At 39.8% G+C, this 144179-nt stretch overlaps 3 protein-coding genes and 1 long non-coding RNA gene across 6 annotated transcripts; 3 read left to right on the forward strand and 1 right to left on the reverse strand.

Annotated features, from left to right (window-relative positions):
* Nucleotides 1-37093: 37093 nt before the first annotated feature.
* On the reverse strand, nucleotides 37094-39183 carry LOC147602759 (uncharacterized). Its single transcript, XM_086797608.1, has 2 exons — nucleotides 39067-39183; nucleotides 37094-37630 (listed from the first exon to the last, which is right to left on the reverse strand). The coding sequence occupies exons 1-2, from the start codon at nucleotides 39181-39183 to the stop codon at nucleotides 37094-37096; spliced, it is 654 nt and encodes a 217-aa protein (XP_086653734.1).
* A 5990-nt stretch (nucleotides 39184-45173) lies between these two features.
* Nucleotides 45174-66779, forward strand: LOC147602760 (tryptophan aminotransferase-related protein 1-like). 2 transcript variants are annotated; one of them, XM_086797546.1, is made up of 5 exons: nucleotides 45174-47278; nucleotides 47479-47782; nucleotides 65248-65531; nucleotides 65729-66091; nucleotides 66174-66245. In XM_086797546.1, exons 1-5 carry the CDS (start codon nucleotides 46830-46832, stop codon nucleotides 66193-66195), a joined length of 1422 nt encoding a protein of 473 aa, XP_086653672.1. In that variant the 5' UTR covers nucleotides 45174-46829; the 3' UTR covers nucleotides 66196-66245. The 2 variants fall into 2 exon arrangements, with proteins under 2 accessions (XP_086653672.1, XP_086653671.1); XM_086797545.1 differs by having other exon boundaries at nucleotides 45273-47278; nucleotides 65729-66057; nucleotides 66174-66779.
* LOC147602761 (uncharacterized) lies at nucleotides 49179-50796 on the forward strand. The gene is made up of 2 exons (XR_015265745.1): nucleotides 49179-49694; nucleotides 49854-50796. It is a non-coding gene; the product is annotated as an uncharacterized LOC147602761 (long non-coding RNA).
* Nucleotides 66780-80733: 13954 nt separating the features above from the next.
* On the forward strand, nucleotides 80734-83984 carry LOC147602762 (tryptophan aminotransferase-related protein 2-like). 2 transcript variants are annotated; one of them, XM_086797548.1, is made up of 4 exons: nucleotides 80734-82069; nucleotides 82529-82812; nucleotides 82982-83344; nucleotides 83427-83598. In XM_086797548.1, the coding sequence occupies exons 2-4, from the start codon at nucleotides 82541-82543 to the stop codon at nucleotides 83446-83448; spliced, it is 657 nt and encodes a 218-aa protein (XP_086653674.1). In that variant the 5' UTR covers nucleotides 80734-82069; nucleotides 82529-82540; the 3' UTR covers nucleotides 83449-83598. The 2 variants fall into 2 exon arrangements, with proteins under 2 accessions (XP_086653674.1, XP_086653673.1); XM_086797547.1 differs by having other exon boundaries at nucleotides 80763-82069; nucleotides 82982-83310; nucleotides 83427-83984.
* Nucleotides 83985-144179: the final 60195 nt, after the last annotated feature.

The raw sequence follows: 144179 nt of genomic DNA on the forward strand, positions 1-144179 counted from the left end.
GAATCATGGGATAAAGATCCCTTATATAGAACTCATTATCAAATAACAATTCATTCAGAATATATCATTCATATTCTTAACACAATAATGGTCCATCAGATCGAAAATTCCATCTGAACATTCCTCCATGGAAGTTTCAGTTATGCAGGTTTTTAATTTGTCATCCCTTAACTGGATCCACTAGGTCAAGAGTTAACAGTAGCAATCTGTCAACACAATCCACTAATCTCGTAGTGATTTGCTGAAGTCGTTATCGTCATTCCAGTTACGAACATCATCACAAGGACTCGTCCATTCATCCTCATTGTGGCTTTGTTCAACTGATCACTTTTCAACCAAAATTCAGGAATCATCTTTTTCAATCAGAATCCAAATCAACTCATCAATTCTCAACCAGAATTTTAAAATCATATCAACCACATTCGAATTCATCATTTGGATAGCATTTTTACTTATAATTTCAAGGTCTTAGATTTACTCGTATATACTACCAGTAAAAAAGAGCTACAGTTATACCCTCGGTATATACGGGTAGTCACGGTCCTTCGAATTATAAGGTAAATACCATCATGACTAGGCCTCAAGCAAGTCAGGGATTTCCATACAATTGCGGTACTTCATCTGAAGACCCACTTTCAATTTTATGAATCTTCATTCTGAATATCAATTTGTATGAATTTTACCACACAATTACAATCTTTTACTGTTACTTCACAAATTTTTAACATTTTTGGCTTTTCAGTTGATCCACTTTAGTCAATTTGCTCTGATACCAGCAGCAGCTGAAAGATCCCTGCCCCCTCTGCGCAACGGATTTGGGGGTGCTAGCAGTAGCGAAAGTAGCACTTCTTGCACGGGGCAGGATCCCTCAATTGGGGCCTCGCCCAACACGGATATCCGGACAAGAGACTAATCCCTTGGTTCTTCAAATACCGAACCCGGAAAAACTTCCCCCTACCAGAAAGCACGGGCGATTCCTCCAAGATATTGGTACTCTAACGTACTCAGGATCATTACTGACCAAACTGGTTCGACCGAACCCGAGAGTCACTTGATCAGATCAAGGAAGAAACTTGCACTTAGATCATAGAAACCAACGCCTTTTTCCCCATCGAGAGGCACAGCCGTTGATTCTTTTTCCATAGAACAATTACTATCCGGGATTTACTTTATCTATCGTACTATAACAGAATTGAGTCTCATTTTACAGATCCATCAGTCCCCAGCCTAACCCCATCCAGTCCCATGGGTTAGCCAACCGCCCCCCAACCACTGTAGTGATGGGATCCAATTAGGAATTTGTTAGGTATTATCCCGGGTACCACAGGGAAAAGAGTTCCCAGGTCCCCTAGCCGGATATTCATGCAAATTTAATGCCAGTCATACCACTTACACACCCAATATGAAATTGCCTTTTTCACAGATTCAGTTATCTTTAAACAACCATAGTGTCACTGATCATAATCCTCCAAAATATCCGATTGAATCCTAATTTCCAATCATTCCTTCATCGGTGTACCTATGGCATCATTGGCAACCAGAACGCTCACCACCTGTCCCTCAGGGGCCTTTTCGATAGTTCCTAGCTCATAGTACTCGACAATATAATCAGTTATAAAAATCAAGATGGAATCTCCATTGAAGATCAGCAAGATCAACCAACAGATCCATATAAAAGAGCCATGGACTCATCCGTTGTTGAGGACCAGCAAGGTCAATCAACCAGATCCATGCCGGAATTCAGAAAACAACTCTTACTCCTTGTTCCAATATCTTCCCCAACACACGTGTAGGTATCTTCGGCGACCCAGAGCCCGAGCAGCGTATGGTTAGCATCCTCTAGGATCCTTCGCAAGTGACCTAGCGCTTCACTCATAGGCCGCTTCCTTGGTCCCTTATCCACCGTACCGGAAGCTCACCATTTAAATCGAACCGAGGCTAGTCAAGACCTTGGCCGACCTTGCTACGCGAGACGTCCTCCGTTGACTCTACGTCAGCTGTTGCAACTTTATCAGATAGGTCTCCACGACCTCATTCACAAGACGGTCAAAATGCTTCCCCAGCATTATTGACATAAAACAGTCATTTAAAAACAGGTCATAATACAGTTTCTCTATAAAGAACTCTCGTCTTTCACATTGTTCCACATCCGTCCACATTACTTAATCCATATCCAATTTCATATGTATTCCTATTCTCATCCAATCACATCATTTTTCATCTCATCACATCTTTCCTCATTTACACTCATCATATCTCATCCACTCGCATCAACCCATATTCACATCCCATCACACCTCATTCATTCACATCTATTTCAATTTACATCACACCTCATCACATTCAGTTCACATCTCATCTCATTCATTCTTATCCCGATTCACATCTCATCCACTCATGTCCCATATCATTATTTACATCCGATTCACATGACTTCACATCCTTTCACATACACATTCACATCCATTCTTTCACATACACATCTTTATTCATTCTTCCACACACACATCCACATCTATTCTTCCACATACACATCTGCATCCATACATACACATCCACATCCATTCTTCCACATACACATCCACATCCATTCTTTCACATACCGTCCACATTCATTCTTCCACATACACATCCACATCCATTCTTCCTCATACACATCCACATTCCTTCTTTAGCATACACATCCACATCCATTCTCCCACATGCACATCCACATCCATTCTTCTACATACACATCCACATTCATTCTTCCACATACACATCCACATTCATTCTCATTACATCACATCTTATCACATCCTATTTTTATCTTATCACATCCCATACACATCCATTCACATTCTATCACATCCCATACACATCTTATCGCATCCTATTTTCACCTTATCTCATCCATTCACATGCTAATTCCATTTAGTAGCTTTTTTTAGATTGATCCTGATAATGGGACTTTTTCTAAATTTCTGCCAATTGCTTGGCCTAATTAAAGGTTCTTTTTCTCGACGACTATTTCCATATTCATTCTCAATTTCTCAAATGAATTATATTCAATATTCCTCTTTTGAATAAAAGAATTCATGGGATTTACAGAAATCAATTCTACCCATATTTCCACTTTTGATAAATAATCATAATATGAATTATACTAAAAATTTCTCTTCTTCACATTTAATTTCTTGGATCTCAATTACCATGTGAATTTCTCTTTTTGCATTTAATTAATTACATTCCAATGTCATGGGTATTCCTCTTTTATCATCAAATATTTCTCATAAAGTAAAAATAAAATATCCATTAATTCAATATGCTAGGAATTTCTCTTTTTCCATCTAAATGATGGAATTCCAAATGTAATAGGAATTCCTCTTTTACCATTTAAATATTTCTCATAGATAAAATAAATTTATCTAAAATTCATCTTTGAATTTAAATAAAATATCCATAATTTCAATATGCTAGGAATTTCTCTTTTCCCATCTAAATGATGGAGTTCCAAATGTCATAAGAATTCCTCTTTTACCATTTAAATATTTCTCATAGATAAAATAAATTTATCTAAATTTTATCTTTGAATTTAAATAAAATACCCATTAATTTCAATATGCTAAAAATTTCTCTTTTCCCATCTAAATGATGGAATTCCAAATGTCATAGGAATTCCTCCTTTACCATTTAAATATTTCTCATAGTTAAAATAAATTTATCTAAAATTCACCTTTGAATTTAAATAAAATACCCATTAATTTCAATATGCTAAAAATTACACTTTTCTCATTTAAATATTTGAATTCCAATATGGTGGGAATTCCTCCATCATTTAAATTTATCTAAGCAAAAAGATAAATTTAACTAAAATCCTTCTTTAATTTTTAAATAAAATATACATTATTTTAGCATCCCAAGTTTTCTCTTATTTCATTGGAATACATGGATTTCCACTGTCATGGAGATTACTCTTTTAACAGAAAAATGAATTACTAGAAATTCCTCTTTTTCCTAATTAACTATTTATGCATAAACATAAAATTAATTTTTCCATGATTATAATGAGAATCATTCAATTAATCTAGGATGATTAATCCTAAATTATGGTAGGAAGTCCTCTTTTCATGTTATGAATGAAAATGATTTATGTGTTAATTTTTCAAAAAAAATTACCATAGCTTCGCTGCTATTACTGATAATTCTCAATAATTTGAAAGCATAAAGTTTAGTAATATCCCTATGATTAGAATAACCATTAATTGGATCAATATCCAATTATGGACTTGATTCTTAATTTTTCCATAAATTAAATAGCATAAAAGCATTAAAAAGCCACTTATTTGGCCTCAATTTGATAAGCATAGAAACTACTTTTAGATTAGAGATTTGCTTCATGAGAAGCATCTTTTGAATATAGAATAGGTCATAGGAATGACCATTCTTTGGGGGAGAGAGAGACATGCTTTAAAAAAATATTTAATTTAAGCATAAATGGAAATTTATGTGTTTTATCATAAAATTCATTAAAGAACTTCAATTGTATTAAAAGCCATTCAATTGAATGCTTCTAAAGCTTGAGAGGGGTTGAGAAGAGAGAAACATTTAAAGATTAAAGAAAAAAAGACCATAAACCACATTTTACCTCCTAGATTGCTTGATTCTTTGATCAAAGTAGAGGCCCCCAACCAATCAATTGGTTTGGTATGTTGATGAAGTCTCCAAGTCAGATTGAAGAGAGAGAGAAGCTCCAATCTCTTCAATTTGTAGAGGATTTTTAGAGGATAATAGAAAATATCATTATTTCAGTATAATACTGGCATGGTATAGTTCTCATATTTTTTTACAAAGGGCTAAGAATCTATTTATAGGGGAGGGAGTCCTCTAACCAAGTCCAACTAGTTTCTAGAATTTTTCAGGTTCAGTTTGTTTGGACCTAGTTTGGCTCCATTTTGATTTGGTTTGATCTAGGAGAGAGGAGAGATAAAAATATCACAATATTTTTTAGTTTAAAACTCCACCACACATGTGAAATAGGCGCCTCCTTGAGAGCCCCCTTCTCCTTACCAAGGTGTCAAAATTGAATCATTATACCCAAAATATCTCATTTTTTTAGTAATATTCATAGTTTTTTACTAATAAACCTTGTCCTTAGTCAACTCTTCATCTTATGTGAGTATTTACTCATTTTTTGTGGTTTTTCTTTTATTCTTCAATTTATATCCTCCCTACATTTGGATTAATCTTATTGGTCCATAGGAACCTTAATTGGAGCATAATTCAAAAAATTTTGAAAATCTGGACCCTTGGGCTAAGGTCCTTTATACTTATTTTCATGCACATTGGAAAGTTCTTTTTGAATTTCTGTTTCAGGGGAAACCATTTTAAACACTAGGATGATTTTTATATCCAAAAATATCTCAATTTTGGATTACCTCTCTCTAGATCAAAACAGGGTAAAATTGAATCTTTCTTTTATTTCAAAGAGGGGAATAATTACAAGATCAGAAGGGGAGGTTCTTACACCTGTACACCTCAAAAGCTGGAGGGAGGAATCTTACATCCTACCCCACTTAAAAAACGCGAGATGTCCGTCTTGCATTACTTTGGATTGAAACTGCGGGTTGGTTAGAGGGTCTGCCTCTGGGATTTCTTTGATTTTGGCAAAAAGAAACCTGATTACTCTGGAAGGAAGGAGCTAGAGTCTGGAATCTTGATCCCTGATTTTCCTGCCTTGAAAACCTTGTTCCAAAAGGAGTTGGGCAATCTATACTGCGATGTCCAAATCCTTGACAGTTATAGCATTTCACTCCCTTGTTCAAGGGTGGAACTTCTGAAGTTGAATTCCAAGGGATTGAGTTCCGTGAAAAGGACATTTCTTCCATTCTAGAACTTCCCATATCCCAGGCTTGACCCTTATATCTCTTAGACGGTGTAAGGTTGGAATCACCTTCTGGAGTTAAAAACCTTTTGAAAGGTGATGGTGCTGGCTTTGGTGGGACCTTGACATCAAAGGCCTTGGTGAAATCCTTCTCCATCCGCACTGCTTCGGCCATGGAAACTAGCTTGGCATTCTTCACTAGGATATTCAAAGGTTTGCTCAATCCCTGAATGAACCTGGCCATCAGCTATTCTTCATCTAGCGGTGGCGAGTATTTGAGGAGGAGAGTGAATGCTTGGTGATATACTTCAATAGTTCTGCTCCCCTGGGTTAACTCTTAGAATTCATTCATCTTTGTTTCCAAAAAGCCGAGAGGACAGAATCTCTTCCTTAGGTAAATTTTGAGATCATCTCTTCGGCGACCCAGAGCCCGAGCACCGTATGGTCAACATCCTCTAGGATCCTTCGCAGGTGACCTAACGCTTCACTCATAGGCCGCTTCCTTGGTCCCTCATCCACCATACTGGAAACTCACCATTTAAATCGAACCGAGGCTGGTCAAGACCTCGGCCGACCACCTTGCTATGCAAGATGTCCTCCGTTGGCTCTCCATCAGCTGTTGCAACTTTATCAGATAGGTCTCCACGACCTTATTCACAAGACGGTCAAAATGCTTCCCCAGCATTATTGACATAAAATAGTCATTTAAAAACAGGTCATAAATACAGTTTCTATAAAGAACTCTCGTCTTTTACATTGTTCCACATCCGTCCACATTACTTAATCCATATCGAATTTCATATGTATTCCTATTCTCATCCAATCACATCATTTTTCATCTCATCACATCTTTCCTCATTTACACTCATCACATCTCATCCACTCGCATCAACCCATATTCACATCCCATCACACCTCATTCATTCACATCTATTTAAATTTACATCACACCTCATCACATTCAGTTCACATCTCATCTCGATCATTCTTATCCCGATTCACATCTCATCCATTCATGTCCCATATCATTTATTTACATCCGATTCACATGATATCACATCCTTTCACATACACATCCACATCCATTCTTTCACATACACATCTATATTCATTCTTCCACATACACATCCACGTCCATTCTTCCACATACACATCCACATCCATACATATATATCCACATTCATTCTTCCACATACACATCCACATCCATTCTTCCACATACACATCCACATCCATTCTTCCACATACACATCCACATCCATTCTTCCACATACACATCCACATTCATTCTTCAGCATGCACATCCACATCCATTCTCCCACATACACATCCACATCCATTCTTCCACATACACATCCACATTCATTCTTCCACACATACACATCCACATCCATTCTTCCACATAGACATCCACATTCATTCTCATTACATCACATCTTATCACATCATATTTTCATCTTATCACATCTTATCACATCCCATACACATCCATTCACATTCTTTCACATCCCATACACATCTTATCGCATCCTATTTTCACCTTATCTCATCCATTCACATGCTAATCCCATTTAGTAGCTTTTTCTAGATTGATCCCGATAATGGGACTTTTTCTAAATTTCTGCCAATTGCTTGGCCTAATTAAAGGTTCTTTTTCTCGACGACTATTTTCATTTTCATTCTCAATTTCTCAAATGAATTATATTCAATATTCCTCTTTTGAATAAAAGAATTCATGGGATTTACAGAAATCAATTCTACCCATATTTTCACTTTTGATAATTACTCATAAATTGAATTATACTAAAAATTCCTCTTCTTCTCATTTAATTTCTTGGATCTCAATCACCATGGGAATTCCTGTGTTTGCATTTAATTAATTACATTCCATTGTCATGGGTATTCCTCTTTTATCATCAAATATTTCTCATAAAGTAAAAATAAAATATCCATTAATTCAATATGCTAGGAATTTCTCTTTTTCCATCTAAATGATGGAATTCCAAATGTAATAGGAATTCCTCTTTTACCATTTAAATATTTCTCATAGATAAAATAAATTTATCTAAAATTCATCTTTGAATTTAAATAAAATACCCATAATTTCAATATGCTAGAAATTTCTCTTTTTCCATCTAAATGATGGAATTCCAAATGTCATAAGAATTTCTCTTTTACCATTTAAATATTTCTCATAGATAAAATAAATTTATCTAAAATTCATCTTTGAATTTAAATAAAATACCCATTAATTTCAATATGCTAAAACTTCTCTTTTCCCATCTAAATGATGGAATTCCAAATGTCATAGGAATTCCTCTTTTACCATTTAAATATTTCTCATAGATTAAAAAAAATTATCTAAAATTTATCTTTGAATTTAAATAAAATACCCATTAATTTCAATATGCTAAAAATTACACGTTCCTCATTTAAATATTTGAATTCCAATATGGTGGGAATTCCTCTTTCATCATTTAAATTTATCTATGCAAAAAGATAAATTTAACTAAAATCCTTCTTTAATTTTTAAATGAAATATACATTATTTTAGCATCCCAATTTTTCTCTTATTTCATTGGAATACATGGATTTCCACTGTCATGGAGATTACTCTTTTAACAAAAAAATAAATTACTAGAAATTTCTCTTTTTCCTAATTAACTATTTATGCATAAACATAAAATCAATTTTTCCATGATTATAATGAGAATCATTCAATTAATCTAGGACGATTAATCCTAAAATATGGTAGGAAGTCCTCTTTTCATGTTATGAATGAAAATGATTTATGTGTTATTTTTTCAAAAAAATTTACCATAGCTTCGCTGCTATTACTGATAATTCTCAATAATTTGAAAGCATAAAGTTTAGTAATATTCCTATGATTAGAATAACCATTAATTGGATCAATATCCAATTATGGACTTGATTCTTAATTTTTCCATAAATTAAATAGCATAAAAGCATTAAAAAGCCACTTCTTTGGCCATAATTTGACAAGCATAGAAATTACTTTTAGATTAGAGATTTGCTTCATGATGAAAAGCATCTTTTGAATATAGAATAGCTCATAGGAATGACCATTCTTTGGGGGAGAGAGAGACATGCTTTAAAAAAACATTTAATTTAAGCATAAATGGAAATTTATGTGTTTTATCATAAAATTCATTAAAGAACTTCAATTGTATTAAAAAGCCATTCAATTGAATGCTTCTCAAGTTTGAGAGGGGTTGAGAAAAGAGAAACATTTGGAGATTAAAGAAAAAAAAAGACCATAAACCACATTTTACCTCCTAGATTTCTTGGTTCTTTGATCAAAGTAAAGGCCCCCAACCAATCAATTGGTTTGGTATGTTGATGAAGTCTCCAAGGAAGATTGAAGAGAGAGAGAAGCTCCAATCTCTTCAATTTGTAGAGGATTTTTAGAGGATAATAGAAAATATCATTATTTCAGTATAATTGGCATGGTATAGTTCTCATATTTTTTTACAAAGGGCTAAGTATCTATTTATAGGGGAGAGAGGCCTCTAACCAAGTCCAACTAGTTTCTAGAACTTTCCAGGTTTAGTTTGTTTGGACCTAGTTTGGCTCCATTTTGATTTGGTTTGATTTAGGAGAGAGGAGAGATAAAAATATCACAATATTTTTGAGTTTAAAACTCCACCATACATGTGAAGTAGACGCCTCCTTGAAGAGCCCCCTTCTCCTTACCAAGGTGTCAAAATTGAATCATTATACCCAAAATATCTCATTTTTTTAGTAATATTCATAGTTTTTTACTAATAAACCTTGTCCTTAGTCAACTCTTCATCTTATGTGAGTATTTACTCATTTTTTGTGGTTTTTCTTTTATTCTTCAATTTATATCCTCCCTACATTTGGATTAATCTTATTGGTCCATAGGAACCTTAATTGGAGCATAATTCAAAATTTTTTGAAAATCTGGACCCTTAGGCTAAGGTCCTTTATACTTATTTTCAATTAATTCCAAATGCACATTGGAAAGTTCTTTTTCAATTCTTGTTTTAGGGGAAACCATTTTAAACACTAGGATGATTTTTATATCCAAAAATATCTCAATTTTGGATTACCTCTCTCTAGACATTTTCTCTCTCTAGGTCAAAATAGGGTAAAATTGAATCTTTCTTTTATTTCAAAGAGGGGAATAATTACAAGATCAGAAGGGGAGGTTCTTACACATGTACACCTCAAAAGCTGGAGGGAGGAATCTTACATCCTACTCCACTTAAAAAACGCGAGATGTCCTCATCCCGTAGTAGGTGGAGTATGATCTCTTTCATCTTCTTCTTCTTCTTCAATCACTTCCAGCGTTCTTACCTTGGAAGTGGATGGCCAATTATGGAACATCTCTCTTTGACTTCCTCTATTCTTAGGCGGAGGTCTTGCATTACTTTGGATTGAAACTGCGGGTTGGTTAGAGGGTCTACCTCTGGGATTTCTTTGATTTTGGCAAAAAGAAACCTGATTACTCTGAAAGGAAGGAGCTGGAGTCTGGAATCTTGATCCCTGATTTTCCCGCCCTGAAAACCTTGTTCTAAAAGGAGTTGGGCAATCTATACTGCGATGTCCAAATCCTTGACAGTTATAGCATTTCACTCCCTTGTTCAAGGGTGGAACTTCTGAAGTTGAATTCCAAGGGATTGAGTTCCATGAAAAGAACATTTCTTCCATTCTAGAACTTCCCATATCCTGGGCTTGACCCTTATATCTCTTAGAGGGTGGAAGGTTGGAATCACCTTCTGGAGTTAAAAACCTTTTAAAAGGTGATGGTGCTGGCTTTGGCGGGACCTTGACATCAAAGGCCTTGGTGAAATCCTTCGCCATCCGCACTGCTTCAGCCATGAAAACTGGCTTGGCATTCTTCACTAGGATATTCAAAGGTTCGTTCAATCCCCGAATGAACCTGGCCATCAGCTATCTTTCATCTAGCGGTGGCGAGTATTTTAGGAGGAGAGTGAACGCTTGGTGATATACTTCAATAGTTCTGCTCCCCTGGGTTATCTCTCTAAGAATTCATTCATCTTTGTTTCCAAAAAGCCGGGAGGACTGAATCTCTTCCTTAGGTAAATTTTGAGATCATTCCATGTCTGAGTGTTTCGATCCACACGGTTTGTCTCGCAGTGGTTTCTCCATGCTACTCTGGTTGTTTCTACTATCTTTAGCCTTCCAAGAGCCATTTTGCTCTTCTCATTGTACCCGGTGACATCGAAGTATTCTTCCATTGCTTTGATCCACTTCTTCACAGTCTCGCCTAAGTTTTTCCCTTCACCCTTGAAAGGTCCAGGCTGCGACGATCTATGAAGAGTTTTACGGACATCCAAGTCGAGCTCTTCCTCATCAAGTTGGGGGTTATCATTCCTACCACGACGACCTCAATCCATGATCCTATCAATACGAAAATTCTTGTTAAGTCCTTTTATTTACAATTCAAATCCGACTTTAGATCCAACTGATTCTGGGGTTCTTTAGATTGGTCAGTTCTCCACTGAATCATGGGATAAAGATCCCTTATATAGAACTCATTATCAAATAACAATTCATTCAGAATATATCATTCATATTCTTAACACAATAATGGTCCATCAGATCGAAAATTCCATCTGAACATTCCTCCATGGAAGTTTCAGTTATGCAGGTTTTTAATTTGTCATCCCTTAACTGGATCCACTAGGTCAAGAGTTAACAGTAGCAATCTGTCAACACAATCCACTAATCTCGTAGTGATTTGCTGAAGTCATTATCGTCATTCCAGTTACGAACATCATCACAAGTACTCGTCCCATTAATCCTCATTATGGCTTTGTTCAACTGATCACTTTTCAACCAAAATTCAGGAATCATCTTTTTCAATCAAAATCCAAATCAACTCATCAATTCTCAACCAGAATTTTAAAATCATATCAACCACATTCGAATTCATCATTTGGATAGCATTTTTACTTATAATTTCAAGGTCTTAGATTTACTCGTATATACTACCAATAAAAAAGAGCTACAGTTATACCCTCGATATATACGGGTAATCACGGTCCTTGGAATTATAAGATAAATACCATCATGACTAGGCCTCAAGCAAGTCAGGGATTTCCATACAATTGCGGTACTTCATCTGAAGACCCACTTTCAATTTTATGAATCTTCATTCTGAATATCAATTTGTATGAATTTTACCACACAATTACAATCTTTTACTGTTACTTCACAAATTTTTGACATTTTTGGCTTTTCAGTTGATCCACTTTAGTCAATTCGCTCTGATACTAGCAGCAGCTGAAAGATCCCTGCCCCCTCTGCGCAACGGATTTGGGGGTGCTAGCAGTAGCGAAAGTAGCACTTCTTGCACGGGGCAGGATCCCTCACTTGGGGCCTCGCCCAACACGGATATCTGGAGAAGAGACTAATCCCTTGGTTCTTCAAATACCAAACCCGAAAAAACTTCCCCCTACCGGAAAGCACGGGCGATTCCTCCAAGATATTGGTACTCTAACGTACTCAGGATCATTACTGACCAAATTGATTCGACCGAACCCGAGAGTCACTTGATCAGATCAAGGAAGAAACTTGCACTTAGATCATAGAAACCAACGCCTTTTTCCCCATCGAGAGGCACAGTCGTTGATTCTTTTTCCATAGAACAATTACTATCCGGGATTTACTTTATCTATCGTACTATAACAGAATTGAGTCTCATTTTACAGATCCATCAGTCCCCAGCCTAACCCCATCCAGTCCCATGGGTTAGCCAACCACCCCCCAACCACTGTAGTGATGGGATCCAATTAGGAATTTGTTAGGTATTATCCCGGGTACCACAGGGAAAAGAGTTCCCAGGCCCCCTAGCCGGATATTCAGCTGGATATTCATGCAAATTTAATGCCAGTCACACCACTTACACACCCAATATGAAATTGCCTTTTTCACAGATTCAGTTATCTTTAAACAACCATAGTGTCACTGATCATAATCCTCCAAAGTATCCGATTGAATCCTAATTTCCAATCATTCCTTCATCGGTGTACCTATGGCATCATTGGCAACCAGAACGCTCACCACCTGTCCCTTAGGGGCCTTTTCGATAGTTCCTAGCTCATAGTACTCGACAATATAATCAGTTATAAAAATCAAGATGGAATCTCCATTGAAGATCAGCAAGATCAACCAACAGATCCATATAAAAGAGCCATGGACTCATCCGTTGAGGACCAGCAAGGTCAATCAACCAGATCCATGCCCGAATTCAGAAAACAACTCTTACTCCTTGTTCCAATATCTTCCCCGACGCACATGTGGGTATCTTCGACGACCCAGAGCCCGAGCACCGTATGGTCAGCATCCTCTAGGATCCTTCGCAGGTGACCTAGCGCTTCACTCATAGGCCGCTTCCTTGGTCCCTCATCCGCCGTACCGGAAGCTCACCATTTAAATCGAACCGAGGCTAGTCAAGACCTCGGCCGACCTTGCTACGCGAGACGTCCTCCGTTGACTCTACGTCAGTTGTTGCAACTTTATCAGATAGGTCTCCATGACCTCATTCACAAGACGGTCAAAATGCTTTCCCAGCGTTATTGACATAAAACAGTCATTTAAAAACAGGTCATAAATAAAGTTTCTATAAAGAACTCTCGTCTTTCACATTGTTCCATATCCGTCCACATTACTTAATCCATATCCAATTTCATATGTATTCCTATTCTCATCCAATCACATCATTTTTCATCTTATCACATCTTTCCTCATTTACACTCATCACATCTCATCCACTCGCATCAACCCATATTCACATCCCATCACACCTCATTCATTCACATCTATTTCAATTTACATCACACCTCATCACATTCAGTTCACATCTCATCTCATTCATTCTTATCCCGATTCACATCTCATCCACTCATGTCCCATATCATTCATTTACATCCGATTCACATGACATCACATCCTTTCACATACACATCCACATCCATTCTTTCACATACACATCCACATCCATTCTTCCACATACACATCCACATCCATTCTTTCACATACCGTCCACATCCATTCTTCCACATAACATCCACATCCATTCTTCCACATACACATCCACATCCATTCTTCCTCATACACATCCACATCCATTCTTCAGCATACACATCCACATCCATTCTCCCACATACACATTCACATCCATTCTTCCACATACACATTTACATTCATTCTTCCACATACACATCCACATCCATTCTTCCACATACAAATCCACATTCATTCTCATTACATCACATCTTATCACATCCTATTTTCATCTTATCACATCTTATCACATCCCATACTCTACCTCGTCCTCTTTCTGAACTTGTGTAGAAGGCATGTTGCTCTGAATTGTTTTTGTTTTGTGAAGACTGTTGGTCTTCACCCAAGCTCTTCTCTTCTATAATCAACATAGACACCAAATCTGTGAAATTGGGAATGTTTTCCCGAGTCTGAATAGAAGTCTTGAATGCCTTGTATTGTTGTCCGAGACCACGTAGATAGACTTCCACCTTATCATCATCATCTACTGAAACGCCAATAGATGCAAGGGATTCCACAATACCCTTGATCTTCAATGCATAGTCATTCACAGACATACTCTTTTTCTCCACAGTATGTTCATTCTTCAACTGTATCTTTCGTGCCTTGGTACTCGTTTCATAGAGTTTTACCAAGGTGTCCCATGCCTCCTTGGGGGACTTAGCATCCTATATGTGCCCAATCATGGTGTCCTGTATACTGATAGTGAGCCAATACATAAATTTTTTGGCTCCTTGGTTCCAATCCTTATCACATCCATTCACATTCTATCACATCCCATACACATCTTATCGCATCCTATTTTCACCTTATCTCATCCACTCACATGCTAATCCCATTTAGTAGCTTTTTCTAGATTGATCCCGATAATGGGACTTTTTCTAAATTTGTGCCAATTGCTTGGCCTAATTAAAGGTTCTTTTTCTTGACGACTATTTCCATATTCATTCTCAATTTCTCAAATGAATTATATTCAATATTTCTCTTTTGAATAAAAGAATTCATGGGATTTACAGAAATCAATTCTACCCATATTTCCACTTTTGATAAATAATCATAAATTGAATTATACTAAAAATTCCTCTTCTTCTCATTTAATTTCTTGGATCTCAATTACCATGGAAATTCCTCTTTTTGCATTTAATTAATTGCATTCCAATGTCATGGGTATTCCTCTTTTATTATCAAATATTTCTCATAAAGTAAAAATAAAATATCCATTAATTCAATATGCTAGGAATTTCTCTTTTCCCATCTAAATGATGGAATTCCAAATGTCACAAGAATTCCTCTCTTACCATTTAAATATTTCTCATAGATAAAATAAATTTATCTAAAATTCATCTTTGTTTAAATAAAATACCCATAATTTCAATATGCTAGGAATTTCTCTTTTCCCATCTAAATAATGGAATTCCAAATGTCATAGGAATTCCTCTTTTACCATTTAAATATTTCTCATAGATAAATAAATTTATATAAAATTCATCTTTGAATTTAAATAAAATACCCATTAATTTCAATATGCTAAAAATTTCTCTTTTTCCATCTAAATGATGGAATTCCAAATGTCATAGGAATTCCTCTTTTACCATTTAAATATTTTTCATAGATAAAATAAATTTATCTAAAATTTATCTTTGAATTTAAATAAAATATCCATTAATTTCAATATGCTAGAAATTACACTTTCCTCATTTAAATATTTGAATTCCAATATGGTGGGAATTCCTCTTTCATCATTTAAATTTATCTATGCAAAAAGATAAATTTAACTAAAATTCTTCTTTAATTTTTAAATAAAATATAAATTATTTTAGCATCCCAATTTTTCTCTTATTTCATTGGAATACATGGATTTCCACTGTCATGGAGATTACTCTTTTAACAAAAAAATGAATTACTAGAAATTCCTCTTTTCCTAATTAACTATTTATGCATAAACATAAAATCAATTTTTCCATGATTATAATGAGAATCATTCAATTAATCTAGGATAATTAATCCTAAAATATGGTAGGAAGTCCTCTTTTCATGTTATGCTTGTAAATGACTTACCTACCCATGTCCTAAGAAAAGTTATTTCCATCAAAAATATATATAACATTGCCTTGAAAACTTGTAAATGACTTACCTACCCATGTCCTAAGAAAAGTTATTTCCATCAAAACTATATATATGGAGAGACATAAAAGAATGGGAGTAAGCTTCACTAATATTATATCGTGGGCCATTACATTGTCTTGAAAACTTGTAAATGACTTACCTACCCATGTCCTAAGAAAAGTTATTTCCATCAAAAATATATATAACATTGTCAAATTTCAAGAAAAAATCATATCCTAGCACTAAAGGCCCAATTTTTGCTCACCAAACTTGTTATTAGAGGCACGAGGCCACTACTGCACATGCCACTTGGAAACCAAAAAATTGCGTGAACCTAGCCAGAAGTAATGTGAGCCTAAGTAGTAATTGGAGAAATGTGATCTAGAATCCATCTTGTGTTTGTACACATTAAACCTTAGGATAGGTTAACACTTGTGTGGACTAAGGTCCAAAGGCCTAAAGGTAGCTTGGCCATTGTAAAAGTAATAGATAGTTGTAATCTCCTAAATCCTACCCACATCCCTTTAATATAGGGAGGTGGAGAAAAGGTAGGCCATGTGGAGAGAATCATAGAGCTTTGTGCCTTCTTTGCACCTTTGTGATAATAGAGCTTTGTGCCTTCTTTGTATCTTTGTGATAATAAAGCTTTGTGCCTTCTTTGTGGGTATGTGGTGTCAAGCTCCATATTTTTGTTCTCAAGTGTGTTTGACTCTTTAACAAGCCATAATGAAGGAGATAAAGAAAGGGAGGAAAAAGAAAACAGAAAGAAAGATGAGGGGCATCATTCCCAACGTGGCTGAGGAATCACAAAGGATAGAGGCTGAGCTGACACAAGAGATTAAATCATACCAGGAAGCACTGACACTGCAAGAAGCCACTGTCAGTCAGGCCACACAAGAACAAACGCAGCAGATGACTCCTCCTCCAAGCCCAGCTCAACTTATATTTAAAAACCTGTCCCCACTCAAGGATTCTACCATTGCGAACACACTTGTGGAGATGGAGCCAAAGACAGCAGTAGAAGCAGTGCCGACGTGACTGAAGAATCACAAGAACTTGAGACAGCAACATCAATCCTAGTGTAAGATTCAGCAGCACCACTTGATACAGGTAAAAGACCAAGAAGTAAAGATATATCCAGTCCGAGCAAAATAAGGCATCTGGAGGATGAAGAAAGACTACCCCAGTTGTCATTCCTACACAATATAGATTATGAACAGTTCATGCAAGAAACTATGGAAGGCTTGGATGGACTACTAAACCTGCCGCATGCTAGACTGGAAGGGGCCGCGAGCACAAATGCACCACTATGGGATCAGGAGCAACGAGTATGGCGCTGCCATCTCCTCACTACACACATGCTTCATGATCATAACGCTGCACTTTGGAAGCAAGTTCAAGAGTCAAACACACAAGTATAGACCTTAAATCTATCATAATGAATATCAGGAAACTATAATATTGGATGGTGGGTGGGGGTAAGCATCATTACAAATAAATGCTAGGAAAAAAGGAAAAAACTAGCTTTAGAACAAATGGACCTTATCGTAAAAGGGTCAATGGAACATCGCAAGGCCCATGGGAGTCTTTTGCAGCAGTAGACGAAATTGGAAATATTTTCATTCCAGCATTATCACACATTGAACTTCTTGCCTCCAACCGAATTCATATGATGTTATACTTGGTAGAACTTTCATGAGAGATTCTAGGTTGGTGCATAATTGGACCTTAGATCAAATCTATTAATGAAAAGATGCCTAGGTTATAAAGGTGGATTTACAAACATGGCAGACTCATCCTATGGAGGTTAACCTCTTTGGAAATGAGTCTTTCACACCCACTAATCATAACACATCAGTGCAAGTGTATGAGCAAGAGGATCACATGAACTAGAAAATCACTTTTAAAAGGATGAAACATAAAACGTATTTTGACATTAAAAACCTGTCAAAGTTCACGACCGTGAGTATGTTGAGTTTTTCACATCTAAAAAAGATGGTCCAAATGGAGTGAAAATCATGCAAAGTGCTTCGCTAATCAGCTTAGAAATGTGAAATTGAAGAGTTTTTTTTACATGAAAAAACAAGTCTCAAGATTTTCACACTAAAAAAATACTTTAAAACAATCATCTAAGGTAAGAACAATGTTAAGGTGTAAGCCTACATCTTGTCAAAATGATAAAACAATAAACTCTTTTTGATGTGCATATCTCAGATATTCATGCTGTTAAAAACTAGAAACTTTCACTGTCTTGAATAACATGTTCTCATGCATGAAAAAGTTTAACCAGTGACCTATTGACACGTGTCGTGCACTCATATTCATGAGTCAATCGCCCCATTCTTGACCAGTAACTTGTCAACACGTCGCCTACTCATATTCATGAGTCAACTGCACACCATGCTTATCACTTATTGCCCATATTTTAAAACTGACTTTTCCTTGATTTTTGCTTATTTTCTTGTCTTCTTCTCCTTTGATTTCTTTCATGCTCATCATCTACATATGGCTGTGTCAATTTCTATTCCTATGCTTTCACCTTCATCCAATTGTTATCGCCTATAATACAAGTACGAGGGCTTCTCTTATTTCATATCTATGCTTAAGGATGTTGTCTTTTGTGTGGTCTTTCAATAATGCAGGTAAAGAAATTATCTTTCTATTGTACACGATGCAAAGCACTTGTCTCTTCTCCATTTAAAATCTAACTGGTCTTTCAAGCTGATTGAAACCCTCAAGAAAACCTCATTGATGCCATTCTTTCATCTCTACTGGCTCTCATGCATCCTTCTAACATCATCTTGTTCATGCTATGAAAAACCAGGTTGGCTTTTCATGTCAAATATGAAAGTCTTAAAAATAGTTTTGATGCACTTAATCTTAACTCAATTGGAATAGACAAGCAATACTAACTTGATTTTTCTCAAAATTAATAAGCATTTTTTGGCATGAATATCACTAAACGATGATAGAAAACCAATTTGGTTTTTCATGCCTAGGAAAAATTTGATCTAGAGTGTCACACATCATGTAGAAAATGTACTCCAAAAGGTGAAGATGATGCCAATGAAGGTTTATTATATGATTGGACCAGTTACATACTTAATCCAATCAGTCTCAGTACACAAAATTATATGATTGGACCAGTTACATACTTAATCCAATCAATCTCAGTACACAAAAGCTAATTGGAGAAAGGGGGAAAAAAAAAAGTTAAGCTGAGCAAGAACTCAATAAATAGATGGAAAAGTATCAAGCTAAACTGGAGGAAATAAATAGATGGAAAAGTATCAAGCTAAACTGGAGGAAATAAATTCCCAACTCGATGTAATGAAATCAAAGTTCAACAAAAAGTTGTTGAAAATTCTAGCACACATGAGGCAAAATCTCGACGGCTCTAGGAACATGTAAGCTAACAAGTTAAGCAATTATAGGACATCAAAGATAATTATAAGTTGAAGCTAAAAAAGAAGACATCGTTATCCAATGAACTAAAGACAAACTTCAGCAGAAATAGAATGACTTTGAAGCAAGTAAGAAATTTGTAGAAGAACAAATAATTAAGCTCCACAAAGCTAAAGGAATTAAAAAGGCAAAAATAAAATACGTAGAGAAGAAAAGAGAAGAATTTACAACATGCCCAATCCATACGAGTCCTTCATGCAAATTGGCAATCAATAACCACCACCACAGTAAGGGAGCAGTTGGAGTTGGTAAATCAATAGCCACCAATAGGTTGTATCACACTTGCCAACATCCATCCAAGATATGTAGACAAAATGCAAGCAAAACTACTTCAATAGACTTTATTACAACTCAAAGAAATAGGACAAAGGTGGCACATGATGTAAATGCCAAATACACCCAGCTTCTATAAGAAAGGAAAACAAGGGATGCAGCCATTACAAGGTTGCTAACAAAAAAGGATGCACAAATAGAAAAACTAGAGCAACAATTAAGCCAGCAGAAGCACATGGCAAAAGAGCCAAGTGATAGAATGAAGAAGCTAGTAGAGTGCACCTCATAACTGGCTTCATTGTTGGTGACTCCAAGGGCCACTCCTTAAACTCTTAAACTTTTCTTTTCCACACTAACCCTCTCTTTCCTACAGGATGAAGCAACAAACGAAGATCTAACCATTGTGTTAGTACAACAGAACTCTGATAGTAATTTTAACCCTACTATGATCATGGCTACTAGTGATGCTAACCCTACTATGATGTTCTTTCCTACAGGATAAAGTAACAAACGAAGATCTAACCAGGGGGGATATTGTGTTAGTATAATAGAACACTAATAGTGATGCTAACCCTACTATGATCATGGCTATCTTCCATAATAATATTTATCTCACAGATTATACTACCATGTATACCTATGTATTTCATCCAATAGTGCTAAACTTTATATCATGGTGTAGGGTATTAATGAACTCCACCATTTTAGATGAGCGGGAGGAGATGCTTGAGTTGTTTATGCCCCCTAACCTTCCCTCAACCCCTATAGCCAATTTTGAGAGCCTCACTAACTCCTTTGTTTGGTTTCAAACTCAAGCCTCTGGTGAGAAGCCTATGCCACCCCATTATTAGTTAAGCTTACATGAGAGCCCTCTCTATCACACCCCTTCTACGGAATACTAAAACTCTATCAGAAAATCTATAAAAATCTAGAAAATAGATTTTAGTATTGTCTATGATTTTTCTATTGAGCATGTTGAATACCCCGTTATCATAACACAAGAAGACCAATTAGATCTCGAGCATTAAGTGCCCTCCATCCCCAATATTTGACAAAGATAGGGAGGGAGAGAATGCATACAATTATACAAATCCCCTTTATAGGCCTCTCACCTCCAAACTCATCCCCTCTCATAAATCCATCCTTGACACAACTAACAGAACCATCTACTAACATAGCTTCTTCTCTCCACTTTGACTTTCCCACTGATACTCTCCCCTCGAGGAGTAAACGACATTGAAGACATCACAACTAGCTACCTTGCCTGTAGGTTCTACTAATGAAGATGTTTTGGGGTAGCTCTTTATTGCAAATTATGAAGATCAGGATTAGGAATCCCATGTTACAGCCCAAGCTTTTCTTCAAGGTATTAATACAAGGGAATCCCTTTAATCCAACAAGATTATTCCCCCCAAAACCTACAGTAAAGCTCCACATATCCTTCCCTACACACCATATCCAATCAGGGCACCTATGCTAAAGTGGGAGGAGTTGATGCCAATGAAGGGGGAAAGAAACTTTTGGGAAAACGCAGTTGTCGTACAAAGCTTAGGAATCCTCAATTATAGGAATTTCTTGAGATCATAATTGGCACATATATGATTACTTACAGTTATAATTTTCAGAGGAAAGAGCACCCACCAATGGAGACACAAGGAGGGTAATAAAAAATAGAGATAGATGAGGCCAACCTAAACATTGAAGATTTTGACATACAAACCCAAATGGGGCAAGGAATTTCTAACAATACAAGAGTATAGGCACAACCATATATGGGCTTTATGCATATACAATGGGTGGACCCCCTCTTCATGCCAATCAAAAGAAGGTTCACCCTAGAAGAGTTTGTAATAAAACAAAAAAAAAAGACTCTCATGCTTGCTACAATTTTTCATTATTTAATCCAATTCAATTTGATGGCATCATTGAGAGTCAATGAAAGGGCATTCTTTTACGAATCAAATCCTAAAGAAGAATACAAGACTCGGCCATAGTAGTTGTTTATGAAGCTTGTTGCGATATTGTTGAACCAAAGAAAGGAGGTAACATAAAATTTGGATAAAGATATGCTTTGTTTTAACATGAACATGGATCTAGAAGAGCAACAAATTATATATTATTATCATCATCTTAGATGCTTTCTAAGGGATATACACATCACATTTAACTACAAATTCAAGCTTGGAGACAAGGCATTCAAGACTTGAAGATGTTCCAAGGACGAAACATCCATTATGTAGGGGGGATGTTAACCCCATTTTAGGCTTACTAAAGGCACTCCCTACTACAAAAACGAGAGTAGCATAATAAGTGTTATGTAATTACACTATAAAACATTTTATATATTATGATAAAAGCTAGAAAATGACTAAGCTTAGTAGATTAGGGTTAAGTTTGGGTGTCTAAGTGTGAATAAGGGCCAGCTGTATATAAGTGTGAATAAGGGCCAGCTGTATATAAGTGAATTTCTCATAATGCAAACACACGCACACACCCTTTGTGCCAATTGAATCTTGTTGATCTACTTGCTCTCTTGTGCTGTGCTCTGTGTGTGTGTGTGTGTGTGTGTGTGTGTGTGTGCGTGTGTGTGTGTGTGTGTGTGTGTGAGAGAGAGAGAGAGAGAGAGAGAGAGAGTTGAGTGTAGTGTGTATGATTCTTGGTGCATGTGCCTCTTACTTGTGTGAGAGTGAACAAGAGTGTGAGAGGTGAGTCCTTTAGCAAAGTGAAGCTAACTTCTTAGAGGTGACAGTAGCAAGGAGGAGATTTGGGATATTGGAGCTAGCAACCACTGGTGCTTGGAGGTTAAGGAGATCCTAAGCTAGAAGCAAGGTAAAAGCGAGGTAGGAATCCCACAATGGTTGTGATCTATTTCACTGTCTACTAGAATGGATGATTTCTTGAGAGAATAGAAATAGTCCATAACAACTTTGTGAATGTTTACTACCAATTTCTAATTATACATACGTATAATGTAAAGCTTAAATGATGTAGCAACAAAATGTTGGCATGAGAGATATGGGCATTTTAGTACGTAGACTCTTTGAGAGCTACAAAAAGGTAAGATTGTTAAACATTTACTGCCAATTTTTTATAGTCTCAATGCATGTAAATATTGAATGGTGGGTATCACTAAAGACCCTTTCCACAAGAGGCTACTTTTAGGGCCAAGGCTTTAGTCTTACATGCTAATCTCTATGGAAATAGGAATACAATTTTGCTTGAAGTTCTTCCTAGGATGGTTATACGTAGAGGAAGATTTGGGTATACTTCTTTAAGGAAATGTCTAAAGCCTTAAAGAAAAGTTTTAAGGAAGATTTGGGTGTATTTCTTCAAGGAAAAGTCTAAAGGTATGAAAGAGGAATAAAGTGGCATCTCATGCTCACACTTCACAATAAAATGGTGTTGCAAAGCACAAGAATTATACTATTGAGGAGATGTTCTTAATGGAAGGAATATTCTTGAATCCTTTTGGGCTAAGAGATAGTTAACACGATAGTGTATATTCTTAATAGTAGTGCAATAAAGGTCGTTAAGGGATGACTCCATTATACAACTACTTTGGTAAGAAACCTTTAGTTTCACACCTAAAAGTTTTTGGGTGTGAATGTTATGTACATGTTCTAGATGCTCAGACAACCAAATTGGATGCCAAAAGCCATAAATGAATCTTCTTATCCATCATCAAATAAACTACCACTTTGGTGTTTGGAGAAATGCAAGAAATCAAGGTTTAGTTTGAATCTCGCCAATGAATCGCACCAAGTGTGTGTTTGAGATAAGTGAATCCATGCTAGGACACATACTATTGATAGCAAAATGCTTGCTGTGGTAAGGCTATAGGAACCACGAAACATGAAGGAATTAGCAAGATTTCTAGGAAAAATTATATGGCATAGAAGATTTCTAAGATATTAGAGTAGATGTGGCAACACCTTTAAATTATCTCTAATAGTAAATGATGTGGAGTATGTCTGGTCAAGAGGATGCTAAGAAGCATTCCAAAATTTGAAGAAAATGCTTGCTCAGTACCCATACTTTAGCAACCAAATTTTGAGCTCATATTTCATATGTATATGGATGCATCTGATGCACCCATTGGAGTTTGTTTGATGCACGATACCCAAGAAGGATGGTTTTGACATGTATACAAGACAGAGATTGTCCAATGCATAGAGAAACTATTCCACTATGGAGAAGGAAGCACTAGGAATAATTTATTCCATTAAATAGTTACTTGTTGGTGGGTAGGAATGCCTTTAAATTTAGATCTTAAAGCATAGATTTAATTGGTGGAATAAGCTAGATCTCGCAAGAAAGCTTAACAGATGACTGTTGTTGCTTCAAGAATTCAAATTCACCATCATGCACACTCTTGGAAATCAACGTGTAGTAATTGGCTTTCTTTTGAGATTAGAATCGGGAGAGAAGCCCAACTAGTGTGGAGGGGATTACTTTCTAGATAAGCGCTATGAATCCTAATTGATATAGGGAAATGCTACTATTCTTAACTCATTTAACTTTCTTGGAATACATGATAAGAGATAAAAACAAGAGATAAAAACAAGAGTGGGCTGGAACCTATTGGTTTTTGGAATTTTAGATGTATCTTTAAAGCCTACAACTATTGTCCAAACTCCACATCCTAATCGAGAAAGTGGTGTGGACACTGTTTAAGCTATATGGGGGCAATCTGTTCTCAAACAAGCTTATGGAAATCCCTTAGTGGTGGGAATTTTAGTGAAATACTTTGAGTAAAAAATTTGAAACCCGTTCTAGAAGTTCAAAATAAAAGTAAAGGTTGCATGGTCAAGGTTTCTTCAAAGAACTTCAAAGAAGCTCTTTCGATCTACTAGGAGATAAAGAAATAAGCTTCTCAAAAGAGGATTTTTTAAAAAATCCAAGTCTAAGGAAGAGGAACAATTAAAAGCATCAAAGATGAAATTTCAAGGCCATCCTATGAAGGTCTAGTTCAACGCCATCCCCTATGAAGGTTCAATTTAGGTAAAGCAAGTTAATCTTGCAAAACCCCATGAGGACCCTAAACCCGTGCTTTGACCAAAAAAAGGAAATAATTGATCTCTTAAGGAGTTCTAGGATGTTTTTGCTTTTGGAAATACGTGGACATGAAGGGAGTGCCTCCATAGGTTTGTAAGCACACAACTCCCATCATGACTGAGGCTAGACTAGTAAGACATAACCCATCAACCCTAATTATGCAAGACTTGTGTGCAACAAGATTTATAAGTTGATTGGTGTTGAGTTTATTTATGAAATCAAACACATGGAATGAGTTTATTTATGAAATCAAACACATGGAATGAGTTTCACCTATTATTATTGTCCCGAAGAAGAGTCCCAAAGACTTGTGTGCAACAAGATTTGATAAGTTGATTGGTGTTGAGTTTATTTATGAAATCAAACACATGGAATGAGTTTCACCTATTATTGTTGTCCCGAAGAAGAGTCCCAAAGAAGAATGGTAAACTCAAAGTGTGTAGTATCAATCTCAAGCAAGTAAAATTTTCAACCGTGAAAGATCATTACCCATTACCATTCATTGATCATGTCTTGGGAAAGCGTGGTAATAAGAGAAAAGAAGCTTACAGCTTCTTAGATGGTTTTTTGGTTATATATAATCAAGTCTAGATTAACCTTGCTGACTAGTGCAAGACAACTTTTATTACTCGTTGGGGGTACCTATGCTTATATGGTTATATGCCTTTTGGTTCAACCAACATTCTAGCTACCTTCAAAGGCTAATGTATATAGGTTGATGTGCAAAGCTTTCAAGGACTATCCGAGGGAATTGAAAATCTTTATGGATGACTTTCACTCTATGGAAGGAACATTTGAGCTGGTTGCAAAGTGTCTTTTAAAGGTGTCGACATGGATCTATTGATTTTCTTTGAAAAAAACAAAGTACTAATGTATGGTTAAACGTGGGGTAATTATGGGTGACATAGTCTTTAATACCAAACATGTGTTAGAAAAAGAGTAGCTGGTGAAGAGGCTTATAGCCTTTTAGATGGCTATAAGCCTTTTAGATGACATAGTCTTGAATACCAAACATGTGTTAGAAAAAGAGTAGCTGGTGAAGAGGCTTATAGCCTTTTAGATGGCTTCTCTAGATATATAACCAAGTTTCTATCACACCTTAGGATTAGCACAAGAATGCATTCACTATGATGCAAGAGGCACATTTTCCTATCAAGTTATGCCCTTTGGACTAACTAATGCCCCTACTACATTTTAACACATCTTTAAAAGACTATCTATAGAAGTTTTAGAAGCATCGATGACTTGTGTGCTCACTCCCTGTGGAAGGACCACCTAGCTTGCTTGAGAAAAGTATTTCAAAGGTGTCAATTGTATTGAATATTTTTGAACCCATTGAAATACCAATTTTAGGTTAAGCATGGTATTATATTAGGAATATTGTGTCTAAAAATAGTATCTCCACAAATAAAAGTAAAGTGAAATTGATTTCGGAACTTCCTCTCTATGGAAGGAAGCACAAAGGTTTATGGGGAATGTCGGGTACTAAAGAAGGTTCATAGTATTCTATGCCAAGATTGCATGACCATTATATCGGCAACTTGTAGTCTTTGAGTGGACCGACGAATGTCAGCAAGCATACAATGAACTTAAGAAGGCCCTAGCAAGTGAACTAATCTTGAGACCCCCTAATTGGGACATAATCTTCTATGTGCATATTGATGCATCAAACTTTGCCATTAGGTGTGTGCTAGCACAACTAGGGGAGCACAAATTGGACTACCCTTAGATTTGCTTTGCCAACTAGTAGTAGGTAACTCAATGAGGTAGAAATGAATTACACTCCCACAAAAGAGAAGGGTTAGCCATGTTATATGCTTTAAAAAGTAGGTAACTCAATGAGGTAGAAATGAATTACAGTACCACAAAAAGAGAGGGTTAGCCATGGTATATGCTATAAAAAAAGTATAGACACTATCTTTTGGCCAACAAATTTGTGTTCTTCATGGATTGCCAGTTCTTGTTATATCTCGTTAATAAGCCCTGCACTATGAGAAGGATTATAGGATGGTTGGTCATGCTCTTGGAGTTTAACTTTATGGTCACTATAATAAAGGGAACACAACATGTATTGACTATAAGAAAGGGAACACAACATGTAATAGCTAAACATGTCATGAATTCTTGATAGCAAGCCTGCCACATAAGAATCGATGATGATCTCCTGGATGTGTGTTTATTTAAAATTGATATGTTGCTTAAATGGAGTGAGAAAATTTCACCAATAACTTGCTTATGGTTTTTCACAAGATCGACCATTGAATAAAGATATATGTGGCAGCTTATCAAGCTAGTTGTACCTTATCTACTGTGATAACTATACAAGTTAGGTAATATGATGTTCTATAGAGATGTGTACGTAAAGATGAATTTATGCAAGTTCCAGAGGAAGCACAGTCTAGAATTACTAGAGAACACTTCGCTAGGCAAGTGATAACATAGAAGGTTTCTCCAACCAAGCTTATGGCCAACATTATTTGGTGATGTGGCTAAACTTGGTAAAGGCTATAATGAGTGTCAACGACCTTATAGCATAATAGAGGGGCAAGATGCCCCACACCCTAGTAATAGTCCAACAATCCTTTGAAAAATGGAGACTTGATTTTGTAGGACTCATTAGTCCTGTCACACTAAAAGAACCCAAGACCTCTATATAATAGTAGCTTCCACTGACTACTTCACCAAGTGGGCAAGCTAGAGCTACTGCCCCCACTGATTACTTTACCAAGTGGACAAGCTAGAGATGAGCTTGTCAAAGGCTACGATGAGTGTCAATGGTTCCTTATACCACATCAGAGAGACCGAATGCCCCTCACCGAGCCCTCACCCTCATAATAGTCCAACAACCCTTTGGAAAATGGAGAATTAATTTTGTAGGACTCATTAGTCATGTCGCACTAAAAGAACCCAAGCCTACTATATGATAGTAGCCCACTGATTACTTTACCAAGTGGGAAAGGTAGAGCTACTAGGAAGATTGATGCTTATACCACTGCAAAATTTTATATGAGCAAGTCATCTCTAGATTTAGATGTCTCCTAGAGATTGTAAGTGACCAAGGATCATAGTTTATTAAGGACATGATTCATCACCTCATCACAGGCTTGATAATAGTGCACCCAAAACATTCACCTTCCTATCCACAAACCAATGGCCATGCAGAGAGCACGAATAAGATACTATGGTGCATTTTAACAAAAACTTTTCATGCAAGTCAAACTAAGGCAAACTGATTGGGAGGAGCACAATGGCTTTATGGGCGTATCGAACATCAGAGAAGGTAGCCCATTTCCATTAACGTATGGGGTTGATGCAGTTAAGCCTATGGAGTACATAGTTCCTAGTCTAAGAATCGTTGTCAACAAGAGATTAATAGAGAATGCAATGGCTAAAGGGTTGGTTGACTTAGAAAACCTGAAGAAAACTAAACTTATCATCATGCTAGATTGATGGCAGAAAAGCTCTGACTTAAAAAATGGTTTAACCAAAATGTTAAAGACAAGGAGCCTAAAGAGGACAAACTAGTATACCTAGAGAATATAATGGTGGCTAAAGGACTGGTTAACTTATAAAAGTTATAGAAAGTCAAGCTTATGCCATGCATGGATTGATGGTAGTAGAAAAGCTCCGACGTAGAAAATAGTTTGACCAAAACATTAAAGACAAGGAGCTTAAAGGCTTATGCCATGCATGGATTGATGGTAGTAGAAAAGCTCCGACGTAGAAAATAATTTGACCAAAACATTAAAGACAAGGAGCTTAAAGAGGGAACCCTAGTATTGTTGTACGAAACTGAGAGTAACAAATAGAAAAAGTAGCTTAAAGAGGGAACCCTAGTATTGTTGTACGAAACTGAGAGTAACAAATATAAAAAGTTAAACCTCAGAGGATTGAGACCTAGTGGGTACATCAATGGGACCAAATTGAAAAATTATTATGGACCCTTGACACAGGACATGTTAGCCTAAATCCATAAAAATAAACAAGAAAAGAAAGAACAAGATAGGGTGAAAAGCCTTTCACAAGAGGAGGCCCCTTTAGCCAAGATCAATAAAGCAAAATAAAGAATGGGTAAAACCTTGTCCATACACATGGCTACACTATCATCCCAGAAAGATGATGACCTAGATATTGAGCTCGTAAGGGTTAGTATTCAAGTGTCTGTGGTGGTGGAACACTAGCATAGCTCTATTAGACACAAGGGCCTATCACAATCTCATATCATGTGAAACATGGGGATCCTTGTGAAAACCAGAGTTAATATCAACCAATGTCAAGACTTGAAATTTAGATGGTAGCATATCTAAGGTTGAAGGGTCTCTAAATGAAAAATTCTTGTTGGCAATAACCTTATGTCGTTGGAAAGGTATAAGTCATGCCTACAAAGGTGTGATGAAAGAGTAGGTGTTGCTTGAAAGACCATGGATTGCTGTGTTAGATTATTCCGTACAAAGGAACAATGGCAGCCCATCCAAATGCAAACGAAAGATGGTGGCCCACAAAAAGGTACCTTTTTGGTCCAAATTTCGAAATAGGATCTGACTAGACAATGGTTTTAATGCATTAAGTTCCAAGGATGAGTTGATGAGCCAAGGGGTCAACACTAGGAAAAGGTACATGAAAAGGCACTACAAGGCAAAAGGTCCAACAGTTCCCAAAAGCGTCAAAGTTTCATATCATCTATTGAGATATCAAGCTCAACTAGTGCGACGGACATTGATAACCCACCTGGGTAATAGCTTCCGTACTTATGCCACTGGCATGGTTGGTGAGATTATGGTTGTGTGCCACCAGTGGATGAAAGGCTGTGTGAATGCCACTTTGGAGTACTAGAGTTATGGCATAATTATAGCGCCACCTCATATAGTCGGGTTTACACTATAGACTGATCATTGTATGTTGTTGTATGTTGTTGTAAGAGAGTACTTTCCCTTTATATATATACTCTTATCTTTTAGTTATATGGTTGTAGAGAAGAGAAGAAGATAGAACAAAATTCAACCATCCATCTCTCTTTTGTGTCTTGCACTCTCGTGTGTCTATGTATGCTTACAAGGAACTGTAGCGCTCCCTCTCCCTCGCATTCTCTTTTGTGTCTTGCACTCTAGCTCTCCCTCTCCCTCGCATTCTCTTTATGGTGTCAAAGCTCCGATTCGTGTGAGAGCTAAGGAGGCAAGCAAAAGGAAAGAAAAAGCAAGGAAGGAAGCAATACATGGGTAAGAGCATCATTGTCTCTTCCCCTTCTTGTGTAGGGGTAGAAGCATGTTAACGTGCACAAAAAATGCTGTCCCAGACAATGCTAGTTAGTAGTGCTTGTTAGCATACATTCGAGAGCCAAGAATATGTCCATTTTGAAATAAACTTTCCATAATTAATGTTAAATTTACTCGACACCAAATTCAAATGTAGCATCTTTTCAGTTACTGAAGTCATGGTGTAGTGGATGAGCGCTCTCTCTCTCTCTCTCTCTCTCTCTCTCTCTCTCTCTCTCTCTCTCTCTCTCTCTCTCTATCTTTCTGTCTCTGTGTCTCTCTCTCTCTCTCTCGCTCTCTCGAGGTTCTCCATGATCTGTGTAAGGCAAGCTCTCTCTCTCTCTCTCTCTCTCTCTCTCTCTCTCTCTCTCTCTCTCTCTCTCTCTCTCTCTCTTGTGATGCTGCTCAAACAGTCTCACCCTCTCCCTTGGCCTCGCATTCTCTCCGTGTAGCCCACTTCCTCCCCATCTCATAGAGTTATGGCGAACCATACCTTGCAATCTGATCTGGTAAGTTTACTTGCGCATTCAAGGGCAGCAGATGAAGGTAGCAGAAGGGATCCTTTACAGACAATGAATCCGAACTTGGAGGACCCAACTTGTACTACCATTAGGGATTATGAGAGACAAAGAAAGAGGAAACAACGAGAGAAGAAAAAACTTAAGTAGGTTCAGGTTCGAGAGCTTGCCTTTGAGGAGGAAAAGAAGAAGAAAATCTCGTCAGAGATTGTGGCACTGTTCAAGAGGAGGACTGAAGGAATTAGTACAGAAGACAACCAAGAAATTTGGAATCTAGTATCTCATCATCGTGTCGTGCAAGCAGTGTGTCCAGAGGAGTCTATTATTCAAAGTGCAATCATGTGCAATGTTCGTAACACCTTGGCGCTTGTAAAGTAGCCAAGCTGTAATGAGAGGAGTTGTATTTGAAGCATACAGCATTGTCCATGATGTTGAATTCAAAGGAGAACGTGCAAATGTCAAAAGTCTCGAGACTCCTTAAAGTTCCGCGTCGATCCTTGTACAAGGCTAAATTGCGGGTGACATCGAATGTTGACGGTGGAATGTTTTCATTGGCTGCCCGTCGTAGCACAATCACAGATGAAATGAAGGAGCTGGTTTACACATTTTGGAGGGATGAGACACGTGTATCCCCTAACAAAAAAGATGTTTGTCGAAAGAGGATGGGGAGAAAAAATTACATAAAGCACCCTGTACACCTCCTTGATGAACCTCAGGTAATTGATCTAACCAAAGCACCATTATTCGAGTACACTAAAAAGCATGTCAAACTTTACAGTTAGCATACTGGTTGTTATTTACACTGTGGTTGTTTATGGTTTATTCTAGCTAGAACATGCTATACTGTATATGCTAGTTCAAATCTTCAATATGTTGATCACCTTACAGAGTGTGTTATTTATCATATTAGTAATGCTAATTAGTATACAAGCCATACCTGGAGGCACACTGTAAATGCTAGTTAGCAGACTGTGTATGCTAGTTAGCATACTCTATGTGCTAATTAGCACACTCTACATGCTAGAACATGTTATACTGTATCTGCTAGTTCAAATCTTCAATATGTTGATCACCTTACAGAGTGCGTTATTTATCATATTAGTAATGCTAATTAGTATACAAGCCATACCTGGAGGCACACTGTAAATGCTAGTTAGCAGATTGTGTATGCTAGTTAGCATACTCTATGTGCTAATTAGCACACTCTACATGCTAGTTAGTATACAAGCCATACCTGGAGGCACACTGTAAATGCTAGTTAGCAAACTGTGTATGCTAGTTAGCATACTCTATGTGCTGATTAGCACACTCTACATGCTAGCATGTAAATGCTAGTAAGCATGCTGTGAGTGCTAGTTCGCATATGGTAGGTGCTGATTAGCATACTGTAAGTGCTAGTTAGCATACTTTAAGTGCTAGTTAGCATATTCTAAGTGCTAGTTAGCATACTCAAGGTGCTAGTTAGCATAATGTAGGTGCATCTTAGCATACTGTAAGTGCTAGTTAGCATATGATTAGTGATAGTTAGCACTCTGTATGTGCTTATTAGCATACTGTGAGTGCTAATTAGCATACTTTAAGTGCTGGTTAGCATACTGTGAGTGCTAATTAGCATACTTTAAGTGCTGGTTAGCATACTGTAAGTGCTACTTAGCATACTAAATGTGCTAGTTAACATAATGAATGTGCTTATTAGCATACTGTTTGTGCTAGTTTAGCACTGTTTGTGTTAGTTAGCACTGTTTATGCTAGTTAGCACACTGAATGTACCAATTAGCTAACTGAATGTGCTACTTAGCATACTGAATGTACCAATTAGCCTATTGAATGTGTTAGTTAGCATACTGTCAGTGCTAGTTAGCATTCTGCAAGTGCTAGTTAGCATACTGTGAGTGCTAGTTAACATACTGCACATGCATGGAAGCATATTGTAAGTGCTAGTTAGCATACTGTAAGTGCTAGTCACATGCATGGAAGCATATTGTAAGTGCTAGTTAGCATATTGTAAGTGCTAGTTAGCATACTGTAAGTGCTGGTTACATACAGTATGCTTCCATGCATGGCCTCTATACTAATTAGCATAACTAGCATAATAACCGCCTTCTAACTCTCATAATTGCAGGTTGAGCTCTTCTACAGATTCAAAGAAAAGCATCTAGATTGCAAAATAGGTATGAGAATGTTTGAGATGATGAAGCCATTTTTTGTACGGCGGCTGAAAGATAGATACACATGCTACTGCGAATATCATGTGCAGATGTCCTTTTTTAAAGGACACACTTAACCATATGCGGTCTCAGTCATTCGGGCTGCATGGAGCCCAATGCAGATGTACATGCAGCGTTTGCGTCAGAGGTGATGAAACTAGCAGGGGTTGCATGGCTTTATGTCAAACTTTCAAAGGTGTCACACATTTATGGGAGTCAGTTCTCTGCCTGAAGCAGATAGATGCTGGTTACCACAATAGTGAGTGTTTGATGGGCGAATGTAAGAAATGTGGTGTGAAAAAGCTAGAAACATGCTGCTTAGAGACACAAAGCCCAGGTAAGAATATCTTTGTAAAATTGTTTGCATATGTGGAGGCAACAGATAAGCACGGAGACAAAAAAAGAGAAAAGATCTTGTGACTAAAGAAATGCAGTGCTGGGAGTTTCTTCAACTCTTACAGGACCAAGCTGAAGGTTTTTATCAAACATAACTATATCGCTCGTCTCGATGGCAAGCACAACAGTTCAAGGATTGTATTCTTAGATTTCCTGACGATGTGGTTGTGTCGGTTGTAGACTTTGCAGAAAACTATGCATTCAAGGAGCAAAATGAGATTCAATCCATGCATTGGCACTCAAGTCAAGTAACTATTTTTGTGCACATAACATACTACCGCAGAGAAGGGGAAGTAGTCAAGAAAATCCACTTCTTCATATCAGATGACAAAGTGCATGACACATTGTTTGTCCAACATTGTTTTATGCTACATTGTGGCTGGTTACAGAGAGAAGGCGTCACTCCAAAATGTCACTGGGTCTGGTCAGATGGTGCTGCCTCACAGTTTAAGGCTGCTAGGCCTTTCTATTTTGTTGCAAGGTATGCTGGACTGACAGGAATGGAGATGAGCTAGTTCTTCTTTGGATCAGGACATGGCAAGGGAGAGCATGACGGTGCAGGCGCAGTTGTTAAAAGATCGTTGACACATGAACAGCTGAAGCCTAATGGGGCCACTTTAAAGTGTGTTGCAAATGTGGTTGCCTATTGCCAAGTAGTGCTTTGTGTCGGTGACACTTTTGCAGTGAATCCGGATGCTACAACCAATGATGAGAATGTAGACTTTTACTTGGTAAAGTGCATTGCAGCCCAGTAAAAGAAAAGGCAAAACAAGGTTACATTGATGAGTGGAACAATGTAATTGACAAAGGCTCTTATGTCGTGCAAGGACTGTATTACAAGCAAGTGGATGCATACACCTTCAAACTAGACTACAATCAACCTGTTGTTCACATACTTTCAAATCTTGTACGTTGTACCAAGATACCCATGAAACACATGCAAAAGAGAAGACAAATGTACACAATCACCCCCGAAGATTATGAAGCAATCTATAACAGCATGCCATTTGGTTTTTGACATGAGCGTCGTGGTCTTTTATTCTATTTTGTATCTTGTGTATGCTTACTACTACCACAGTATATGCTAATTGTGTACTAACAAGCTTCTACAAAGTGTGTGCTAGTTAGCATAAAGCGTATGCTAACTAGCATACAGTGTATCCTAACTAGCATATAAAGTATGCTAACTAGTATATAGTATAGGCTAACTAGCATATACTATATGCTAACTCGCACAGTATATGTTAACTGTATACTAATTACCTAATTTATATTGTGTGCTTACTAGCATATAGCGTATGCTAACTAGCATATAGTATATGCCAACTAGCATATAGTGTATGCTAACTAGCACAGTATATGCTAACTGTATGCACACTAGCTACTATATAGCGTGTGCTTACTAGCATACAGTATATGCTAACTAGCATATAGTCTATGCTAACTACCGCAGTATATGATAATTGTTTACTAACAAGCTTCTACATAGTGTGTGCTAACTAGCATAAAGCGTATGTTAACTAGCATACAGTATATGCTAGTTAGCATATACTAGCAAACAGTATATGCTGACTAACAAGCTTCTACATACTATATGCTAACTAGCAAACAGTATATGCTGACTAGCATATACAGTATATGCTGACTAACAAGCTTCTACAAAGTGTGTGCTAGCTAGCATAAATCGTATGCTAACTAGCATACAGTGTATGCTAACTAGTATATATAGTATGCTAACTAGTATATAGTATAGGCTAACTAGCATATACTGTATGCTAACTCGCACAATACATGTTAACTGTATACTAACTACCTAATTTATATTGTGTGCTTACTAGCATATAGCGTATGCTAACTAGCATACAGTATATGCTAACTAGCATACAGTATATCATATAGGGTATGCTAACTAGCATATAGGGTATGCTAACTAGCACAGTATATGCTAACTGTATACTCACTAGCTACTATATAGCGTGTGCTTACTAGCATACAGTATATGCTAACTAGCATATATTGTATGCTAACTACCACAGTATATGATAATTATTTACTAACAAGCTTCTACATAGTGTGTGCTAACTAGCATAAAGCGTATGCTAACTAGCATACAGTATATGCTAGTTAGCATATACTGTATGCTAACTATAGCAAACAGTATATGCTGACTAGCATATACAGTATATGCTAACTAGCATATAGTGTATGCTAACAAGCACAGTATATGCTAAATGTATACTAACTAGCTGCTATATAGTGTGCTAACTAGCATACAGGATTATGCTAACTAGCATATGGTGTATGCTAACTACCACAGTATATGCTAACTGTATACTTGCTACTTTATAGTGTGTGCTACCTAACAAAAAACCCAATACATAATTCTGTAACACATAAAAATGGAATAGTAGGAGGCAACTGTTGAAAAGATTATCTCATCATTAACTTCCAACATCAAATAACATTACATAGGGTTTAATTTTACAATGAGTCACACCCGCCAAAAATCTTTAGGCCTCCTCAGAGGGCGTTTGTAGTGACCGGGCTTTTTTGCTCTCTCCTTTTTCTCTGCTTTCTCCTTTTCCTCTGCTTTTTCCTTTCTCTCAGCTTCTAGGTCGCCTCTCTGCTGTTCCTTTTCTTTTCTTTCCCTCTCCAGCCTAGCTTTCTCCTCTCTCTCTGCTTCTAGGTCATCTTCCTTTTGTTTGCGACGAAGTTCTGCTTGTCTCTCAGCCTCTAGCAACTATTTAATGACTGCATCAGAGAAGTTATCAGAGTCTGTATCAAAGAAATTGTCAGCCACATACGCTGCCCGATCATCCGACTGCAGCTAAAGAAAAAGCCAGTCTTTCAAAGTTTCTATAAGAAACTGTTGTCTCTCCTCAGCACTTTGGTCCTCTAGCTTCGGAGTAACGAGCCAAGCTTGTGCTGGGTTCTGAAACACTTTGTAGAGGCTATCATCAATCAGAAGCGTGTTTTGGGCGTTGTACGTCGGATTGTATTTCCAAAACAAGGCTAAATCTTTCATAAACACAGGTTTATTCAAGATCTGCCAGGGTTGCGGACTGCAATGCTCTTACGCAAAAAAATCGACAATCCTTGGCACCTGCAAATTAAAAACAGCCCTGCAAATATTCATGACTTTACGATGCATGCTTGTGCTCCAAATATACACACTGAAGAACTGAAGACACCAGTCCAAAAACATGTGGCTGTCCTTACGACAGAACACCTGCTTATCCTCTACATTGTATTTTAACATTTCATCTGCATATGCAGGGGGCTTTTCGCCGAAGTGAGTCTCTACCACCCTCAGTAAAAGACCGTTGAGATCTAGTAAAAGAGCCCTTTTTTCATCACATAGTCGCTTAGGCACCAATATTGGGTCTGGAAGAGGATACCATTCAGTATATATAACCTCCCCTGATGGGTGAACATAATTTAGGCGCTCAAAAATTCTACGGGCACGCTGTGAATATCGTTCGAGCCGCTTTTCAATCTCCAATTTTTCTCTCCTTATCTGCCTGACTTTGCGGACTCGCCATTTCCATAATTTCTGTCATTGCATGGCAGCATTTACATCAGTCAAGGCAATTAATGCCAGTTTCTCTTCCTCTGCAAAGAAACAGCGATACGAAGTGAAGAAGTTCATAGATTGGTAGAAAATTATAATGGACTGCTGCTCAACATTATATTACACAAAGACATTTTCACCGGGAAAATAAAAAAAATTACATGACAGCCACAAGAGGCATTAGGTTTTCAAAATGGCATAGCCATAAGAGCGAAGGGCATAGGTATGGGAACACTAAGTAAAGGCTAAACAACTGAACAGTGACAGTTGCCTGCTTACAGTACAGAATCTAGGCAAAAAAAGGAAAGGTCTTAACACAGTTTTTTGCAAGCTCTTGAGCGGGTGGCTTTCTTTTCACCTTTGGTGCTTTCAGCTTTGTCCTCCATCTTCTTTGGGGAACCATATCCGTTGCTTGCAGTTTCTTTAGGTACCTCTTCCGGGCCCACTTTTCTCTTTGCCTTAGCCTTTCGCAAAAAACCTTCGAGAGGGCTGTTATCACCAACTTCCTGCGGGTCCTCTATGCTGTTAGTCTTCAATGTTTCCCCTGATGCACTGGCACTAGCCATTGTCTGTTGAGAAGTTTTTACTGTGTCAGTTGCAGTAGGCATGCCACGCGCATGAGGAACCATGACAAAAAAATCATCTTCTTCTGATTTATTGCTCATGTCACCGCCTTCCTCTGTTGTTTTCATGCTTGCACTTTGCATTTGCTGGGATCCCGCATCTACTCCTTCATTCATTGTATCTAGCTCACCACCCTTCTCAGTCGAAGGGTTCTCAGTTTGCAGCCTTTCCCTTACCTTTGGTGTCATGCACACTGCCCACATCATGTAGGGGCTTTGAGAGGCCTGCAACAAAAAAATCTTTGATTATACCCTTTATAAGCATGTCATGTATGCTACATAGTATGTTTCATATACTAACTATGTGTGCAGCTAAGCCAGTATGCTAATTAGCTAGCATAATCATATATGCTAACTAGAATATCAAGTATGCTAACAAGCATACCAGGTGTGCTAACTAGTAAACCTTATAATCTCTAAGCAATTCAAGTGTACCCAAAAGCTTCTATGTGCTTACTAGAGCACAGTATATCTAACATGCTTAATCAAGTATGCTAATTAGCATATCCAGTATGCTAGTTAGCATACAGGATATGCTAATTAGCATATCCAGTATACTAACCAGCATACTGGATATGCTAATTAGTATATCTTGTATGCTAACTATCATTCCAGCTAGCATATCCAGTATGCTAATAAGCATATCCAATATGCTAACTAGCATACCTAGTATGCTAACTAGTAGACCTTATAACCTCTAAGCTAATCCAATATGCTCCAAAATGCTTACTAGCATATAAAAATTGGTAATTAGTATATCCAACATGCTTAATAGCATATCAAGTATGCTAACTAGCATATTCAGTATGCTAATTAGCATAGCCAGTATGCTAACTTAGCATAGCCAGTATGCTAGTTAGCATACAGGATATGCTAATTAGCATATCCTGTATGCTAATTAGCGTTTCAGATAGCAATCTAATATGCTAACTAGCATACTGGATATGCTAATTAGCATTCAATATGCTAACTCCGGTATGCTAATAAGCATACCCAATATACTTATTAGCATATTGGATATGCTAATTAGCATCCACTCATCCAACTAGCATATCCAGTGTGCTAGTTAGCATACTGGTTACGCTAATTAGCGTATCTTGTATGCTAGTTAGCGTATCCAGTATCCTAACTAGCATATCCGTTGTGTTTATTAGCATTCTGGATACGCTTTTTAGCATATCCGGTATGCTAGTTAGCATGCTAGTTAACATATCCCGTATGCGCTTGTAACTATGTTCCAGGTGCCTCGGGTCACTTCTTCTCGGGCGGACTAGTGGGAAAAGGCTTGGAACTATAAAAACCAATTTCTCTTGTTTGTAACTTATATTCTCCCATTTATGCAATAGACGTGGAGTGTTCTCTCCCCCTCTCTCTTGCAACTCTAATCTAGCAGGTGTGGTATGCTTAGGGTTTGGGTTTGGGTGTGATTAGTGCTGATTGCTCGTCCTCTCTTGCTTCCCTCTTGCTTTTTTTCTTGCTCTTGCTTGAGTGATTAGGCTATCACACCTCGATCGGCTTCCATATCTTCGTGGGAGCGGTTGCACCACCCGTAGAATTAGGAACTACCTCGGTGTGACAAGAAGTGCGGGAGGATCGTGGACGAAGAGCGGCTATCCACACGTGACAGTGGAGCTCTTGAGCATAGCTCAAGCTCGGCGGACCGGCAACTTCCCATGACACGTTGGGGTTAGCTTAACAGCTTTGGCACCGCTTTGCCAAGGAGCCCCAATCCATTTCTTGTCGAAGCCTTCCTTGTTCAAATCCGACGGAGTCTCCATTGCCCGGTGTCAAGTAAGTAACTATGGCATTCGGTTTTGGGTTGTTTGATTTGTTATGATCACATCATTAGATTAGTCGTGGCATTGTTAATCCACCTATCAAATCCCCATCTCAAAACGCATCACCATTAAGGAGTAATTAGAGAGCAAAGAAAAATGATTAAAGGGTGATTAATAGTGAGATTAGAGAGGATTAATTTTTAGTTAAGTTAGAGAGTCTGCACCCACGTACCACATCCCCTTGATCCCTAAATTGACATTGTGAGCTTAGCAAAGGGGAGTGGCACAACAATTGCACCCATGGATATCACATACACAACCAATGTGGGTGACTCATGCTGAAATTCCATGAAGTTGGAGACCTTGTATCCCACCTAGAGGCCTTTAACCAAATATGTGAGGCATTTGAAATTAAAGATGATACAACAACAAAGGTCCATATCTTTGGACTAAGCCTTGAAGGCAAGGCAGTGCAATGGTTCCAATCCTTGGAACCTTGGCACAAAGGCACTTTCAAAGCAGTGAAAGAGGCCTTCACTCTGGGATTTGCACCATACGAGCCCAAATGGAGCCCCGTTATCCAATTGTTCCAACTCGAACAAAAGCTAAAGGAAACCTTACACAACTACATTGCACATATCAAGTACCTCGATTCGCATTGCGAAGAAAGGGAAAAATAGAGTGACAAGCAATTAATGGACCGTTTCCTCTTGGGTTTGCACAATCCAAAGCTTCATGACTATCTGTTGAGGACCCCTTAACCTTTGATCAAGCTTGCAAATGGGCGATTTCTCTTTATGACAATATGTGCGAAAGCAATTCTACCCAATTGGTCACTGAGCCAATGACAACCCAATGCCCATTTGTAACATTATGCTCATCTCCTCTTGGGCACCATGCATTAATGGTGGCACCGCGCCCCCACCCAACCACTCACACATAGAGCCACCACAACCATCTACAGTGCCTATTTTTCCACTCCAACCATTGCACCTCAGGGCAAACCCCATTGTTCATGGAAAGATCAAAACCTAGTCCATTTCCAAGCCCATCTAGCCCATGTGCTCCAACACCCTAAGGCACCCATAACACATCATATTCCTTTGAATGTGTCTCACATGGACCCTAAACCAATTGTTCACACCATAGGTGCACCTGTTGTTGTAGAGGGAAACCACCTCTTCAATGTTTCCTTTGCCATGGATCCTATATTCTCTCATCAAATGACAGGATTTAAAATATAGTACGGGTGCCCATTACATAAGTATGTGGACATAGTTGTCATAGAAACCTGCTAACCATATGTGGTTAACAAGCATTGAGAAGAGACAACACTCCATATATGAGAGGTCTAACTCTTTTGAGAAGAGACATCACAAACTCCATAAGAGAGGTCTAGCCATTGATGAGAAGCGACAACACTCCATATAAGAGAGGTCTCAAAGTAAGGAAGCACGAAGTGTGAACTGGCATGCCACTCTTTTCTTTGGGCCATACATACAAAGTAGTAGAGAATTGCTTGGGCTTCACATTGGTGTGTGTTTAACATGTCCAAGAGTTGGTTGTATATCATATTTAAATAATTTCATACTAGGTTTGTTACATAAGTGAGTGTATATTAAAATACTCTACATAAATTATAGAGGTGCAAATTGAATAATAAGAATAAGAGTCTCCTTTTCCATCTCTATGTAAAGTCTCTATATCTAATTCATTTCTAAACCCCAAACTCATGTGATATGATGAAGACTATACTAGTGGCATTGTTTTAAACACTATCGTAGAGGTCTTTTTTTAGTATAGATTAGGATATAAACCCTAGGTTCTTTGAGTTTGCCTAGACCATAACATTCCCACAACCTCTGAGGGATAATTTACATGCCTCAATGATAGCCTATATGAGGCTAAGTCTCAATAGTAATATGTGTGCCTTGATAATAACATTCTCAATGTAGCATTACAAACAAGAGATATATTTCTCACCTAGGTGAAGGCTCACACTAGAAAGAGTCTTGTAGGTGTGGTGTTAGAAGCCCACCTCTCCCCTTGAGTTCCATGCATTGCCAAGCCCCACTGCATTGTCACCTTCACTCATCTTGATTGAAGCAAAGCCATACAACCCATTAAAATGGTAAAACTCAATAAAAACTTTAGCAATAAATTCTACTCTAGCTCTTTTAGGTGAAAGAGCTACTAGAGAGAGAAATAATAGGCCCATTGTATCCCTTAGGCTCATTGTAAGATTTGTGACTAGTGATGTCAAACCCTAGGAAATACATTTGTATTGCCCCAAAAAATGTGCTTCATAGAGAGAGAGAGAGAGAGAGAGAGAGAGAGAGAGAGAGAGAGAGAGAGAGCGAGAGAGAGAGAGGCTTCAACAAAGTATTTACATGTGTATCCAAAGAAAAGGAAAGGAATAAAACTCATCATGCATGCAAAACCATTAAAGAAACATTGTGCCCAAAGATGTTTGTATGTTATTGTTTTCTCTCTAAACCTAGTAAGAGATTTAACTACCCTAAGGCCTCCCTTTCCATTTACAAAGGTGGGCCAAAAAGAGATGCAATGATAAGACAAGTGGATTTAAAAGACATTAAAATCTTTTATATCATGAGATAGTGCACTAGAAAGGAAGCACACATGATGTACTTTGAAACATGGAGCCTCTATAGCCTTACAACAAGGCGACAAAAAAGATATTTTGTTGTTTATTTGTTACAATCATGATGATTCAATTTATTTTATTGTTTATTTGTTACAATCATGATGATTCAATTTTTGTGAAGGTGGGGTTGCTTTCCATTACTTATTTTTCATGAGCTACCATGGAGCATTCTAATGTTTAAAGGAAAAGTGCACCACTTGTTATATATAAAAATATATCTTTTTAAGTGAGGTTGAAAAATATATGTTGATTATTATTTTGATGAGAGTGTATTTATAGTAAACATGTTAAAGGCTTGATAAATCTATATGTAAACAACACCCCATTATAATGGTTTAATAAAAATTGTAGATAATGTGCTCCATAAATCAAATACTCAATGGATAGAACAAGGTCACGTGGACCTTTGTATAGAGTGTGGCTTGAAGCTTTTGTGTAGTAGAGTTTGAGTATAGATATAGATGATGCCAAACTTTTTGCAAACAATATGCATGGGAGCTTGTGTGTAATCCACATGTTGTGTGGAGACTCCACTTGAAGGCACCACACACATACACACACACCTAGCCATGTCAATCCATCAATGGGTGTCCAATCACAATGGGAGGAAAGAACTCTATTTGTCCTTCCCATGCTTGCAAAAGCCATCCTAGGGTGTTTTCCTCCTCATCAATGTGCTCATTAGCCTTCCATCTTACATATAGGTCGTTTCATGCAAGGCCATTGTCCTCTTTGAGTGCACTTACACACGCCATTCTTTTGCTAGGGTGTTTTCCTCCTCATCAATTTGATTGTTAGCCTTCCATGTGCTACATATTGGCCGTTTCATGCAAGGGCATTATTGTCCTTGAGGGCACTTACACACCATACCTTATACCTGGGGGCAAAGCTTTGGACAAGGAAGGATCCCTTAGCCATCATGAACACCCGAAACAAATGTGAGCAATGTGAGCATTGTGATTTATAGGTCTTCCAAGTGAACATTCTCCTTTCTGAAGGTCTTTTATACTCAGTCATAGTGGAAGCCCATTTGGGCATTGGTAAATATGCAATGGGTAAGCAATCTTTTGTGCTAATGTCCCTTGCATCCCTTCAAACCTCTTGAGTCCCATGAGGATGAACTTTGGCATTATGAAGTTTCCACGAAGAGGTAGGAAGCCTATGTGAGCATTGTGATTATAGGTCTTGCAAGTGAACATTTTCCTTTCCAAAGGCCTTTTGTACTCGTTCATAGTGGAAGCCCATTCGGGCATTGGTGAATATGCAATGGGTAAGTAATCTTTTGTGCTAATTTTCCACAAGTAGGAATAGATTCTCTACCCTACAATATACACTTGGCTCTTACACAAAACGAACATCTCTATGATGAATTAGCCTTTCCCAAGCGCTTTTTCTTGCTCATTAGCCATTTGTTAGCCCATCATTAGCCATTTGTTAGCCCATCAAATCCATGTGACAACTTTGAGAGAACCTTACTTTGACTATGTTGGATCACTTAGATCCATAGACGTGCCCATTGGCACATCATTATGATATACGAATAGGTGTTAGAGACCTTTCCCTTTGATGTGCCCATTGACATACAGATAGGTGTTAGAGACCTTTCCCTTTGAAAAGGAGTGGCTCTCATTTTTCATGTTCCTAAGCTATGGGTCCTTTTCATTCGCCTATCCCCATTTGTTGTGAAGAATACCTATAAATTAGTGATTTAGGAAAAAAATGCAATTAAAAAAAGGAAGCAACCAATCTTGATTAGACATGTTAGAAGTCTTTGGAATTTCCAAAAGTAGAAATGATGATTAGTTACATTGCAATGACTAGCTTGTTGCCATGCCAAATATGAGGAGGTAAGATGTTTGGAGGTGTATCTATTAGGGCTCCTCTTGCAACACCACTATAGAATTTGTTCACAAACACAGTGTAGTCTTGATGTAGCTAATGCTATTTTGCAAAGCTATGATTGGCGCCTACAAAACAAAAAATGACAAGACCACCAAGTTTATAGTCCTTGGTGGACAACATGAGAGATGATTGCTTTGTCAGATTTCAGTTTTAGAGTTGGTTGGAAACCAACTGTTACTTGTCTGTGGAGATAGGCATGCTAAGAATAATGTCGCCACCATTGGTCGAGCCTCCCCTCTTAGAACTAGACTAGTTGCCTAGATGGAGAAGTAGACATGTGGTAAGTCATGGGGGTTGGGCTACTCAGCTTGCTTTTTAACGACTACCATATCGTTTCTATAATTAAAAAAAGGGAAATTATTTTTAACCTATCAAGAAATTTATGTACTTTGCTAAAAAAAACTTGCATATTTTATCTCATCCCATCAAAATTGATGGTTAAGACTGCTAGTCAAAAGGCAACCTTGACCCCATGGGATCGATGCACTCAACAAAAATCCTTTTTTTTTAATAAAAGCAATTAGATTAAGGGCAACTCCTTAATTCAATGAATTCAATGGGTCTTAAATACTTAACTTGTATAAATGTTGAATTCATAAGTAGAATGTATAAAGGTTTATTCTTAAAAATAAGGGCTATGAAATTCCTTGGCCGATTTTTAAATTTAAAAATACACTTTAATGATGTTTTTACCTCCTTAAAGCTATAATTCCAATTTCCTACTTAGGAGTGAGTATGTGCTTTATAAAATCCATTTTTAAACACATCAAAATAAGGACAATTGGAATTTTTATCAAAAGAATGTACATTGTATACTAGTTGTTGGTTTTAGAACTATTATATGCAAGAAATTTATTGTTGAAAATAAGGGTTGCTATAATATACTTGGCCAGTTTTCTTTAATTACAATGGTTAAAATCAAACTATAATATTGTTCCTAAAAAAAGCATTCACAAAGGCATAAGATTTATGTTCTCAATTTTAGAAAATCTAAATTTTGTAATCAAAAGTTTTATGATTTGTTTGTTTTCTATGTGGAACTCAATAATGATGGGATGATGGATGTGGTTTTTTTCCTTTCAAGCAAAGATTTTCTTTTATTTTTATTTTTTTTTTCAAATAAAGGCTACTGATATTAAGAGATTAGAAAGAGACAATGGATGTGGTTTTTTTCCTTTCAAGCAAAGATTTTCTTTTATTTTTATTTTTTTTTCAAATAAAGGCTACTTATATTAAGAGATTAGAAAGAGACAGGTTACAACATATAGAGAGCTCTAATGAGTACAATGTCCTTCAACATGAAATTCTCTTCTTATCACCCAAAGGTCCTGAAATGCAAGCCACAGCAGCTCCACAAGCTTGCCTTTGACTTTATTGAGAAGTTTCTCTAACTGCGTATCCAGCTTTTTTCGCTTTTTCTTAGTGTGTCTTTCAAAAAACATAGAGTGCTTTGATGAGCAACACATCCTTGGAAATGGACGGACTCTCTCATCTTCAACAGGATCCTGAATTTGTTGTATCACCTGGTCCACTTGCTTTCCTTTAGCTTTCTTATGCAGACAATGAAGCTAGGTCTTTCAAAAGATTTTCTTTTATTTTTAAATTTTGTTTTTGTAGCACTCTTGATGGGCCCTGAATCCTGATGATGGATCATGGGACTTAATTCCTACTCAGTTAATCAACTCATAAATGATTAGAGCCTTAAAAGGTCTTAAATGCTCTGCAAATGATTGGGAATCTGGGTTCCTACAGGCTACAGGCCCTGTCATCTCATGGCCCTCAATGATAGCCTCATGGCATGGGGGCTCATTGGTAGATTTGAACATTAAGGGTCTCTCTCTTTCTCTCTCTAGATTGATTGCACTCATGCAGGAGACAGTTTTCTCTCTTTCTCTCTCTCACACACACACACACACACACTGCACAGTCTCAGTCTCTCTCTCTCTCACACACACACACACACTCTGCACGGTCTCAGTCTCTCTCTCTCTCTCTCACACACACACTGTACAGTCTCAGTCTCTCTCTCACAGACACACTGCACAACACACCCACACCGACACCGACCCACAGCCTCTCTCTCATGACCTGTTGCAGATTAAGGGCACTGCTTTTGCAATGGAAATTCTCGACTTCTAGCGGTTTCGCCATAGCCTTGGCAAACGCCAGAAGAGGGAGACGTCTGGCCGTGTAGGTTGTGAGTTTTAAGGTGTTCAACACAGGAAAGAAGGCGGAACGTGTGTGGCCAGCCGTCTTTTTCTTTTGTCAGCCCTAGCTATGGAGGGTTGAACTTAGAATTGTGTGCAGGCAGAAACCCTAGATATAGACTTGGAACTCTGTGCAGGGAGTTAAATTTTCTGCAGGCAAAGAAGAAGCCCGCCATGGAGGCTCTTTATGCAGCCAGCCATCTTTTCTTCCGGTAGAAACGCGATGGAGACGTGAGCTCCCGCAGCCCGCTCTTCGAAGAAAGCAGAAAAGCTTGGGAATTGTGTACCAAAAATCGCATTTAGTGAAGGCGAAAGATGCATTTAATGTTGCAGGCTTTCCCTCCGCAAGCTCCTGTCATGGCACAGGTGAGATAGAAACTGCTGCTTCATTTGCCCGGTTTTAGCTATTTTCGTCCAGATGGCAAGGCTTTTTCGGCGGTTGTGAAAGCTTTTTCTCGCCATAGCTTATGCTGTGAAAAGCTTTTTTCTGCACAGCTCCTTTCTTGTATTCGAGAGCATTAGTGGAGGTATTTGCGAAGCTTCCATCTTACACAGAAGCAGCTGCTGCGAGAAAGCAGGCTAAAGCTTCCATCTCCTGCCAAAAGTAGCCCCGCCGGGTTTGCCTGTGATGAATAAAGCTTGCAGCTATGGAAAGCTCGAAGTGGGTTTTTCCTTGCTGAGCGAAGCTTTTCTTAGGCTTGGCTCTTGCAGCATAGAGTTTTAGCAGAAAAACAAACGTCAAGAATTGAACTCCCGTTTCTCTCTTGCCCTACCTGGAGCACACGAAGAGGTTGCTCATCTGTGCCTGTAGACAAACACTGTACTATGCTTTTCTCATAACCTGCTACACACAGTCGTCCCAGAGAGCAGCCATGGCTGTAGAGGGTGCGGTCCTGCACTGTGGTTCGAATTCATTACTTCGAGCCAGAAATAAGTCCCAGAAACCGAACCAGAACCAGAAACAGGTCCAAGTCCCACCCGAGAATCATAAGCATTCACGCAGCACTCATGAACGGACACCAGAAAATTGCTCTGTTTCAAGCAAGCCCATCAAACACTGGTTGGTGGCTTCGCTTTGTTTCAATGCCCTCTTTTTATCAGCTCTTCTGGGTCATATTGCCCTAGCCAGCTTCTCCCATCAGGCCAAACGAAGCATAGGGGACATTACTGTGAATGGAGGGGAAAACGGACACCAACCTTGTTCTGGGCAAGGTCACTATGAATCTGATGGTGTCAATGGCGGAAGGTGCCGATGCTATGCATGCTTCATGGGAAACAGTTGCTCCGAAATCATTGATGATTGTACTATCAATTTTGACCAGTAAGTCTGTTTTGTGAATGCAATATCTCTCATTTAGTTTGTACAGCAAAAACCCCTTGGATTATGGTAGGATCCTATGGTGCTTGATAGGAAGCAAGTTTTGTTGGGCGAAATAGTGTAGTAGTGGCTTTTGTTCTTATATCTTGCCTGATCATCCTCTGACGATGAACTGTGATTTAAATCTATCCATGATGTTGTAGTGGAGATCCAAAGATGTTTGAGACATATTGGTCATCAAATCAGGATGCAACAACTACTGTGCTACTTGGGGGGGATAGGATGAGCTACTTCTCTAATACGGATGCAGTCTGCTGGTTCTTAGAGCCATCATTGGCTGCTGAGATAAACTTGATGCATAAAATGGTTGGAAATGCAGTCTCTGATGGACATCACATAGTTGTGGGCACTGGATCTTCACAGATTATCCATGCAGCATTATATGCACTCTCTTCTTCACCTCATGGAAAACCTGTCGATGTTGTTTCGGCTGCCCCATTCTACTCGGTAAGCCCATCGGTTTCTCTCTCTAGAGTCTGCATCCTGCCTTGCATGAGTCATCAGCTCTGTTATGTTATGTACTTAAATGTGTTTCCACTTTTCAGTAAATGCGTTTGCTTTAGCTTTGTGTGGGGAATTAATCATTAGTTTCAGACTTCTGCAGTGAACTTTGGGAAGGTTTGGGTGATTATCTAACACTGGGAATTTCTGACCATCACTACCAGACATGCACAGGTAGGGGCACACAAACAAAGAGAATGAAGGTCATATCAATGTCTGCAGGGGCCAATGAGACAAAAAAAGGATTTGCTAAAGTGGAGTTCTAATGATGAGGTCATGAAGAAATCTAGACTTGTGCTATAATGTATTATTTACAGGGCAAGCGTAGCCCAATTCATTCGTTTGACTTTAATAGCAGTAACACGGTAGTTCGGATTTCACATAATTCAACGTGTCATTCCCGCGGTTTAACAAAAGGTTCTTATGCCTTACGCGGCTCTTATGCGCTACCATTTGTCATGGGTCTCCACGATAACCCTTGCTTATGTTCTCATCATTGACATGCGTATCCAATCCTTCATCCTTGGCATGCCTATGCCGAGGCTATGTCATAGGTCTCCGCGATAACCCTTGCTTATATTCTCATCGTTGACATGCCTATCCAAGCCTTCATCATGAATGCCTCCTTCTAAGTAACAGCAAGCCTTCACCCATGTGGCAAGAGCATCCTTGAATCCCTTAGAAAGCAGCCTCTCCCCATAATGTTGATAACTAGGTATTATCCAACATGTTAGACAGGATATCACAACAAAGATGCACTCACCAGGGAGCTCATTAGATTTAGTGTGCATGGGTTGTGTGTGTGTGGGAGCATATATTGATACCAAGTTCTACACCCAATATTCGGCACTGATGATGTTAGTGGGGATGTCGTAGTATCCAGTCCATACTATGCATGATGGAGTTGATGGTTTATTGTCTTGTGGATGACTACCATGAGGTTATAAATTGCACATTCTTATAAGGTGAATTTGGGCATGTTCGTGGATTCATCTAGGTATAGCTCATTAGATTTGCTTTTATTTTTTCTTTTGCATTTACTTTATGCTTTTGTCGCTCTTTGAGTCTACACCTATCCGAAAGGACTCAAAGCTATTCTCTCTATGTGCTTTTCCCTGTTACTGTGATGTCCTTGTGGATTGTTTGAGATGACATCAGATTGGAATCTACATTGGTAAAGATAGTGGTCCAGATACTCTTTTGCCCTACCATGTGTCACATGCACCATGGAACTTGGGTGCATGTGGACATCTCTGTAGCTGTCCCTTTTACTCTCATGTCCCTGTGAATTGTGTGAGTCATCCCTGATGACATCAGATTGGAATATACATAGGCAAAGATAGTGGTCCGGATACTCTTTTGCCCTACCATGTGTCACGTGCACCCATGGCACTTGGGTGGCACGTGAACATATCTGTAGCTTAGTGCATGTTTTGGGTTATAGATGTGTACTGACTCCTGAGCATTTTTTTTCCAAAGGAAGATCCTTCTATTAGGTATAAAGAAAAAAATAGCGGTTTAGCTAAATACAATATTGCTAAAAAAAGTCCATACATACGTGTGGGGGATTTCGAGGTTAGTTGGTGTGAACAGCCCTTATTAAAGTCTAGGTCAGAAGATAAGGTCTGATGCCTGTAAAGGCATGTATTTGGGTGGTTCTTTTAATCATAAGAGTACGACTTGAGTTGTGCAACATCTCTCTTGTGTTTGCTATCACATCTCTTTCTCTCTCAGTCTCTCTCCTTCTTACTCTCTCTATCTCACCTCTGTGCACCCATCTCCATCTCTTGAACCTCTATCTCTCCTTGCACGTGTTTCATTTTGGCACCATGGTTTCCTTCATGGTATGAGAGCACGGGTAGCTCCACCATCACCATCTCTGCGTTACAACCATGCTGCCGCCACCATCATCACTTCTGCATTAACATCATGTGAACGCTTCATGTGTTTTTTTTCCGCCACCATCACAGCATTTTTAACTGTGCTGAACTGTCCGTTTTTCTGTTTCTTTCCGCAGGCTGGAGCTTTTAGTGCTGAGCAGCTAGCCGGCCACCCTTGGCGCTCCCTGACTGCCAGTGTTCTGGCCCGCCTCTCTAGCGCTGCCACCTCCTTGATCCTCCTGGCACCCATGCCTAGTGGCAGCTCTCCTGCAACGAGCACTTGGCCTGCCCCGCCAACATGCTGTGTGCTGCGGCTAAGCCACGTCAAAAGTAGCTTCACGATTGCATCGATTGGGGGCTTTTGCTATTGTTTGCAACAATTTTCTTTGTAAAATCAAGTTCAGCTCTCGCATATTGCAACATTTTGGGAGTTTTTTTACTATTATGGAGAGCAGCAAGGGGAGTTTTGGAATAGACAAGTTCAATCTCGACATGGCAGACGAAACTACATCTTTATTTGATGAGGGACAGCTTGTGGACTGTGGTCAACGGCACCATCAAGAAACTAGACAACCATGAACTCCAAAATCCCAATACCCCCTTTGGAGTGATGGTGATGCCTGGCAAGCCTTCAATAGTCTCAAAACTCCAATACTAGCAAAGAAACAAGACATGTTCCGTGCAACTGACTCAGAGGCTCATGAGTATGGCTTAGAGACATAGAAGCATGGCTCAAAGGCTCAGGTAGCATGGTTCGTGAAGGACTTAGAGGTCAAGTCTTGCCCCTTGGGAGACAAAGATAGCCTACATCAGCATACTAGAACATCCCCCCTTGCTCTAAGCAGGGTAAAGAGGGAAAGATGGAGCATTACAAAAAGAGACAAAATATTCAGATTTTGTGGGACTTTCCAGCAAAAAACCCACGACTGCAAAATACTCATATTTTGGGAGACTTCTCGAGCAGAGAACCCATGACTCAAACTTGATAGGAGTTAGAAGGCCTAATCATAATCTTCCTCTTTAAGAGAGATTCTCCATTGACAATACAGTGGTCATTGTGAATGCCTTGTCTTTTGGTTCATGATCTTCTTTTTCTTCTTCTCCAGCTACAAGGTTTGCATGCTCTTTTTTCTATTCCTTTGTCATTTTCTTGAAGCATTTTGCTTTTATGTGACCAAGCTTTTTGCAATAATAGCACTTAATTGTCCTGCCGTCTTTCTTTTACTTCCATTTGGTTATCATAGCTTTGTCTACATCAAGTGTCTTTTCACCTTGATCCTTAAGATGACGGTCTTCTGTTAGCAGTCATCTCCTGTTCTTACCATATTACATTGAGGGCCAATGATGTGGGTGTGTCCGCTCGTGTGAGGTTTTTTCCATTTTTCTCCATTGTTCATTTTTTTCAATTTTGTAGATTGAGGGGGACTGTTTACTTTCTGTGGTCGGTTGTAAGAGTTTACTTGCCAGGAGTTGCCCGACTGATGCTGGCCGACTAGGTCTTGTTGGTCGTGGCCTACATAGGGGCTACCGGTCCTCGATTGGCTGCTTCATACCACACTTTCTCTCCCCACATATTATGTATCGGATATACTCTTGTATATAGTAGAGTTCAACACCATCTCTCCTCTCTTGCTATTCTGTTGTTTTTTGTTGTTTGATTTTTGTCTCATTTTTGCTGCACATTTCGACATGGTATGAGAGCCCGAGGTGGCTTGAAGCTTTGAGACAGTGAGAGCTTTTGAGGTTGTTTTTGGTGCTGATTGGGCCGTACGGGATGTGGAGAAGCGGGTAGAAGGCTGACGTCATTGTTGGACAGCCACCTTGCAACAAAGTGTAGTCTCTTCTTTAAATTTTTTTTCCACCAACCCTTCCTTCACAAGCCCACGTGAACCCTCAAGATGGCAGTTTTGCTCGAGATGACAGAGAAACATGTGAATCCCCACCCTCTTGATGTTCGTGGTGGACCGACAGTTGGATAGGAATGACTATGGCATCTGGAAGGTAATGATGGAGTCTGTCATGGAGTCTTAAGATATGGCTGATTTCATTGTGGTTGGAGTTCCAAGGCTAGATTCGGAGGAGGAGAAACTTTCATTGTCAACTAAGAAAGAGCGGGAGGCCTAGGCACAGTTGTGGGATCATGTTGATGCCCTTGTGCGTTCTTTCATCTTTCTCAATTGCACACCCAAGTGATTAATCATATCAATCACATGACACTGGCTCAAGGGATTTGGCAGTACCTGGTCTCTTTGTACAAATCGGTTATCGTCCATGAAGAGAATTTCCTTGGAAGTGCAGATGCGAGTGATAAATCCTGCAAAGTCTTCGACGAAGCGAGAGCACATCAACAAACTCCCGGCTCTTCAGCAGACAGCAGGAGGTTCTTCAGCTGGGAAGGAGATATCATCAGAGGACATGGCCATCACCCTGTTGTCTCATGTATCCTCTCAGTACTCAGCTTTCTATTTTTTTGGGATCACCAATGGGAGGCTCAATACCATTACTTGGGATGAGCTTGTACCAATGATATTGGACCAGGAGGAGTGGTTTTTGAACCCTCCACATGGCAGAGGCTTTGAGGCTTTGATTGGCAAGCGGTCGAAAGGCCGCAAGGACGAAGGAAAGTCTTCACAGTCGAAGTCTTCTGAGAAGAAGCTCGACTCAGATCGTGATGCGGATCCTCGAGAGTGGATTCTGGAGAGGTGCTTCTAGGCACATGACTCCTCCTCAAGAGTTGTTATAGGACCTTCGGAGGCAAACATGTCACATCTTTATTAGTGACAAGTTCACTATCTCAATTCATAGTGAGGGCAGGTTGGAGATCGTCCTTGGCAAAGGAGGGAAGTATTCCTTCCCAGTTCTTTATGTTCCATCTCTTGGTTTTCATCTTTTGCCAGTGCATGAGGTTTGCAAGATTGGCATGCGGGTAGAGTTTGATGAGCATTTAGTTGCTATTCGGGACACAGCAACAGGCTAGGTTATTTGGAAAGGCGGAGTGGAGAATGGGATTTACAAACTCTTAGTACTCTCTTCTCTTACAGGTACTTAGCACGGCGATTTGTGGCATTTTTGTTTTGGCTACTTGAATGTGGACGCGCTATGGCGGGGCTTTTCGAGACCAGATGGTGGATGGCTTGTCGGATGTTGGCACAACAGGGAGGGATATTGCAGTTTTTGCATTTGTGGGAAGCAACATAGTCTTTTTTGAAGCAAGCTACCAAGCGGGCTTCGAAACCACTAGAGTAGGTTCACACTGACTTGTGTGGGCCTATGCAGACCCCATCCTTCGGAGGAGCCTTGTATTTCATGCTGATTGTCGATGATTATAGCAGGTCCACATGGGTGTATTTTCTACCACATAAGGACCAAGTCTTTGCTCGGTTCAAGGACTGGTGGTGGAAAAGGAGTCTGGATTGCAGGTGACGATTGTTCGGGTTGACAAAGGATAGGAGTTCTCTTCTAATGCTTTTGTGCGGTTTTGTGCGGAGCATGGCATTAAGAGGGATTTGGCCAATATAGGATTGTCTTCAGAGAATGGAGTACATATCCTCAACTGATCTTCGATGATTGTAGTGCCTAAGATGACTCTGTTTGAGGCTTTTTTTGGCAAGAAACTAGATGTCTCCCATCTCCGTGTTTTTGGGAGTGATGCCTATGTTCACATTCCAAAGAAGCAGAGGGGGAAGCTTGAATCTAAGTCCCAGAGGCTTGTTTTTGTGGGATATAACTCTCTTTCCAAAGGCTATAGGTTATATGACTCGGAGCGGAATGAGATTGTTGTCAGCAAAGATGTTGTCTTTGATGATCATGTTTTAGCTGGCTTTGAGGTTTCGGGCTCAAAAGGTATGGTTTACAGGTCGCGAAAGGCCATGTATGGTCTGAAACAGGCTCCCAGGGCTTGAAACCAAAAGATTGATACAACAGGGTTTCCAGAGATCAGTTGTAGATCCGAACTTGTATCTCATTCAGGAACGTGGTTTGATCACATTGTTTATCCTCTGTGGATGATCTTGTTCTCACTGGCAATCATATGGAGCACATAGCTGTGATGAAGGCAGCCTCGCCAGAGGAGTTTGAGATGACGGATTTAGGCTTATCCCATTTCTTTTTTGGATTGGAGATTTGGAAATCCCAGAGGGGATTCTTTGGGATGGAGAACTGCAAGCCTGTTTCATCTTCCATGGACCCGAATACCAAACTAATTGTACATGATCCTTGTGAGCAGGTTGATGCCTTGTATTAGAAACCTGTCGGTTCATTGATTTGGTTGCTATCCACTAGATTGGACTTGAGTTTTCCAGTGGGGCTGTTGAGCTCATTTATGCAGACACCTTTGAAGACTCATTGGGATGTAGGATTGCGGATCTTGTGGTATATTTTTGATTCTGCAGGGTATGAAGGATCTTTGACTCTTTTATGATACTGGAGGGGGATCGAAGGACCGAGTTAGATTCCGGGGTTGGGGTGACTGATGATTGGGGAAGAGATCCAAACATGAGGAGATCCACTTCAGGATACGACTTTATCCTTGGCTGAAGAGCAATTTCTTGGAGCAGCAAGAAGCAACCAATTGTTGCCTTGTCTCCCACTGAGGCAAAGTATCGGGATTCTTGTAGTGTTGCTTGCGAGGTGGTGTGGCTTAGGAGGTTACTTGGCGAGATCGGATTTCAGCAGAAGGAACCCATGGTCATCTAGTGCGACAACCAGAGTTGTATAGCTATTGCTCGGAACCTTGTCTTCCATGCCCGGACCAAGCATATAGAGATATAATCACTTTGTTCGAGAGAAGATTTTGAATAGTGATATCTTGCTAGTTTTTTGTTTGACGGAGGACAATGCGGTGGACCTCTTCATCACGAAGCCTCTACCACAGCAGAATGCTCCATCGGTACTCCTCCTCATTGGGATTGGTTTTACATCCAGGAGCTGAGAGGGAGTGTTAGCAATCATCTCCTGTCTATACCATGTTACACTGTACGGAGTGAGAGCAAGTGATGTGGGTGTGCCCGCCCATGTGAGGTTTTCTCCATTGTCCATTTTCCTAGTTTTGTAGGCCGTGAGGGGGGCTATTTACTTTCTTTGGTCGACTGTAGGAGTTTGCTTGCCAAGAGTTGCCCTACTGCATGCTGGCCGACCAGGTCTTGCTGGTCATGGGGCCTACACAGGGGCTCTCGACCTAGTTTCTATTGGCCGATTGGCTGTTCCATCACATATATATACCACACTTCCCTCCCCCACACATTCTGTACTGGATACTCTTGTATATAGTAGAGTTTGACACTATCTCTCCTCTCTTGCTATTCTGTAGCTTTCTGCTCTTTGTTTTTTGTCTCATTTTCGTTGCACATTCTGACATCTCTTCTATTAACCATAGCAGCAACGAAACCCGTTTCAAATCATATGAAATCGATCGAAACTTTTACGAAACGTTTCAGAATACTCGTTTTTTATTCACCTAAAATTTTCAAGGCTCAAAAACCTTACACGCCAGTGTCGTACATACGCATTTTCGAAGCGCATTTTTTCTTGTTGCTTGCTACTCGACTTGCACGCACACTCTCTTTCTTGCCTGTTGATGATTGGTCGACCATCTTGAGAAGGACGCTTCAGCCTTGGCCATGACCTAAATACATATTTTCATGTATATTCTAAATTTACATTTTTTGTATAAATTTTTTTTTTGACATTCCTTTTTTACTTGGTAGTGACTAGTTGACCATCTCAACAAAGACGTTGAGCCTTGGTCATGGCCTAAATACATATTTTCATGTATATTCTATATTGAAAAATATATGCATTTTTGCATTTTTTTATATGAAACTTTTTTTTTGGACGTTGCAAAAAAATATGAAACTTTTGAAACCTTTTTGAAACCCGCTTCAAATCAAGCGTTTCTGAAACTCCTGGTAACTATGCTATTAACACTGAAAGCATGTAATCATGTCACTGTCAGAGAGAGAAGCTAGTGTAAATCTGCTATATATACACCAATAAATCTCGGAATACCCAATGACAAGTGTGGGGGGCAAGGGGCCATTTTATATGGCCCCAGGTTGTTGGTCGGCCAGCACTAAAACAGCCGACAGTAGCCCAGATATCCACGACCGGCACAGAGTGTAGTCGGCCAGCACAAGGGCAGTCAACTAGGGCTGGATAGCAAGTCGGGGCCCAGGATCCAATCGGCCAGCAAATGGAACAGTTGACAGGAAGAGGACAGTCTCCCACACGTAGCAAAAAATGAGAAAAAATACAGGGAAGCGAGGAAAAATGGAGACACACCAAAACTGGGCGCTCACACCCACAACAGAGGCCTGACATAGTGTACAGACAGGAGATGACTGCTAACCCCAGTGAGCTAGAGTGCCGCTGGAGCATAGCTTGAGGTAGAGACTTCGTGAAGAGGTCCGCAGCATTGTCCTCCGTCGAACAATAAAGAAGCGAGATGTCACCAGCCAAGATCTTCTTACGAAGAAAGTGATATTGTATCTCTATGTGCTTGGTCCGAGCATGGAAGACCGGGTTCCGAGCAATAGCGATACAGATTTGGTTATCGCACTGGATGACCGTGGGCTCCTTTTGTGGAAACCCAATCTCGCCAAGCAACCTTCGCAGCCACACAACCTTGCAAGCAGCACCACAAGCAGCCCGGTACTCTGCCTCTGTCGATGACAAGGCAATAATTGGTTGCCTCTTGCTGCTCCATGAAACCGCTCTTGAGCCAAGCTAAAAACTGTAGCCTGATGTGGATCTCCTCCCCAATCTGAGTCACTCCAACCTTGGAGTCGAACTCGTTCCTTCGTTTCACCTCTAGTGGTGTAGAAGAGTTCAAGATCCTTCGCACCCTGCAGATATCGCAAGACTCGCAATCTTGCGTCCCAATGAGACTTCAACGGCGTCTGCATGAATGAGCTCAACAGCCCCACAGGAAATCTCAAGTCCAATCTGGTGTTCAGCAACTAGATCAATGAACCAATTAGTTTTCGGTACAGAGAGGCATCAACTAGCTCACAAAGATCATTCACTGTAAGCTTCGTGTTCGGGTCCATCGACGACGTGATAGGCTTGTAGTTCTCCATCCCAAAGACCTCAAGCAACTCATGAACATACCGCTGCTGAGAGACAAAGAACCCCTTTTGGGTCTGTCAGATCTCCAATCCCAAGAAGTGGAGTAAGCCTAAATTGGTCATGTCAAACTCCTTTTGACAAGGCAGCCTTCGTCACTGCAATGTGCTCCATATGACCGCCGGTGAGAATGAGGTCATCCACATAGAGGATGATCAACGTGGTTCCCGAAAGAGATAAAGATTGGGATCTGCAACCGATCTCTGAAATCCAGTCTGTAGAAAGAAGGAATCAATCTTCTGATTCCAAGCCCTGGGAGCCTGTTTAAGACCATACAAGGCCTTTCGCAACTTGTAAACCATCCCCTTTGATCCTGGAACCTCAAAGCCTGGAGGCTGCTCAACATACACCTCCTCGTGCAGGTCACCATTAAGGAACACAGATTTAACATCCATCTGATATATGGGCCATCGCTAAGAAGAAGCAAGGGCAAGAACGGTCCGAATCGTGGTCATCCTTGCTGTCGGTGCAAAGGTATCCTCATAGTCGATGCCTGGCCGCTGAGCATAACCCTTAGCCACAAATCTGGCTTTGTGTTTGTCCATCGACCCATCTGACGTATACTTGGTCTTAAAGACCCACTCGATACCAATGAGAGACCGTCTCGATGGTCTCGGTACCAACTACCAAGTGTTATTCTTCTCAATGGCATCCAGTTCCACGTGCATGGCTTTCCTCCAAGTATCCTGTGCAAGGGCTTCCTTGACGGAAGTGGGCTCTTTCTCCCGCATGATACGAGACATCAAAGCATAGTTTACCTGTAAAACCTCCATTGAATGACTTTTATCACGAACTCTGTGCGATCTTTGAGGTCCGTCCTCTATGGTTCTTTCGGAGGGAAGCTCCGTGACAACTGACTTCCGAAGGGTGTCCACCAACCACTTGGGTACTCGAACAGAACGTGGAGCCTCTTGCTGTTGCGGGGGCTCATCTCTAGCTGCGGGCTCAACCTCCTTAACTGACTGAGGATGTCCAGTTGGAACAAGCGACTGGGAATCATCATTAGAATCTTCTGGGTCTCCAAGAAGTGGCGGCTCATCAACAGTGGAAACTGGAACATGTTCATCAAAGATCACATCCCTGCTGACAACAACCTCGTTCCACTTTGGATCATATAACCTGTATCCCTTGGAAAGAGAGTTATATCCCACAAAGACAAGCTTTTGGGACTTTGAGTCGAGCTTCCTCCTCTGCTTATTCGGAATGTGAATATATGCATCGCTCCCAAACACACGGAAATGGGAGACATTAGGTTTCTTGCCAAAATATGCCTCAAAGGGAGTCATGTGCGGTACTGACGTTGTAGGAGAATGGTTGAGGATATGGACAGCTGTAGCCACAGCCTCTCCCCAAAGTGGACGAGGAAGATCACGATGCTCCAGCATCATCGTCGCCATCTCCACCACAGTCCTGTTCTTACGTTCAACTACTCCATTCTCTGACGATGAACCTGTATTGGCTAGCTCCCGCTTGATGCCATGTTCCGCACAAAATCTCACGAAAGCATTGGAAGAAAATTCTCCTCCTTTGTCAGCCCGAAGAGTCTTTATCTGCAAGCCAGACTCTTTCTCCACCATCACATGCCGCTCCTTGAACCGAGCAAAAGTTTGGTCCTTCTGTGAAAGGAAATAAACCCATATGAATATGGAACAATCATCAACAAGCAATATAAAGTACAAAGAACCTCCCAAGGATGCAGTCTGCATAGGTCCACACAAGTCAGTGTACCAACTCCAAAGGTTTCGAAGCCCACTTGGAAGCTTGCTTTGCAAAAGATTCCTTGTGATGCTTATCACGAATGCAAGAATTACAGTGTTCTTGCTTGCTGCCAACATCTCGCAAGCCAACCACCATATGGTCCTGGAAAGCTCGCCGCAACGCATCCACATTCAAGTGGCCAAACCAAAAGTGCCACAAATCACCAATCTGAGAACTTGTGAAAGAGGAGAGTGTGGAGAGTTTGTATATACCATTCTCCACGCCGCCTTCTCAAACAACCTGGTCAGTCTCACAGTCCCATAGAGCAACAGAATGCTCCTCAAACTCCTCCCGGAAGCCAGTCTTGCACACCTCATGCATTGACAACAGATGAAAACCAAGTGCGGGGACGTAAAGAACATGAGAGGAATGCTTCCTCCCTTTGCCATCGGGAAATGATCTCCATCCGGCCCTCACTGTGTATCGGTATGGTGGAATTGTCGTTTCAGATCCTGAAAGAAATCACGAGGAGGAGTCATGTGCTTGGAAGCACCACTATCAAGAATCCATTCCCCAGTATCCTTTGCGGTGAAGCCAACTGCCTCCTCGCTCGAAGAAGATGAAGCATCCGTGTCTGATATCTCCAAGTGCACAAAGGCGGGAGTCTTTGTAGCTGAAACTGAAGAATCAGCACTCTTCCCAGTCCGCTTGGGACACTTTCTCCAATAGTGGCCTTTCTCACCACAATCATTACAGGTCCTCTCGACCTTTAGTTTCTCTCGGTCTGAATCGGGCTTCTTCTCAGAAGACTTTTTCGATGAAGCCTTCCCTTTGCCCTTGTTGTTATTACGGCCTTTCTACTGTTGGTCAGTTAAGGCCTCAGAACCTCCGCCTTGTGGAGGATTCGTGAATCGCTCTTCCTGGTCCAAGACCATGGACACAAGCTCCTCCCATGTGATGGTGCTGAGCCTGCCATTGGTGATCAACGAAGAGTATAAAGCTGAGTACTGAGAGGGTAAATGTGACAGCAACGTTATGGCCATATCCGCTGACGATATCTCTTTCCCCGCGTGGAGAACTTCTTGCTGAAGAGCCTGCAGCTTGTTGATGTGCTCTTGCATCGTCGACGACTTTGCAGGATTCATCACCCGCATCTGAGCTTCCAAGGAGATTCTCTTCATGGGTGATATTCATGGGTGATACCCTGTTGTAGAGAGAAGCTAATGCTGCCAAATATCTCTGGCCAGCGTCATATGCTTTATATGATTGATCACCTGTGGTGTGCAATTGAGGAAGATGAAAGAACGGACTCTGGCATTGACACGATCCCATAACTGTGCTTGTGCCTCCCGTTCCTTCCGAATAGAGGGTAACTCCCCTTCCTCTAACTCCGGTCGTGGAACCCCAACAACAATGAAATCAGCCAAGTCATAGGACTCCAAAACAGATTCCATCATTACCTTCCATATACCGTAGTTGTTCCCGTCCAATTGGCGGTCCATCGGGAATGTGGGGAGTGTCGGGATCTTCACGTGCTTCTCAGCCATCTCAAGCAAATCTGCCATCTCAAGCAAATCTCAAGGTCTTGTGAAGGGAGGGTGGGTGGGAAAAAAGGAGAAGAAGAGGCTGCAAATAGAATGCAAGGTGGCTGTCCAACGATGATGGCTACGTTCTACCCGATCTCCAAGTCTCGTACAGCCCAAAACAGTCTCCAATAAGCACCTAAATCAGCAAACCCTCGACATCCCACTGTCTCCAAGCTTCAAGCCACCTGGGGCTCTGATACCATGTCAGAATGCACAGCAGAAATGAAGACAACTGTTGTAGAGAGCAATACACAGATGCAAGAGAGAGAAGCTAGTGTAACTCTGCTATATATACACCAATAAATCCGGGAATACTCAATGACAAGTGTGGGGGGCAAGGGGCCATTTTATATGGCCCCAGGTTGCTGGTCGGCGAGCACTAAAACAGTCGACAGCAGCCCAGATGCCCACGACCAGCACAGAGTGCAGTCGGCCAGCACAAGGGCAGTCGACCAGGGCTGGACAGCAGGTCGGGGCCTAGGATCCAATCGGCCAGCAAATGGAACAGCCGACAGGAAGAGGACAGTCTCCCACATGTAGCAAAAAATGGGAAAAAATTCAAGGATGTGGGGAAAAATGGGGACACACCAAAATTGGTCGGGCACACCACAACAGAGGCCCTGACATTGTGTACAGACAGGAGATGATTGCTAACAGTCACATGCACTCTGCACTGTAGTGCATGGTGACAAGATGGCTCATCATCATCAGTGCAACATTGTACAGTATTAGCATCTTTTAGGATGATATTTGTCGTACGTTGTGACCCCATTATAATCCTCAGTCCAAGATAAGTCAGGCACGAGCTACGTAGGTCATTCTCAGCCTTAGACTGACTAGTCAGTCAGTCAGTCAGTCTAAGTCCCTTAACCCACTTGAAGAGATGCATTCAGGCATGAGAGTCAATAGAAGCCTTAGGGTTTGCTTTAGAAAGCACTCTGCATAATGCATAGCATTCATCCATTGCATATAAACCATTGCAGAAGCCTTCAGATATCATCTAGCAGCCATCAGAATTTATCTAGTATTATTTCCATAATTTACAGCATTTATTGGGCATTTTTATATCATTTATATATTTTTGCCTGGACAAGTGCAGTCGGCCAGCTCTGCAGCCAGCCGACCAGCATCCCTTGTCCATATAAATAGCTGAGCATGTAGTCCTTTCATTCATTCATATCTCATTCAGCCTTGAAGCACTCATCGCTTGGAGCCTTCAGCACATCAGCCTTCAGCGTTTCTTCCATCAACGCTTGAGCAATTCAGCTTTCATTCAGTAAAACGCATCATCTACAGCATTCAGCCTACAGATCCTCTTGCGTTTTCAGCATTCATACAGTTTTCAGCATCCTCATATGCATCGTTTTGGTACAGCCACTTGGTGAAGGTAAAACTCAGCATTCATACTCATTTTCAACATTCATACATAGTCTAGAATAGTCCCAATCAACCCCTTCTCTTAGCCTCAGATTTGTAGCCTTCCTACATCTATTGGGAAGAGTGCATAGTCTCGAGATTGGTCATCATTGGTGCTTCTATAGCCGTGTACAGTTCAGCCCGACTCTTGGTCCTCCGAGATCTTGCATTTGGCTTATCGTCTGTCCACCGTCAGTCTCTTCAAAGTAATAAAGCAAATACTATTCCGGTAACGGGATAGGGGGCCCTTCAATGGGTAATTTGGGACCCCATACAGTGTACAGTTTTTCTCTCTCTCTCTCTCTCTCTCTCTCTCTCTCTCTCTCTCTCAAATCTCTTAAAGTTTGAAGTCTTAAAGTGGATTGCTAAACTCGCGAAACTCAGGATATAGAAGACGGTGTGAGCATTTGTGTGACAGGATCCTCAAATTACGAATACTTCCGCTGCATGTTACACATCAAAGGGTGTCTCTTTGGCCACTCTCAGAAATGTCAAAATCTCTGAAAACTTGGTGATTTCTTCTGTTGGATAGAAGAGTAGCCTTCTTATCATCTTCTTCAATATTCAATCCCAGACTTGGAGAGTTGTTGGAGAATGGAGCCAAGTTTGCTTAAGCGCTCTCCTAAGGTCTCTTCTTCATTCGTTTTCAAACCAAACAATTTTTGCTTCAAGATCTTGTTATTGAACAAATTTTCCAATTTGTCCATACCTCATTAGCACTCTTGTTGAAGTCCACATGGTGAACAAGATGGTCGGACAATGCAAGCTCAATGAGTGCGATGGCCTTGTCATTTTGAGCTTGCCAAAGTCTGAATGTTCTCAGCTTCTCCAGGCGCTTCTTCGGGATAAGGCATATCCGACCCTTGAATATGCGCTTGGGAAGAAAACCAGTCTGCATAACCTCATTAAAAGCAGCCTAAAAGCCTGCTCCCATGAAGTGCCAATGGTTAAGGAAGAGGGAAACTGGCAAACCATTCTCTCTTGGGCACTTCTTTCATGGATGGGCCTCTAGTGTGGCTGCAAACTCCATGTCAGAGAACGGGGAATCCAAGTGTGTCTGGAGGTGCTCTGAGACACAAGGCTGAACATGGCTCCAAACACGCCGTTGAGCCTCCTCTCTCTGAGGGGAATCTAGGTCAGCTCTGAGCAAAGAGTTGTAAAAGGTCGAGGTTGCCTCATGGGCTTGCTAATGCTCTGATGCAATAGATCCATCCGACCGGCGAAGAGCTTGAATCCCCTCTCGCTTGAGGTGGCAAAAAACTCACGGAGACCTAGTCCCCTCCATGGGTCCAGAAGGATGCACATGCGTGGTATCTGTACTCAATCCGCTGCTCCTCAGGCTCTCAGGCTCTCTAGTGACATATGGGCTGCCCCCATCTGTGCATGAACCCAGGGACTCTCGGGGTCCACTCTTGAAGCCGCTGAAGAGAGTCTAGGCTGCGAAGGTTCCTCACCTACTCTGTGAATGCCTTCAGTCTCTCGTGGGGGCGGAGGTCTGAAGGAAGGAGTAGCAGCGCGATATCCAGATTGGTCGCTGCCTGCCAAGGGGGAAAGCTGTGGGGGCTCAAAATTTTCTCAAACCGGGCAGAGATGGAGGGGTCCTAGAGCAGGCGGTCTGGAATCTTCGTTGAGTGTTGGCTGTCCACGTGGCCCGGCTCTATGAGGGTGAGGATCACTGGTGTATGAACGGAGAATGTCTTGCCGGCGAGGATGCCGATCATGCCTCCCCTATCGCAGCCCCACTCATCCATAGAAGCGGTCAAGACGTGAAAGGGTGGGCCTCTCGGCGCGTTGAACGGAGCGGGAGAAGGTGAACTCAGAAGGTGCCAGGGGTCCTGGCCACGGATGTGAAAGAGAAGCTCCTTCCAAGCGGTGCTCTTGGGGCCAGAGACCGTCGGGTCAGGGTATCCACCACTGTGGTCCTGAAGATCCTTTAACTGCCACTGCACCTTTGGAGCTGATTTCGAGGGGGAGTAGTGGCTGTCCTCCCATCGGCAAAGCCACTCCACGTAACCTCGAATTGTGGTGGCTAGGTGGCTCCACTTCACAAGCGCCTGTGCTCTCACCTTTTCAGGTGAGATCTCGGGGCAGTGAAGGTGCCTGTATGTGCCCTTCTCAGTGAGAAAGGTGAGGTGAAAGTAGATGAATAAATGCTGCCCCTTCCGCTTCAAGGTAAGGTGCAGGAGCTCATCCTAGCCATAGGCCAGGCCGCCTCCATGGCGTTGGTAACACGAGCGTCTCGCAGCATCTGGGAGTTGTATGTTGCCTGTCCGCAGAGAGTGGCCTTCACCCCCTCATCCGTCCAGGTGACTCCAGTTTAGCGGAAATGAGAAGACAGTGGTTCCTACATTCTCTGGGTTGGGGGGCGGAGTGATAGAGTACCACACGAACTCTCAATGGTGCCCTAGTCTCCTCAAACTTTGCTGCTGAATCTACAGGGAGACACCTGAAGAGAGCTTAGTTGACCAGGTATCGCAGTAGAACGTGGGCCCCTGGGGGTGAAGCTGGCTACTTTGTCATTGATGAAGAGTAGATATAAGCCTCCACCAGGACTGAAATTTTGGAAAGAGCACCAATGGGTGGTATTAGTCTAAGAGGTTGAGGGGAGAGGCACTTGGGGAGGTATGGCGACAGTGCCCAAAAAAAAAACCCGAGTTTAGTGTAAATCCAACTTCAGATTTTGAAAATTACCTTTTGAAATTTGAGTTGAAGGTATGAATACTTTCAAATTTTCAAGGGTTGTAGTAGTAAAACCTTTTAATTTTCAAAATTTGCTTGAGTGATAATCTCAAAATTTTTAGGTTGAGGGTTTTCTACTTTTTCTAGGAATGCTTTTTTTCGAGCACTGGATGGCGTTGGTCTCCAGCTCTGAAGGAGGAGGCTCACGAGAGAGTGGCGAGAGGAGCAATTGTCGCTGGCACGGCGCTGGCTGGGTCCCCACAGGGTCTGGGGGGTCAGCTTGTGGATGGGGCATGATAGGGTCAACCAGGGCGGTGCGGGGGGAGGTCCTCTGGGGTCCAGGCTGGCTGCAGGGTGGGCACCGCCTGCGAGAGTAAGGGCTCATAACGGTTTGTCGGGGGGACTGGATCTGATGCTATGGAGGTATGCGACTGTCTAGAATAGTGCATCAACTACCATCGGGGCTGCAGCAAACTCTGCCTGGATAATCTGGTGGGATTGATGGTTTGCCGCGGATCATAAGGAGAACATTTTGACCTGGGGCCTATCAACTCACTCTGGTTGGATAGAGTTTACACGTGATTTCATAGTCACACCATTGGTTGGTGCAGATGTGATTTTGAGTGTAAGGTAATTTCAACAGTTCAAACCATAAATCGAATGGGATGGTAATTTTTTGTGGATCACAAAGACTCTACCAAAGTTGGTAATCAACCAAGGCGAACTGGACAATGCTTTTAAGTCTTTTGTCTCTAGTGTACAAGCCACTGTCTGGACATTGTGGTTCTCACAATTGTTGCTCATGTAGTTAGGACTGACCTATTTATTTGAAGTGGCTTCCAAAGCCCCTCATTTTATGGCCCCCCTCATTCACCATCTTCATTCCTACAAGACAGATCCTATATATATATATATATATATATACAGAGAGAGAGAGAGAGAGAGAGAGAGAGAGAGAGAGAGATTAACGTCTCCTAAAGAGAGAGAGAGTGTGTGTGAGTGTTCTAACTGCCTTCTTTTTGCATAACAGTCATATCCTCCCATGACGGATTTCCTTCAATCAGGATTACACAGGTGGGCTGGAGATGCTCGAACTTATGACTTAGATCACCAGAATACTTATATAGAGCTAGTTACATCTCCAGGTAACCCAGATGGCATGCTTCATACTGCAGTGGTGAATGGGACAGGACCGGTTATCTATGATTTGGCTTACTATTGGCCTCAATATACACCTATATTATTTGCTGCTGACTATGACATAATGCTCTTCACAATCTCAAAAAGCACTGGGCATGCTGGGACACGCATAGGGTAAGGAATCCATGTTTTGATTATCCTAATCTGCATGCATGAATGCGCGTGCAGCACACACACACACAGACACACACACACACACACACAGACAGAGAGAGAGAGAGAGAGAGAGAGAGAGAGAGAGAGAGAGAGAGAGAGAGCCATGGCAATGCAATTAATTCTTTTTCTTGACCCTCCTTTTTACCGGATTGCAGGTGGGCACTTGTCCGGGACATTGATATCGCCAAAAGAATGATTAAGTATATCGAATTGAGTACAATAGGTGTTTCCAAGGATTCACAGTTTCGAGCTTCCCAGATTCTTAAGGCTATTAGAAGTTCATATCCTCCTAACACCTTACAAATTTGGGAATGCCAAAATGACTTACTAAAGCGAAACAGCCTATTTGATTATGGTTACAGACAGATGGAATCACGATGGGAACAGCTTAGGGCTGCAGTGACTAAGAGTGACTGCTTTGCACTTGAAAATTTCCCATCCGGGCATTGCAATTTTTTTGGAAAGGAAACAGCTCCCCATCCTGGTATGCCAAAGCTGCCTCACTATCAAGTTCAAAGGTAACCATTGTTGTAATTACTGTAAGAGTTAAGCAGATGCATGCTCTTACACTAGAGAGCTTTGCCTTGTTTTTGTGGGCAGCCTTTGCATGGGTACGCTGTGAGAAAGACGATGACTGTCATGCGGTTTTTAAGGCAAATGGGATCTTGACAAGAAGTGGTGTTCATTTTGGATCGAGTTCCAAGCATGTTAGGATCAGCATGGTTGACCATGATAGGGTCTTTCGACTGTTCGTAAGTCGCCTTCAACATATGATAACATCCTGTGGTGGTAGATAGAAGTTTTCACATCCCCACAATGAGGCCATGTCTCTGCACACAGACAAAGACAACGTTGCTTCAGTGGCATCCATGGAATCTGTCGATAAAGCATGGTATAGTAAGAATCAGCTTGATCTAATCAATCCTTTCAAAGCTGTACAGGTAGAACCCAAATTTTTGGTGGTCTCTAAATGGGGTTCCTCTATATAAATGCATTTAAGTTTTTTGTGGTCTCTCAATGGGGTTCCTCTATTTAAATGCATATAAACAATGGATGACCATTATCTTCTCCTAGTAAGAAGCCTCAGAAGTACATTTCTGCTGCTTGATGATACCTAAAATGGGTAAGTGAGGAGTTTTCTCTACTGTTTTGGTGCTAGTCATCTTTTTCCAACTCAATGAAATTGACCAGAGCAGCATTGTCTTCTCTTGTGTTTGTCCAGCAAATGTTTTAGATTTTTGAATTAGTATACCTGTACATGCTTGTGACCTAGGATCTCTCTCCACAACAGCTGTTTTTGTGTGTTATTGCTCACAAAAGAAGGTATCAATTTCAATATGATTGGCCTAAAAAGGTTGGGAGGTTTAAACTTAGCACAGCAGAAGTTGCTTGACTCGCTTGTTGCAGGCAAGAGCATGGAAAGAAACACTATCATCAGACCTGTTGAATGCATCATCATGATCTTTCTACATAAGTAGCCAAACCTCTTGAGCTCTTTCTTGATATGCATCCTATCCATTAAAATAATGGAAGTGCGCGTGCACACACACACACACACACAAAAGCCTCAATACATTGTAATTAAAGGTTGTCTAGGCTTTCGTGCTCAGGCATCAAGCTAGGGGAAATATTCCGCAAAATGTTATTTGCTACCGTGCATAATTTGTTTTTCTATCCCGGGTTCACTGTGTGAGATTTCTATGTATCATTTGTGTTAAGTGTTGTTTTTTAAAACCCTTAATTTTGTGCATTTTTAAGGCCTCTTATGAACCCTCTCAATCTTGTATATAATAGAACAAAAAATGGGTAATCAGGGAATCGAGTGAAGTGGTGTGTAATTGTAGATTCTGTAATTTGCAAGTGTTATTTTGTTTCTGTAAGTTGATTTCAGAGCTTTGTAATATGTGATTCCTTTATTGGGCAACAAAAGTGTATAACCACTTTCTTGTACATGTGTAAATATTACACTCACATACATATATTTAGTATAACCACACTTTCGTGTGGATGGAAAGTTGTATATTTACACATGCATACATACATACATACATACATACATACATATATATATATATATATATATATATATATATATATATATATATATACATATATATATATATATATATACACATACATACATACATAGATATACATCTATATACATACATATATATATATGTATATACACATACATACATACATATATATATATATATACATACATATGTATATATGTATGTACATATATATATATATATATATATATACATACATATGTATATATATATATATATATATATATATATATATATATATATATATATATATACATACATACATGTGTACACACATGTGTACACATGTATATAAATATTATAACCACACTCTCATCTGGTAAAGAGTTGACACACATCTCCCCAGATATTACAAGACCCAAGGAATGTGCCCTTCTTTGGAAGAATGCTTTTGTTCTTGTGAACGTAAGGAGCCCTCACCTAAAATCTGCAAGGAAAGGGGTGACCACGCTTCATCTTTACAGTCAGGTTGAGACTGAATCAACAGATAAAACATTAATATGATTATACACGATTAACCCTAACTAATCTTGTGTAGCACAACCTTAGCCAGTGATTCTGATTCCAGCTAGAAATCAAGTTGCCACAACCAAGAGAACAACAGTGGGCATGGTCTCCCTAGCTATGCAGCATGCTCTTTGCTTGAGGTAGTGCAGGTTCCAGGACACAATGAGCTTCATCCAAGTGCCTCTTATCTTGCGCTGGTCGTTTGCCGGATCTTTATTTTTGACGGGATCCTCTTTTGAGCTGAAGTAGCTCTCTGGATTCTGAGGTTCAAAGTTGTGCTGCTTTCAGCAAAAGCGCAGTTAGATGCTACCGCAGCTGGCAGTTTCGGCCAAGGCTGAAGCACCCAACAGCGCTAAAAGTAATGCAGCAGACTGCCGCTTTTGCAATGGGATCGAGAGGCGATGGTGTTTTCCGTGACAAGAAGAGGAGGGGGGGGGGGTGGGGGGTGGGGGGGTTTGGTGGGTGTGGGGTTTTTCTTGCTTTGGGTGCCTGCAGGCACGAAGAAAACGACGCCGAACTTCTCCTTGAGAACACCCAGATCAGTTGAGCGACTGATGGGGTTGAGCTTACGCGTCTGCTGCAAAAGCTCCAAGACAGGGTGACAGTGTGGTAACGCTTCTCGCTGTTATTTTTTTGCAGCCTACCAAAAACACACATTAAGTAACTTGGGATGAGCAATATTTAGAACTATTCCTTGTAGAACTCACATCTCAAATTAAAGCATTTTGACCTATTCCATGTGATTTGCTGATCTTTTTAACCATATCCTGATTTTGTTTCCTTGAAAGATTACTTGGTATTTTAAAAGAATGCTGGTGCCAAAACTCATGGCTAAAGCCAGCCATATGATACTTTAATCAAATCATAACTCTCAAATTCTAGAAATTTAAATGCCCACAATTACACTAATTTAGATTCAAAAAATGTCAGATAATATCTATTACATATTAACCATGGACAATCAAGGCACAAGGAGAGAAGAGATTGTTTTTTTGGATTTTTACAAAATAAGAGGAAAAAATTCTTTCTATTTGATCCTTTGTATTTCGGCTTCCATTCTTGTGTTTTGCTTCTTAATGTCTTTTAGCAATGTGCGGATTGAGTACGAGTTTTTTCTAAGGAGAGTCCATTGTGTAAATTTTCATTTTTCTTCATACATTGATTACCCAAACATGATCCCATCTAAATAACCTTTGGCCATCCTTCATGAATTTCTTTTTAAATGGTATGCAAAGTGTGCTAGTTTTGTGTTTGACTTATTAATTGGTCATATGATGTCGTGAGGCATACTAACACAAGTGACAAATCCTTATTTGTGCTTATTGTAAAAATTAATAATAATTCTAATAGCTATTAAATACCATACACTGAAAATCAAATGGAAGTTTATACTTGTGAACTTGTAACTTTATGGAACTTTGAAAATGGATGCTTTCAAGTTTTATAGCCATTTGAAAATGATTCACATGTTCTACAATTTAGTTGGAATGTCTGATGTATTAGGCCAATATTGTATTATTCTCAAAGGGGTCCTTTGAGCTGTCCTTGCGATGTGCCCAAACATCTAGCTCTATGTCATGCTACACACAAAACATACATTAATAATCATTCATGCCATTATATTCTTGAAGGAGCTGCCCTTGTTTGCGATGTGCCCAATGTTGCAAAGGGGTCTCTTGAGTTTCCCTTGTGATGTGCCCAAGCATCTTGCTTTGTAACATGCTAGATCTATGACATGCCCTTGCAATGTGCCCAAGCATCTAGCTCTATGACATGCCCTTGCGATGTGCCCAAGCATCTAGATCTAGGACATGCTACACATGAAACATATTTTAAAATCATTCATGCCATCAATAACACTTGGAGATAAGACTTGGGAAAGTAGAAATTAATAATGTATCGAGTGTAGTTCATTAAATGCTATTACATTTGCTTGCTTAGATGGAGGACTTAAGCTTCTCAAGATCTTGAGGGGGTGAGTGGGTCAATTTGACCATTGTTGCACTTCTTTAAACTCCTCGAGCATGCGGGCCTACTTGGCTTCTTCTATCATATCTTGGATAAGTTGCATACTCTCTAATATCGTACCTTCAATTGGTATGAGTTGCTTCATCATGTGTTGAGAGACTACATTGTCTCAAAGAAAATCTTGTTCGATGGCAAGGAGGGACAAGCACTCATCTTGCTTCACTTTGAACATTCTCTCAAAGAAGAGAAACTCCTCTCCATCCACCACTACAGAGCTAAGTGTACTATGCTAGCTCGGATATATCTAGTGTTTCCCCTACATCCTCGGCGTCGGCCTCGGGCTTCTCATCAAAATGGTGGCCATTTCCTCCTCAGTCTCACTGATGACCCTACATCATTGGCATCATCCATGGGTTCCTCATCAAAATAGTGGCCATTTCCCCCTTAGGCTCACTGATGACCCTTCTCCAACCCTTTGTGAGGTTGTCACCTTAGCTTATTCTTCCTCTTTCTCCTGTTGAAGGAGCACAAAGGCCAAACTTTCTTGGTGGGGCCACTTGATCAAGGAGCTTCGGGCTTGGGATTTGCCTCTTTACCCTTAAGAAAGTCGGCGAGGGTAGTTATTTCTTTGACGTGAACCTCATCATCGGACTCTTGCTCATTAAATATAAGGATAAATGTGGATATCCATGACAAAATTTGAGTGCCAATGTTACCCTTACCAAGGGCAACCATTTCCTTAGTTGTGAGCACCTTGTAGTGGCTATCTTCTTGCACCTCTTGTTGGTACATACGTAACCTCTTGGGATAGTTTGGATCCCCCTTGTTGATGCATTGTAGGAGGCCATAAGGGACTTGAAAGGTGTTCATTGTTGGACATGGTCTCATCGCAAACGACTTCAAGTACGTATCCAGGTAGTGGTTTTAAAGTAGATGTGCGAGACAGTATGCAAAACAACTCCTGTTGATGACTAGCCCACTTGGTCCTCTCTAAGAAAGCAAGAAAGTTTTCATACAACATGGAATGGTCCATGAGGATGGTGATGAGAGTGCAAAAACAAAGCTCTTGGGAGTGTAGGATAACTAAGTGTGTGTAAGTGCTAATAACAGAAATGATAAAAAATAAAGGGAGGTCCCTTATTTATGGTAAATTTTAGGGTTTGGAGTCAATTGTTTCACTAATTAGAAAAGAGCCGACTACCCAAAAACTTAAATGTGACTATTTTATTTCAAATCAATTTTGAAATTTATTAAAATAGTAATTGCATCCAAACGTCATGAAATAGTACTTTTAAAACAAATAGTAACTAGTCATTCAAAGCGTCATCAAATGTGACTTGCACAATGAAAATAAAAAGTACAATGACAAGTCCAATTACACTCCTGATTGTGATTATGCACCACCATCCCCCTCGAGTAATCATAAACCATGAAAGACTTCTCCATACTTCTCTCAATTTACACAATCACGGAGGGACAAATATTAAGAGGGAATTGATGCCAAGAATATTAAACTCTTAAAATTGAGGAACAAGTAGACACCTTTCATCATTCTACGTTGAAGCTTGCTTCTCGTATGCCCTTAAATCCTATGATCAGCAAGTGTTCTTGAAAATCTCTGCTAAGCTCCATGCCTTACTAGTGTTGACAAGAAAAGGAGCCATCAGGTAGTTTGATCGTGTCATGAGAATATATTTTAAGTCCTCTAGAAAAATATTATTTATCCCCTCTTGAGTAATTTGGGGACGCCTAGGTTACTCTTGCGTCATGCCGGCTAGGTTAATATCGTGGGTGATACCACTATAAATATTAATACGTGCGGTATATGACGTATGTTTGAGGCCACCTATGATTATTTCAGTTACGTTTGTATAGCAGGGTGATTCCTGGGGTACTTACGCCTGGTAGTCATGAGTTGGTGATGATTTGTGCCTGTTTAATATTTGTGGGATTAATTTAATAATTAATTGGGCTTATATTTTCAGGTGATGAAGACTATGGGAATTGAAGAGTTTACTTTGGAAGAAATGTCTTGGTTCATCACATTTCATTTTTCGCAAGCATAGTAGCTTGCAACCTTAGCAAATGATTTTTCCATTTTGAACTTTAGGAAAGATACATTTATTATGTGGAATTTATTAAAGCCTATGGCTTTACCCTAGTCCCAATATTTGACACTCTATTTTTGTAAAAGAAGAGTGCCGTGCTCTATAAAAAGCACATCTTGTATATTTTGGGAGCTATGGCCTAATTTTGGTGAAAAGAAAGCTAATAAAGAAATACTCTTGTGTGGGGAGAGGCCACGCACAAGAGGAGGGGAAGATTGCACCCAATATGGTCTATTGAGCTAAGTATTTTAATTTTGTTAAGTGTTTGAATTTCAATTGATTTGATTTAGTTGAAGCTTGCAAAGCAATGGTTTTTATGGTTGAATCAATTCTTGTAAATTCTCTACTTTTCCACAATCAATCCTAGAACAAGATTCCGGTTGCAGTGGTATCAGAGCTTGGGCTAGGAGATTTGTGGAGAAGGTAGGAAAGGGCTTCAACTTCTCAAAAATCAAGAAAGTGCAGGAAATTATCCAGTGGACAGAAGGGTGTTTTGTAGGTCTTTACCCAAAGGTCAAAGATTCAAAACTAGATCTACTCTCAAACCCACTCACCACCCTGCAAAACCATCCCTCTATCAAAAAGTGGTTTTTCCAAATACTCAGTGAAATCAAAATCTGACCGCATGGATGAAATCCCCATAGCCAAAAACCTCACGGGATTCTCTCAGAAATCAGAAAGCTTCAAGCATGAGTAAATCCATAATAGACGGAGCAGATTAATCAGTGTAAAAGCCAACAAAAAAAATCATCAAAAGAAATTCGTGGAGAAGGCGCACGGCGGCAGCCTGCCCCGGCGCAAAACGGCGTGTGGGAGAAATTAAAAAAAAAAGAGAATCACAAGCCTAATCAAGCTTAATCACCTTCTTAATCCTAATCTTACTTTTTCTAATTCCCATACAAGTCATATCACTTTTCTTTTGAGCCTTTACTTCTCCTATTTTCAAATTTGAAGAGAAATACAAAAGGTTTTCAAATCTGAAATTTCTGGGTGCAGAAAAGTGATTTACAGGTTTTAAAAGGCTTAAAAATTACCTAGAAAAGGCCAGAAAATTCCAAAATCATTTCTGAAAAATTCTGAAAAAATTTCAGAAAATATTACAGAGATTGGGCAATGTTTACAGGACTGTTTCAGTAGGTTTCAAAGTGCAGAAAAATTATTTCATCAATAATTTGACTAGCCCAAGTCTCGTAAATCACGCGGAATGAGGGTACTTCTTCTAAACCATTTACTAAATCTTTTTATGCTTCAAAGAAGATGTATAAACCAGGTTATGACAAAGGCAAGGACGAGGCTAAAGGCAACATGAGTACCAATAAGAAAGTCAATGGTGGCAAACCGAAGACATCTATTATCAAATGTTTCAAGTGCCACAAAGAAGGACATATAGCCCCGAATTGTCCGGAGCGTACCAAGAATTCAACACCAGCAGCAGCAGCAGCTCGAGTCAATATGATTGAAGAAGACGGCAATGAAGAAGAATCATTCAAGCAAGAGGGTAATTCCGATCCAGACTACTCAGAACAAGAAGGTAAACCTCATGTTCATTCTTTGCTTAAAATAAAAGGAACGATAAATGGACATGAAGTTCTTATTTTGCATGATGATGGTAGTACACATGATTTCATTTATGAAAAGGCACTTAGAGCATTAAATCTTCATTCTTCACCCACGCACTATAAAGTCAAAGCAGCATTTACTGGAACAAAGTATAATTGCATGCAAGAGGTGAAAGGTTTGGATTTATGCATCAAGCCTTTAACAGAAAAGAGGGATTTCTTAGTTGCACCTTTACAAGGGGTAGATATAATTTTGGGTATGCCTTGGAGACACAAATACAATCCTATTATAGACTATGACACTCATAGCATTTCTCTAAGGAAGGACAATGAAAATATTATCCTCCAGTGTCAAGTCAAAGGAGAAATGAGTCCTTTGTTGAGTCACACTCAAGCAAAGAGAGCTCTAAGAAAAAGAGACAAGACTGGGTTAACCAGCTTGATGCTGAGTCTGACACATCCAAAAGTCCAAAGTTTGATCTTTTTATCTCCAAATTTAGTGACTGTTTCATGGAAGATCTACCTCCAGGATTACCTAAGTCTAGGCCTGAGGATCATAGTATTGACTTATTGCCTGGAAATTCTCCGCCTTGTAAAGCTCCCTATAGAGTCAACAATTTAGAGCAAAAAGAAATCCAAAACCAAATAGAAGACTTGCTAGAGAGAGGCCTTATTCGACCTAGTAGTTCACCTTTTGGAGCTCCAGTACTTCTTGTTAAGAAGAAGAACGGAACTTACCGAATGTGTGTAGACTACCGTGCATTGAATAAGATTACTGTCAAGAACAGATATCCTATTCCTAGGGTAGATGATCTTCTTGACAAGCTTAGAGGATCAAAGGTCTTTAGTAAGATTGACCTAAAGTCTGGGTATCATCAAGTCCGTATGACTCAATCTGACATTTTCAAGACAGCTTTTAGAACCCAAACTGGTCATTATGAGTTTTTGGTTATGCCATTTGGTTTGACCAATGCTCCAGCTACTTTCAGCCGTATGATGAATCGCATATTCCTTAAGTTTCAAAGTTTTGTTATAGTGTTCTTTGATGACATTCTTGTTTTCAGCAAGGATCGACAAGAGCATGAACAACACTTGGAACAAGTGTTCAACCTTTTGAGAGAAAATGAATTGTATGTCAATCCTGAAAAGAGTTCTTTCTTTCAAGAAGAGATTGAATACTTAGGTCATATAGTGTCGGCTGAAGGGATTCATGTAGATCCTAAGAAAATTGAGTGTATTGCTTCTTGGCCTATGCCTAGAAACATACATGATCTTAGATCTTTTCTTGGCCTATGTAGTTATTATAGGAAGTTCGTCAAGAATTTTGCTTGTATTGCTCATCCTTTGACTGAACTCCTTAAGAAAGCTACAAATTTCAATTGGACTGAAAAGCAAGATAAATCTTTTGTAACACTCAAGAATGCTTTAACACAAGCACCAGTTCTAACACTACCTGATTTTCAAAGACCATTCTTTATAGTAGTGACTGATGCTAGTGGCAAAGGATTTGGAGCTGTTCTTATGCAAGACAACCATCCTATTGCTTATCAAAGTAGAAAGCTTAAACCTGCAGAGCAAAATTATAGCACATATGACAAGGAATTAGTAGCAGTAGTGCATGCTTTGAAAATCTGGAAGCATTACCTAATGGGCTCTGAATTTCTCATCAAGACAGACCAACAAAGCATTAGGCATTTGCTTACGCAACCTCTTATTTCAGATAGGCACATCAAATGGGCATCTTTCATTCAAAGTTTCCAACCTATGATTCAATACCAACCTGGAAAAGAAAATGTTGTTGCCGATGCTTTGAGTCGAAGACCAAATATCAACAACATTTCCATTATTGAAAGTGAACCATTTGTACTTATGAAGGAAACTTATAAAGATCCAGATTTTTCTGAAATATGGATCAAATTGCGTGAAAACAATTGGACACCTCAAGGAAGTTATTCTCATAATGATGGCTATCTTTTCTTTGAGAAAAGATTGTGTGTTACTCAATCTTATAGACAACTTGTCTTGGAAGAGATGCACCAACCACCATTTGTGGGACATAGAGGAGTTTCCGCAACACTTCAAGTAGTTTCTCGAGAATTCTATTGGCCTCATTTAAAGAATGATGTAGCTAAATTTGTAGCTGAATGTAACATTTGCCAAACAATTAAAAGCTACAAAGGCAAAGCTTTGGGATTGCTTATGCCTCTACCTATTCCTTATAGACCATGGGAACAAGTGTCTATTTTCCACGGCTTTCCATCCGGAATCGAATGGACAAACCGAAGTTACAAATAGCACTATCTTAGATATGCTTAGAGCCTATGTTTCCCAGCAACCTAGTGCATGGGATAAGTATATACACCTACTCCAATTTGCTTATAATAATACTCCTCATACTGCTACTGGTCGAGCACCATTTGAGATCATCTATGGTAGAGCTTTGCCTATTCCGGCTACTAGACTTTCTCATAAGATTGAAGCTGCCGACCAATATGTTAGAGACTTTGATCGCATTTTATCTGAAGTGCGTGATTGTATTGCAAGAGCTCAAGAGAAGTATACAACTCAAGCAAATAGGAAGCGTAAAGATTTTTCATTTCAAGAAGGTGATTATGTACTTTTGAAAATTGAAAAACGTCGATTAAAGAGTGTGGAAAAATTCCCTGCAGTGAAGCTAGCGCCTAGATATTATGGGCCATTTAAAATCCTTCAAAAGATTAATGATGTGGCCTATAGGCTAGAGCTTCCATCTAATTGGAATATCCACAATTCTTTTCATATCCATCTCTTGAAACCTTTTCGAGGAACACTTCCTACTCACCCAACATATGAGGAACCACCTCTTATTGAAGGAGAGGAAGAAGTACTAGTTCCTGATGCTATCATTGACCAAGAGATAACAACAACAAGAACAGGTAATCAATACTTCAAGTATCTTTTGACTTTTAAGAATCATCCTCAAGAAGATGCTAAATGGATGCCTGAGAAATTTTTCCGAGTTTACCCTGAAATTCTTCGTTCTTTTCAAACCCAGCAAATCCGCAATTGAGGACAATTGCAAACTCAAGCAAGAGGGATGTCATGAGAATATATTTTAAGTCCTCTAGAAAAATATTATTTATCCCCTCTTGAGTAATTTGGGGATGCCTAGGTTACTCTTGCGTCATGCCGGCTAGGTTAATATCGTGGGTGATACCACTATAAATATTAATACGTGCGGTATATGACGTATGTTTGAGGCCACCTATGATTATTTCAGTTAGGTTTGTATGGCAGGGTGATTCCTGGGGTACTTACACCTGGTAGTCATGAGTTGGTGATGATTTGTGCCTGTTTAATATTTGTGGGATTAATTTAATAATTAATTGAGCTTATATTTTCAGGTGATGAAGACTATGGGAATTGAAGAGTTTACTTTGGAAGAAATGTCTTGGTTCATCACATTTCATTTTTCGCAAGCATAGTAGCTTGCAACCTTAGCAAATGAATTTTCCATTTTGAACTTTAGGAAAGATACATTTATTATGTGGAATTTATTAAAGCCTATGGCTTTACCCTAGTCCCAATATTTGACACTCTATTTTTGTAAAAGAAGAGTGCCGTGCTCTCTAAAAAGCACATCTTGTATATTTTGGGGGCTATGGCCTAATTTTGGTGAAAAGAAAGCTAATAAAGAAATACTCTTGTGTGGGGAGAGGCCACGCACAAGAGGGGGGGAAGATTGCACCCAATATTGAGCTAAGTATTTTAATTTTGTTAAGTGTTTGAATTTCAATTGATTTGATTTAGTTGAAGCTTGCAAAGCAATGGTTTTTATGGTTGAATCAATTCTTGTAAATTCTCTACTTTTCCACAATTAATCCTAGAATAAGATTTCGGTTGCAGACCGGTAGTTCTATGGGTGAATCAACACCCTCACATGATCGCAATGGTATATCCACTCCTCCTTTTTCTCTCCTCATCGCTCACAATAGAACCGGATGTATAAATTTGAGTATGCCTTCTATGAAGCAATTTCTTTTACTCAGGACACGGAGAAAGAGTTTCAATCTATTGCCTAGATGGTTTGCTCTTCTCAAAAGGCTACCCAATTTCGACAACCACAAGTGGCAACTCAAAATCAACAATCATCTTAGGTAACAAACAATTGTAATTTTTGTAAAGCTTTTGTTACTCCACGTACTGACACTTTTAACAACACTCGTGCACCCACTTTTGTAAATAAAAATGTATATAATGTGGCTAATTCCAAGCCAAATGATGTAAATTCAAAGCCCCAGTTTAGCCACAATAGTGTGCACGCACCACGTGCTAATTCGCAGTACAAATATCCCATCTTTTGTTATAAATGCCATAAATTGGGCCATAAACAAACTCAGTGCCATGTTATTCTTGGTATGCCATTTAGACACCAACATAATCCATAGATTAATTATCATACACACACTATGTCTTTCAATTTCAATAATCAGTCTCTCTCTTTATCTGGTCACTCTTCTCTTGAAATGTTTCCACTCATCTCTCACACACCGTAAGCACGTCGTGCATTAAGGAAATGTGAGAAAGCGTTCATGATTTATGTTAATGAAGTGGAAAAGAAAGAATCTTCTCTCTCCCACAACAAAAATTTATTGCTTCATTTAACAATTATTTTACGGACGACTATCCTCCCCATCTACCCCCTTCCCATGGTTACTTAGACCATAAGGTAGAACTTCTTCCAGGCATTCAAGTGTCTCACAAAGCACCATATAGACACGGCCCTTTGCACCAACAAGAAGTGCAACATCAAGTAGTTGAATTTCTTAACAAAGGTCTCATTCGCCCTAGTAGCTCCCCATTTGGTGCACTTGTCTTGCTTGTGCAAAAAAAGAATAAAACCTTACGATGTGCATAGACTATAGAGCATTAAATAAAGTGATTGTTAAGAACCGCTACCCAATCCCTAGAATTGATGACCTATTAGATAAATTGAAAGGTACAAGTGTATTTAGTAAAATTGACTTAAAGTCTAGATATCATCAAATCCATATGGATCCTATTGATATCCTCAAGACTGCTTTCCGAACACAATCAAGACATTATGAGTTCATTGTCATGCCCTTCGGTCTTACTAATGCTCCTACCACATTTGCACGCATGATGAACAAAATTTTTATAGATTATCAAAACTTTGTGATTATTTTCTTTGATGATATTCTTGTTTACAATCACTTTGAAGAAGAACACAAGGATCACTTAAGTATTGTCTTTGATGTGTTACAATCAATTATATGTTAACCCTGACAAATGTTATTGCTTTCAAACTGAGATGGAATATCTAGGCCATATTGTATTGGCCGATGGTATTCGAGTAGACCCTAAGAAAGTCCAGACCATTCGAGAAGACTGGCCTACTCCTAAATATGCCCATGAAGTTAGACCTTTTTTTAGGTCTATCAAGTAAGTTTGTAAAGAATTTCTTGCTCATCGCTCTCCCATTGACTATCTTGCTTCACAAGAAGACAGTTTTTCGATGGGGTGACAGTCAGCAGAAGTCCTTCAAAACTTTTAAGTACTTATTGACCCATGTACTTGTCCTGCAACTCCTATTTCTTTTGACCTGACATGAAACATGACATTGCAAAATTTGTGTCTGAATATATTGTTTGTCAAAGAATTAAACGCCATCATAGTAAATCTTTTGGTCTTTTAATTCCCCTACCTATTCCCAAAGGTCCATGGGAAGATATTTCAATGGACTTTCTTATTGGTTTGCCGACTACGTCCTCTCATAATGACATGATATGGACCATAGTTAATAGATTTAGCAAGCAATCATACTTTGTACCGTGCCAAAGAAGACCCTGTCTACCCCTCAAGCTGCTAAGCTATTCATTAAGACTATCTTTCCTCACCATAGATTTCCCAAAGTCATTCTTTCTGACCAAGATGGCCGCTTTTACAATCATTTTTGGGTTGCTTTATTTAAGAAATTAGGTTCTAAAATGGACTTTGCATCCGCTTTCGATCCGGAAAGAAAAGGCCAAATTGGAGCTACCAATGGTACTATTGTGGATCTTCTTAGATCCTACACTATTGAGACCGACCTTCTAATCGGGATCAACATTTGCCTCTACTTCAATTTGCTTACAACAATACCCCCTATTTGACTACTAGTCGAGATCCCTTCGAAATTGTCTATGGCAAGAAACTTTCTATTCATGTCTCTACCATAACTAGTGATATTCTAGTTGCTGACACTTTAGCTCATGATCATGCTACTATTCTAGCTGAAGTCGTTGAGTCTATTAAGCTAGCATAATTGAAATACACCACTCAAGCCAACAAGAAACGACAACCAATGAAATTTAAAGAAAATGGTCTAGTTTAGCTTCGCATAGAGAAAAGACGCTTAAAGAATATTGCCAAGCATCCTAAGATCAAGTTGGCTCCTAGATTTTATGGACCGTCCACAATTATCCAACAAATTAATGAAAATGCATTCCACTTGGGCATTCCCACTCACTCGAAGATACGTAACTCATTCCACATTAGTTTATTGAGACCCTTTAAAGGCCCCACTCTTGTTAACCCTGTTATTGATGACCCTCCTCCCCTTGAGGATGACTGTGAAGTTCTAGTACTTGAAAGTATTATTGACCATGACCAAACAACCACCCGTACTAGCACTATGTATCATCGTTACTTGGTGAAGTATAAGAACCATTCTATTGAGGAATCACAATGGATTCCTGAAACATCGCTTACCCCACACTACCGACACTTGATTCTAGCATACCACTCACATTCACATTGATTCTTTTATGGACACCTATTCGCTGACTGAGGCAATGTCATAGTTCTTCCACATGTTTTGGTGCCAATTCACCAATTGAGGCAGCACATTCATTTAACTGCCACTGCACCTTTGGAGCTGATTTCGAGGGGGAGTAGTGGCTGTCCTCCCATCGGCAAAGCCACTCCACGTAACCTCGAATTGTGGTGGCTAGGTGGCTCCACTTCACAAGCGCCTCTGCTCGCACCTTTTCAGGTGAGATCTCGGGGCAGTGAAGGTGCCTGTATGTGCCCTTCTCAGTGAGAAAGGTGAGGTGAAAGTAGATGAATAAATGCTGCCCCTTCCGCTTCAAGGTAAGGTGCAGGAGCTCATCCTAGCCATAGGCCAGGCCGCCTCCATGGCGTTGGTAACACGAGCGTCTCGCAGCATCTGGGAGTTGTATGTTGCCTGTCCGCAGAGAGTGGCCTTCACCCCCTCATCCGTCCAGGTGACTCCAGTTTAGGGGAAATGAGAAGACAGTGGTTCCTACATTCTCTGGGTTGGGGGGCGGAGTGATAGAGTACCACACGAACTCTCAATGGTGCCCTAGTCTCCTCAAACTTTGCTGCTGAATCTACAGGGAGACACCTGAAGAGAGCTTAGTTGACCAGGTATCGCAGTAGAACGTGGGCCCCTGGGGGTGAAGCTGGCTACTTTGTCATTGATGAAGAGTAGATATAAGCCTCCACCAGGACTGAAATTTTGGAAAGAGCACCAATGGGTGGTATTAGTCTAAGAGGTTGAGGGGAGAGGCACCTGGGGAGGTATGGCGACAGTGCCCAAAAAAAAAACCCGAGTTTAGTGTAAATCCAACTTCAGATTTTGAAAATTACCTTTTGAAATTTGAGTTGAAGGTATGAATACTTTCAAATTTTCAAGGGTTGTAGTAGTAAAACCTTTTAATTTTCAAAATTTGCTTGAGTGATAATCTCAAAATTTTTAGGTTGAGGGTTTTCTACTTTTTCTAGGAATGCTTTTTTTCGAGCACTGGATGGCGTTGGTCTCCAGCTCTGAAGGAGGAGGCTCATGAGAGAGTGGCGAGAGGAGCAATTGTCGCTGGCACGGCGCTGGCTGGGTCCCCACAGGGTCCGGGGGGTCAGCTTGTGGATGGGGCATGATAGGGTCAACCAGGGCGGTGCGGGGGGAGGTCCTCTGGGGTCCAGGCTGGCTGCAGGGTGGGCACCGCCTGCGAGAGTAAGGGCTCATAACGGTTTGTCGGGGGGACTGGATCCATGTGACTGATGCTATGGAGGTATGCGACTGTCTAGAATAGTGCATCAACTACCATCGGGGCTGCAGCAAACTCTGCCTGGATAATCTGGTGGGATTGATGGTTTGCCGCGGATCATAAGGAGAACATTTTGACCTGGGGCCTATCAACTCACTCTGATTGGATAGAGTTTACACGTGATTTCATAGTTACACCATTGGTTGGTGCAGATGTGATTTTGAGTGTAAGGTAATTTCAACAGTTCAAACCATAAATCGAATGGGATGGTAATTTTTTGTGGATCACAAAGACTCTACCAAAGTTGGTAATCAACCAAGGCGAACTGGACAATGCTTTTAAGTCTTTTGTCTCTAGTGTACAAGCCACTAGTCTGGACATTGTGGTTCTCACAATTGTTGCTCATGTAGTTAGGACTGACCTATTTATTTGAAGTGGCTTCCAAAGCCCCTCATTTTATGGCCCCCCTCATTCACCATCTTCATTCCTGCAAGACAGATCCTATATATATATATATATATATATATATATATATATATATATATATAGGATCTGTCTTGCAGGAATGAAGATGGTATATATATATATATATATATATATATATATATATATATATATATAGATAGATAGAGAGAGAGAGAGAGAGAGAGAGTGTGTGTGTGTTCTAACTGCCTTCTTTTTGCATAACAGTCATATCCTCCCATGACGGATTTCCTTCAATCAGGATTACACAGGTGGGCTGGAGATGCTCGAACTTATGACTTAGATCACCAGAATACTTATATAGAGCTAGTTACATCTCCAGGTAACCCAGATGGCATGCTTCATACTGCAGTGGTGAATGGGACAGGACCGGTTATCTATGATTTGGCTTACTATTGGCCTCAATATACACCTATATTATTTGCTGCTGACTATGACATAATGCTCTTCACAATCTCAAAAAGCACTGGTCATGCTGGGACACGCATAGGGTAAGGAATCCATGTTTTGATTATCTTAATCTGCATGCATGCATGCGCGTGCAGCACACACACACACACACACAGAGAGAGAGAGAGAGAGAGAGAGAGAGAGAGAGAGAGAGAGCCATGGCAATGCAATTAATTCTTTTTCTTGACCCTCCTTTTTACCGGATTGCAGGTGGGCACTTGTCCGGGACATTGATATCGCCAAAAGAATGATTAAGTATATCGAATTGAGTACAATAGGTGTTTCCAAGGATTCACAGTTTCGAGCTTCCCAGATTCTTAAGGCTATTAGAAGTTCATATCCTCCTAACACCTTACAAATTTGGGAATGCCAAAATGACTTACTAAAGCGAAACAGCCTATTTGATTATGGTTACAGACAGATGGAATCACGATGGGAACAGCTTAGGGCTGCAGTGACTAAGAGTGACTGCTTTGCACTTGAAAATTTCCCATCCGGGCATTGCAATTTTTTTGGAAAGGAAACAGCTCCCCATCCTGGTATGCCAAAGCTGCCTCACTATCAAGTTCAAAGGTAACCATTGTTGTAATTACTGTAAGGGTTAAGCAGATGCATGCTCTTACTCTAGAGAGCTTTGCCTTGTTTTTGTGGGCAGCCTTTGCATGGGTACGCTGTGAGAAAGACGATGACTGTCATGCGGTTTTTAAGGCAAATGGGATCTTGACAAGAAGTGGTGTTCATTTTGGATCGAGTTCCAAGCATGTTAGGATCAGCATGGTTGACCATGATAGGGTCTTTCGACTGTTCGTAAGTCGCCTTCAACATATGATCACATCCTGTGGTGGTAGATAGAAGTTTTCACATCCCCACAATGAGGCCATGTCTCTGCACACAGACAAAGACAACGTTGCTTCAGTGGCATCCATGGAATCTGTCGATAAAGCATGGTATAGTAAGAATCAGCTTGATCTAATCAATCCTTTCAAAGCTGTACAGGTAGAACCCAAATTTTTGGTGGTCTCTAAATGGGGTTCCTCTATATAAATGCATTTAAGTTTTTTGTGGTCTCTCAATGGGGTTCCTCTATTTAAATGCATATAAACAATGGATGACCATTATCTTCTCCTAGTAAGAAGCCTCAGATGTACATTTCTGCTGCTTGATGATACCTAAAATGGGTAAGTGAGGAGTTTTCTTTACTGTTTTGGTGCTAGTCATCTTTTTCCAACTCAATGAGAAATTGACCAGAGCAGCATTGTCTTTGTCCAGCAAATGTTTTAGATTTTTGAATTAGTATACCTGTACATGCTTGTGACCTAGGATCTCTCTCAACCCTTAATTTTGTGCATTTTTAAGGCCTCTCATGAACCCTCTCAATCTTGTATATAATAGAACAAGAAATGGGTAATCAGGGAATTGAGTGAAGTGGTGTGTAATTGTAGATTCTGTAATTTGCTAGTGTTATTTTGTTTCTGTAAGTTGATTTCAAAGCTTTGTAATATGTGATTCCTTTATTGGGTAACAAAAGTGTATAATCACCTTCTTGTAAGTGTGTAAATATTACACTCACATACATATATTTAGTATAACCACACTTTCGTGTGGATGGAAAGTGGTATGTTTACACATGTATATATATGTATATGTATATATATATACACATATATATATATACATATATATATATATGTATATGTATATATACATATATACATATATATATATATATCTATATACATATACATATATACATATACATATATATATATGTATATATACATATACATACATATATATATATCTATATATATATCTATATACATATACATATATATATATATATATATATATATATATACATATATACATATACATATACATATACATATATACATATATATATACATATATACATATATACATATGTATATATACATATATACATATATATATGTACATATACATATATATATGTACATATACATATATATATGTATATGTATATATGTATATGTATACATACATGTATATAAGTATTATAACCACACTTTCATCTGGTAAAGAGTTGACACACATCTCCCCAGATATTACAAGACCCAAGGAATGTGCCCTTCTTTGGAAGAATGCTTTTGTTCTTGTGAACGTAAGAAGCCCCCACCTAAAATCTGCAAGGAAAGGGGTGACCACGCTTCATCTTTACAGTCAGGTTGAGACTGAATCAACAGATAAAACATTAATATGCACGATTAATCCTAACTAATCTTGTGTAGCACAACCTTAGCCAGTGATTCTGATTCCAGCTAGAAATCAAGTTGCCACTCTCCCTAGCTATGCAGCATGCTCTTTGCTTGAGGTAGTGCAGGTTCCAGGACACAATGAGCTTCATCCAAGTGCCTCTTATCTTGCGCTGGTCCTTTGCTGGATCTTTATTTTTGACGGGATCCTCTTTTGAGCTGAAGTAGCTCTCTGGATTCTGAGGTTCAAAGTTGTGCTGCTTTCAGCAAAAGCGCAGTTAGATGCTACCGCAGCTGGCAGTTTCGGCCAAGGCTGAAGCACCCAACAGCGCTAAAAGTGATGCAGCAGACTGCCGCTTTTCCAATGGGATCGAGAGGCGATGGTGTTTTCCGTGACAAGAAGAGGAGGAGGAGGAGGAGGAAGCGGAGGAGAGGGCGGCCGGGGGGGGGGGGTGGTTGTGGGTGTGGGGTTTTCTTGCTTTGGGTGCCTGCAGGCACGAAGAAATCGACGCCGAACTTCTCCTTGAGAACGCCCAGATCAGTTGAGCGACTGATGGGCATCTGCTGCAAAAGCTCCAAGACATGGTCTCATCGCAAGCGACTTCAAGTACGTAGTGGTTTTAAAGTAGATGTGCGAGACAGTATGCAAAACAACTCCTGTTGATGACTAGCCCACTTGGTCCTCTCTAAGAAAGCAAGAAAGTTTTCATACAACATGGAATGGTCCATGAGGATGGTGATGAGAGTGCAAAAACAAAGCTCTTGGGAGTGTAGGATAACTAAGTATGTGTAAGTGCTAACAACACAAATGATAAAAAATAAAGTGAGGTCCCCTATTTATGGTAAATTTTAGGGTTTGGAGTCAATCGTTTCACTAATTAGAAAAGAGCCGACTACCCAAAAACTTAAATGTGACTAATGTATCTCAATTCAATTTTTAAATTTATTAAAATAGTAATTGCATCCAAACGTCATGAAATAGTACTTTTAAAACAAATCGTAACTAGTCATTCAAAGTGTCATCAAATGTGACTTGCACAATGAAAATAAAAAGTACAATGACAAGTCCAGTTACACTCCTGATTGTGATTATGCACCACCATCTCCCTGGAGCACATCTGTATTTTTCTATTGGCACGTTTTCTGAGATCCCATGTACTTTCCCGTTTCAGTGGTATTAGAGTCTAGGGTACGCTCCGTCAGAAAGGTGTGTGTTTGGGGTACTCAGAGGGCCTAGGGATCAACAGGTCTTATGTGAAGGTGCACAGAACAACATAGGCATGAAGATTGAGCATCCACCTCGCGTAAACGTCACATTAGAGTTGTGGGCACATATTCCAATGAGAGACAGTCAGGTGGCAGAGCAGTCGAAACCGCACTGTCACTGTTTTGCAACAAGACGACACAACATTGCCACGACCAGCCAATTGGTAACAACAAAACGACACGACACTGGCAACAACAGCACATCAACAACCAAAACCGACGTGTAGCACGCAAACGGTCGACGTAACACGACCGATGGGAGTATGAAAGGGGCGCCATCAGTAGTCGCGTATGTCTATTAAGAGAGAAATGCAAAAGAGCCCCCGCTTTACCCTTTATACCTTCTCCATCAAATCTATAAGACATGTGTGAGGGTACCGATTGAGGAGTCGTATATGGATGGTGGATTGAGCGGTGGCATGAAGATGGGAATCATTTTGCTAATCATGTATTAGAATTTTATATCATCTATAGCCTTTCATGTTGCTAGGTTATTTTATGTATATTATTTGTGATTTGCTGCTGCTGGGGTCACCAATTTAGGTGTCGCACGAGTTTTATTGTTGCAGTTCATGTTCACCCGAGCCTCTGAGCCATGCTCGGTCAATGAACCTTTGAGTCTGTTTATGGTATTCCATGTCCATAAGAATCTCTGAGCCATGAATGATCAGCCTCTGAGCCATGTTCGGACCTTTGAGTTTACCTTCAAGGTTATGAAATCGATATAGCAAACGAGCATGATATTCTTGTTGTAGCATTTTCTTCTACACAACCGAGGATAGTTGTTTCCTCAAATGGGAGGACTATTAATAATCATAGAAAAATATGCTTGATTTAATGTGTGTAGAAATCAGTTTAATGGAATGTGCGAATGTGCACAAGGTTATTTTATGAGTTATTTTTGTTGGCCACATGCTAAATTTTCATACAAATTATTTTTGCATGCTTGTGCATGGAGTTGTTATATTCCTAGCGCATATGCTAGAAGAGTTGTAATTATTTACACAAAGCATGTGAACAAGCTCTAGTGTTTGAGCTATTTTTGTAAAAAAAAAGCTTGTAGAGCAAGCTCGGGCTACAATAGCCATGTAACCTATTTTTGATGGGATAAAACGTATAAAAATACTCAAGTGGGGATGCTTTTGGCACTGGGGGGGGGGGAAGTTGGGACCAAATCTGGTGTTCTCTCGCATATGTATTTTTCTGCTCGCACGCTTCCAGAGGTCTCATGTACTTTCCCGTTTCAATAAGACTTAGGAGTCATGATTGGTCCATACACACTTTCTAACTCCAATTGAGTTTGTTTTTAACCAAATCTTAAGCAGCCTTAATGTGCTCCTATTCTTCAAACTAGGTTAGGATATCGACCTAACTTTTTGGGCCAATGTTTGTGGATTCAATTCCAGACTTCCATTACTGGCTTGTCTAGTGTAGTTCAATGTTTCATCTGTCGCCAATAGAAGGTGAATATTCAAAAGAAGATGAGTTAGATCCATCTTTGGTTTCAACCACATCCATGTTGCTAGCTAATTAGGATACTCTTCTTCTTTTGTTTCCTTCTTCTTTTTTCATTCTGGCAGAAGAAATGCATGTTTCCTTTGCTTCTTTGTCCATGATTTGCTTTGCTTATGCTCATGTCAATATCGTATTGACGATAGTGTATTCTTTTCTTCCCACATAGGACTCCCAACATGTTTAAAGCCGTGGTTAGCCCAAGAGAGGTAGGACCAAAAATTTAGAGAGAGAAAATGGATTTAGGTGGATAAAGAAGCCCTTAGATCAATTAAAGATAGCCCATTGGAACTCTTAGAGTTATTTTTAAACGTTAATGTAAAAGATAATAGAGAGAGTAAAATCCATCGAGTAGAATCCTAGAGAGAGAAGAAAAGATTTTAGAAAGAGAAAGTGAAATGATCCCTTGAGCAAGTAAGATTAAGCATAAGAATAAATTATTATCCTAGGATTAGCTCAAGGAAATCTTGTTGATCCCCAAATATGGCTAGCTTAAGTCCATCTTTCAAGAAAAGAAGATTTATAAAGAGAGAAAGCCCTAGGCAACCCTTAATTCAAAGGTCGAGAGCACTCTAATCAAGAAAAGGGTGTATCCTAAAAGCTAAGTTTAGGAAGCCTAGATTAAGAGACTTTTGTTTAAAAATAAAGATCTAGATGAACATGCTATTAATAAACCACCATAGCCATAACATAAGCTTGATAAATAGACAAGAAGACATAAAAAGCAAACTATGCACGACCAAGAGTGGGTTCAATCTCCCCCCATGCATGAGTGAGCATGCTTCCTTATGTATGTATTTATTTATTAACAAAAAGAAAGTGCTCAAAAATGCTTCCTTATGTATGTATGTATTTATTTATTAACAAAAAGAAAGTGCTCAAAAATAGCTTGATACATTCCACTTTGGGCTATTAATATCAAAAAGTAACTTGGTCTCCAAACTTGTCTATTTACATTCAAATTGTAGAATTTAATTAAATAAAACTAGGGGTGGGTGACCATCGATGCACATCCATCACACCCATGCTACTCCGTGCACTGATCTGCTCACTAAAAACACAAGACACATTAAATCCCGCTTATCTGCCCATCATGATGCGACCACTACTCCATGCTCTTGCACGTAGCCCCAGTCTCATGGCCATGTGGCAAATGAGCATACTATAAATACCACATAAAATATTAAATAATTCCACAATTAATTTCATAATCCATATCTCCATAACATACCACGGGGTTAAAAAGCATCTGTCGCATCAGTTGTGTGTGAAATAAACAAAAGTAAGGGTGGCCAACCTCATGCTGACGAGCTACCTCAGGGCAAATCGGCACTAAACAAACGGGCTGCCTTAAATGGCGAATCGGCACTAAATGAATGTGCTGCCCCTCAGTTGATGAATCAGCCACTAAATGAATGTGCTGCCTCAATCGGTGAATTGGCACCAAAACATGTGGAAGAACTATGACATTGCCTCAGTCAGCGAATAGGTGTCCATAAAAGAATCAATGTGAGTGGTATGCTAGAATCAAGTGTCGGTAGTGCGGGGTAAGCGATGTTTCAGGAATCCATTGTAATTCCTCAATAGAATGATTCTTATACTTTACCAAGTAACGATGATACATAGTGCTAGTACGGGTGGTTGTTTGGTCATGGTCAATAATACTGTCAAGTACTAGAACTTCACAGTCATCCTCAAGGGGAGGAGGGTCATCAATAACAGGGTTAATAGGAGTGGGGCCTTTAAAGGGTCTCAATAAACTAATGTGGAATGAGTTATGTATCTTCCAGTGAGTGGGAATGCCCAAGTGGAATGCATTTTCATTAATTTGTTGGATAATTGTGAATGGTCCATAAAATCTAGGAGCCAACTTGATCTTAGGATGCTTGGCAATATTCTTTAAGCGTCTTTTCTCTATGCGAAGCAAAACTAGACCATTTTTTTTGAATTTCATTGGTTGTCGTTTCTTGTTGGCTTGAGTGGTGTATTTCAATTATGCTAGCTTAATAGACTCAACGACTTCAGCTAGAATAGTAGCATGGTCATGAGCTAAAGTGTCAGCAACTAGAATATCACTAGTTATGGTAGAGACATGAATAGAAAGTTTCTTGCCATAGACAATTTCGAAGGGATCTCGACTAGTAGTCGAATAGGGGGTATTGTTGTAAGCAAATTGAAGTAGAGGCAAATGTTGATCCCGATTAGAAGGTCGGTCAATAGTGTAGGATCTAAGAAGATCCACAATAGTACCATTGGTAGCTCCAATTTGGCCATTTCTTTCCGGATGGAAAGCGGATGCAAAGTCCATTTTAGAACCTAATTTCTTAAATAAAGCAACCCAAAAATGATTGTAAAAGCGGCTATCTTGGTCAGAAAGAACGACTTTGGGAAATCTATGGTGAGGAAAGATAGTCTTAATGAATAGCTTAGCAGCTTTTGAGGGGTAGACAGGGTCTTCTTTGGCAAGGTACAAAGTATGATTGCTTGCTAAATCTATTAACTATGGTCCATATCATGTCATTATGAGAGGACATAGTCGGCAAATAATAAAGTCCATTGAAATATCTTCCCATGGACCTTTGGGAATAGGTAGGGGAATTAAAAGACCAAAAGATTTACTATGATGGCGTTTAATTCTTTGACAAACAATATATTCAGACACAAATTTTACAATGTCATGTTTCATGTTAGGTCAAAAGAAATAGGAGTTGCAGGACAAGTACATGGGTCAATAAGTACTTAAAAGTTTTGAAGGACTTCTGCTGACTGTCACCCCATTGAAAAATTGTCTTCTTGTGAAGCAAGATAGTCAATGGGAGAGCGATGAGCAAGAAATTCTTTACGAACTTACTTGATAGACCTAAAAAAGATCTAACTTCATGGGCATTTTTAGGAGTAGGCCAGTCTTCTCGAATGGTCTGGACTTTCTTTAGGGTTTACTCGAATACCGTCGGCCAATACAATATGGCCTAGATATTCCATCTCAGTTTGAAAGCAATAACATTTGTCAGGGTTAACATATAATTGATTTTCCCGTAACACATCAAAGACAATACTTAAGTGATCCTTGTGTTCTTCTTCAAAGTGATTGTAAACAAGAATATCATCAAAGAAAATAATCACAAAGTTTTGATAATCTATAAAAATTTTGTTCATCATGCGTGCAAATGTGGTAGGAGCATTAGTAAGACCGAAGGGCATGACAATGAACTCATAATGTCTTGATTGTGTTCGGAAAGCAGTCTTGAGGATATCAATAGGATCCATATGGATTTGATAAGCAGTCTTGAGGATATCAATAGGATCCATATGGATTTGATGATATCTAGACTTTAAGTCAATTTTACTAAATACACTTGCACCTTTCAATTTATCTAATAGGTCATCAATTCTAGGGATTGGGTAGCGGTTCTTAACAATCACTTTATTTAATGCTCTATAGTCTATGCACATCGTAAGGTTTTATTCTTTTTCTGCACAAGCAAGACAAGCGCACCAAATGGGGAGCTACTAGGGCGAATGAGACCTTTGTTAAGAAATTCAACTACTTGATGTTGCACGTCTTGTTGGTGCAAAGGGCTGTGACTATATGGTGCTTTGTGAGGCAGTTGAATGCCTAGAAGAAGTTGTACCTTATGGTCTAAGTAACCACGGGCAGGGGGTAGATGGGGAGGATAGCCGTCCGTAAAATAATTGTTAAATGAAGCAATAAATTTTTGTTGTTGTGGGAGAGAGAAGATTCTTTCTTTTCCACTTCACTAGCATAAATCATGTACTCTTTCTCACATTTCCTTAATGAACGATGTGCTTACAGTGTGTGAGATGAGTGGAAACATTTCAAGAGAAGAGTGACTAGATAAAGAGAGAGACTGATTATTGAAATTGAAAGACAGTGTGTGTGTATGAAAATCAATCTATGGATTATGTTGGTGTCTAAATGGCATACCAAGAATAACATGGCACTGAGTTTGTTTATGGCCCAATTTATGGCATTTATAACAAAAGATGGGATATTTCTACTGCGAATTAGCATGTGGTGCGTGCACGCTATTGTGGCTAAACTGGGGCTTTAAATTTACATCATTTGGCTTGGAATTAGCCACATTAGATACATTTTTATTTAGAAAAGTGGGTGCACGAATGTTGTTAAAAGTGTCAGTGCGTGGAGTAACAAAAGCTTTAAAAAAATTACGATTGTTTTGTTACCTAAGACGATTGTTGATTTTGAGTTGCCACTTGTGGTTGTCAAAATTGAGTAGCCTTTTGAGAAGAGCGAACCATCTAGGAAATAGATTGAAACTCTTTCTTCGCGTCCCGAGTAAAAGAAATTGCTTCATAGAGCGAAAAGGGCTTCAAAGTGTTGATTTTTGCTTGTATACCACGTTGAAGACCATCTTCGTATTTGCATTGAAGTGAATCTTCAGGCACATCTTCGAGCATGCGAAGGAGTAAGAGGCGTTGCCAAAAAACACTCAGTATATTGACTCGCGTTTTCACCTTCAATCCATGAGAAATTTGACCATACGTGATGCGCGTGAAGATGAAACTGAGGTGGTAAGAATGATTCTTTGACCTTCTCTTGGAACGAGGCCCAAGTGGTAGGGTGATCAATGCTATTGTAGAGCATGTTAGACACCATAAAGTAGCTTTATCATTCATGTGGTTGGTGGCACACTTGATTTTGTCACGCTCGAAAAAAGTTTCTTCGACAAAGTAGTCATCAAATTGACTCAACCATGACAAAACAAAATTTCCATCTTTGCGACCATCAAAGCGAGAAAACGTAAAGGAGTGACGACTTATCTTTTGTTCTTTGTGGGTTTGTTGAGCATTGAACGCGGCTCATAAAATTTTAGCAATTCGGTCGTCCTCAGCGTCCGAGTCCCGTAGTTGCTTGTCGTGGTCTTGTAATTGGCGTTTAGCATCTTGAAGTTGTTTTTGCAACAAATAAATTTGTTGTTCTAGAGTAGCATTAGACAAAGGGGTATCCATGTCAGAGTTGTGTTGCAACAAGTTGTCGCTTGATGACGGCATGTGGGTGTAGGCGTTGGACGAGGTGCTCCTCGTTCTCCAATTTCCTTTCAAATATAGAAGAGAGAGAGAGAGAGAGTGAAAGATAAGATACTTCTCCTCTCCACGGCTGTATAGCGAAGAGAGAGAGAGATATATATACTTCTTTGGGTGTTTTTTTTAAAAAGAATATATATATATATATGGGTGAAAGTATGGTACGGTGGTGTGTATATATATATACACACCACCGTACCATACTTTCACCCATATATACTATTGGCAAAATGCTTTAGTACGATGCATATGTAATCTAGTGCCTTTTTCATAAAAGAAAAATATTAGAGACATTTAGTGCATTTTTAACACTAGTTTGGTACCAAAACAGGACACTTAAGTGTCCTTTTTTGGGGGTTGCAAAAAAAAATCAAACTCCTAATGTAGGCTTTAAAAACCAAAATGCTTCATTGGGCATGTAGAACATAACCCTATGCTTATGTAAAAAATGCTAAACATATAAAATGCCTTTTTATTTGGAAGTACATAAGCAACAAAGTAGCATATGTCTTGAAAATGAACATTTTTCAGGATTTTTCCAAATATGCAAGCATCATTCTCTCAAAAAAAAAATCCAATGATATCAATAGCATTTTTCCCAAGATATTTTGATAGCATACATCAGTCCAAGGAGGTAGAAGTTCACCAAAAAAAACATTTTCCTTTCCTAGAATTTTTTCCAAAAAAGTTGCATAAAATCAGCAAAAGTAACGCATATTATCAAAACTCAATCACGCCACTAAAAAATAATGTAGCCCTATCAATGAGAATGTTGATTATTGGTTTTCATGCTTGAGATGAGATAAATAAGCCATAATTTGATGTGTATGACACTAACTTAGCCTCCACTTAAGTAGGTTCTTATTGCCTAGTTCTAAAAAAACTGTAAAAAATAAAAATGCAAAATTTGATCATCTTTTATCAAAAACTAATCATAACTATGCTTGCACAAGTAGTCTACACCTATAGTTACAACAAATAATGCACTTACACAGCTTTCCCCTTTGATGAAAATCAAAATTAGGCTCATAATTAGACATTTTATGTATTAAAAACAGGTTGCGCAAAAGGCCATGTATGAGAAGAGGCCCAAAAAGTGGCGCTAAAGTTTTGAAAAATTCAAAACAAAGTAGTATTTATCCTATATAACATGGGTGCACCTTAAGTTTTACATTATTAGCTTGCATATGGAAGGAGAAAAATTCATGCTCCAACTGTATAAAAAACGTCATTTCAATATTAGCGAGTCAAAAATTTATCCAATAGTTGTCGTTTGATGATTCCACGATTTAGTTTACATCATGGGCTTTCCCATCAAGCCAAGTTTCATGATCAAACTATGTCCCTTCTAAAAGTTATGTCCAAATTACTACTGTTTTTTGAAAACAGCAAAAATCATGCATTTTATCAGCATGTGTCTAAGAAAATTAAAATATTGCCTTGCAAAAGCTAAGAAAAGTGCAATTTAAAAAATCTCAAGGATTTTTTGGGTCTTGAGGAACATCTGTGGATGTTAAGCATTTCAAAACTCTTAATAGATTGCCCACAAAAATTCAAGAACTTTTCAGGACACTTTAGTGTCTCAAGACACTTAAGTGTCCAATTACAGAACTAGTGTTAAGATTTGGTATGAAATCCATGCATCATGCACACTGTACGACACACACACACACACACACACACTCTCTCTCTCTCTCTCTCTCTCTCTCTCTCTCACATTTTTCATTTTGGATTCCCGTTGTCGTTCATGTTGTCCTGAAGCTTCCATGTCTCTCTCAGAGCCCTCCTATTGCATCTCTCTCTCTCTCTCTCTCTCTCTCTCTCTTTGTGTCATTTTCTTCTCGTCCTCATCATCGATCAACGATGAAGAGGGCATTGAAGAACTCCCCTACCAAAAGAAGCCCTATGAAGAAATCGCATGTGGACACTTTGAAGAAATCGCCTGTGAGTGAAGAAGTCTCCCTTGAAGAACAAAGAGACTAATGTGCATAGTACACCAGAAAAGGGAACTCAAGCAAAGGAAAAGAGCAAGGAGCCTAAGGTGCATACGAGTTCACTCGCGATTCCTAGAGGAGTGAAGCTCGGGTGGAACTTCTTCCTCGAGCCAAGCCGAAAACTTACAAAGAGTTGAACAAGTGGTTGTCAACTACATGGGGCTCCTTACATTCTAGCACACGTAGAGGCTTCCACATTAGTGGCCTTAACAAGGATTCGCCAGGATGAGTTTTACAAGCTATACACAGGAGGATTTACCAAACTGACAACATCACAATGAAGTTGGCACTGTCCTTGCTCGTGCTTTTGCCTCATCACAACAAGGAGGCATTGAGGTTTATTGGGATGATTTTGCTCAGCATAGGTGTGCTTTTCAAAGGGGAGGTACTTCTAGTAGCACATGCGTCAAATTAGAGGACCCAAATCCTTTGAAATTTGTTAAGGTCAAATAGGAAACACCATGCAAGGCTGCGAGCGAGAGCGAGTCAGGTGGTGGTTTAGGAATAGACCTATTGACTCATTGGGCACCTGAGTGCATTGTTCATATGCAAGTCTCGTATAATAGAACTCATAAACTAGTAATTGCAAGCCAAATTTCAAGAAGCCTCCATCTTGGAGAGTGAAGCAGAGAAGAAGTGCGACTCCGTTACAACCACTTCTGATTGGATTTTAAGCAAAATCCAAAATTCGCAGAGCGAGGTGCTCAAAACCGAGTTGCAAAAAGAGGCAGAGAAGATGCAAGGAGAGCTAGATACTGCTATAAAAGTGAGCTACAGTCTACAAAGCACACTCGTATTGGTATTCAATCTCTAGTTAATTGTTGTGATTTTTCTTTCTTATTGTAAATTTTGGTATTTTTTTGAAGTAAATTTTAATATTTACTAATAAAAATGTTATTTTGTTGATTTGTGTTGATGATTTGCACCACGTGGATCATCGATAAGGCGATTGAAATGCATGTTACTACTATTCAAAGGAAAAATCGACGTTTGCGGGGAAATTTTGTGAGTTTAATGCTATTTTTTTCTATTTTTTGTGGTTTAAAATAAGTATTAATGGAATTTTTTTACAAAAATACCACGTATTTTATTGTGGATATTTTTGGTATAATGGATTCCCTAAATTTCTAGAATTTTAAGGAAATTTTTTCTAATTTTTTATATTTTTAAGAGCATTTTTATAGTTAAAAATATATATATTTTTACAGGTTTTTCCGCGGGTATGCGATCAAATTTCTACCGATTTTGTGCTAAAATGCAGTAGGGGGCAGCATGTTGATGCATGAAATGCTCTCTTGTGGGCGTGGGACCCTCTCTGCCTCTCAATTCTCATTTTTTCTTCTTTTTTCCTCTCCCCCGTGTGAATTTCTCTTTAAAGGGATTTTTTTTAAATTAAACATTAATCGTAATTAATATTAATTATGATTAAGTAAAGGTTTAATTAAAAACTTTAATCAAAAGATTAAAGTTAATCTCTTTGTCAACAGAGAGAGAAGGAGGGGGAATTGAGTGGAGAAGATGGAGGAGAGAAGGAGTGGAGATGGAGAGGAGAGTTGATGCTCCCTCCCTCTCTTGGTCTTTGGGCGCATGTAGGGGGGGGGGCTGCGCTGCAGCCTGCCGGGTGAAAATCGCCCCCCCCCAAAAAATAAAATTACATAACCCTTTAACCAAAGGTTATTAAATTTATTTTTTTAATTTTTTATTTTAAAAAAAAGTTTTTTTAAAAAAACAAAAAAAGAGCTTTTGGAAATTTTTCATTGGAAATTTTTCAAAAAAGCTTGAAAATTATGAGGTTTGAGAAAAAAAATCTTTGGAAAATTCTGAAATTTTTCTCTTAAAACCTTTTGGCTTTTCATCTTTCGGAAAACTTTTGGCTTTGCGCTTTCCCGAAATCTTTTGGCTTTTCAATTTTCGAAAAATCTTTTGACCTTCCGTATATTCTGGAAACTTTTGACCTTTCACATTCTGATTTTTTTTGGTCTTTTCATTTTCCCAAAACTGTTGGCTTTCCGTATTCCGGGAAAACCATTGGAATTCTGAAATTTTTTGACCGTTCGTATTCTAAATGCGTTCGGGGTAAATTAAAAATTTTAAAAAATTTGTGAAAACTAGTGGAAAATTAGACAAAGGTTATTTTGAATTTTTGGAAAATGTGGGGTTGGTGGTTGGCATGTGGTGTGTCCATTCGAGCACCCACCATGACCATTCAAATTCCTTTAAAAAAATATATTTTTGATCCAAAAAATTAGAAAATCCATTAAAATTATAAATTTTCATTGGATTTGAGAATTGTCGGGCAGAATTGGAAATTTCGTACGATGGATTCTCAAGAAAAACTAGGAATATTCTAGAAATTATTTTTAAAAATCCTAAAAATTGGTATTTATAAAATATCAATGGTATTTTGGTAAATTAAATCAATAAAAAGTTTTTGAAAAAATATAGGTTTGGAATGCCATAAGATGGGTTTGGTGGAATTCAAAATTATCATATTTTGAGGCCCTACAAAATTAGAAAAAAATTAAGAAAAAATCATGATAATTCTTTTTCTTGAGAATTTATTATTTCTGAGGGTTATTTAATGTTGAAGTATGTTTTCTTGTGCTGACATTAGATGGATGCGGGTTATTCGCATATTATTAATACAATTATACCTCGTATTAGTAGATATTTCTGTTTGGATCTATTCTAAACGATGTTTTCATGATTTTTTTACCATTGTTTAGCCATTCTTTTTGGACATGTTCCTTACTTTCTTCAATGATGGCTAGGATTTGTGTTCAAAGTGTGTTTCACCTTTGACATTTTTCCATGATAATTTGTTTTGCACTTGTTTAAGTGTGGTTTGTGCTTAATTTCTTAAGCCTAAGACAAATTCTATCATGCGTTAGTTGATCTGTTTGTTTTGGTGGATTTTATTGGATGTTTTCCAACTTTTATTTTGACTCATCAGGTTCTGCCTAGATCACTTGTGTGTCTAGGGAGTGCTACACACATGTGTTTCATTTGCTTACTTTGGAGTTTTGCTTGAACAACACCACGTTCATATACTCCGGATATTGATGAGTTGGCTACTAATTTTAATGCTTCTTTTGGCATGATTAATGACCATTAGATGGCATACATTGATTTTTATGATCAACTATGGTTTTCATGGATTTGAGGAGCTTCTATGCTTTCATCCATGGTTTTATAAAGATCTTTTGATCTTTTGGATAATTTTATGTACTTTGAAGGTAGCATTTGCCTTTGTTTTTTGCACGTAATTTTGGAGTATATTGGTTGTACTCTTGTACATATTCCAACTAGGATACCTAGCTGTTTACGTATCTAGGTGAGTTATTTTTCTACCCCAACTTTATTGTGTTTATTGGGTAGTTATCATTAGAAAGGCACCAATAATTCAATTTCTTTTCTAATGAAATACTCGGAAAGAGTTATTCCTTTGATGTGGTCTCAGGAATATAGAGACAGGTTTTAGTATGTGAAAGTCTGGGATAAGGCCATCTTATTCCTTTTATACAAGATTTTATTCATATTTCCTAGATGGCATACTAGGGAGTTTCAAATTGTTAAGATATGTATGGGTGGTATCATGGTGGTATGGGACGCTAGCGATCTCTCACATATATTATCTTATGGGAATAATTTGGGCTCAAGATTGTTGCTTTGCTTACATCACTTAGCATGTTGACCTCAACATTCAAAGACAATCTCATTTTCTAAATTCACTAGAAGTTATAGTGTGGGCATTCTCTATAGCCTGCATGTATTGATGAGAGTGTAATCTCGTCGGCATTTTCATTTGTTGAAATCTCTTTCTTTAAAGTTCCAACAAGTTTGTTGTGTTCGGATTAAGAAAATTTGAAATTTTCCTTTGTTGGCATTTATTTCTCTAATTCCGTACTTTAGGTGATTTATACAGTCAACCTGATGGTTTACGGATGGACATATGTGACTCATTGAGACGCTGATGACTCTCTATGTTGATATGGGTAACTCGGGACACCGATAATTCCATGTGTAGATGTGGGTACGTCGGGGCACCGATGAATCCCTGGTTCATGCTGTTATAATGCCACGTTTTCCTACTTTATTCCGAATGGTTTACAACGAGGAAACTACTTTGAGTATGAATTGCTCAGACCATCCGAAGTCTGATGGGCAAACAGAGTGTATGAATCAGATTGTAGAGGATATGCTTCGTGCACATGTCTCTAGAAAAGCATCAAATTGGAAAAAATATCTTCCAATGATGGAATTTGCCTATAACAGTTTTAAACATAAGGCTATTGGTTTTAGTCCATTCATGCTTATGTATGGGTATTAACCCAGGGCACCTATTGATGTCGGTCTTAAGGACATTGAGCTTGATGCATCGAGGGATTTCTTGCGTGATATGCAGGAAATGATGACCGAAGCTCAGGATTCTATCAGGAGAAGGGCACGGTTTTATGCTGATAGGGGACGCTCATCTCGATCTTTTGAAACAGGAGCGTTGGTTTATTTAAAAGTTCCTAAAGATTTTCAGACTTTGTCCAAAAGGAAAATGCTCGAATTTATCTCCTAGATATTGTGGTCAATTTCGATTTATACATTGGATTGGCACGGTTACGTATGAACTTAAACTACCTCCACATGTTAGAGTTCATCCAATCTTTCATATCAGTAGATTGAAAGGGAAACTGGGAGAGGTGAGGATAATACAATAACTCCTCAAGAACTCGTTGAAGTCAAAGAATTATCCTATGTTCCACATGAACCTGATAAGGTACTTGAAATTAGGGAAAGGAAACTTTGTAGTTGACTAAGACCTGAGGTTAAAATTAGGTGGAAAGATAGAAAAATAAAGGATTCGACTTGGGAGTCGGTTGATATTGTTCAGTGTAGTTCTCCTTCTTTTCATTGCAAGAGTGCAATGTTTTGAGAGAGGGAAAGTATGTTATATGCAGAGTAGAAAGGTATGGCACAATTGGTTTACATATTATATTGTTGTTACAATCTTGAAGGTTGGTCTCCTTTGTATTCATAATTCTTACCTGCTAGTCTCTATGTGTTGATTTTTGCTATGTCACATTTTTAGCTCTGATCTAATTCTGATGGGGCTATGTTGTGGGGGTGATCCAGATGATGAGAAAAAAGCTGAGGTGATGACATTGGATTCTGAAGATGATGAGAAGCTGAACTTGGAAGAGAAAGCTAGCAGTGAAGTTGAGAAAAAGGGAATGGTTGGGGGAGAAGAAGAGAGTAAAGCTAGTGATGATGAGAGCATGCCAAAGAAGGACAATGGTGCCAAAGACCTTGAGGAGGGTGGCCATTTCCCACCAGGAGCATGAGGAGGTTGCCAAATCCACTAAGGCCAAAGCCCAAGAGCATGAGGAGGCTGCTACATCCACCAAGGCCACTGCCCAGAAGCATGAGGAGGCCATTTCCCAGGACCATGAGGAGGGTGTTACATCCACCAAGGTCATTTCCCAAGAGCATGAGGAGGCTATGTTTGACATTGATGGTTGGTGACAATCTGAAACTATCTCACATAGTCCCTGCGGGGTTTAAGAAGAGGAAAGCTTGTAGCCTTCCTACCCGTCCGTAAGGGTTGTGACCCCTGTACACTTTCCCAAAACGAGATCCGGCCAAAATGAGCATACTGTTTTCCTTTTTGGGAATGCGTTGCACTTTTTGAAATACACTTTTGTTTCTAACTTGAGCAGAGTGCATCAATTTGTTGTGTATTTTTTTTAAAAGTTGGTCTTGAGTTCATTATTTTAGTAGGTTGTCATTTATTTGAGTACATGTTTTTGAGAAGTACCTCTTTTGTGTGTTAGGTGAATGCACAACATTAGTTCCTCCAAAACATCTGCTTATTTTTTATGTTAACGGAGTCATGGTCAAAAGATGGTTCCAACAAGCTCCACCCCATGTTGCAGCAAAACTTCAGCTCCACCCCATGTTCCAACAAGCTCCACCCCATGTTGCAGCAAAACTTCAGCTTCACAGAGTGGGCAAGCATGTGGTGTCACTACTAAGGCCCAGATTGATTCAGTTCCTTGATGAATTGGGGCCCCGTTATGATGTAGGAACCTGGAGTAGCATGGCCCCCGAAAATTTGATGCTGATTGCCAATTTGATAGAGAAACAGTTGGCTACCGTGGGTTCAGACTTCAAATTCAAATTCCACTTCTCGTCGCAAGATGAGTGTGTGTAGCAGCCAGGCATATACCATCCCAAGCAAACAAAGGATCTCCTATTCCTAAAGCCGTTCAACTCGCTTCTCGACAGGGGCATACAATTGGACCCCATGCATACCCTGCTCATCAATGACATGGCAGATAAAGGATGTTTAAATCCAAAAGGGACAACTTGTTGTGTCTCAACATATGAACATGATGCCAAGGATGAAGAGTTGCTTGAGGTGTTGTTGCCTTACTTGCAGAGGCTATATAAATTTAAGGGCATTGTCCCAGAGATCTCATATAAATTTCCTTATGAAAGACATATGTTTGAGTTGTGGGAAAGGTAGTGGAATACAAACCCCCTCCATGAGCTGCTAAAGGTAATTGAGACTGAATATGCCGAGGTGGAGAACATCGAGTCTGCCTGTGAAGTTCAAGGGAGCTGATCCATTACAAACAAGCTAGCTAGCCACTCAAGATAGAATTCGGATGTTGCCACCTAATCTGGCTACAACCATTATTGAGACCCTTTCATGCATATGCGAATTGGTGACTGAGTAGGGCTATGTGATTAGGTTTGGCCTTTGTAATCAGATATATTGTAAATCAATTTCAATGCGACAGCTTGTATATAACGATACATGTTTTTTTCTCAAAACCACCTTTTGTATGAGCTCCCTAGTAATTAAAGTTCTCTTTAACTTGTTGTATTAGCCTTTGGTTTTCATCTGACAGTCTTGGGTCTTTTTGTAACTTTTTGGACATCTCTGTAAATCGTCTTTTATAATTCAAGTTATATTAAAAAAAAACTTGTACTAACACAGTACTAACATAAGACTAACACTGTAATGGCACAGTACTAACATGAGACTAAAATAGTACTATGATAGTACTAACACAATAGTACTAGCATAGATCTAACACAGTACTAACATAGTACTAAGTCAGTACTGCCCAAAGATAGCATAATTAATTAACTAGGACAATAATTAATTGCTCTAAGTACTGTTGTTGATTAAAGTTCTTGTTGATTAAAGACTAACACAGTACTAACATAAGACTAACACTGTAATGACACAATACTAACATGAGACTAAAATAGTACTAAGATAGTACTAACATAATAGTAACATAGTACTAACACAGTACTAGCATAGATCTAACAATAGTAACATAGTACTAGCATAGTCTGCAATTTGTATGGAGATGAGAAAGGGAAAAGTAACTAATTGTCAGCAATTACCACAATGTGGAAATAACAAACCACTAGATTTTTGCCAAAACTTGATCACAGCCCAAATTACATAGCCGGAAAGGGCTAGCTCAGTAAAATCAAAATTACAGTAAAAAAGGGAATGGCATCTATTTAGCATGCTCTTCATTGGTAGAGCTGTCCTTGTCCTCAACCTTCTTCCCAGCACCATACTTCTTCACAGCACCATCCAAATCATCATTTTCATCATCCCCACTATATGTAAATGCCTCTTTCTCTTCCTTGTCCTCTTCCTCTTCCTCGTTCTCCTCCTCTTCCTCCTCCTCCTCATTCTCCTTCCATTCCTCCTCTTCCTTGTTCTCCTCTTCAGCCCACTCCTCCTCTTCCTTGTTCTCCTCATGTTCCTCCTCCTCTGAGGGGTTCCAGGTCTCCTCATCCTCATCCTGGGACATTGGTGATTACAGGTTGTCATAATCCACTTCATCCCCCCTGAGGTTGTGCTATGGTGGTCCGTACTTGTATTTAGGCATACTAAAGATTAATTTGAAATAGTGAGGTTGTAGAGAAGGCCGTAGAGAGGTAAGCGAAATAGTGAGGCTATAGAGATGAAATTGCCTTCCTTTATAGGAGAGAAGGCCTTGAGTGGAGAATTCCCTTGAAATGAAATGTGTGTGAATGTGAAATGATAGGGCGGCTACACAAAGATGGAGGTGAATTGAAGGCATATTCAGGCACACCTTCAATTGATTAATTAGTGCCGAGTGGGCACTAATTAATTAAATGAATTTTAAGGTATAAACCTTTGAATTCAAAGGTTTAAACCTTAAACCTTTTTTTCACTCTCTCCCTCTCTGAGACACGTCTCTCCCCTTTGAGAAAATTCGGTCATTGCCACGTGTCAAATCATATCCACTCTAAGGTTTGGGTCCCATATCCCCAAGTCATATCCACTCTAAGGTTTTCTCTCTGCAAACCATCCTCAAGCAATCACATGCATCTCCATGTAATGATTTTGTATCGGTTCTCATGAAATTCACAGCAAGCTGCATTAAATCAATTCTTGTATGGTAAACACAATAGCACGTGTTTCTCTCCTTAAGTTTTCTAACAAAATAAGGCTTCAGGCTTTAAAAAGCATGAAAGCCGATGTTGATGGAGGGATGTTGTTCTTTAAAGTTCATGAAGAATTCTGCCTACATAACTAGAATAAAAAATTTACAAAATCAAGAGTTAGTAAGTATAAACTTTGAAACTACCAATAGTAGTTTCAGTGGTTTTAGTGTTGATACTGCTAGTACTAATTGTACTATTAGTTTTAATTATACTAATAATTTGAATAATTTGGAGAAGAAGATCAAAGAGGTAATATCATGATGAAGATAATAATAATGTAGATAGTGCCATTGACTCCCTTTGGTAGAAGCAGAAAGCAAAACTTGGCCAGTGATTAGTTTAGGTGGTGCTGAAGGGAGTTTTGATTGATGTATCTCTTCTAATGCAAGATTTTATCTACACTTGGATAACAATTTAAGGAGACAAATTTCTTTTCCTAAGAAAAAAATAATGATGTAGATATACCTCAGTAAGCTCCAAGTAATGGCTGGGATGATGAACTCTATAGTTTTTTTGACTTATCGACTGCTTGTAGACATCCTTCTTGTTTGGAGACACCCTTGTGTTGCTTGTCCAAAATTGAATGACAGAGTGAATAACCTCTTCACTTAGACAATCATTCCTGGGTTTGCGACCTTCTCCCACCTATTTGAACTATTTAGCTTGTACATTAGCATGATGTTTCTTCAAATTTCTTGGTTGGATACTGATAAAAAACAGAAGAAGGAGGGAGCACACACGAAGAGAAGCAAACCCTAATCCATATTCATCAATCATAAAGAAGGAGAGAAGCCATAGTCATCATCTCTCTCACACACACACAAAAGAGAACACAACATAGTGTTATATCCACACTACAAAGTAAACCTAATGTAATGTCCACAAACCACACATGACCAGCTGGACGCGGTCATAAACACACCACACGATATCCATCTACCATACTGTCACTCTGTCAGCACCCATGTGCTATCCTCTCCAGCTGTATATGAGCTTGACATTTCAACACTCCCCCTCAAGCTCGACATGTCCATCTCTAGGACTCCCAATCTAGTACGGAAATACTCGAACTTATCCTTACCAAGTGCTTTGGTAAAGATATCTGCAACCTGCTCATCTGTCTGTACATATGTCAAATCAACATGCCCATCTAGCACTTTCTCTCTGATGAAATGATAGTGGACCTCAATATGTTTGGTCCTGGCATGATAAACTGGGTTGCTAGCAAGCTGAATACTACTCATGTTGTCACAATGAATGACAACTCTCATATCACTCTGTAACCTGACATCATCTAGCAACTTCTTCAACCACATAGTCTCACATGCAGCTATGGCTGCTCCACGATACTCGGCCTCTGTGTGGTAGACAAAGCAACTGTAGGTTGCTTTTTACTGCTCCAACTCACGGCTCCACTACCAAGGCTGAAAACATAGCCACTGGTAGACCTCCTGTCATATGCACTACCGGCCCAATCTGCATCTGTATATCCATAGATATGCATGTCTTTTCCTACCTCATAGAAAAGACCATAATACACGGTAGTTTTGACGTATCTCATAATACGTCTCACAGCATCCAAGTGAGGTTTACGACGAGGACTCTGCATAAACTGACTTACCAAACCAACTGCATAGCTGAGATCTGGCCTCGTAATGGTCATGTAGATAAGGCTACCAACCATTTTTCTGTACATGGTGATATCATCAAGCTCATCACCCAAATTAGCCCTAAGCTTCATGTTTTGCTCTAATGGTGTCAACATTGGTTTGCATGCTGTCATACCATACTTTGCCAGCATGTCAAGTGCATATTGCCTTTGCACCAGCCATATACCCTTGCTTGTTCTAATCACCTCAATGCCAAGAAAGAACCTTAAATCACCAAGGTCTTTCATATCAAACTCTTTGCATAAAGAGGCCTTAACCTCATCAATGCCTTTCCCACAATCACCTGTGATAATCAAATCATCAACATAAATGACTATCATCACGATACCATCATGTGTCTTCTTCACATAAAGTGAAGAGTCTGCATTTCCAACCACAAATCCAATACTGACAAGATATCTGCTGATCTTGTCACTCCAAGCACGAGGTGCTTGCTTCAAACCATATAATGCTTTCTTTAACCTGCAAACAAAAGTAGGATATTCTGGATGTACATATCCTTCTGGCTGTTCCATGTACACCTCTTCTTGTAGTTCACCATTCAAGAAAGCATTTTTTACATCCATTTGATGATGTAAAGTCCAACCTTTTTGTGCTGCTAGTGCAATGATAGACCTCACAGTAGCCATCTTAGCCACTGGGCTGAAAGTTTCATCATAATCAAGACCATAAGTTTGTGCATATCCTTTAGTGACCAGCCTTGCTTTATGTCTCTCTAGGCTGCCATCTGACTTGCACTTTACCTTATACACCCATTTGCAACCAATTGCATTCTTTCCTTGCGGTAACTCAACCAATTCCCATGTATCATTTTTGTCCAAAGCATCCATCTCTTCATCCATGGCTGTCACCCAAACCTGCTTTCCATGTGCTTCTTCAAAGCATGTTGGTTCCTCATGTGTCAACATTGAGGTCATGTATGCATAGTGCATTGCATAACCCCTATATGTCAACCTCTCTACAGGGTACCTTACCCTTTGTGATCTCCTGACAACCTGTGGTTCACTATGACCTCTTCTAGCATGAGGTGGGACATACCTCTCATGCCTATCAACACCTGGAGTACGAATAACTGGAATCCCAAGTTCTTCATCAAGACTTTCGAAACTTGAGGAATCATAACCTGTAATCCCAATTCCTTCAACCTTCTTCTTTCCTTTGTCGAGAGCACTACTACTAGTGCTTGCACTCTCATTTCTGAGTCTCCTTGACCATGGACTCACATTACATGTGTCACTAGAAGAACCTACAGGTCCTGACAAAGAAGTAGAAACCTCATTTGGCAAGTTTACATGCACATCTGCATCTATGTCATCCACCATGACATCCACTTTGTCTTTATACCAACTTGCCAGCTCATCAAAAACCACATCTCGTGAGATGAGAACCTGCCTAGTGATTGGGTTGAAACATTTATATGCCTTTCTATCTTGTGCATAACCAATGAAAATGCACTTTTTTGCCTTTGGGTCAAGCTTCCTTCTCTTCTCATCTGGGACATGAACATAGGCAATACTTCCAAAAACTTTGAGATGGCCAATGTCTGGCCTATAACCTGTCAACTTCATCTCTGGTGTGCTCTCGTATATGGCTGCCGTTGGTGTCTTATTCAAGACATACACTGCAGTAGCACAAGCTTCGGCCCAATAGTGATTTGGCATGTTCTTTTCATTCAACATGGCTCTCGCAACTTCACAAATAACCCTGTTCTTCCTCTCAGCAACTCCATTCTGCTGAAGGAGTATACCTGCAAGTAAGTTGCCTTCGAATACCATGCTTCCTCAAGTAATCTTCAAATGCATGAGACACATACTCTCCACCTCCATCTGTCCTCAAGCATTTAACCCAATTTCCATATTGCTTTTCCACAAATGTTTTGAAGTCCATGAATTTTCCAAGGGCTTCACTTTTCTCCTTGAGAAAATACACCCAAATGAACCTCGTATAATCATCAATGAAGGTGATATAATACCTGTTGCCATTAATAGTTGGGGTTTGAGCCGGCCCCCAAATATCACTATGTATAATCTCCAAAGGTCTCCTGCTCATGTTCCCTTCCTTAGGGAATGGCAATCTTGCTTGTTTTCCAAACTGACATGCTTCACATACATGATGACTACCATCATACTTGAACCTTGGTAGTCCTCCAACAATGCCTTTCACCTGCATATTCTTCAATCTCTGTATGTTCACATGTCCAATCCTTTTGTGCCACATATCAATGTCTTGCACAATCCCATTGCTTTTAGAAAACATGGCTGAGTTCAACTCTGGTATGCATGCATCCAATTTGAACAACCTTCCTTCCTTCTTGCCCTTGGCAATCAATCTACAGCCATGCTTAAAGTCTTCCACAAAACAGCCATTCTCATTGAATCTTACTTGTAGTCCCTGCTCAACCATTTGGCCTACTGATGCCAAATTCTTTGTAATGGATGGTACATATAGCACTTCTGACATATTCTTCACATTTTCATCATGCATCCTCAAAGGCACACTGCCAACATGTGTTATAAGATGCTGAGTATCATCTCCTGTGACCACATAACCATTTGTACCCAATGGTTGCATCTTCTCAAACCACTCACCATGACATGTCATGTGGTTTGAGGCACCCGAATCCATATACCATGACTCATCTCCAGCATTCTGAGAATACATTGTCCCCATAATGTGCTTCATTGCAAAAAGATGATTTGAACTCCCATCATTGTTACTACTAGTAGATGCATAATTCTGTAGACAATGCAAGACCATGCTTGTTCCTGTCCGAGCACTTTGAATATCCACCTGATGATCCCGCGGACATGCATGGCTCAGTTGAATGTTCCATACAAATGAGATATCTAGAGAGAGAACAAGCGGGGAAGGGGGAGAGAGGGAGAGGGAGAGGTAGAGAGAGAGGGGGGGAGGGGCAGAAGCATGGTAGTGGTAGACTAGGAGAGAGCTTCTGAGAAATGAGAATCACGCAAATTGGGGAAGATCGAACACTCAATGAACTCGAAGTGAACTACTATGCAGCTCTAAAATTTCTTGAATTGCGGGAGGTTCTCTATTTTTAGAGTTCTAAATTTTCTTGCCATGGATCTTTATTTAGTACTAAAAGTACGCTTAGTACCCGTTATTTTTTTTCCTAAAAACACTACTAAATGGGTACGCCGTACCATGATTTCACCCATATATATATTTCTTCTTCTTCTTCTTCTTCTTCTTTTTTATTTTTTTAAATCTACAGAGAAGTTAATCACCGGTACGCTACGCTGTTGTCGTTGGTGTAGTATATTGCCACAATGACAATGTGCCCTATGCATAAGAGAGAGAAAGAGTTCTCCTTGTGTTGCTGAGCTCCCTCCTCACGGGTGTTCCAGTTTATTATTGTCGGCGGCTGGTGTGTTTTGGTGGTGTGATGAGCCGTTTGCGTTGAGTGGTGGCGGCTGACACACGGGCTTGTTGAATGCCCGCCTCTCCTCCTTGTGAACATGAAAGAGAGAGAATGATTGCTGTCCTCACCGGCATGTTCTTGCTATTCCGTATTTGCACATGGCTACGCCATTGCGTTGTTGTTGTTGGCTGTGGCCCTATGATGTGTGATGGTTGTTGTTTTTTGTTGTGGCTGGGCTTGCCCTAGCCCCGGCGGATGTTGCTGTTCCGTGTGGGCCATTGATTTCCCTTCCTCCACTCCTAGTGCCCATTGTACGCACCTCTCAACCTTTGATGTTAGGAACTTGGGCTTGATCTCTCACATGGGCTTGCGTGTTTGTTGCTCTGATACCAATGCTAATAAACCACCATAGCCATAATATAAGCTTGATAAATAGATAAGAAGACATAAAGAGCAAACTATACACGACCAAGAATGGGTTCAATCTCCCCCCATGCATGAGTGAGCACACTTGCTCATGTATGTATTTATTTATTAGCAAAAAGAAAGTGCTCAAAAATAGCTTGATACGTTCCACTTTAGGCTATTAATGTCAAAAAGTAACTTGGTCTTCAAGCTTGGCTATTTACATTCAAAGTGTAGTAATTTAATTAAATAAAACTATGGGTGGGCGGCCATGGTGCACACGCCAAAACTCAACGGCCGTGCATCGGCAAAAATCCATTGCACCCACACTACTCCGTGCACTGATCTGCTCACCAAAAACACAAGACACGTTAAATCCTGCTAATCCACCCCCCATATCACGATGTGACCACTACTCCACACTCTCACACGTAGCCAGCCACAACCGTGTGGCAAATAAGCATACTATAAATACCACATAAAATATCAAATAATTCCACAGTTAATTCCATAATTCATATTTCCATAACAAAATAAAGATTGTGGTGCCAAATTCAAAAAGATCCAATCTTTAAGAAGGAGAGGTAGCTTTAAGACCCTCAAGAATAGACTAGGGATTCTTGGAAGAATTTGATGTGAAGTTTAAATTCAAGAGCTAGACCATTGATCTTGGAAGCTTAAGTCCTAAAGTTGGAAACATTAGGCATAATTAATTGAATTTGGAAAGATCCTCGTCGTCTCGAGAAAGGAAAATTCTTGAGAAAATCGTGCCATGATATGTTATAGGTGGAGGAATTTAACTTGTTCGGACTTTCAATTGGAGAGAGCTATGATGCCTCATCGAGATTGTGATGGTTTACTTTGTTTTGGAATGAAATTATGATGTGCTTTTATAATGTTACTTAGTTGTTTGGAATTTTGTATTCATGTGTTGCATATGTTCATGTCTATCTTGTGAAGATATCACATAGGTTTATGGATTGCCATGTGGGTGTCATCCGAGCGGTGCATCACACAAAGGCGGTTGTCTGAGACCTTGACCCCTCTTTAAGACCTTTGATGTTATTTCAGCCTTTGACTATTACGGAAGGTAAGTGGAGTCATATTACAATGGATTTCATTAAGATGGGATAGTATGTGGTTGATTGCATGATTGATTATAAGATTCCAACTTTGTGCCTACAAAGGTGAGATCCTTGGCATATGATAGTTGCACACCACTTTATAGAGTATGTCTTTCAATTGGATGGGATGCAACAACAAATATTGAGTGATTGAGATGTGAAATTTATGGGCACTTTTTGGCATACACTATTCACCTAGATGAGCATTCTCCTTGCATGACAGAGGAAGAAGAGAATATGCAAGGGTCGGTTTGTGAACATGCACTTAGCCAACCCTAAGTGGGTTAACTCCTCGGATGTGAAGCTTCTAGGGGCTCACTCCACCACCATTTGTGTCACCCAAGTGGAGATTTCCTTGAGCTACGTAGAGAGCAATGACAAAAGGAGATATGGAAAGCTCAACTCCTATCTTAATGCCTTCATGTGTGCAAGAAGGAGAGAGAGACAGAGAAGAAGAAGAAGAGGAAGAGAAGATATAGGGAACACCACCTACATGCACACACTCACAATCAAGCAAGCAAGCATGCATCAACACACAAGCTCACCACCATAGCGACAAGAGAGCAAGAGAGAAGAAGAAGAAGACTCAATTGTGATAATGGGATTGTATCCTTTTCATATTTCATTAAGTCGCTTATATACATGAGCTCTTTTTTATAATGGTCGGCGGCCCATTAACAATTGGGGGCCCAAAGCTGGTTCTCTAGTACTGTGTACATTTAGGCTTTGTAGATCATGACTACATTTACACATGTTGTAAGCTCGGTCATCCCATATCTTTTTATATGAAGTGCTTAGCGTAAATTTTCATGAAAATAAATTACATGAAGTGTAACCATCATTGTGGTTAATATACCCCCCTCCCTAATTCAGGTATGTCCTTGGAACTGGCAAGAAAGCTCAGCAAAGGTAGTAGAGGGAGTAGGTGTGGACAAAATCGTACCGCACTTTGGGGTACTGGGGGAATGAAAGAAAGCTTTGTATCATGTCCACCAAAAGGCTATCTCCATCATGTCTTCGAAGGTCTAGAGGTGCCAGTAGGTGGGCATCCACTATACGCACTTGTAGCCAAATAGTTGCTTGAGTGTGGGGCCTTTACTGATGTCGAAGGCAGGGCCTTGGGCTCCTTCATCATAGTGGTGCCAAGAGGTTGATGATCAGGTTAAAGAAGTAGATGGTGGGCGATGATAGCAAGGTCGGGCACCTAGTCATACTTGGCATTGAACATGTAGTTATCTAGGTGATCATGCCTTCTTTTGTGTATGGATTGTCGGAAGTGGTGGGCTAAACCAAGGGAAGTTAAATTGAAGCTTTAGGTTCTACTTGCTATTCATACGGAATAGGTTCCATGCCAAACAACGATGAATGTAGAGATATGATGGGTTGATGTGGGGCCTTATAGTATTCGGCCGAGATGTGAGGCTTTAAGAGGAAGGGGCGCCCCAGACAGGCTATTCACCCATAAGATTGAGCGTGATGGGCCGGGCATCTAGGTTGGACTGTATGTAGCCTCCACGATGTTGGTGCGGGTGCTATTTTTTCTAGGCATCCTGCTTTGGCATCAATGTAAAGTCAAAGGACATGAATGTCCATGCAATCAATGACCTTCATCAAACTCTGCTTGTTGGATTTGGATGGCTTGTTTGAATTCAATCGTGCAATCTAGAGAGTCACACCAGTTGGAGGGATTGAGTGGAGGATCCACCTCATCCTTTTCCTGTGGGGGTTGGGGAGGAATTTTGCCTTCTTCTAGGGGAATGGGGGTAGGGAGGGGGTAGGGTTGGGGTTTTTGGTGGGGAGGGGTTTTCAGTGTAGAGGGTGTGGTGCCGAGGGAGGTAGCAAAAGGAGGATGGTGTTGAGATATCGAGCTCATCTAGTGAGGCGGTGGACACTGATGACCCGCCTGGGGGATAGGCCCCACACTTACACCACTGGCATGGTTGGTGAGATCATGGGTGATATGCGGCCAGTGGGATGACAGGCTGTGTGGTGACAGCCATTCTAGAGACTGGCATAGTTATAGCGCCAGCTCATTTAGTTGGGTTCATACTATAGAGAACCCTAGTATGTATTTGGGTTCATACTATAGAGAATCCTAGTATGTATTTGGTTGAGTACCTTTCATATTATGTGAACTCTTATCTTTGTATATGGTGTGTTGAGTGTTGTGTGAAGAAGAAGAAGATTTTTAGCCTCTCACCTTGTGTGTTCTCTTTTAGGGTTTTGTGAGTGTGTGTGTGTGTGCTTGCAAGAGCTTAAGCTCTCTTCTCCCCTGCATCTTTTCCTGGTATCAGAGCCTGGTTCATGCTAAGGGCTGAGCTACAAGCAAGAGAAGCACAGGAAGCGGTATGAGGGTAAGAGCTTCATCTACTCTTCCCTATTTGTGTTGGCAACTACACCCTTGTCGGGAGCTCTACGGGAGGCACTAGTAAACGATCTCTGATTGAGTAGATTTCTTCACGGGAGTAAAGCTATAGGGCAACTATACTGTCCTATCGGACAAATATTTTTCGGGCCAAAAACGCGTTTCGGGCGCGTTAGGACCTCCGGTTTTTGGAAAGTAGGCAATTTCGAGCACTGAAGGTAAGTCAGCGATTCTCTGTAGAACTGTAGGAAGACATATTGGTTGTGTAGACATTGTGTGTGCTACAAGGAGGTCAAATAGTTGCCATTGGGTGTATGTATGCACATTGAGGCCATTGGGTGTGACATTTGAGTGTAGTACAGTACCGCTGCAGAAAATACAACAGTTGTGCAGGACAAACCAGAGTGCTGTTTTTGGCAAATTTGTGTGTTTGGCAAGATGTCAAATGATGGCATAAACCAGATTGTTGCTGAGAAGCTTGACAAGAATAACTTCCATGCTTGGAGGTTCAGGTTGACAAATTTCCTGGTGGAAAAGGGTTACTGCTGCTGCTGGGACTACATAGAAGGTGAGCATGAAGAGGCACCGGAGATACGGGAGATCAATCCGATTGCTGCAGATGTGAAAGACTTCAAGGATTGGAACCAAGGAGCCAAAAAAGTTATGTATTGGCTCTCTATCAGTATACAGGACACCATGATTGGGCACATATAGGATACTAAGTCCCCCAAGGAGGCATGGGACACCTTGGTAAAACTCTATGAAACGAGTACCAAGGCACGAAAGATACAGTTGAAGAATGAACTTCATACTGTGGCGAAAAAGAGTATGTCTGTGAATGACTATGCATTGAAGATCAAGGGTATTGTGGAATCCCTTGCATCTATTGGCGTTTCAGTAGATGATGATGATAAGGTGGAAGTCTATCTACGTGGTCTCGGACCACAATACAAGGCATTCAAGACTTCTATTCAGACACTCGAGAAAACATTCCCAATTTCATAGATTTGGTGTCTATGTTGATTATAGAAGAGAAGAGCTTGGGTGAAGACCAACAGTCTTCACAAAACAAAAACAATTCAGAGCAACATGCCTTCTACACAAGTTCAGAAAGAGGACGAGGTAGAGGAGGCCGTGGACATGGCCAAGGAGGTGGCTGAACAGGTAATCAAAATTATGGCCAGTAGAGCAGCAGCAACAACAGTCCCAGAATTTACAACAATAACAACACGCGGGTGGAAGAGGCCAATTCAGAGGCAGGGGGAGTCAAAGAGGTCGTGGAAATTGGCAAAGGCAGTATAATGATACACGTGGATGCTTTTATTGTGGTAAGCCTAGACATGTGCAGGCAGATTGTTATAAGAAGTAGGCTAACATGCAAAATGGAAAATTGCAGCAAAACAACTATGCATCCTCGAGCAAAAACAATGAGGATAGTGAAAGGTTGTTTGTTATGCAGCATGTCGTTAATGTCATGTCTGAAAATGTTGAAGCAGCACATAAAGATGATGTATGGTACGTTGATTCAGGTGCTTCAAACCACATGACAAGTCATGGGGAGTGGTTCAAGGAGATGAAAAACCTTGAAAGACCAGGTTTTGTGGAAACAGGGGATGACACTACTCATCCAATTACCCATGTTGGAGATGTGCCATTGTCTATGATGCAGGATGGCAAAGTGAAGTACCTTGCAGATGTACATGTTTCGAACATAACAAAGAATCTGGTTTCAGTTGGACAGATGATTGAACAGGGTTCGCAGGTTTGGTTTAACCCTGATGGTTGTTATGTTGAAGACTTTAAAGACAAGTGCAGGTTGGTTGCAAAAGGTAACAGAGTGGGCAGAATGTTTACATTGAATGTAAACATGCCTAAAGTGAGTGCTGCGATGTTTGCAAATGGTTTAGGAATTGTTGCAGACATAGACATTTGGCATAAAAGAATTGGACATGTGAATGTGCAGAGAATGAAGTCTATGTAGACTAAAGGAATTGTGACAAGGCTGCCAAACTTTAAAGTTGAAGGTATGCAGAAAATATGTGAAGCATGCCAATTTGGAAAGCAAACAAAGCATGTATTTCCACGTGACAAAAATGTGAAATGCACTAGATGCTGTGCATTAAGATGTATGGGGTCCTACTACGAAGAGGGGAGGTTGCAGGTATTATGTGACATTTATTGATGACCACACAAGGAAAGTTTGGGTATACTGATGTATGGGGTCCTACTACGAAGACCATGTCTATGGGGGAGGTTGCAGGTATTATGTGACATTTATTGATGACCACACAAGGAAAGTTTGGGTATACTTCATGAAGGAGAAGGGTGAGGTGTTCACTCATTTTCAGAATTTCAGAGTTATGGTTGAAAAGCAAACAGAGAAATATGTAAAGTGCCTAAGGTCAGATGGAGGGGGAGAGTACTTCTCCAATGAGTTCTTTGAATTTTTGAAGAAGAATGGTATTCGGAGACACTCCGCAACAAAATGGAGTTGTTGAGAGCATAAAAATAGGCACATTGCTGAGATTGCACAAGCATTGATGGGAGAGAAGAATATGCCGCATAGCTATTGGGCTGAAGCTATTTCTACAGCAGTTTACATCATGAACACGACTCCAACTACAGCCGTACATGATGTAACTCCAAAGGAGAGGTTTACTGGCAGAAAACCTGATTTGTCTCATCTGAAAGTCTTTGGATGCATTGCATATGTGCATGTGCCAGATGAGCTGAGAACTAAGCTGGATCCAAAAGATAAAAAATGTGTGTTTATTGGGTATTCCCTTGAGCAAAAGGGATGGATACAGGTGTTATAACTGCTACACGTGAGTTGAGGGTAAGTAGCAGGGATGTTGTTTTGATGAGATGAGCAGCTAGTATGCTGCTGAAAAAGAAGCTGTTGGGACTAATGTGAGTGGAAATGTGGTTGCACACAGAATGCAAGTCAGCAATCATAGTCTTTGAGTGGACCAGGAGAGTCCTCATCTAGTGGTTCAGTTGATAGACATGGAGTGACAGGCTGCATCATAATACCAGTCCTGCAAATGTGATTAGTACATCACATAAAGGCAAAGAGAAAGTGGTTCCCCTTAGTATGCCTGACATTTCTACAGGGCATTCTCATGTTAATGGAGAGTCTAGTCTCAGAGATGAGCCTTGATGATGAGGATCTTGGGATACTAGCTATGAGAACACTTGGTGTAAAGAAGGCTATGGAAGCCATGACACAAGCTAAAGATGCATGGGATGAACTTAACAAATTATTTGGCATTCAAGCAAAGAATTCAAAGATAAATATGCTGATGCGATTCTACAAACTTGACATGAAGGAAAGCGAACCTCTAACCACACACTTGAACAAATATAAAAGCATCAAACAACAACTTGCAGCCATTGGAAAGAACGTAGAAGATGACGAGGAACTAGCAGTGCTTCTAAAGAGTGTGGACAAGGGAGAGTATGAGAACATTGTGGAAACCTTAAAGAATGTACCAGATTTGAAGTTGCATGAGATAGAAGGAGCTCTACTAGAGCAAGAGAACAAGGTCAAAGAGAAAAAAGGATTGGACCCAACAACTGGAGAGGAGACAACACTCTACACCTAAGGAGGTCTCACACGAGGAGCAAGGATCTTCACTTGCCACAAGTGTGGGAAGCCAGGACACATGGCTAGAGACTACTACAACAAACCAAATGAAGAAGGATCGGCATCATCAATAAACTTCATGGAGACTCCTAAGATAGAGGAGTCAGAATATCTTCTCTGAGAGAGAAAGAGAGAGTAAAACCACCTCTGAGCCACCGATGATGTAGGCCATGTGGTAGATGTATGTATGAGCATTTTAGTCAAAGTTATGGGCACTTGTAGTAGCCTTGGACAAATAGAGAGAGAGTGTCAAGGACTATGAGTTAGGGACTTGAGGCACTGGTCTCACGGGCTACCAAGTAAGAGGGAAACTTGGTATAGGGTCCATGTGTGATAGAATTATTCACTTGAGGGGAGGTGTTGAAATATGCAAGTGAATGGGTGTGTGCAGGAACAAGCCCTTAGCTAGAGACTGTAAAAGGGAGTCCGTAAATTGAGTGGGTAGTAGTGAAAAGATGAGAAGAATCTATTGGATGAGAGAATCAAGGGTAGCATGAGTGAATATAGGGGTGTGGAAAGATTCTAGAAAAATGTGCCCCCAGATGTAGGGGAGGTGGCACAAATCAAGGAGAAATCAGTGGAGTGGGTGCTTGGCACCTTGTGGATGTAAAAGCTATAAATTAAGGCACTGGCCTAATGAGAATTTGTTGGTTTTTGAGTATCCACGCCTACATTATATTATTAGATTAATTGTGCACTAATCTTGCTTTAATCACTTTTTAATTACTTACTAATCTTACTTTAATCACTTTCTAATTACTTGCTAATCTTGCTTTAATCACTTTCTAATTACTTGATAAGACTTTTCTAAGTTTCTGCCAATTGCTTGGCCTAGTTAAAGGTACTTTTTCTCGATCCCATTGAATCTACGTATTCGAGTGTTATTGAAGGTTTAAAAAGGAAAAATAAACCTTATCAGAATTGAATAGTAAAAACTCAAAAAGAGCATTTAAGTATTGTATTTTCATTCCTTAAGGTTCATTAATGAGAATTAATTCTAAACTTCCGTTTACTCATTAGATCCTCGATCCTCCCAGGGATTCCAGATTCTCATTTTTGAATAAGAATTATCCAAGTTTTCTCAATGGATATTTTCATATTCTTTCTCAAATTTCTCAAGTAAAATATATTCAATATTCTTCTTTTTGAGTAAAAGATTCATGGGATTTACAAAAATCAATTCTACCCATATTTCTCAAAATTTCACTTTTGATAAATGCTCATAGTTTGAATTATGCCAAAAATTCCTCTTTGACCATTTAATTACTTGGATCTCAAATATCATGGGAATTCCTCTTTTTGCATAAAAATAAATTTACCAAAAACTACTCTTTTCTCATAGTCAATTAATTATGCATAATTATAAAAAAATTATTTCTCATGAATATGATGAAAATCATTCTTTTTGCATAGGGTTCAATCCTAGAATATGGTAGGAAGTCCTCTTTTAGCATTATGCATAAAAATAAGATATGTATTATTTAAAAAAAATTTACCATAGCTTTGCTACTATTACTGATAATTCTTAATTTTTTTTCCTAAAGAATAAAATCTTGTAATGAAAATATGATAGTAATTCCTCTTTTATGCTTAAAATCAAACTATGAATTTAAATCATAATTTTAACCACCATAAAATTAAACATAACTATGATTATCCCACTAGATTAAGCTAATTTCAACATTCCTCTTTTTCCAAATTATTAGGATAATCCATTTCTCATTTAGAATGAATTAGAGTAGTTTTTAACTACTCATAAATAATCTAAAAGAATTTATTATTATTTTAATAACACAAAATAATGAAAATATCATTTTCTTAATCTCTAGCTTATCAAGCCTAGAGTTGAGCTTTGAATTAAGAGACTATCATTGAGAAGCATCCTTTTTCAAGGGATTTAGCCATAAAGATGGCTATTCTTTTAGAGAGAGAGATTTACTTAAAAAGCATTACAAATAAGCATAAAGATTAACTTTCTCTTAATAAACATTAAGACTTTAAGGGAAAGCTTGATTTGAATTAAAACAATCATTTAGAAAGTGTCTCAACCTTGAGAGGGGTTGAGAAGAAAGTTATTGAGAAAATTGGAAAAAACCATAAAATTTGATTTTACCTCTAAGTTTGTCTTGATTCTCTAATTGCAGTGAAGCCCCCGACCAATCAATTGGTCCACCAAGAGGAGTAGAGCAACTCCAAGAGTTGTTGTAGAGAGAGAGAGCTCCAAGCTAGAGAGGAAAATTTAAGAGATAATAGAAAATATGATTATTTTAATATAATACTGGCATGGTATAGCTCCAATATTCCATTACAAATGACTGAGGGTCTATTTATAGGTGAGGGAGGCCACTAACCAAGTCCAACTAGGTTTTAGAATTTTTCAGGTTTAGTTTGACTCAATTTGGACAAGATTTGGACCAGTTTGGCTCCCTTTTTGATTTGGTTTGATCTAGGAGAGAGGAGAGATAAAAATATCACAATTTTTTTGAATTAAAAACCCTTCCACACATGTGAAAGAGGTTCCTACCTCAAGAGTCCCCCTTTCCTTACCAAGGTGTAAAAAATGCATCATTATTCTAAAATATCTCATTTTTTTAGTAATATCTCATAATTTTTATCTAATAAACCTTGTACTCAGTCAACTCTTCATCTTATGTGAGTATTTACTTATTTTTGGGTATTTTATTTTATTCTCTTGGATTTATCTCATCCCAACACTTGGATTAATCCAGTTGGCCCATTGGAACCTTAATTGGACCATAATCCAAAAATTTCCTGAAAATGTAGACCCTTAGGCTAAGGTCCCTTATACAGAACCAATAGGCAGACCACCATACGGGTGGAAGTGGAGTCAAGGTAGAAGGAAAATACCAAGATAGCTTGAGCAAACTGTGTTTGAGAATGATGCCATCATCCCAGAGCAAACAGAGCCACATGCTTTTGCAATAGGGATGGCCATTGATGCAATGGAAAGGGCTTGGAAAAGGTATCCATATGCCAAGCCCATTGATGTGCAGTTCCGTCAAGCTTATGAGAGGACTGGGCTTGGGCATGCCTGGGTGAGTAGCAAGAACATGGCTTACGAGCTCACATATGCTCAGGACAAGCCTATAAAGTTTGTTTCAGGAGGTCTTTTCGTGGAGGGATAACCGAAAGAAGGGGGCTGGAACATGCCTTAGATGATTGGACTAGAGTTTGGATCCAGATACCGGATAGGGGGCTGGAACATGCCTTAGTAGATGATTGGACTATACAGAGTTTGGATACCGGATATTGGATACAAAATTTTTTGATCATTCAAGAAGGAAGTGGTTCTGATAGCATAGGATTAAGGCTAGGGTCATTCATCTCCACCAAGAAAAGGTCTTCACTCAAACTTTAGGATTGGAGTTCCTTCAAAATGGATGATAATGACAATATGCCATTGTGGGCTTCGTTGTGTTGGCGCAACGTCCACCGTGATTGCCAAGTCTTGGTGGCCATCTAGCCCATCGACGGTCTTCACTGCCTAGCCTTGCCACCAGCCTTGCCACCCACAATGTACAAAGTCTCGGGCATGAATCTTCTTTCTTATAACAACCTTGTAAAACTGATCTTGCCAATGGGTAGTACCCAAGCACAGGTGAAAGAGGAAAGGAAAACTATCCAGGGGTAGAGACTTACGGGATAGAGAAGGGAGAAGTAAGTGACAAACTGAGTGTGCTACTACATTGTATTGTTGGGCCATGCCTTCACTCTAGTGATACAGTGATTCGTCTATGCAATTCTCTATTTAGTACTATATAAGTCTATCTAATTCCTAGTTTGTGTTGAGTACTTTCCTGTTTGGATGTCTTCTAAAACTGGAATCTGGATCTAGAGTTATTCCTATCTGGATGTGACTCCTATCTAGAAATAGGATCAGGAATCCTGTTAGACGAAGGAACTAACCCATGAGCTATCATGACTGACTCCCTTAGCTTAGCAAAGTGTTGGCAGAAAGCCAACATTGTACCATTATTCATGTTAACATGTTACAGACAAAGAGCATAAAGAAATAAGAGCACAAACAGAAGTAAACAAAATACAGGTAATCGGCAAACCATCAATATCTGCGTATATTTCTTCTTCTTCTATGAATCGTACATATTCTTGTGCTTTGCACCATAAGATGTTAATAGTTGTGATACAAAGCAACACACACTTCCAGTATGTCGGTTATAGTAATTAAGGATAATGTAATAAAGTAGGAACTTTATTCAATAGGGTTAATAATGGGACAAGTCCATGTATAAAAGAGGGGACTTGGACCATGGTTGTAACTTTTGATGATCATTTTTAGAAATGGAAATTTATGTTTCTTGGAGCTCATGGCTTCTCTCTTAGCTTGTGGAAGGCTATTTCCATTCTCTTGGTGAGAGACTAAACACACTTAGGCATCATGTTTACATGGTTATTACTCATATTTTTCATGCATTACATCCCTTCATTCCAATTGGTATCAGAGCTCTTGATTTTGATCATGGGCATGCATGGGTTGTTGGGAAAATTTGCTTGAAAATTTGAGTTTCTTTCATTTTTTTTCTCATTTTCTTGTAATCCTTGAGTGATTCTTGACAAATCTTCTCTAATCTTGCTTAATCTCATGGAGATGGTGAGCATTTCATGGAAATTGCTTGAATTTTGAGTGATTTTGGCCAATTTTGCCATTTTTGGACCAAATTTTGGGCCTCTGGACCAAAAATTTGGGGCAGTCGGGCCAAAACTTAGGGCAAGTGACTAATTGCAATTAACTTTTTTGCTAATCACGTTTAGTAATCATCTTCTTCTTCCTCAAGCTTTCCATAGCCATGGGATGCTCTTCCTTTACCCGTTTTGATGCCAAACCTTAGGGTTTTTGTAGAGCTCCTTGAGATCTTTCATTTGAGCCTCTTTCTTGCAAATTTTTCTCAAGATTGGAGAGCTTTTGTTCATTCTTCCATGGCTGTGAGAAATCTTGCATTGCTAAGCTCTTAGACACTTGATAAGCATCATATTATGGTGATTTCTTCTCTCAATGAGCATGGAGACTAGCAATGGGACTGATTTTCACTTCCACGCTGAATTTTGGGCTGATTTTCGTTGATTTTCGTCGCCTCTTCCATGCCTCCTCCAAGCTATGAAGCTTAGCCACAAGCTTCATGAAGGATTGCTAAGTGTTTTAACCCTTTTTGGTGAGATTTTGGGGAGCATTTCATGGCCAATGGAGAGGGAGAAATGGTGTTCTTTGGCTGCAAATTTGAGAGCAAAGAGAGGCCACGTTTTTCTCCTACAAGAGGCTTCTTCAACAATTTTTTCCATTGAAGCTTTCCGGATGACATTGGTGAGTGATTTGATCAATTTCTTGCAAGTTTGAAGCATTTGGTGGAGCTTGGGAATGGATTAGGGTTGGAAACATTCAAACTCCCCTAATTTTCAAAAATTAACCATTAAAGCTTGACCATTCACATGCCAATATTGCTTCTCCATGCATTATTGATGGCAATGGTGAAAGGAATTGATTCCACATGAGCTTGGCCAATTCATAGATCACATTTTGGGGGATTTTCTTCATTATGTCTCATTTGGCATGCCATTGATGGAATAGCAAGCTTATGCAATGTTTTTGGAGTCCCTCATGCTCATCTTGATGCCATATGGACACTATGGATGCTATACATAGCCATGCCAATGCTATGTTTTACACATGGGCATAAGAGAGCATAAGTTTTGGAAGAATGCATTTGTCAATATGATGTGAAAGGGATTGTTGGAATGCAATTGCAAATGCCTTGATTGTGGTTAACAAATGCTTATGCAAATGCCATGGTGAGGGCATTGTGAATTGTTGGTTTGTGTTGGAGCTTTTGGATGATGGATTGAGGCATGAGTCCATGCTTTATTGATGAGTTCTAAATTGTAAAAGGGCATGAGTCATGCTCAATACTTGTAAGCCAACAAACTTGTTCTATCATTTGATATTATCCACATCATTTTGTACCTACACTCACCATTGCTACCACTTCAAGTTTCTATAGAATCTAGCAATGTGTGAGGGTACCTTGGCATTGGTTGGAGAGGCCAAGGGGAGAATGGCTTGAACTCTTTATGCCGTGATTGCTTGGTAAAGCGGTACAAAGGGGGATTAGGTACACTGGTGTGAAGAAATGGCCTCAACCTTCACCTTGGAGGAAAACTCGGTGAAGGGGTGAGAAGAGCTTGGCCGGGAGATCGGCAAGCTTCAACGCGCGTCCTCAACAATCCTCACCATCGACTTTGTGGATGCATTTGGGCAATGGGGTCCCTTTTCCGTCATATTGTGTGGATATTGCAAATGCTTTGATGGACAAAGAGTGCATATGATCTTTCATGACATTGTGGGATACAAAGAGTATTGCATTGTGATTTGAGAAGTTGCATTTTCATTTGAGATTTGGTTCCAATTACAAAGGAGACTCTGGCGGAATTTTTCCAACAAGGGAGCCAAACAAGCTTATTGATTGGAGATTTACCCCATGGATACACTTGAAGAGTTATTCATAACTACCAAGGGGAGAAACACCAATCATTTGTAGCCGGATTGAGCTTTGGGACCGAATTTTGGGAATTTTTGGGATTTTACAAAACCCTAATTCAGTCCTAGGGTTTTTGGGATTAGGTCCGAGTGATTACACGACTCTATTCTACTCCTTGAGAGTTTTCAAATGAGCCATAGAACCCCTTAATCGGATATCACAATCTCGGTCAAAGTAGTCATGTTGACTTTCTGGTCAAAGTCAAACAGAATATACTTCCACTTTGACTGAATCAAAATGCTTTTAGGGGTAGGTTCTATCTTTCGTTAGCTTTCTATAGAGCCGTCAAAATCCTAATTCCGACATATATTTTGCATTTTAGAGCCAAATTACTACTTTCAGCTGTCCCGCACAAACCCTAAAACAGAGAGTACTTGCCCACACCTAATTCTTACTGTGTTCATTTGGGAGGATAGTAGACACCATTACCTACCCATAGAACCTTCTTTTGTCCAATTCCGACATCATTTGGGCATTCTACCAACATCTTGCATTTCTTCACCACGCAAGGGTGGGGATGTTGTGCAAGAAATGATCATTGGTGATGAGGACATGGAAGGTAATATGGATGCAAGGGATGCATTCATCAATGAAGACAATGGGGGAAATGTACATAATCAAATTTCTCAAGGGACACAAGCGGCGGTTAACCATGACACCCTCATGCAAATGCTTGTACAACGGTTGGAGACCTTAGACTCCAAGCTTGATTCTCATTTTGAAACATTATCCTCACGGATTGGTGTGATGGAGGACAAGTTTGGGAAGTCTCAAGCACAAGAAAAGCATGGGAATTATGGTGACTATGAGCAAAGAAAAGGCAAGGGCATCTTGAATGAGGATTCCATGAAGGCCGTACAAGAGGATCCATTGGGAGCATCCACTCGGGGATTCATGGTGGCGGATGCACGGAGACCTCTTGTCAAGGACATGTTTCCTCCTTCTTTTCATTTGGGTTTGTCTCACCTCAATGCATCAAAGGGTCCTACCTTTTCTAGGGCAATGCATTCAAGGGAGGAGGATGAGGTGTTTGTGAATGATGAGGAGATTGCACTCGATTGGAATCAAATGTCCTTTGCCCAAAGACAAAGGGATGCTCACGAGAAGTGGATGGAATTGTCGAATATCATCAAGAGGGATTACAAAGACTTTGCACAATTTATGGAGTCATACTCGAAGATGCAAAGATTCAAGCCCTCTACCCAACATGATAACCCATCCCACATATCTTCCAAGGATGTCAAAGACAAAATCTCACTATCAAAGTTCAAAGGTGACGGGTCATCTCCGCAAGAGTTGGAGGAGTGGGCTACCAAGCTTGACACCTATTTCCAACTTTACCCAAAAAGTGAGCGTGATATGGTACAACTTTTCTCCTTACATCTTGAAGATTATGCTCATCAATGGTGGAGGCACTTGGTCAAACAAGGGAACACGCCATCAACTTGGGAAGGATTGAAGCGGGAGATGAACTTGGCCTTCATTTCACCCTTGCTCGACCGATACCATGAAGAATGGTATGAGCTTTCTTAAAAGGGGATGATGGTGAGAGGTTACATCAAGAGATTTTTGAAGCTTTCAATGTACGTGGAAGGCTTGAGTGAAGACATGAAGATGAAAAAGTTTGTGCATGGGCTTGAACACTTCATCAAGGCGGATGTGTCGGCTCAAAGGCCTAGCTCTCTCAAAGAAGCTATGAGGTTAGCCGAACTCTATGAGCCAAAGTACAAGAGGTCTCAGCCCATGACCTTCACCAAAGACACACTCAAACCAACCACTACTTCTTACAATTTTGGGAAAGGTCCTACCTCTACATTACCATCCTCTAATCCAAGAACTCCTACATCATTTGGGGGTAGACAGCCAAAGAATGGGATACATCAATTTGATGCCAAAAAGAGTAGTGACTTCATGAAGAAGAAGCCCTTTCAACCCTTCAAGAAGACTCAAAGAATGGATGATCCAAAGATTGAGGAGTTGAGAAGCAAAGGGCTATGTTTCAAGTGCAAAGAGAGGTGGTCACCCGGGCATGTGTGCAAATCAAAGAAGATTGTGGCCACTATGATCCTCATGGATGAGGAAGAGAACAAGGATGACTCTCATGACATTGAGGAATGGGAGGATTGCAATGAAGAAGCACATGAGGAGTCACTTGAAGACCATTCTTTCATCACGGAGGATGGTGAGTTTCCGTTTGATCCAGGAGGTGGAGTTAAGGAAAGCCTTGTGGACGGAGACATGCCTACCAATGCAGAAATTTCAGCTTGCATATGCTCTATCTCACAAGAGTTGTTGGCGGGTTGCAAGAACCCAAGCACACTAAGGTTGGTGGGGACCATCAATGGGAGGGTTGCACATATTCTTGTGGATTCCGGGAGCACTCATAGCTTCATCAACTCTAAATCCATCAACTCTCTCAAACTCTCAACACAAAGAAGACACCTACAACGTTCCAAGTGCAAGTGGCAAATGGCGAAAGTGAGAAGACTAGCTTGGTTTGCCCTTCTACAAAAGTGGTTTTATCCTCTTAAGTGAGAGAGTTTTCCGTCTCTCCATTGGCGCCGCTGCCGGGGAGAAGACTCAAATCCGGTTGAGAGTGTGTGGAAACCACCACTATTTCCTCTTTTGGTTGCAAAACCATTGAATGATTAGGTTAAGTTCGGGTGTACGATTCCGGTGTGAGTGGATAAGGTTAGGATAAGAAAAAAACCATTGAGCGGTTGAGGTTTCTCCCGCATTGTTTTTTATGTTTTATTGCTTTTATTCCTTTTCAAGTACCATCATTATGCTTACATTCATTGTTTTTTTTTGCCATTTTATGCTTTCATGCTTTTCGCTAACATGTGATTAGTAAATAAAAATAAAAATAAAAGAAGTGTGTTGCTAAGCTCTTCCATAGCTTATGCAAGCTCCATAGGCTCCCAAGTGTGAAGCCCGCTTAAGGAAGAGAGGAGAGAGGGAAAGAGAAGGGAGAAAGAAAAAAAAAGGAGGAGAGAGGTTGCAAATTTTATTTATTTATTATTATATATATATATATATTTTGGGCAGTCTCAAAGATCCTTGTACTCTTTTAATATTTTATTATACGTTAGTGAACTTTACTCCTCCTCCTTCATTGGTCACCATTTGTAAAAGCACACTAATGATAAAATCACATAAAAATGAAGTTGACTAAAATAGGCCCATAATGACCAAATTGTTCCATTGACAGCCACTACATAGCTGTTGCTGCAATTCGTTGCATGACTTATCAAAGATGCAGCCTATGCTGTAACACTAGAAGATGACACACTTTTCATGTTCTTTATGTCAAATATCTCAATCCAGTAACCATCAGGGTCCTTAATGAAAGCTAAGCCCTTCATTTTGCCGTCATCAGGTCTCTTCACAAACTGTACTCCCAACTTCTCAAACCTTTCACATGCTTTATAAGTGTCATCCACAGTTATACCAATATGCCCATAGCCTCGTGGCTCCAAGAGGGACCGGCCTTGAAGTAGAAGAGGAGGCGACGACGGCTGGCGAAGGTTGCGTGGAGAGCAACATGGAGTAGCCGACGTGGAAGGAGCGTCGAAGAGGAGAAGGCGCCTGAGAGCGCCTGCTGTGGCCAACGCAGCAGTGTGTGAAGCGTCGAAGAGGAGAAGGCGCCTGTTAGCAGGGCGGAAGGAGACGAAGGAAAAAAAAAGGGCCAACCGGTACGAAGGTGGTGCTGCAGCTGGGAAGAAGGCGAAGCTAACGTGGTTGGAGGTGGCTTGAGAGCAGCGCGTGGAGGCGCCAAAGAGGAGTAAAGCCGTGCGGGCCGCGTGAAGGAGAGCCTAGTGCGAAGTGGCTGTTGGAGGGGCCGATGACTCGGGTGGTGCAGCAGCTGAAGAGTGAGCAGAGCGAAGGAAGGGCGACTCGGGTGGTGCAGCAGAGCAGAGGCGGAGGAGAAGCAGCAGGGCAAGGAGGCTGTCGAAGCGAAGCTGTAGCAAGAGGAGTAAGCTGCTTTGGCTAGCGAAGGCAGCTGTGAGGCGAAGCAGCAGTTGGAGGCGGCTGGCAGCTGGAGGTCTTTGGAGCAGCAGTCGAGGCGACCTGCGTGGAGAGCAAGGCTGCGTGGAGAGCAAGGCCGCGTGGAAGGAGGTGGCGTGGAGGCATTGATGAAGACGAATGTGTGGGGGCCGGCGTTGCAGGCGACCTGCATGGAGGCGTTGCAGGAAGCGCGTGGAGGCGGCAGAGAATCCGGAGCCGCACGATCCGTCGGAGGAGATAACGTTAAGGTTAGTATTTTTTTATTTTTTTAATTTGTTATTTTATTTTTTATTTTTTTTAAAAAAATAAAAATAAAAAGATAAAGAAAAGAAAAGAAAAGAAAAAAAACCATAAAAAATAATTAGTAAGAAAAAAAATAAAAATAAAAGAAAAATAAAAAAAGGAGAGAGAAGAAAAGAAAATAACAGAAATAGAAATACAAAAAAATTTCTGTAAATTATGCATTTTTTAGGAATCCAAATTTTTTGCATATTCTGTAACTTTTTATTTTCTTAAATTTCTGTAATTTTTTGCATAATTAGTGTAACTTGCATTGTTTTAAACTTTTGTAAATTTTGTACATAATTAGTATTTTTTTAGTGTAATTCATATTTTTGGGTAATTAGGAAAAAAGAAAAAAAAAGTAAAAAAATAAAATCATAAAAATAAAAAAATAAAAAAAATAGATAGTTACACACATACTCATTTTAGTTGCATTTAGTGGTTAGGTAGGGTAATATATATATATAAAAAACAAAAAAAAAATTGACCTTATGCACTTGCGATCGGGACGTCTTATAGACTCTGCCACATAGGCCCTAGGGCACCTTCTAGAGTACCTACACAGGAAAGTGGGACCCAATCGGTAGGAAATTTGGATATTGCTGAAACCTTTTCCGAATCCCAATCCGATACCCTTTCCAGAACAACTAGCTCATTGTCCATGGACAATCTAGGGCCGTCAAATAGTCATCCCTTAGCCCCAAATAGGACACCCACAAGATCTTTTAATCCATTTGAAGCCGACACCATGGGGTTAACACTCAATGTGAGACTCCAATATGTCTACACGAATGCTTAAGGAGCTGAGATCTTTAGGGATCCACAACAATGGTATCTCGTTAAGATCGCAGACTTTTTCTCAGAACTTGATAGAGCACCTCTAGTCAATGACCAGGGTAACATGTACATGGGTGGAGATGGTGTTCGCTACGAAGTCACCTACCATCCAGAAAAAGTAGATAAATTAGGGGAGCTCTCTAAAAGCGAGTTCTTAGATTTATCAAAGCTTTCCAGAGCAAGGGAGTCTAGAGATGACTGGCTCATTGAACCGGACATGCCAAGACCCTCCCAATGCCCAGTCCTCAAAGCCATCCATAGATGATTTACTTCTTGTAGATCTAAATTTAGAAAGGGATAGGAAAGGCAAGAGCAAAATGGATCAGGGGGCTAAGAACTAATGGGAGTTTGTACGACAAATTCTAGTGACAAAGGTCTTACAGAATGACCCACTTCAAGAGGTCTATAAGGACTCTTTAGAGGGATATTATGCCACAACAAGATTGCCAGAGCTAGATCTTCCTCTAACACTTCAAGAGGTCTATAAGGACTCTTTAGAGGGATATTATGCCACAACAAGATTGCCAGAGCTAGATCTTCCTCTAGCACTGGTGGTGGTAGTTGAGAAGCTTGCAAGACACATGAACCGAATCATTGATAAATGGGCCAATGAATACCGAACCTTAGATTGGAAGGAGATTCGAGAGCTCACGTGGAAAGGACAACCATTATTCATGGAAGTGTTCTCAACAAATACAGCTAAACCAGGAGAGACAGCCTTTCTTGGAGAAACTGTTGCTCCTCCCCTACGAGAGTTCACTAGAGAGGGACCCTCAACATCAAAGTGGACCACTGTAAGTAGCCCAACTCTAGCACCAAGACATTGTCCTACACCAAAAGTGCGACCACAGATCACACCACAATAACATTTTTCTCACTATGACAATCGGAGGGTAGGTGAGCCAACTCGGCCTCCCATAAATGCACCTCCTGAAATGCGGGTAACAAGGTCTTTGGAGGGGGTTGGTGAGGCTGGTAATAGGGGACCCACACCAATTTGGGATGCATGTGGACCATCTTACCACAGAGAGGAACAATTCCCACTGAGAGTGAGAGGCCATAGGCCCTATGATGAGTATTCAAGACAAGTAAGACCATTAACTCTTCAGAAACTGGTAAAGAAGTATGAAGGGTCGGGAGATCCATACGACCATGTAGCAGCATTTAGGCAAGCAGTTCGAGCTGAGCAAGTGGCTGACAAGCATACTCAAATTGAAGGATTTGGGCTCACTCTTGAGGGAAAGGCCCTTGCTTGGTTTCAGGCACTAGAGGCTTCAGACAAAGCTTCTTTACAAGTTTTGGAAGAGAGATTCATTACTGCTTTTTCCTTGATGGGGATTCAACATGACACGGTAGCAAACATCTACTCTTTCAAGCAAGGCGAGACTGAGAGTGTTAGAGACTGTGTGAATAGAATGAAGCAGTACATTAATCGTTGCCTAGAAGATGAGAAGCCCGCCCAAAGTGATTAATTTCTCTCTTCTTAAAAGGACTCAAAAATTCAACACTGCATACACATCTCTATGCAAAGAAGCATACAAATTTCAATGAGTGTTTTGCCATGATGCTATGGATTTCACAGATAACTTCAAATTCCAAGATGGTTCTGGCCCTGAGGTGAAACCTAGAGATCAGTGGGGTGATGACCAAAGTTCAGGGTCTAGCGCGCTAGTAAATCCAGACCAGATAGCTAACCTAGTACTAAGGAGATTGGGACAAACCTATCGCCCACCCATGCAGCCACAACAGCAGCAAGCAGCGAATGAGGAGTGTACTACCTACAGGTCCTCATCTTTGTGGAGCATGTGGCGGTAATCATAAAACCGAGGAATGTAATACCTTTTCTCCTATAGTCATAAACCAACCCACAAAGAAGTGGTGCCAGGCCTGTGCTTGGAACTTTACCCACACCACACAGGAATGTACTCGCATTGCAAGAATGAGACAGGAACGTGAGCAACAAAGGGGTGGAGTGGCTCCACAAATGCATCAACAGTATACTAATTTTGAACGTAAGCCACCGATGGCACAAGAGCAAGCATGACTTGTTCTTGGTGCTCAACCTCCTGCTCCTGGGACTGCTCCTGTGAGGGTTGTTGACTATGACAATTCAAATATGTGTAGAGACTTGGTAAACCCAGGCTATGTGGAGGACGAATATGCATCATACTCATCCAAGGAAAATCTCTTTGAAAGTCCCCCATATCAAAGCCAAGCACTGGAGGCTAAACCCAGGGGAACAAAATTCTTTGATGTTGCTAGGCGGCTACCAACCTAGGACTCCAGGCCCCTCAGGTCAATGGCAGCAAAGGAAAGTAGAAGCCAAACTAATGGGCCCCTGTTATGAGTGTGGAGAACCCCATTGGGCTCGTGATTGTCCACATCGCTCAAGGCAAGCATTTCGATCCAATATAACAGTACCACAGTTTCCACCAATTGAAAGATATTGTCTAGGGTGTTGTGTAGAACACTTCCTAAAGGATTGTTTGCTGAAACCACATGAGGAAGGCACCTCTCAACCAAAGGTCTCACTCAACCTTGTAGGGGCAGTTCCATCGCCACCTTCATCTAAGAATGAGGATGTCGTGCCACTAAGAGTCATGACTAGATCACAGACACGAAATGCCGAAATGCAAACTGATGAGACACCTCGAACTAGGGATGCAAAGGCAAATCTAGTGGACAAGACCCTACATTCCAATAGAAAAAAGACCACTAGGAGGAAAAAGAACTGCAACAAGCGAACTAAAAGTGCATCCACTAGTTCTCAAGAAGCCTCTAAACAAAACATGAGGGATAAAACTTTTACATCCCAAGAAGTGCATGAGGAGCATCAACCTCAACCTGGGCCTAGTGCTAAGCAAGATGAGACTAGTACGACTGAGGATAGTTCTGGGGGTTCTGTTTTTGTGGATAAGTTGAATGAGACTCTAGATGCCATCATTGATGCTCATAGAAGTCGCATTGCAGCTTTATCTGAGCTAGCTTCAAGAATACCCAAACCCTCATGAGAAGAAGATCAATCTAGCTGTACATCAGCAACTCATTAGGGAAGCTCAATCAATACTTGAGGGACCACCTCCACCCATTCCTCGGGGCCCAACCTCTCTTAAGCCAACATTAGAAACCATACCAGAAGTGTCATCAAGTCGGAAAATGAAAAGTGAGCTCATCTCACAAGCTCATAGCGAGAGGTCTGCACCAATTGACACCCCATTGAAAGAAGGAATTCTGCCACCACCTAGCCTTGCCTTCCCATGCAATGATGAAGTTATTGATGCTAATGAGGACATGGCAAATGAGATGTGGGCAGCAGTTTATGAGAAAGTTAATGAGAATATGTCCTCTATTAGTTCACCTCCATTCTCTGAGAGGTAGATTTTACCAGGGGCACAGAAAACAACTCTAGAAGCCCAAGCATCCAGGAGGAAGTTCAAACAATTGTTTCTCCTAGAAGTAAGCATACAATGAAAACCTTACCATCATATTTGGGAGAATATGAGAACTGTTCTCAAACCTTGAGGATACCCTCTATGCATAAAAGGTTGACAAAGGAGATGGATATGGGTATCGTGCAAGCTATTTTGTCAGCACCAGTGGCTTGTACCTTACCTTTGCTTGATTTGATAAAGCTTTGACCTGAGTTGTGGAATGATATTGCCACATGTTTGTCAGAGCAAGTATTGCTACAAAAGAATCACCATCATGGTACTATACACCCTGAGGCAAAGCATGTTTTGCCAGTTCCTATCAACAAAGTTTGAAAATTTTGTTAGGACGATCAGGGAAATGCTACCCTCCCATTAGAAGTGCGAAAAGTAGCTTCAACTGCAATACTTGATAGTGGTGCAGGAGTGGGCATTGTGACAAGGTCTATTTGGGAAAGGTGGGGCAAACCAGCTATTAGGAGTATCAGGATGCGCTTGTAGCTAGCAGATGGAAGCTTAGAACATCCCCTTGGGCTGCTTGAGAACATATTGGTCACCACATGTGGGATTGAATATGAGCACACCTTTGTAGTAGTGGATTTTGGAAAACATCCAAACTATGAAGTGATATTGGGTAGACCATTCATGCGACAATTTCAAATGATTCAAGATTGGGGATACAATTATTTGTACCTCCGACATGATTCTATCATCACAAGAGTCAACCTAAGGAATCACTCATATCGTGATGTAACAAGGTCTCCAATAGATGAGTTTGATTCTGCTTCATCTGAGGGCTCAAGGGTTACATTGTCAGATGGGCGAGATCTGTGGATGTGTGGAGCCTCATGTAGGGATTTCAACACTGAGAGACTTAAGGGTAATCGAAGTGTATCAGACAAGGCATACATTCCACAACCCTTCCCTGAGCATTTAATTGATCCACTAGAATGGAGTCATGTCCTTGCAACATTATCGACCTGTGCTTTACCTAAGCCAATTCAATTTTGTGACTCAGATGGATATGACATTATTCCTATACGAATGGTGCAACCATGTGACCTTCTAGATGATTTCTACTATAGGAATGCATCCACAACAGCTCTGTAGGTAGAGGAAGTCTCAGTGGAGGATTTAACACTCGAATCTGCTAATGATGCTGATAAGGAAGATGGGTGGGACTCTGATTTTGATAATGATGTGATAATCCCTGAGGAAGAGTTAGGAAAGGCATGCCTACTCTTGAGAGGAAGGGAGGTTCAAGTAGAGATCCCTCGAAGCCGACCTAAACGTAAATGCTGTAAGAGCCATAAGAGAATCCGTAAACAAGATGAGAGGAAACGACGTGAGAGACTACAAAAAGAAAAGGAGGAGGTTAAGAATGAACACTCTCTCGACCACCACCTCACTTCTCAGGAAAGAACGGATATCTATACTATGTCCAAGCACAAGACAGTATCAAAGACCAAGTAAAACGATCAGATGGATTCCAAGCAGGAGAAAAGCTAAAAACTGTTAGCAAAAATCGTAAAAAAACAAAGAAACAAAAACCAAAACTCAAGTCTAAAACCGATTCAAAAGAGAGTGTCGGAAGTGCAAAGACAACGGTTGAACAAAAAAATCTAATGCAAGATTGCAAAGGAACCGCATGGTCTTCAATGAGTGAAGACTCAAGTGGACAAGAACAGGGTCTCAATGTTCCCCCCAACTTCACACAGTACACTCTTCAAGATCGGAAGATTGTTCTTCAACAGCCCATGCGACAAAAACCAAGCGTGCCAGGGGTTTCATATGATGGTCCAGAAGATGCAAAAAAGATTGATATTGCTAAGCCAGGAGAAGAGCCTCACTATGTGTGGATTGCCACAGACTTGTCCTTAAATAAGGAGAAGTTATTAATTCAAACAATAAAGGAGTATTGTGATGTTTTTGCTTGGAGTTATAAAGACCTCAAAGGAGTTGATCCAAGCATATGTCAGCATACAATTCCATTGCGAGAGGATGCAAAGCCTTCCAAGCAACGTCCTTATACTTACAATGAGAATTTTGCAGATAAAAGAAGAAATAGACAAGCTCTCAGAGGCAGAATTTATCTATGAGATTGAACACACTGAATGGGTCTCCCCTATTATAGTGGTGCCCAAGAAAAATGGAAAACTTCGAGTATGTGTAAACCTCAAGAAGGTAAATGCAGCTACTGTACGTGATCATTATCCACTTCCAATCACGGATCATGTTCTGGAACGAGTTGCAGGGAAAAAGGCATATAGTTTCTTGGATGGATTCTTCGGTTACAATCAAGTGTCAATTGATCCAAAGGATCAACACAAGACATCCTTTGCTACTGAAGATGGCATCTTTGCCTATCGTGTTATGCCATTTGGTCTAACAAATGCACCAGCAACCTTTCAGCGGTTAATGAGTCATGTATTCAAGGAGTACCTTAGGCAATTTCTTGAGATCTTCATGGATGATTTATGTGTTCACTCACAAGAGCGTGATGATCACATAGAACACCTGAGACTTGTGTTTCAAAAGTGTCAACTTTATCGTATATGCTTGAATCCTGACAAGTGCAAATTCATGGTAAGACAAGGAAAAATTTTGGGCCATATTGTTTCTCGCAATGGGATTTCAACAGATATGGATAAAATTGATGTCATTGTCTCATTACCTCGGCCTATCAACCCTAAAGGGGTGCAAACATTCATGGGACATTGTGGCTATTATCGTCGATTCATCTACATGTACGGTGTCCTAGCCAGACCATTATATGCTCTTCTTGTAAAGTTTAATTGGACTGATGAGTGTGAGGAATCCTTTGAAAAGTTGAAGCAAGCATTAGTGACTGCACCCATCTTACGGGCACCAGATTGGAACCAAATCTTTCATGTCCATATTGATGCTTCAAACTTTGCAATTGGATGTATTTTGGCTCAATCGGGAGAACATAATAAGGATTTCCCAATCTCATATACTAGTCAACAGTTGAACAATGATGAGAAGAATTATACCACAACAGAAAGAGAAGGTTTGTCCATGATATATGCAGTGAAAAAGTTTCACCATTACCTTTTGGCAAACAAATTCATATTTTTTTGTGGACCATCAAGCATTGCTATATTTGGTGAATAAGCCTTGTGCAACTGGAAGGATTGTGAGGTGGTTTATCATCCTTCTTGAGTATCATCCCCAGACCAATGGACAAGCTGAGAGTACTAACAAGATTCTCTGCACAGCACTCACAAAGATTGTTGAGGGACATAGGACTGATTGGGAGCAAAAGTTGCACTCAGTTCTTTGGGCATATAGGACAGCCTATAAAACAATTGTGGGCACAACCCTATTTGAGCTTGCTTTTGGGCTAGATGCAATTCTTCCCATTGAATTTCTTGTACCTACTCTACGAGTTGCTAAACAATTGGACTGGATGGTCATGAGCTTTCACAACGCATTGATGAATTGGAAAAGCTTGATGAGACCCGCTTATTGGCAGTAATGGGGATGTATGCTGAGAAGAGGAGATAGAAGCAATGGTATGATAGAAATGTAACAACTGGCTGATTCAAAAAAGGGGACCTAGTGCTCTTGTACACACTTAAGAAGCATAAGAGAAAGCTCAAGAAACGTGGCCTAGGACCGTTTGTGATTAATGAGCTTACTCCAAGTGGTGCAGTGCATTTAGAGACACTAGAAGGTGAGCAAATGCCTAACTTCATTAATGGAAGTCGTCTCAAGAAATACAATGAACCATTAACTGAAGCCATGCTTCAACAAATGCATGCTGCACAAACACGGAAAGAAGCACTTGACCTACTTAAACGTCAGGCTCAAGAAGAGGCTAAAGCTAGAGTTGCAAAAGCCAAGGAGCATCGCAAGGCTTCTATGTTGGCCCTACAGTTGGCTACTGATGAACCATATGTCGATCCTTTCAATATTCAAGTGTGCCTTCATCTTCATGAGACTACCTACTTTGTCTCTGCCTTAATTGACTCTGGTGCAGATTATAATATTCTCTCGTTTGACACATGGGACAACCAACACTTTCGCACATTCCTGTTGACTTGTGAAGTTTCTCAGGTGAAGATAACCCTATAGAGGGAAAATGTGTTATTATGATGTCCATTCAGGATCACCAGATGTCAGTGCCCTTTTATGTGGCAACAAGTAAGTCCAAGGCAGTGGTAGAGGCTGTTCTCGGTCGATCATGGTTAAGTGCTACCAATTGCTCATTAGATTGGAAGAATAGACAATATAAGTTGCAAATTGATACGGATTGCATCTTGGGATCTGCTACTCCATGGCCTTTATCATGTCAAAAGGGTGGTGTTTCTACCTTACACAACCCACTTTCAAAATCTGCTCTTGAAGCTCCAACACAAATGATGTGGATAATTGATGAGTACTCAAGTGAGGGCCATGGCTGGCATGTTCCAACTACTTTAGTCACTGCTCAAAGAAGGCCAGGCAAGAAGGAATTATCAATTTGGCTACCCAAAGATGCGTACAAACTGGTACCATCTAGCCTAGTTGCTAAGCCTACTAAAAAGCACATCTTTTCCAAGCCTAAACCTCAGATTGTTACTCGTTGGGTCCCAAAGCATGTTCTTAAAGCACAAGGCTACTATGAGGGTGCAACAGCACTTTGGCTTCCTAAATGCCATGGTTTGCTAGGAGTAAAAGAGTATATCAATAAGATTCCAAAAGCCACCCTCGGTTTTCCATATCAGTGGGTGCAAAAGAAATCAACACAACCTCTTCAAAATAGGATAGGTGGCTGTGATAGCACCTACAAATCTTCTTGTGTTGATCTTCCCAAAACATGTATTGAATCACCAGTTGCCCCAATTTCTCCTTGTTACACAATTCCACCATCAACTTGTGTACCTAAGACAAGTCCAACTTCACATGAATCTCCTTTGAGCATAGATTCTAGCACTTCAATGCCTAAATCCTCTTATCTTGCTCAAATTCCTAGACAATTGCTAAAACTCCCACCTCTTAAGAAGGACATACCTAAAACCAAAGATAAGGCATTAACACTACAATTGAAGCTCTTTGGTAGATCAATGTTTGAATAGTGTGGTTCCTTATGCCTTTAGAGGATTGTGTTCTTTTTGAGATGATCTTATCTAAAATGTTTTTGATTGGGATTGTAATGATGGATATGAGTGTTTCTAAATTTTATTGTTCTACGCCCAGATACCTATTGATGGATACTTGGTGCGATACATGTCCACCATGCATTGACCTTGATAGTACTCGACCTGATCATTGTGGGGGTTATAGTGCTCCTCCTTTTCAAACTCATTCTAGGTACTTCTACGCTCCCTTAGGTGAAAATTGCTGTGGGCATCACTTTGTCACATTATTCTATCAACAGCATCACCCATTTCCACATTGTCAAGAGTGTGCACGACTCGTATTAGGAGAAGCTTCACACATTTGTTGGATATGCCGCTCTTACTTTAGACGATATGGCATGGGCTTAATGAAACAAATTGTGGGAATTACACCCCAACGCCATAATCTTCTTAATGTGAGAATACCAGAGAGAGGACCAAATCAACGTAGATTACCTGAGGAGGTTCAAGCACAACAATGGAGGGATACATGCTTAAATGACTTGCAACCACCAATCTTGCAAGCCCTCCTTCCCCAAGCCTCAACACGTCAATATTGGATCAATATGAGTACCTATATTGTGCAGTTCCAAAATCGAAATTGTCTGCTTAACCTTCCCATAGAACCAATGCCATATTTTAGCGAGGAAGCACTCCTTCCTCTACCACCTTCTCCAGAGGACGCTTTTTGTGAAGGGTTGTCCCTGCATCCTGAAGAAATTGATACCACCTTCTCCAGAGGACGGTTTTTGTGAAGGGTTGTCCCTGCATCTGCTGAAGCACTCCTTCCTCTACCACCTTCTCCAGAGGACGATTTTTGTGGTAGAGGAAGCACTCCTTCCTCTACCACCTTCTCCAGAGGACGGTTTTTGTGAAGGGTTGTCCCTGCATCCTGAAGAAATTGATACCATCTTTCCAGCAGATGTGGACACGGATCCACCACCAGCGCAAGGGTAAGCTCAGCGACTCCACAATAAGATTAGCAAGCCAGGGCAATTTTCTCCCACTGGGTTTTTTCCCTCGGCTATATTCGGTGATTGGCACCAATAACAAATTTTATTCCTTTCTTTTCTTTTCTTGTTTGTTAATAAACATTTTGCAGAGATCTCAGCTAAACAAGAGCATACAAACATGTCCCAACAGTCCACCTACCGTGCACACAAATTAGGAAGGGGGGAGACATGCAATGCCTACAAAGAGCAAAGAGAAGCAATCTGCACAACATCAGCAATGAATCAATGCAAACACACAACATCAACGAGCACTACAACAGGTGTATTCAAATCATAATCTTTTGTTCTTTATGTGCTTTTAACTTTTGGATATATGGTTTGCATGTTCACACACAATTGGCTGGTTTAAGTTTTAGATTAGTTGTTAAAATGTGGTGAGTGATTTCTAGATTCTTAGAGGACTTAGTAGAAGATATTTCTATTTAAAGACAGTGTAGGATATATACCAACGGAGTATGCCAAGTTCTTATGCTCTCAAGGTATATTAGTTATCCCTAGTGGTAGCTACCTCTTAGGTATGGTCTAGGTGCTAGGATTAATTAATTAAAAAAAATTACGAAAAATATGCCCTAAAAAATATATACAAGTGAATCCAGACATGACGTGTCTACAGCCATGTGGAATGCTTGGTAGGACTTGGGGTTGTCCGATGCCTTGGTTTCCATGGGGTGAACACTGACGTCTAAAAGCTTCAAAAGAAGACCTTCAAGGAATCTATCGCCTTGATAGATGTTGGTAGGACTCTGGGGTACATTATGGGCCCTCAAGACCGATGCCCTCATCTTCATGGGGTACTCCTTATGACAAAAAGAAAGAAAAGGGTCTGTCGCCTTTGAGATACTTAGCAGCCTTTAGATTCTCTTGGCGGAGGTCTCTTGGCCATTACTTGGGTCTCATTGGGATGGAACCTTCATCTTTATCATCTTTTACACACACGTCTCAAAAAAAAAAACAGGAGAAAAGAAGAAGAGGTCCAATCACCTTTACTCATATTTAGGAGTAGGTTTGCCACTTAGGAATAACTTAAATACTTGTAGGACATTGAGACTGCGGTCATAACTTGTGGTGTGCAAGCACACTTGCCTTTGCATAGCACTATCTACCACTTAGTCTCACTTTGACTAGTCTTTACTCACCTATTTTAGTACTCTTTAAAACTCTAATCAGCCTTTCACTTGTATGCTCACATGTGAAATTGTCATTGCTAGTTTTTGTCTTTCCTTTTCTTTTCTTTTTTTTCAATAAAAGGGCTTTACTTATATCCATTGTTTTTTGCAGCTCTTGCTTCTACCGCGCTCGAGGACGTGCGCAAAATAGGAAGGGGGGGTGTTGCGTGACGAGTGAAGATCAATGCAAGGATGCAACAAAAAGATACTTAGAGCTCTTGTAAAGAGTTCCAAGTTGTAGATGAGTGTGGGAGTGGGCTTGACAATAATCCCACATGGGAACTTTTGGGAGTTTTAGAGTTTTTGTATAAAAAGTGGCTCATTTGAGAGCTTATACACATTGGGCAAACTCATGTTTGCGCTCTCCTGAGACTAGCTCTCCCTCTTTTCCCATAGAGGTGCAAGCTCTTCTCTCTCCCCATCTACATTGTTGTAAGTTCTATTTTTTGTTAATTCAATGCAATGAGTTGATATTTGTCTCTCTTCTCATGTCAATTCTCTAGTGTGCATGTTTCTTATTGATAGCTTTAAGGTTTGTGTGCATGCTAGGGAAATGAGTATTTGAGAATGACGAATGCTTTGATCTTGTGTATGCAATAGCTAAGCTTTCTTCTTGTTTGGATGCATGGATGAGTGGAATGTGGAGTGAGTGAGCAGTAGCAAGATTGAGCTTGTGTGTGTGTTAAGTCTATGTCAATAGTAGTAGTATTCTTAGCATTCTCTCCATCAAATGGATAAGCTTTTGTGCACCGGTACGGGTTGAATCCCTAGCTCCGAAAGGGATGCAAATCCCATTGGATTGAGCTACATGTGGATCATACTACTCTTACTACAAGTGAGAGAGTTTTCCGTCTCTCCAATTACTCTTTTGGTGGTATGCCTTTCTTGGCATGTGTCCCAGCTGCTGCTGGAGGATCAACATGTTTTCATGTTCCAGATGTTGGCGATTGTTTATCGACATATCTTTATGGTGATAGGCTATTTTTGGCCTATGATGCAGATGCTTGAGGTTCATGTAGATTCTTATGTGGCAGTTTTACATATGGTGCACTCCATGCTCTTGGAGCGTGGACACCATTCTTGATTCATGGTTCTTCATATTCATATTGTATGATATAGCATGGTATTGCGTACACCTCATGGGATTTCATTTCTGGCATACATATATTATATATGTGGGTTTGATCTTCGGATTGGGAATTTGACCCACACGGAGTGTGCCAGGTGTTAGTGGATTACATAATATGTGTACAACCTTGGCATGACACTATGATGTTTGTGGGTTTGAGTCTCGGATTCAAGATCCGTCCATCAAGTGTGCCAAGTGTTAGTCATGTGCACGCACTTTTATTATACCATGTGTATGCACTCTTAGAGATGTTCATGTGTGAACCCACTTTAACCATGACTCTTCACGTTTCACATTCACTCATACCCCTTTGTCTCCACATACGTGCATGAGGCATAAGTACCACCAACATCTTTGTAATCGGGCATTCTAGCATGAACACAATAGCAATGGCAATTCTCCGATTCAACTCTTCCATTCTCTATGTTTTTATCTTGTAATTTCCACGTTGAAGGCATTCATCTTTAACATTGTTATGCTTTCCATGCTTTTAAATTTTCAAGAAATTATTCAATTATTTCCACGTTGAAGGCATTCATCTTTAACATTGTTATGCTTTCCATGCTTTTCAATTTTCAAGAAATTATTCAATTCTAAATTGATACGTACGTATGTGGTAGATATTTCCCCTTGTATTAAGATTTTGTCATAGTTATATTGCATATTTTTTGGCTAATGATTGGCATCTACGTGTAGCCTACCTAGTAGTGTATCAAAGTTACTAGTACCATCCCATCACTAGGGCCATGCTTAAGTGTCAAAACTAGACCTATGTGTCAAGTCTCTTAACCATGGCATCTTCTTCGCATAATGGGGGCCATTAAAAAAAAAAAGCTATGTGTTGTCTCTTAATCATTGCTTCTTCTCATATAATGAGGAACTTACAAAACATAAGCTAACGAAACCCATTCAAAGTGAAGGTGAACATTAATGTCTAACATATGCTCATGTTTTGTGTTTGTGTGTGTGTGTGTGGTATACATACGTACATACATACATGTGTGTGTGTGTGTGTGTGTGTGTGTGTGTACTTACATACATACATGTATGTGTGTGTGTGTGTGTGCATGTGTGTGTGTGTGTGTGTGTGTGTGTGTGTGTGTGTGTGTGTGTGTGTGTGTGTGTGTGTGTATATATATATATATATATATATAGAGAGAGAGAGAGAGAGAGAGAGAAGATTTTACAATTATTTGAAGAAACAAATTACACATAACAAGGTACAAAAGAAATAGTGATAAAACGAGACCGTGCTTTTTTTGCTTTTAAGATATCTATTACAGTATTTTAATCCAAGGTAGGGAGTCATGCTAAGTGACTTCATTATTACAATTTTCTCAAGATATCCTCATTGTTGACTATAAAGGACGTACTTTATAGCATGGAATCAGTGTAAAGATTGTAATAGAAGGAAACATTCTTGTCCACAACATTGAGTCCAACAAGAGCTATAACACAAACACATTTCAAAAAACACCATATTAGGGAACTAGGGAAATTCCTTATTCCCACTTTAGGTAAAATGAGAAAGATTTGAACTATATTGCCTCAAACCCCATGGAACTCTCCTAGGAAAATGAATAAATTCTTGTTTAAATTTTATAATTTTTTTAAATCATAAATCATAGTCTCTAAACCTTAAAGATCTCTTATAGTACCCAAAAAATAACATAAAATTTTATTTGCATCATGATAGTTGATTATTATAGTAAAGATAATCATAGATAGTATTCAAAAAGCATCAAAAAAACTTATTTGCATCATCATAGTTGATTATTACAGTAAAGATAATCTCTAAACCCTTTGACTTATACATTGAGGATATATTTAGAAGTTGTAGAACTTGAGAGATATATATATGTATGTATGTATGTATGTATGTATGTATGTATGTCACAGTTGATTATTACAGTAAAGATAATCATAGTCTCTAAACGCTTCGACTTATACATTGAGGATATCTTTAGAAGTTGTAGAACTCGATATATATATATGTATGTATGTATGTATATGTATATCACAGTTGATTATTACAGTAAAGATAATCATAGTCTCTAAACCCTTCAACTTATACAATGAGGATATCTTTAGAAGTTGTAGAACTCGATATATATACATACATATGTGTGTGTGTGTGTGTGTGTGTGTGTGTGTGTGTGTGTGTGTGTGTGACTTATACATTGAGGATATATTTAGATCATCACAATTTATTATTACACTATTATTATCATAATCCCACCAAATACATATATCAAAACCACTTTGATATTGAAAATCTCTTAGAAGTGGTGGTGCTCAAACACCACTGTTGCATGACAAATGAAGATCAATACAAGGATGCAACAAAAAAGACACTTAGGGCTCTTGAAAAGAGTTCCAAGTTGTAGATGAATGTGGGAGAGGGCTTGACAATAATCCCACATGGGAACTTTTGGGAGTTCTAGAATTTTTGTATAAAAGGTGGCCCATTTGAGAGCTAGAGGACTCTTTGGTCATTTGGTTGAGAGGCTCATAGAGAGAGCTTGCTCCATAGCTCCTTCTCAAGTGCTCTCCCAAGGCTCTCCATCTCCATTCATGCTTCAATCTTGTACTCTCTATTCTCTACATTTTCAATGATATGAGGTTTTGGTCTACACACTTGCTAATCTAGATTTCTTAATGATGTTTTGATTTGTGAGTTGTAGAGTGCATGTGATGAAGCTTGTGCATGAAATGATGTGTAGTTGAGGCTTGTGTGATAGCGCTTTGCATGTTAGGTTCTTTGCATAGGTTGCATTTTTATGCTTAAGTGTAGCCTAATCTTGATGCTTTGATTATGTAAGATTGATTGCTTGAGTGTTGAAGAAGGATTGAGTAGGACTAGAAGTCATTAGTATGTGGTTAACTCATCTTCTCCCATTCGGGATAGCCTCTATGCGCTAACCGGGTTGCATTCACGGATTGACAAAGTGTGTGGGTTGGAGTGTAGCCTCCGCTATGCACCGCTTACAGTCCTCTTCTTCAATGCGGTCACTGAGTCGCCCTTCACCTTCTACCGCCTGCAGAGCAGCAGTTGAAGGCGACCCGCGCGCGCGCCAGCGACGAATCTGGGCGAGCCGGGAGGCGGAAGATAAGGTAGGTATATTTTCCATTTTTTTTATTTTTTTATTTTTATTAATTTTTTCATGTTTTTTTATATTTTTAAATAAATAATAATAATAATAAATATAAAAAACAAAAAAAATATTTTTAAAAAAAAACAAAAAAGAGAAAAAGAGATTGTTTTTTTTAAAGGAGGAAGATAAAAAGAAAAAAAGAAAAAAACCCCCCTTAAAACAATAAATTTATTTTTTTTTTTAAAGAGAGAAAAAAAATAATTTTTGTTTTTTTCATTGTTCCTTATTTAAATTTTTGCATAAGTAAAGTAGCGTGCATTTTTTTATTTTTATTTTTGTAATTACGTGGATAATTAGTAGATTTATATTTTTTGTAATTAGGCACGAAATTTATTAGTTTTAAAAAAAACAAAACAAAACAAAAAGGAGAAAAAAACAAAATAAAACAAAAGACAAGTTAAAAAAAATAAAAAAAATTTAAGTGTTTTTAGGAGTCTACCTTTGTGCACATTTTGTAATTCTTCATTTAAATTTTTTGCATAATTAGTATTTTCCTGCCTTTTTAAATTTTTGTAACTTTGTGCATAATTAGTATTTTTTTAGTGTGATTCATAATTTTTGTGTTAAAAAAAAGTAAAAATCATAAAATCATAAAATCATTTAAAAAAAACATTTTAAAAAAATAGGATAGATAGTTACACCACACATACTCATTTTAGTTGCATTTAGGGATTAGGTAGGTTAAAATATATATATATATATACATATATATATATTTTTTATTTTTTAAAAAATAATAAAACAAAACAAAAACACATAAAAAAATCAAAAAAATTTGACCTTATGCACTTGCGGTCGGGACGTCTTGTAGATTCTGCCATAGGGCCTAGGGCACCTTCTAGAGTACCTACGCAGGAAAGTGAGACCCAATCGGTAGGCAATTTGGCAGATATTGCTGAAACCCTTTCTAAATCCCAATCCGATACCCTTTCCTCCAGAACAACTAGTTCATTGTCCATGGACAATCTAGGGCCGACAAATAGTCATCCCGTAGCCCCAAATAGGACACCCTCAAGATCCTTTAATCCATTTGAAGCCGACACCATGGGGTTAACACTCAATGGAAGACTCCAATATGTCTACACAAATGCTCAAGGAGCTGAGATCTTTAGGGATCCACAACAACGGTATCTTGTTAAGATCGCAGACATTTTCTCAGAACTTGATAGAGCACCTCTAGTCAATGACCAGGGTAACATGTACATGGGTGGAGATGGTGTTCACCTACCATCCAGAAAAGGTAGACAAATTAGGGGAGCTCTCTAAAACCGAGTTCTTAGACTTGTCAGAACTTTCCAGAGCAAGGGAGTCTAGAGATGACTGGCTCATTGAGCCGGACATGCCTGGACCATCCAATGCCCAGTCCTCAAAACCATCCATAGATGATTTACTTCTTGTAGATCTAAATTTGGAAAGGGATAGGAAAGGCAAGAGTAAAATGGATCAGGGGGCTGAAAGCCAATGGGAGTTTGTACGACAAATTCCAGTGACAAAGGTCTTACATGATGACCCATTTCAAGAGGTCTATAAGGAC

The sequence above is a fragment of the Cibotium barometz genome, chromosome 66, assembly GCF_041138505.1.
Source record: "Cibotium barometz isolate CiBa-2024 chromosome 66, ASM4113850v1, whole genome shotgun sequence".
Lineage (NCBI taxonomy): Eukaryota > Viridiplantae > Streptophyta > Polypodiopsida > Cyatheales > Cibotiaceae > Cibotium > Cibotium barometz.

Coding starts and splice junctions, on each gene's coding strand:
- LOC147602759 (XM_086797608.1), bottom strand. CDS start 39,183: ATGGAGACTCCGTCGGATTTGAACAAGGAAGGCTTCGACAAGAAATGG. Junction 37,631..39,066: donor CGTGTCATGGGAAGTTGCCG/GTCCGCCGAGCT, acceptor TTTTTGTTGCAG/GCCTCTCAAAGCCCCTACAT.
- LOC147602760 (XM_086797545.1), top strand. CDS start 46,830: ATGGCTGTAGAGGGTGCGGTCCTGCACTGTGGTTCGAATTCATTACTT. Junction 47,279..47,478: donor TGTACTATCAATTTTGACCA/GTAAGTCTGTTT, acceptor ATGATGTTGTAG/TGGAGATCCAAAGATGTTTG. Junction 65,532..65,728: donor CATGCTGGGACACGCATAGG/GTAAGGAATCCA, acceptor ACCGGATTGCAG/GTGGGCACTTGTCCGGGACA.
- LOC147602762 (XM_086797547.1), top strand. CDS start 82,541: ATGACGGATTTCCTTCAATCAGGATTACACAGGTGGGCTGGAGATGCT. Junction 82,813..82,981: donor CATGCTGGGACACGCATAGG/GTAAGGAATCCA, acceptor ACCGGATTGCAG/GTGGGCACTTGTCCGGGACA. Junction 83,311..83,426: donor GGAAACAGCTCCCCATCCTG/GTATGCCAAAGC, acceptor TTTTGTGGGCAG/CCTTTGCATGGGTACGCTGT.